Below are 144,179 nucleotides of genomic sequence, written 5' to 3' on the forward strand. Positions count from 1 at the left end.
CCTCCAATCCGATACTGAGTGGTGGTAATGCGACGTGCCATTGAATGTAATTTACTGTAAAATATGTCACAAGCTGGATGGGAAGAAATTTTCCAACTGTGAAAGCTGTGGCGAGTGGCAAATGCAATCGCTAAACAGCAAGGTTTAGCCGAACAAGATGGGGATATCGAGTGATAACAAAACAATAAACTCTTTAGATTGAAGATAATTTTGTGATCCTAAAAAGGACCCTTTTTAACCTGCATGTGAATCCAAAGAGCGAACAAATCGTAATGAATGTATTTTTCTGCCATCGCTCCCTTTTAACGCTCATTCGTTCGTCTCGTTGGACTCGCCCCTCTGGCTGAGTCTGCCGGACCCCAAAAAAATATCTAAAAGGTACAAAAGATTGCCTTGTAGCAATCGAAAAAATCCTAGACGACGCAACTGAAAAATTACACCACATTGATATTGTTTCCCTGGATTTATCCAAGGCCTTCGATTGGGCATGGAGGTACCCAGTGCTGAAAAGCCTTTTCGACTGGGAGATTCGTGGGAGGTTAGGTCTCTTCATTAAAAGTTTTCTAGAAAACCGGTCTTTCAAAACCGTTATTAACAACCACCAATCTTCTCTAAAAATCCCAGAAAACGGCTTCCCCCAAGGCTCAGCACTTTCACCAACCCTCTTCAACATTACCATGCAATCTCTATTCGAGGTTATCCCCGACCATATAAAAATCATAGTCCATGCAGATGACATCACTCTTATCTCTACGAGCTGTTTCGGCTTAATTCAGAGAAAGAGGCTTCAAAAAACCTTAGACTCCATCCAAAACTGGGCTCTAAAAACAGGTTTCAAAATTTCCCCGGAGAAATCCAAACACATACATATCGGAAAAGCTCTCAGAAGGAGAACCTATCTTCAGCTCAACAAAATCCCGATCCCTACAATGAGGACATTGAAAATACTAGGGGTTACTTTCGACAAGAAACTCAACTTCCTATCACATTCCCAAAAGACCAAAATAGCCACCAGAAAGAAACTGAACATCATCAAGGCTATCGCAGGCAACCTAGCCTCTGGTCATAGAAAGACGCTGCTAAATGTTGTAAATGTTGGGTTGGTCCCACAAATCCTTTACGGAATAGGCACCTTCAGCCGTGGAGGGGACAAGGTGTTAAACACCATTCAACCAATTTACAAGAAAGCAATTAGGCTCGCAATTGGCGCTTTTCCCTCCAGTCCTACTCTTGCTGTAATGGCAGAAAGTGGGCAACTTCCCTTCACCCACCTGGTAACAAAAACCATCACTAATAAAGCCATCCGTCACTTGTCACTCCCCGAAAGCGACCACAATGTCCCATTAATACATAGGGCTAAAACATGGTTCAAAAATCTCACGAACAAAGATCTTCCCGATATATGTGAACGTTCATCTGCGACGGGAAGAAATTGGAACGTCAAACCGCCGAACATTAACCTTGAACTTCTCAAGGCAGTTCGGGCGGGAGACCCTTCTCCAAAAGTCAAAGCCTGCTTCAATAACCTCGTTGCGTCCAATTTTCAAATCAAACACAGATGGTTCAGTCAGTGCCGATGGAGTTGGATGTGGAATTTTTGAGAGTAGATACATAGGTAGCTTTTCTCTTCCACCGCAATGCTCCATCTTCAGTGCGGAAGCTTTCGCCCTTTTAATAGCTACCCAAGAATGCACCCATGAGTTTCTTCCTACCACAATATTCTCAGACTCAGCTAGCTGTCTCCACGATCTTCTAAGTGGAAACAGCAAACACCCATGGATTAAGCAAACAGAAGAGGCTGCTTCAAATAAAGACATCTCCTTCTGCTGGGTTCCTGGTCACTCAGGAATCCGCGGAAACACAGCCGCCGACATACTGGCCGGCAAGGGCAGCAAAATAGAACCCCCAGACATGCCCTGTCCTCCATCTGACATTGTCCGCTGGGTAAAACAGCAAGTCCGTGAAAGTTGGGACATAGGTTGGATAAACAGCCGTCCCACTCATCTTCATAAAATCAAAAATTCCACTCTCCCTTGTGAGGACCGTCTCAATAGTAGGGAAAGGCAAGTCCTTACCCGTCTTCGAATTGGGCACACTAACTTCACCCACTCACACTTGTACTGCAGAGCCGAAAAACCCCAATGTGCTTGCAACGAAGCTCCGGTTTCCGTTAGCCATCTTTTACTTGAATGTCAACATACCAAAGATGCTCGAGTCCGACACAACATAGGTCAGAGTCTCCGAGATATCCTCAGTAGAGACGAGACCCAAGAAACCAATTTAATTGCGTTTCTGAAAGAAACCGACTTCTTTGGTAAAATCTAAATCGAAATACTAAATACCTTGGAAATTGCTTATTAAAGTTCGCCACTTCACAGTCATGTATGCGTGTTTATGTGTGTATACACATGTATGTACGGGTCGGAAGGAAGGAAATCATACAGGTGTATACACGCATTCAATAATAATAAATAACAAATAACACAATATATATTTACATACTCACATCTATCTTCTATCCATTACATTATACTTTAATCAACTTCCTATTCCTACAGCCACACTCACCAAGGAGGATAAATTCATTAAATAAACCTCTCCATTTTTCAGCTCTACTATATACCATTAAATTCAAAACCACTATATTTTATTATCTATTCAAACTGTATTTCATTTCATTTCACATGAAGCATAGGATCCCTTCCTACCTTCTTCTTTAACCGAGAGTCGAGCGGACAGATCTGATGAGTGATTTTTGACGTAGGACTACGTCTTTCATTTCTATACCGGGGTTTAAAATCAAAGTTTCGAAAACGAAAGCGTTACGCCGGAGACCGAGATTTTGAGCGTTAATAGCTCCTAAACAACTGAACGAAATGGTATGATAAACACTTCATTCGAAAGATAAAATGTCTACGCGTTCTATACTTGTTACTTTTTGGTCCAAAAACTTGTTTCAATAGTCTTAAAATTGCTTTCAAAACAGGCTATTGAAATCACCAATCGGTATATAAGCGAGCGCCGCTCGGAAATCCACTCAGTTCTTATTGAACAGCGATTGGAGCATGTTGTCGCTGTTGTGGTGAAGCTCTTCGTTTATCATGAAAGCGCGGATGAACGGTGTCACCAAGAGCCTGTTTGTGCACCCTAGGCCAGAAGGGAATCCATCAGGAGGAGAGTGATGCCACAAACGGTTCCCCGGGAAGACATTCGGAATTCTTTCCGTTTGGATGCCATTCAGCATTGAGAAAGTTCCGGAAAGATCTAATCTTTTCTGGAAAATAATCTGCCAGTTCCTCTGGGAATTTAAAAATACATTCATGTGAAAGAGTTTATTTGAATGTTTTCTATCCATGTAACACTGTGACCAAATATTTTTCAATCAAGTACTATTAACAGGTGGTTATCGAGTTAGTATTAACCACTGGTGGGCTTCCAGTATCGAGGAAAATGTGGAAATATCTAATCGTTACTGAAAATAATCTGCTAGTTCCTCTTGGAATTTAAAAATACATTCATGTGAAAAAGTTTATTTGAATGTTTTCTATCCATGTAACACTGTGACCAAATATGTTTCAATCAAGTGCTATTAACAGATGGTTATCGAATTAGCATTAACCACTGGTGGGCTTCCAGTATCGAGGAAAATGTAGAAATATCTAATCGTTACTGAAAATAATCTGCCAGTTCCTCTGAGAATTTAAAAATACATTCATGTGAAAGTGTTTATTTGAATGTTTTCTATCCATGTAACACTGTGACCAAATACATTTGGTTTTGTGATTTTTCTATCAATCGCAATTAACAGGATAGCTTCAGAAGATTATTCTTCCCCATCAGTAGGACATTTTCGTATCCAATATTGTATGCGCCCGCAATCGATTATTGCTCAGTCGCCGAAAGTTCCGAGCTCAGAGAGTTCATTCCCCTCTAGTTTGCCTTCCAAATTGCCATCGTAAACCACACCTTCTCTCGATTCAATCACACACAAAAAGCATACTTAAGCGATATTCTGGTGGTGAGACACATTCATATTTCGTGAGGACATCGACAAGACAACATCGTTGCCTAACGTGCTGGAGGAGGTGGACGGCGAAGGATCGACACATACACGCGCAGAACTCTTTCCGTTAGGATGCCATTCAGCATCGAGAAAGTTCCGGAAAGATCTAATCATTGCTGGAAAATAATCTGCCAGTTCCTCTGGGAATTCAAAAATACATTCATGTGAAAGAGTTTATTTGAATGTTTTCTATCCGTGTAACACTGTGACCAAATATTTTTCAATCAAGTACTATTAACAGGTGGTTATCGAGTTAGTATTAACCACTGGTGGGCTTCCAGTATCGAGGAAAATGTGGAAATATCTAATCGTTGCTGGAAAATAATCTGCCAGTTCCCTTTGGAATTGAAAATTACATTCAAGCGAAAGAGTTTATTTTAATGTTTTCTATCCATAAAATATCCATATAATACATTTGGGTTTGTGATTTGTCAATCAAGTACAGTTAGCAGGCTAGCTTCTGAAGATTATTCTCCAGAACAAGGTTTTTCGTATCCTATATTGGATGCATAAAACCTTGTGCCTCCAACGTAACGCTCTCGTTTTCGAAGTCCCCCAAATATTCATTTATTCATTTGTTCAGAATGGGTTTAGATTCAACTTCGAACAAATGATCTCTAAATCAACGATAGTCCTACGTCACCCTTGCGGTTATACCATAGATATAACCCACTTCCTATTTTTTTGGTTTCCCTTTCGCCAGTCCTCTCTGGACTGGTTTTATTGTGGCCCTTCACTGGGCTAGAGGCGAATGAACTGCAAAGTTTAAAGCCTCTTAAAAACAAAGAAAGAAAGAAAGAAAAATATCTTATTTTCTTTCAAACCGTAAACCCGTGTGGTTGTACGGCATCGGCATCGTGGACGTAACAAAAGAGGACAAGTTAAGGGAAAGGCAAAGTCTCACTCGAACGGTGCAGGTCTCCAGTTCCCTGTTGGTCGCATTCACTGATTGCTCCGCAAGGGTAACTAGGCCGAACGGATTGGTGCCGGAGCACCAGTATACCTAACAGCGATTATAGAGCTTCGGCCGTCGGAGTGCTCGAGTTGGCTTGCAAAGCTGCTCACGACAATCAGAAAACCCGCATCAAGAACAGAGCAGCTTCGGTTCGGCGCTCATCAAGGCAAAAATTAGTTTCAGTGAGTGGTAAAGTGTTTCTCCGGCACGTCGCATTAAATGTAATTTACTGAACAACATGTCACAAGCTGGATGGGAAGAAATTTTCCAACTGTGAAAGCTGTGGCGAGTGGCAAACGCAATAGCTAAACAGGAAGGTTTAACCGAACAAGATGGGAATCGAGTGATAACAAAAACACAACACCAAAGGTTCTTTTCAGAACCATCAACATATTCATAAAGAGTAAACAGTAAACTAATCCATTTTTCAGGTAGATAGGTAGGTATTCACGTAGGAGAAGAAAATAAAACAATATATTTAAAATATATATTTAACAAAAGCTGTCTCCTTTGTATAGTCCTACGTCACTCCGGTTATGTCCCCGACATTACCCACCCGTCTTTTTGAAAACCGGAATGTGTTTTCCCAATACAGAGTTGCATTTTTGCACTCCGGAATTCGTTTCGCTAACGCGGTCTACAAAAGCGGATACAAATGCAACACTTTGGCTTGATTAAGACTGCATTGGAAGATATCTCTTCATGTCGCCAGCTCATTGAACTTCTACGCATACCGTTTGATGATTAGGCAAAATATTGATAACTATTTGTTGTGATAACTACTACCATAATGCATAAATTGGCTTAAATTGGGGTTTGTTTGCAACTGAATTCGTAAATAGTTTCATTCATTCACTAGTTTAATCAATAATTTAATCAATACACATAAAAGATAGCTCTGCGCAGCGGCGATATCGTACCCAATGAGGAACATCCGAGGTGGGATTATTGCTAATTGAAGAAATACAATTGATTACTAAGTCAACGGCAGTCCTACGTCAACCTTGCGGTTATATCATAGGTATATTCCATCCATAGTTTTGCAAAATGTATTTTTGGAAGCATTTTTTGTCATAACATACCATGTCCCACTGTCAATCCACGTGAGTTTTTTTTACCAAAACTTGACGAATTGTCATCCGAGTAACATTTAAATTCAAATATTGCTTTATTTGCATAAGCGATTTTAAAATATTCGAAGCTGTTCTAGTTATTTCCCGCTTATCCCGGTCAGAGAGCTTCGATTTACGTGGAGCTTTCTCCTTCTTACCGTATCCTTGGGGATTCGCGAAATAATTGAATACTACTTGATGGGATCGTCGAATCCGACGCGCAAATTCTCTAATACCAACATTTTCTTGGTGAAATGCATCGATTTGTCTTTCTTTACTCTCCGTGAGCACTTTTCCCTTCGGCATTTTCCAGATTTATTGATCAAAACAATTAAAACAAAATCATGCAATGTATGGTAATCACCAATACTTACACACTAGAATATAAATTGAAACATTGTTTGTTCACAATGGCACAAAACAGCGAGATCATCACCTGGTCTTATATAAGTTGGACAGAGTGTATATGAATAATGAGATTTGATTTTGAATCTTCAAATTCATTTGTATTTGAAGTAGTTTTTTTTGTTTGTTTTTTTTTTTGAAAATTCATTTCATTTGTGGATCGACATGTATTGACATTCAAGTTAAGGTGACTAATGCGAATTGGGACAGCATTACATGAGCTGGTTGGGATTCCCGGTTTGCGAATTAAGTGGGAATAATTGTTTCGGTCAAACCACGGAAGCGTAGTGTTTTTTTTTTTTTTTTATTTAAATCGTTTATTTTTACAGGCTCAGTTACATAGGTTTAAAGGAGCCGAACTCCTTACTGTATTGTTACTAGTATATATACATTTTTCCTTAATTCTAATGTTAATAATATAGGAAACCGATTACTCGCGGTCAACTCGAGTTTAGAAGGGTGACATATTTTCTTCAGGAAAAGGAGGGGATATGAGGATATGTTGACAATGATCACACTCACACTCTCAATCACACTCATCATACTCAATTCTTAAACCTATCTTATATCTAATATGTATTTACATTTCATCTTATTCTTAAGAAGGGATCCGATCTCTCACAAAGGAAAAGGAAAAGGAAAAACTAAGGGTATAAGCACAATCACACACGAAGATCGATAGCTTTAAGGAATACATATATTTGGGACATGTAATCAAGGTCTAACCGACCCAACACGTCTCTCACCGGCATCATGGGCTGCCTTCCTCGGGCCCGAAGGGTGACTACTAAATTCGATCTGGCGACAAGATACAGCTCACACGACCAAACAACGTGCTCGATGTCGTGGTAACCTTGGCCACAAACACAAAGATTGTTGTCGGCAAGATTAATACGAAAGAGTAGCGCATCTAACGAACAGTGATTGGACATGAGTCGGGAGAAGGTGCGAATAAAGTCCCGACTCAAGTCCAGACTTTTGAACCATGGTTTGAGGCTAACCTTAGGGATAATCGAGTGGAGCCACCGGCCCAATTCATCTTCGTTCCATTTGCGTTGCCAGTTAACTATGGTATTTTTGCGGACTAAAGAATAAAATTCATTGAAGGCGATTTGACGCTGATAAATATCGCCTTCAATTGCACCTACCTTTGCTAATGAGTCAGCCCTCTCATTACCCGGAATTGAGCAATGTGAAGGGACCCAGATAAAGGTAATGACATAACAGCGTCTGGATAAAGCACTCAAAATTTCTCGTATTCTCTCACGTATTCGGCCTCACTGAACGGATAGCTTCGACAGAGCTAAGACTATCCGTTACAATGTAATAGTGTTCAACAGGTCGTGAGGCGACGCTGTCCAGCGCCCAGTGTATCGCTGCCAATTCAGCAATATACACTGAGCAAGGATTCTGAAGACTGTGTGAGGTGCTAAAAAATTCGTTGAACACTCCAAATCCTGTGGACTCATTCATAGAGGACCCATCAGTAAAGTACATATTATCACAATTGATATCCCCATACTTTGCATCGAAGATCGTTGGAACGATCCTCGATCGAAGATAGTCTGATGTTCCATGGATATCCTGCTTCATGGACAGATCAAAATGCACAGAGGAATTGATGTAGTCAGGAAAACAAACACGGTTGGGAATATACGAAGAAGGATTAACCTGCATGGAGACGAATTCATGATATGAGCTCATGAATCCAGAATGAAAATTTAGCTCGATCAGCTGCTCAAAATTTCCGATCACCAATGGGTTCATAACCTTACACCGGATGAGGAACCGAAGAGATAATAAATTGAAGCGATCTTTTAGTGGGAGTAGGCCTGCCAAAACCTCGAGACTCATGGTATGCGTTGAGGGCATACATCTCAACGCAATACGGAGACAAAGGTACTGAATTCGCTCGAGTTTAATGAGGTGTGTTTTGGCAGCTGATTGAAAACAGAAACTGCCATACTCCATCACTGAGAGAATAGTTGTTCGATACAACATTATAAGATCTTCGGGATGGGCTCCCCACCAGGTGCCGGTAATTGTACGGAGAAAGTTTATTCTTTGTTGACATTTTTTACTCAGATACCTAATATGGGCCCCCCAAGTACATTTAGAGTCGAACCAGACCCCAAGATACTTGAATGACATAGCATGAGTGATTGGTTTACCCAAAAGTTGAAGCTTTGGTTTTGCTGGTTTATGCTTCCTAGAAAAAACCACCCTCTCTGTTTTCTCCGTGGAGAATTCGATCCCTAGCCCAATGGCCCAGGTTGAAAAATTGTTCAAAGTATCTTGTAAGGATTCTTGCAGGTCGGATTCGTTTGATCCTACGACAGACACCACTCCATCATCTGCAAGTTGTCTTAGGCTGCAATTTTGTGTAAGGCAATTGTCGATGTCGCTTACATAGAAGTTATACAAAAGGGGGCTTAAACATGAGCCCTGGGGGAGTCCCATGTAAGAGACCCGACTTACTGCCGAATCTCCGTGAGAAAAGTTCAAATGTTTCTCACAAAGCAAGTTATATAACATATTATTCAATAGAGGCGGCAGACCCCGAGAGTGTAATTTGTCTGACAAAACCTCTATTGAAACAGTATCAAAGGCCCCCTTTATGTCCAAGAAAACTGAAGCCATTTGTTTTTTTTCGGCGTAAGCCATTTGAATTTCTGAAGAAAGCAACGCAAGACAATCATTCGTCCCCTTGCCCCTGCGGAACCCATATTGTGTATCTGAGAGTAGGCCATTCGTTTCAACCCATCGATCAAGGCGAAACAAGATCATTTTCTCCAACAATTTCCGTATACAAGATAGCATTGCTATTGGACGGTACGAATTGAAGTCGGACGCGGGTTTTCCGGGTTTTTGAATAGCTATAACTCGTACTTGTCTCCAATCATCTGGAACAATATTATGCTCCAGAAACCGATTGAATAAGTTCAACAAGCGATGTTTCGCCACATCAGGGAGATTTTTCAGCAAGTTGAACTTAATTCTATCCGATCCCGGAGCAGAATTGTTACATGAAAGGAGAGCAAGAGAAAATTCTACCATCGAAAACTCGGAATCAAGATCGCACCTATCTTGTGGTATATCTCGAATAATTCTTTGCACTGGAGCGGAATCGGGACAAACCTTTCGTGCAAAATTAAAAATCCATCGATATGAATATTCTTCGCTTTCATTGGATGAAGAGCGATTTCTCATGTTTCGAGCCACTTTCCATAATTTTTTCATTGACGTTTCTCGTGATAAACCGAAAAGCTTTAAATGCATTCGATTTATCTCCATAAAGCTTGGAACACTGGCCATCCCACCATGGATTGGGAGGCCTTCGACGAATAGTGGAACCTGGGATGGGTTTCGTTTGAGCGCGAACCGCGCTGTCATAGATCAAACGAGAAATGAAGTTATACTCCTCCAATGGAGGCAAACCATCTCTGGAATTGATGGCTAGAGCAATCGCGTCCGCATATTTTTTCCAGTCAATGTGTCTTGTGAGGTCGTATGCCATGTTTATTGATTCAGAAGAATTCAACCCATTGGTGATAGAAATTTTGATTGGCAAGTGGTCACTACCGTTGGGATCCTGGATTACATTCCACTTGCAATCTAACGATAGTGAATTCGAGCAAAGCGAGAGGTCAAGAGCACTTGGGTTAGCAGGAGGTTTAGGTACACGTGTTGTTTCCCCAGTGTTCAAAACGGTCATATTGAAGCTGTTACAAAGGTCACGGTACGTCGTACGGTTCCCCCCAGGCAGTTCCGTGAGAGTTGAAGTCTCCCAAGATTAATCGTGGCTCAGGAAGGAGTGAGCACATGTCAACAAGTTGCTTGCGGCTAACCGCAGCTCTCGGAGGCCAATACAAGCTGACTATACAGAGGTCTTTACCTCTGATGTTTGCATGACAAGCAACAGCTTCGATCCCTCCAATAGGTGGAAGGTCAATTCTAAAAAATGAGTGACACTTATTGATCCCCAATAGTACCCCTCCGTATCTGTCATCGCGGTCCAAGCGTATTATATTAAAATCGTGGAAAGAGAGATCATTTTGAGAAGAGAGCCAGGTTTCGGACAGAGCAAAAACATCACAATTGAGTTTATGAATTAGAAATTTGAATGTATCCAATTTAGGGATAAGACTACGACAATTCCACTGTAAAACAGTGATATCTCCGACCTCTCTATTTAAATTAGACATCAAGAGAGATAATCATTGCAAGGAGGGGCCATGTTTGCATCAATTGCTGCAAAATTGTCTTTAGTACTGGAAGCATTGCGGTGACAATGGTTCTGATGGAGTCGGAAACATTAAAACACGTGAAGATTTGATCCACAAGGTCAGACAACTTTATAAATCCCGATTGGGAAGCTGAACTTGACGGAAAAACAGGGACAGTTGGGGTTTTTGATGTCCCCTCGAGTGCTGGGTCGTTCGAAGGTGAACTATTACCACGGTGGCCAGGAGGGACCTGATTTTGCTTATCCGCTGCACTCGATTTTTTGGGCAAGCTAACAGGGGGTATCACCGGAGGGACTTGTCCTTGAACTTTGGGAGTGGTCACATTTTTGCGCCGGGGATTCCCTTGAGAAATAAACGGAGTGCCCCCGTTAGCTGTATCCGCTTCCATTTCGTCAACTGGCAACGTAGCGAAGACATTGTGTGTATTGATTGGTTGTTGTTCTTGAGCCAGTGGAGAAGCGCCCTTCAAAATTTCTGCGAAAGTGCGTTTAGAGCGTTCCCTCAAAGAGCGCTTCTGTTTCTCCCAGCGAGCCTTGTATGTTTCACAAGCTGAGAGCACGTGTGGGGATCCCCCGCAATATGGACACTTATGCTCAGTCGCACTGCAGGATTTCCCCTCATGTTGTTCTCCGCAAGTGGCACATCGTTCTTTATTGGCACAATAAGCAGCCGTGTGACCAACTGACTTGCACTTTAGACAAGTCATTGGCTTTGGAATAAAAAGTCGCACGGCTAACCTCAATTTATCTACCATCACGTAGTCAGGGAGAGCTGAACCAGCGAAGGTGACTCGAAACGAGTTGGACGGCGTAAATTTCTTTTCTTCTCCTTCATGGGAGACTGTTCCGAACTGGCGGCAACCCAAGATCTTAACAGTCGCCGAGGGCAGTTTTTTAAAACGGCCGGTACCTTCACTCGTAATGTATTCGCACGTCAAGCCCGTTTCGCTTATCACACCCTCAATTTCGACTATGTGAGAGGGAATGTAGACCCGATACTCAATTGTAAAATGCTGATCGACAACAATCTTGTTTGCGTCTTTTCGATCATTCACGACAACTCGCAATTTGTTTGGTCTAACCTTCGAAATTTCCGAAACGGAGGTATACCTTGCCAGATCTTTCGCGATCTGCATGACTCTCAACGCCTTTCCATTTGGCTTAGGCCTGAAGAAAACAACCCAGTTCCGGGCGCATCTTCTAAATAGACCTTTACACGGGGAGTGGGAATAACAGGGGGGGAAGGCGAGGACGGGGATTAAGAGTGGGAAGGCGAAGGTTGAGAAGGAGCGGGAAGAATAGAGGGAGAAGACGAGGTTGAAGGTAGAGTGGGATCGTTAAGGGCAGATGGGAGATTTGCTAGTTTTTTGGAGGGAGGCTTGGTAGGGTTAGCTGACTCGTCCCCAGAAGAAGTATCTTCCGTATTTGGAACACTTTGACTTTTTTTTATCCGTTAGGAGGAAACTAGAGTCAGAGACCTCCATATCCGAAGGTCCCCCACTCTCTGCCATTTTAAATTTTCACTTATATTCTAAGTATTTTTTTAAACAATATTTCACAATTAAATAATTCACAAAAACAAAAAACAAAAAAAAAACTTATAATTATTAAATATTTTCTCTCAGTATATTTAATGTTATTCACCTATGAACGCACTCCAGTGCAGATGAACGGGAGCGTGCTGAAAGCTCGTTGGTGGTGGGAATGTGCCTACGACACCACTACACACAGTCGTCGGTGAAAGCTTACCCGCACTGTCACTGTTGGCACGATGATTCGGCGAAATCTCCAGTGTCGGCGAAGCAGCGACAAAACAAAAACCAATGCTTGGCTTTCCGAGGATGAAAGCCTCTATCCACTTGCAGGCAGGGCACTTCACTCACTATCCAGATAGCGAAATGAACTCTTCAGCGGCAAAAAAAACAACAATCACGCGGTAACCGATAACGGAACTTGGACGCGACTTTCCTTCGTCTGGTTACTTCGGGCAATCGGCGAAGAATGAAGCGTAGTGTTTTTGATTCTGTGAACATTAGTTAGACGGGCGTTTCTCCTGGCTATTTCCCAGCTTAGGTGAACTTGATGTTTTACCTAACAGACGGGTGACAAAGCATATTTAAAGGTTCATCTTTTTCGCCAATTTGACGGTTGAGAATACCGGATTGATCAGGAAACATAAGAAGATGGCCTTGACGTAGGACTATGTCTTTCATTTCTGAACTGGGGTGTATGTTCAAAGTTTCGAAAACGAGAGCGTTACGTTTGAGGTGCAAGGTTTCGAACGGTAATATCTCTTTGCCGGCTGAACGAAGTGGTATGATAATCACTTTATCCGAAAGTTAAGATGTCCAAGAGTTATATGTTTGTTAATTATTGACCCGAAAACTTGGTTCAATAGCTTAGAAAATGCTTTAAAAATAGGCTATTGAAATCCCACAAATATGTAACTGGTGTCCGCTCAGAAATCCACTCTCAGGGACGAAAACGAAAAGAGTACTTTGAACTTTTCATATGCATTGTTTAAAATTTTCCGTAGAGCAGGATAAGTTGAAACGCGGGACTATCATGAGTTTAATGAGTGGTTTTGCTTCTCAAACTGTCTACAACTGATTGATAAAACACTAAATTGAAGGAGTTACATATAAACAGTCGGAATAAAGTGTTTTGGTACATGTGAGATGTGGGGGAGTAGTTTGATAAACACAAAATTGACACTTCATTCTAGGAATTAATATACGAAACAAAAACATCAATAATACTATTTTGAACGCTTCCATGTCAGAATAGAGCCCCCAGAAACGGCCACTAATGGGGTTTATGGGATCATTCAAATATTCAAATATTCAAAATCCACTTTGTTGACGTAGAACTACGCTGTTATTTTGTTCATGTCGCTTGTTAATAACATCGGATATTATTTTACACTCATGCACTTATCTCCGCTTTGCGCTTTTCTCAATAGAAGCTCTTTCTATTAATATTTACGGTTTCGATAAGCTTAGCTGTCATCCTTGGGAGAGATCGTTTTGCTACTGTCATGCGAAACATAATGATTTACAAAATTCCTGAACATTTTTTTTTTGGTGAGCCGATGATAGCCTAGTTTGATAATTACCCACACAATTGTGTTGTTCAGAAACTTAATGGAATGGCGTCAGTTTGATGTAATGATTGCAATGCCAGATACATCAGTGAGCGAGTAGTTTGGTCGCGTCCACAGCTCAATCAGAAAGCAAAAGTGATTTTCATTTACATAGAGTACTAATTTGGTTTGGTAAAAATAATTTTTATTTCAAAAGTACGTTCATTTCCTCTGCAATTCCATATTGTCATGCTTACTCCCCCATTTCGTAATACGAAGCTCAATGCCGTCAACGCGGATTCCCTTTCGTTGATCGCCGACAAGTTGCTCGTTATTGACGGCATGGGTAGGGAAGCTCACAAATGAGCAGAAAAAATGTATGGGAAATGCTTCTATTTCTCATCAATTTAAACCGTTTACACATCAGGGTATTATAATGTGTTACATAAAAAACAAATCTTAAGAAATTTCCGATTCGTTTGGTATGTAAATCGTCAAAATCCGTCCGCGCAAAAATAGTTATGTTTTCTGATTTGGCATCCTCAATGAAAGGCGTAGTTCTACGTCAAAAACTTCCTTCCTGTAAATAATTTTACAGCGTGAACTAGCGCCACCTCTGATAAATTTTGGAAGTGTGAAATTTTTATTATGAAGTCGATATAGTAGAGTGAATGCGCACGCAGCCATTTAATCTACAGAATTTCGTCCAGGGATGCCAGAGCTTCTTTCGTGCATGTTTTGCGGTTGCGTTTTGAGCAAGGATTGCTAAGATGGCCGCCTTTTAGTTGCCAGCATAGAAAATCATGAGCATAGAAATCATAACCTAAAATAAAAAATGAAGTGCTCCGCGCGATTCTTCAGCTGTGATTTCAATTGCAAATCGTCAAGAAAGCTTCCGGATGGATCCAAACATCGCTTGCCAAAGGAAACTATCCAACGTAATCAAATATAAACATATATGACTCCAAACATTAAACAATATGTGAGTCCCCTAAGCGCGAGCCCTGTTTTATGCTGCCTACGCTCAATTTGCATTGTATGGGAAACATGGTGTAAGAAGTGGGTATTTTTCGTTTCAATGTCAATAAATATGTCAATAATTGTGTAGAGTTTAGATTATAAACGCGATTGAAAAGACATTCGAATAACACGATAACACAATGATATGATAGTTTGAAGTAGCAGTGCCAAAAATAGTTGAAAAATCGAGAGATAAAGTCGGACAGTACATAACCTCAAAATGGTGAATATTCCCGTTCCAGCGCTACTCAAGTTAGGTGGAGAGCAGTGTTTGGATTTCGATCAAAATCGAATGATACACAATGTGTCATGCAAGTAAACTCTCACGAACATATAACCAAATATGAGAGGATCATTCAGATACTTGTAACTAAGAGAGGAAGGAAGACTGTTGATTGCATATCCGATCTGTATCAAACATCGCATACCATTTTCGAAGCCTGCATACAAGTTTGAACCACATATATCGTCCCATTTTACTATAGTGAAACCCAGTGCACAGAAAAGTGCAAAGCAATAAATGATACAAGAAAAATACGTCATCATTTAGTCACCATTTGCGGAGAACAGCGAATGGGAAAAGAGATAAAACGCGAGAGTTTTTGCTTCTCACTGGAGCGGTGTTGCTAGTAAAACTATGCGGTCTATATGAATATACATATTTCAAGGGATAGCGGCGTTAAAAATGGAAAATATAATCTGACTACCCTTCCCTTAGCCTCTTTCGAGCTAAATAATCATATAGTTTGCACTCTCTGAGACTTAAAAATCAGGATCTGCTACATTAGCTGAATATGAATTTTTCGCTTTGCGTGGCCCGTACGATCCTGCTGTTTCATGATGCATGGAGAAGTCGATATGCATATGTTAGAGGCAAAGAAGAAAATAAGCTTTCTGACCAAAAGCGTATATGATAGCTTTGCTTGCATGCTGGTGTGCAATAAAGTGCGAGCCGATGCAGAGTTGTCTCGTTCTCTTTTGTGTCGTGATTTGCAACACATAACAACAAAAGAATACCGCTGGGGGAAATGTTTCCTGAGAGATCATATTTGAAAGAACAAAAGCGATTTTTTCAATGAGTGGATCATTTGGCAAACACTGGTGGAGAGGATAGTGATACAATGAAAATATTTAAGCTGCAGTGCAATTATTACTCGCTTGCTACGGAGGTAGCGCTGAAACCCATAACAGATGCACCACTACGTCTGCAGAAAATGAGAATGACGTTACACCGATATGACATACGTTATCGCAAGAAATGCGAAATGTACATAGCGGATTTACTTTCGCGTACCCCCACAACAGGTAAACCGGGTAAAGGAAGGAAAGTTAGAAACAGCATTTACAGAGATTTCAGATATCAATGTAATGGAATTCATAAATATTTTGGATGAACTTTTTTGAAAAAATCGCTGCGGGAACCAAAAAGGATCAATCTTTGAGCGAACTGGTACAGCTTCTCATAGAAGGATGGCCCGAAAAGAAAGCTGATTTGGATGAAGAGATGTACACTTGCTGAACAATAAAAAATGATTTATCGAAATGTCTAGGAGTTATCTTCAAAAGTCGTCGAGTATTGGTACCCGAAAGTCTTCGAAGGAAGCTAATCAACAATCTTCACGTGGCACATTTGGAAATTGATTACACTTTGCGTGCTGCAAGGGAGTCTTTTTCTTTCCAGGGATGAGAGACCAAATAACAAATTACATTCAAAACTGTGAAATTTGTATGGCGTTTAGTGGAAACCAGTGTGAACGTCCAATGACAACACATAAAATGACAGAATATCCATTCCAATGAGTTAATATTGATCTTGGAGAAATAAAAACAGGCAGCAAGAAGCTAATACTAATGGTTACGGCAGATAGTTACTCGGACTTTGTTGCAGTAAATTTTTGAAGTCATACGAAGACGAAAACCATTGTGAATGCTTGCAAACGCAATTTCGCACGGCATGGAAATCTCAAAGTAGTGGTTACTGATAACGGACCACAATTCGATAACGAAAAAAGGATAAGAAAAAATTACGAAAAAATGCGAAAATGAGGAAGTGCGAAAACAGTGGAACGGATTTCTGGAGAGCTTTACAGCAGCACCTTAACACTCCGAATACTGTAGGATCGAGTCCGAATCAAAGATTATGTTCCGGAAATACTCGAAGTACAATACCAATCATCACAAAACGCTTGAAGCCACCGGAAGCATCGGACGTGGAAGAAGGTATTTGACATAAAAGAGCAGTAACGAAAATGAGTTATAACAAGAAAGCAAAAAAGTTACCAGATTTGAAGGCTGGAGCAAATGTGCCTAAACAACGTAGACCGGATCTTCAATCAGCTTGAGAGAAGGTAGTTCTGCCTGCGACGGCTTGAAGACCAATCATGTGAAGTGCAAACGAAGGATGGTGCAGTTCATCGTAGAAGTACTGTGCACGTGAAACAGTCAAGCAATCGAGTGAACCAAGATGGGCATGGCACAGCAGTAGAAAAGCAGTAGCAGCAAAATTGAGAAGAAGTTTCAGACCAACATTTTCAGCAGCAACGAAGTATAGAATTCCCAGTAGGACAACGTATCACGGCGGAAGATTCGAGTGGCAACGGCTCATCATCAAGACCGAATAATCAGCAGACGCCACATGCGTTGGACGTAGATCAGTCAGATCAGATCGTAGAGGAGAATGAGGTTCGTCACCATCCGCAACACGACCGAAGCGAGATGTTAACAAACCTGCAAGATTCTCAGACTATTTTATGTAATTGTTTTTTGCTTTGTATTGTACATAATATTAGAACTTCTCGGAAAGGGAAGATAAGTTCAGTTTATAATACATTCTTGACAACAACACAGCGTGTTTATTGAACGGTTTTGATCAATAAATCTGGAAAATGTCGAGAGGAAAAGTACTCACGGAGAACAAATCGATGCATTTCACCAAAAAATTATTGGTATGAGAGAAATTGTACGTCGGATTGGCCGATCGCATAAAGTAGTGCTCAATTATGTGGCGAATCCTAAAGGAAATCGAAGTTCTCTGACAGGGATAAGCGAGCAATAGTTAGAACAGCTAAGTTCACTCCCTTCATTCACGAAGTCGGCTTACACTTTGCCTTCTATTTTTCCTATTTTTCATCCGAGTTGACAACGTATGAGGACATCCCAGCAAATATTAAATCGCATAACATGCGTATATATAACATCATATGCCCTAAAATTTGGTTGGCATATAATACGCCTAACTGGCATATGCATGCAAAAGTGGAGGCCATATACATACATGGCAAATGCTTACCGAATTTGTTTGGATGAATATGCAACTTTGACCGGATATAATAGCGATTATGTTGAAATTGAATTGCGATCTAATATGAATATATTCATGAATTGTCAAAGCACCAAATATGACTTTTGCCATACTCATACACGATTTATTACAGACATAGAAAAAAAACAAATGGCGCAAAATATTTTCGTGAAATATTTATTATAGCCTCACGAATCGCCATTTTTATATATGAGTTTTTATGTTTGTAGAAATTATAATTGTTTGATTGAATTGTGTTGGGAGTGGAATATGAATGTTTAAAATGGTACAGATTGATGTTTGGTGAAAACTGCTCCGATGTGGGTTCGAACTCCGGTCGTCTGGATTATCATCCACCAGCTACCTCGCGCTGCTATCTGAAATTTAATTCAACAGCGGTTAAAACTTTCGAGGGCATCAGCATTTCATTGACATTTCAATATGATGTAATATGTTCTTTATTAGGATCTCATATGATTTACTGTTTCATGATTTTCTTCAGCATGCAACACGATTTACTACAGTACTGAATCGATTTAAATTATACGCTTATACGACACACAAACTGCATCAGCGTAATATACGCATATGATGCGGATTAAATATATTTTACGACAATGTACATCATAAAATTGATGTTTATTACACCGAATTGCGACTTGATTTGATAATGGTATATAAAATCGAGTTTTTACATTTTATGCGATTTCAAATATACACGATACATACTTTGATTGATATTATATGCGATTATGATTTATTCGGATTTCTTGTAAGACTTGGCACGTGCAAAATTATACGATTTAATATTTGCTGGGATGACTTCAAATTTCATCTAATGACAACTTATATTCAACTTATATTGGCTTTCAAGAATAAAGTGACTTGAGTCATCTCTCGTCATTCGCCACCCGGAGTAGACATTAATACCTTGAGATACCTCTAATTAGACATCTAGTTAATTGGACTGTACCACAGTCATCGTGAATTTTTAATTACAGGTCACAATCGCCTCTAATGCGACACTGAGTGGTGTCCCGGTATGTCAAATTAGAAGTAACTTACTGTGTCTTTTTTATTGAGAGAAGATCCACTCTCCTCAAAAAAATATGTTACAGACATTCTAATAGTTCACAGACATTTTGGTTGAAGTTAGGAATAATCTATCATAAAATCTGGCATCCCTGCCCGAATTTTCTGTCATCCGATTGAGAAACGCCAAAAACTGAGAATTAAAAACATTAGTAATTGGTGAGATCTGATTGAACTTATGAAACTTATCTCTTCAGTACAGTTATCTCTCAAAAACAATAAGATGTCTGAAGTGAATATTTCTGCACGCGCATACTGCAAAATAATGCTCCACGCAGCAAAATATCCCCATCTGGCAGTCAATGGTTTGCTGCTCGGGGCGAAAGGAAACTTCCAAAAAGTCGTGGATGCGGTTCCTCTGTTTCACCAGTGTCTGCATGTGACACCGATGGCCGAGATTGCCCTCATTCAGGTGGAAACCAAAGCTGCCCGGGAAGGGCTACAAATTTTGGGTTACTATGCGTGTTCTGATAATTTCTACGAGAACTCTTTACTGTCAGCCCCTGGATCGGGAATCGCGGGAAAGATAGCGGAGAACGTGAGCGGCGCCGCCTTGTTCGCTGTGGTGAGTGGAACCGTGTGGTCATTTCTGTGAGATATATGATTACATTCCATAATTGTGCTGGTTTTAGATTGATAATCGAGCTCTCTCAATAAATATGCGCTATTCGGCACTTAATGTGTGGCAGAACACGGATGATGGCTGGTCAAGGATAAAGTCCACCGTTGAGGATTCCAAGAATACGTTCGACGCCGTTTCCAGTCTCCTGCAGCGGGGGGCTATGAAGGAACTGAATGATTTTGATAACTATCTGGACAATACCAATAACGATTGGGACAATGCGCATCTCAACCGCGATCTTGGTCAAATTTTGTCGATGTATTAATTGCGGAGTCTTTTATCTTCGCTAGTGCAATTTGCATTGTAGATGCATTCACCCTTTATTTAATACCAAATCGATAATAACTTTCCTGTAAACACACATTCATACCTACGGTTGTTTATACCTATATTTAAAAGAATATATGCAATTTCGAATGAAATTCAACCTGAAACAAATTGTTCATTCTTAATTATATTCGCATTAACCCTCCTATACTCGCGCACTGATCTCACAGACAGAGAAATCTATATCTCATTGATTTTTCAGAAAACATCAACATTACAACTTTGCGATTCTTGCTAGCTTCCTAAGTTTTATTATGAATTGAAATAAAATCTCGCGTAACTTTTGAAAAAGTTCTAAAGTGTAAACAAATTGAGTACCGTTCTGAATCATATTTCAGACAGCTTCATATTTCGGACACTCTTTGAAAATAACTTGAAATGGTTAATGATCTAAAGGGTTACTCTAAACAATCAATCGTGATAAAAAATTTATAGTTAAATCATCATGACATTGAGCATTTCAAGTTATTCATAAAGAGTGTCCGAAATATTAATCTGTCCGAAATATGATTGAGAACGGAAAATGGATGCACACTTTTAATTCTCAATCATTGAATGCATTGAGAAAGCAATCGTTCAAGGATCTATCCCAGCAAACATTAAATCGCATAACAAGTGTATATATAGCATCATCTGCCCTAAAATTTGGTTGGCATATAATGCGCCTAACTGGCATATGCATGCAAAAGTGGAGGCCATATACATACATGGCAAATGCTTACCGAATTTGTTTGGATGAATATGCAACTTTGACCGGCTATAATAGCGATTATGTTGAAATTGAATTGCGATCGAATATGAATATATTCATGAATTGTCAAAGCACTAAATGCGTCTTTTGCCATACTCATATACGGTTTATTACAGACATAGAAAAAAAAACAAATGGCGCAAAATATTTTCGTGAAATGTTTATTATAGCCTCACGAATCGCCATTTTTATATGAGTTTTTATGTTTGTAGAAATTATAATTGTTTGATTGACTTGTGTTGGGAGTGGAATATGAATGTTTAAAATGGCACAGATTGATGTTTGGTGAAAACTGCGCCGATGTGGGTTCGAACTCCGGTCGTCTGGATTATCATCCACCAGCTACCTCGCGCTGCTATCTGAAATTTAATTCAACAGCGGTTAAAACTTTCGAGGGCATCAGCATTTCATTGACATTTCAATATGATGTAATATGTTCTTTATTAGGATCTCATATGATTTATAGTTTCATGATTTTCTTCAGCATGCAACACGATTTACTACAGTACTGAATCGATTTAAATTATACGCTTATACGACACACAAACTGCATCAGCGTAATATACGCATTTGATGCGGATTAAATATATTTTACGACAATGTACATCATAAAATTGATGTTTATTACACCGAATTGCGACTTGATTTGATAATGGTATATAAAATCGAGTTTTTACATTTTATGCAATTCAAATATACACGATACATACTTTGATTGATATTATATGCGATTATGATTTTTTCGGATCTCTTGTAAGACTTGGTACGTGCAAAATTATACGATTTAATGTTTGCAGGGATCCTTTCCACCTTTTTATCACCGATTCAAAAAATGTCCAATGTACAGATTCGAATTTTAAGCACTCGACTGTTACTTCGGACGCCACTTTCCTCTGACGCTTGATACGTCCGGAGTAACGAAGCAATCAAAACAACACGAAGTCGCACTTCGGTCATTTTGAGTTTTTGTTATTTTCGGGTGTTGATATCGTTTTTAGTTCAATGCAACGAGTGACAACAATAGTGATCGGATTTTAGCACGAAGTGCAAGTATTTGGATCGTTGTTCAGTAGTTATTTTCAAATTCTCATCGTGCAACGTTTTTTGTCCAATGTACAAAGCGGTCAGTCAAAACGTTCAATGTAACATTTTTCGCTCGGAGGCTTCAATTTCGAACTAAAATCACACAACAACAGTTACGATGGGGGTCTCCGTAGCCACATTAGTTGCGCGTTCGCTTAGTAAGCGATCGATCGTGAGTTCAAAACTCAGGGCCCTCATTGACCATCTTTGTGTTGTTACAGAATACTACGTCCACGCAACAATCATCAGCGATGGAGATCGATCCACGGTCGAAATAAGATCGATTCATCCATACAACTGCTCTGCTCTGCAAGACACATCGGGCTGCTGTTCTATAAATAACTCAACAATGATCAATCAACTGTCTCCGCTGTCCGGTGGTCCAACTGGATAATGGAAGAACAGAAAGAATACTCTTACGCCTAAATGGCTACTGTGTGAATGTACCATATGTAATGGTATAGAAGGAATACTGGCGAATGGCAACTGTGTAATGTGCTAATTTATAGATATATGATAACCATGTGACATGTACACGATTAAAATTCGGCTCTGTTACAGCTAAAATGCTAATGAGCCTTGAATAAATAAATGGGATAAAAAAAACAGTTACGATTGGGTTTTCAGAGTTATTATTGACTGCTAGTGGTAAAAGTAGTGATAAAGATCGATTCCTTTTGAAACAATTCGCGGAACAATATTCTGATCTTCAACTTCGTTTTTCTCGAGTTGATCTAAATGTCTCATAGGACCTTTTCAGTTTCGTCAGAGAAATTTCCTTCGAATTTCACTGTGGTCACGCGTATTCTAGAGCTTGCCCCAAGGAATACATTCAAGGCGTGTTATTTGGCTTAAGAAATCTTAACTAAGTATTAACAAATGACGCTAGTTAATGCATACGTTGAGACGGCAGAAGTTCCACAGGGAGCGTTAACACCTTTTTAAAAGTTACGCGAGAAATGTATAATTTAATACTAGTGGCGAAGAATATTTATTGAGCACAACATAACGTTATTACAGGACTATTCTCATTTGATTTTAGTATTTTTGACGTAGGATTACGTCTCTTGGGAACATATTGGGAGTATAAATTGAAAAACAATAATCGATCGCATCGTGAAAATTCAAATTGCTCAATCATTTCCTGATGAATTTATTAGATTTTTACGTCAATTGATTAGGGCACTTAATAACGATTCATTACAATAAATAAAATAGTATATTTTAAGAAACTATTAAACAATTGAAAAATCTCAAGTACGAGGGTCGTTCAAAAAATAAGTTTCAGTGCCTCAGAAATCGCGGAAAAATAAAATTAGGACAAAAAACAAGGTGATTTTCGTAATCTACGTTTTATTTTCTATTTTTCTACATAATCGCCGTAACGTTCGAGGCAGGTTTCGATTAAGCAGTCATCGATTACAGTCGCATTCGTCGTGGCTCCGCGCTCTTGTAACGGGTGTTAAATAAAAAATGAGAATTTTTTCAATCACATATAAAAAAAAATGTCAGTGAATGTTTGAGTAAGGGCCGTGGTCTGCTGTTCGACGCAACTTTGTCGCGATGCTCTCACAAGAACGTTGTACGGCACTTACGTCCATTTTCCGGATACAATTCCGGATTCTTGTAGTCAGTTGCTTCGTGTCCTTGGCCCTCCAATTGTTTTTATACACTGCGCACTGAGTGAGCCAAAGAAATCCTCTATTGGGCGGCACTGGGGCAAGTTTGTTGGGTTACGATCTTTCGGCACGAACGGTATCTTTTTCTCCACAAGATACGCCAGCGTCTTCTTGGCGTAATGGGAAGACGCCTTGTCCGGCCAGAAGACGAACTTCCCATCCGCGTGATGCTCGTTCAGGAACGGCAGCAGGATTTTATCGAGGCACTCTTCTCGATAGATTCGTTGGTTGATTGCCAGACCGCTCGGCTTAAACCAAGGCTTTGAAATGTCCCGGTCGGAAATGGCGATGTAAAAACATAACCTTTTTTCAAACTTGTGCTTGAACTTGTATTTCACTTAGGCGGTGTGGATAACTTGTCGCTGGATAAGTCATTATCATTTCCTGGAATATGCGTTTTGGACAGCGGAAATTAGCTTTCGTCGTCCAGAACGAAAGACGTCCACCGGTATTTTTTGGTTATCCACCGACACTGTGATTTAACCGTCTCAATCTGCTCCTCCGTGTACTCCGGCGACCTCGTCTTCTTCCTGCAGACGATTCCTTCCATCTTGAGGGTCCGATGGATCAATACGTGGGAGCAGCCATATTTCCGACCGGCGTCACGCAGACTGGTTGCGTCCTTGTTGTCAAACAGCTTCTTTAACGATGTCTTCCTCTGCTTCGTCATTATCGTCACCGGACGACCACTTCCTTCCGACCTTCCGCTCTACGTTCAGGGAACCCAGGATACGATATACCGTACTGACAGGTACATTAGTATTGAACTCCCGGCCCCGTGAGGCTAACGCCATATGAGCCTTGATAAAAATATATATTTTGGAAAAAAAAGGTACATTTTCTTCCTTAAAATGTGCCACCGTGACCTTTTTTCCTTGCTGGAAATGCGTTTCGTAGAACCGTACAATGCGTTCGCGGAGCACGTGCTGTTTCGACGCCATCTTTGCTTTGACTAAATTCAAACTATCAAAACCAAACACGCCTACTGTTTCTAGGGAGCCTAAAGAGCAATTTTCTTGTGTTGTGTTTTGTCGAGAAGAGTGAAGCATATATATATATATATATATATATATATATATATATATATATATATATATATATATATATATATATATATATATATATATATATATATATATATATATATATATATATATATATATTTACATATATTAGGCTGTAAAAAAAGTTATGCGGTATTTCCGCGAGGTGTCGTTGTAAGCGCGTAGTTCTAGTTCTAGAAAGGTATTTTTGCGCGCTATAATATAGTCCTTGACAGTGTTTTGTTTGATTAAGTCGTTCGTGAGTTATAGTGTCGCAAATATGGAGCAAAATAACGCGAAAAATCCGACATATTTTACAGTACTACTATGACAAAGGCAAAAATGCATCTAAAGCTGCCAATAAAATTTGTGCAGTTTATGGACCCGATACAGTTTCCATTTCCACCGCACAACGATGGTTTCAACGGCCAAGAGCTGGGGATAAGTCATCAAACCGTTATTAACCATTTGAAGAAGCTTGGATTCACAAAGAAGCTCGATGTATGGGTGCCACACACGTTGACGCAAAAAACATCTTTGACCGTATCGACGCATGTGAATCGCTGCTGAATCGCAACAAAATCGACCCGTTTCTGAAGCGGATGGTGACTGGCGATGAAAAGTGGGTCACTTACGACAACGTGAAGCGCTAACGGTCGTGGTCGAAGCCCGCTGAAGCGGCTCAGACGGTGGCCAAGCCCTCATTAACGGCCAGGAAGGTTCTGCTGTGTGTTTGGTGGGATTGTCAAGGAATAATCCATTATGAGCTGCTTCCCTATGGCCAAACGCTCAATTCGGACCTGTACTGCCAACAACTGGACCGCTTGAAGGTAGCACTCATCAAGAAGAGGCCATCTTTGATAAACAGAGGCCGCATTGTCTTCCATCAGGACAACGCCAGGCCACACATTTCTTTGGTGACGCGCTAGAAGCTCCGGGAGCTTGGATGGGAGGTTCTTTTGCATCCGCCGTATTGTCCGGACCTTGCACCAAGTGACTACCACCTGTTTTTGTCCATGGCGAACGAGCTAGGTAGTCAGAAGTTAGCCACAAAAGAGGCCTGTGGAAATTGGCTGTCCGAGCTTTTTGCCAATAAGGAAGCGAGTTTCTATAACAGGGGTATTATGAAGTTGGCATCTCGTTGGGAACAAGTCATCGAACAAAACGGCGCATATTTGACATAAAACAGATGATTGTAACTAATTTTATGAACAAATGAAAATTCAAAAAAAATACCGCAGGACTTTTTTGACAGCCTAATATTAAGCATTTGCAAAAAAGTAACAGTCGAAACCAATGATAAAATGTTTGCGTTAGCAAATTTTGTAAAAAAACAAGCATCTTTAATTTTTCAGTTTTTGTAGTTTTTTCATCTATTTTTTTTTGTTGTTTTCATGTTAAGTGCTAGAAATGGTAAAAATCCACAATAAATGGATAAAATGAAATTATATTTTATGCAGAAATCTTTATTAAAATTAGTGTTCGCAAGTTCGCAAATCAAGTTCCTACGCATGATTCAAATTGCGAACACTTCATTTTTTAATGTGAATTTACTGAACTTTAATGTTATAAATAATTTAATATTCAAAACCCTGACATTCTTTGGGTTATAGACTTCTTTTTAACATCATTTGCAGGTATCGATACCGATATAGCGCCCTTGGTCCCGAAAACATGTAAACTATTAGAACCAAATACAATCAATAATTGCAAAAGCAAAATTCAATTTTTCCAAAAAAGACTAGTTAATTGACTTTAATTTGATATATCGATCATATGAATCGGTTCAGTAGTTTAAAAGTTATTATTTTAAAAACAATGGATTTTTGCTGTTCGGAATTTGAGACAAAATAGATTAAACATATTTCTAGTTTTTCACCATGAATATGTATTTGTAAATCAATTTTATACGTTAGAGTACCATTCTAGTAATGGGACACTGTTTAATGGCCATCAAATCTTAAGGGTTCGGAATATGAGACAAAACGGTATTGCTTCATATGTATGTCTATGTGTATTATTCGCGAACGTAAGTTCCATAGTTATATAGGCCTTCCCAAAATTTGTCTGTGAGTGGTAGTCTCATGTTCTTTTGTTTTGTTATCAGACCACTGGTTTACTCGACTTTACTGATTGATATCTGATAAAAATTTGTGATAAAACATAGTTTTCACGCTGAAATATCTTTTTTTCTTGTTTGGGCGTCATTTTAAGTCCTTAATCGCGTTATCTGCGATTGTCGTCATTTGCGGTGACCTTGCCAGACTATTCCGCGGATAATCGGGGTTCAATTGTATAAGGATATATATTTCCGGTCTTATTGGTTGTAGAAAAGTTGTCTCTGTTACCTTCTCAGGTATTCCACAGTAGACTTTTTCATAAAAAGTACGTGTGGTAAATAATATAAAGTCTGCTTCATTTAATATTGGAACAAATTCTTTTGCTCATTGTGGCGCTCCTATTAGACGGATTTGGAAACTTTTTTCACCCACGTGTCGGGATTAGCTTTCGTCGTCCAGAACGAAAGACGTCCACCGGTATTTTTTGGTTATCCACCGACACTGTGATTTAACCGTCTCAATCTGCTCCTCCGTGTACTCCGGCGACCTCGTCTTCTTCCTGCAGACGATTCCTTCCATCTTGAGGGTCCGATGGATCAATACGTGGGAGCAGCCATATTTCCGACCGGCGTCACGCAGACTGGTTGCGTCCTTGTTGTCAAACAGCTTCTTTAACGATGTCTTCCTCTGCTTCGTCATTATCGTCACCGGACGACCACTTCCTTCCGACCTTCCGCTCTACGTTCAGGGAACCCAGGATACGATATACCGTACTGACAGGTACATTAGTATTGAACTCCCGGCCCCGTGAGGCTAACGCCATATGAGCCTTGATAAAAATATATATTTTGGAAAAAAAAGGTACATTTTCTTCCTTAAAATGTGCCACCGTGACCTTTTTTCCTTGCTGGAAATGCGTTTCGTAGAACCGTACAATGCGTTCGCGGAGCACGTGCTGTTTCGACGCCATCTTTGCTTTGACTAAATTCAAACTATCAAAACCAAACACGCCTACTGTTTCTAGGGAGCCTAAAGAGCAATTTTCTTGTGTTGTGTTTTGTCGAGAAGAGTGAAGCATATATATATATATATATATATATATATATATATATATATATATATATATATATATATATATATATATATATATATATATATATATATATATATATATATATATATATATATATATATATATATATATATATATATATATATATATATATATATATATATATATATATATATATATATATATATTTACATATATTAGGCTGTAAAAAAAGTTATGCGGTATTTCCGCGAGGTGTCGTTGTAAGCGCGTAGTTCTAGTTCTAGAAAGGTATTTTTGCGCGCTATAATATAGTCCTTGACAGTGTTTTGTTTGATTAAGTCGTTCGTGAGTTATAGTGTCGCAAATATGGAGCAAAATAACGCGAAAAATCCGACATATTTTACAGTACTACTATGACAAAGGCAAAAATGCATCTAAAGCTGCCAATAAAATTTGTGCAGTTTATGGACCCGATACAGTTTCCATTTCCACCGCACAACGATGGTTTCAACGGCCAAGAGCTGGGGATAAGTCATCAAACCGTTATTAACCATTTGAAGAAGCTTGGATTCACAAAGAAGCTCGATGTATGGGTGCCACACACGTTGACGCAAAAAACATCTTTGACCGTATCGACGCATGTGAATCGCTGCTGAATCGCAACAAAATCGACCCGTTTCTGAAGCGGATGGTGACTGGCGATGAAAAGTGGGTCACTTACGACAACGTGAAGCGCTAACGGTCGTGGTCGAAGCCCGCTGAAGCGGCTCAGACGGTGGCCAAGCCCTCATTAACTGCCAGGAAGGTTCTGCTGTGTGTTTGGTGGGATTGTCAAGGAATAATCCATTATGAGCTGCTTCCCTATGGCCAAACGCTCAATTCGGACCTGTACTGCCAACAACTGGACCGCTTGAAGGTAGCACTCATCAAGAAGAGGCCATCTTTGATAAACAGAGGCCGCATTGTCTTCCATCAGGACAACGCCAGGCCACACATTTCTTTGGTGACGCGCTAGAAGCTCCGGGAGCTTGGATGGGAGGTTCTTTTGCATCCGCCGTATTGTCCGGACCTTGCACCAAGTGACTACCACCTGTTTTTGTCCATGGCGAACGAGCTAGGTAGTCAGAAGTTAGCCACAAAAGAGGCCTGTGGAAATTGGCTGTCCGAGCTTTTTGCCAATAAGGAAGCGAGTTTCTATAACAGGGGTATTATGAAGTTGGCATCTCGTTGGGAACAAGTCATCGAACAAAACGGCGCATATTTGACATAAAACAGATGATTGTAACTAATTTTATGAACAAATGAAAATTCAAAAAAAATACCGCAGGACTTTTTTGACAGCCTAATATTAAGCATTTGCAAAAAAGTAACAGTCGAAACCAATGATAAAATGTTTGCGTTAGCAAATTTTGTAAAAAAACAAGCATCTTTAATTTTTCAGTTTTTGTAGTTTTTTCATCTATTTTTTTTTGTTGTTTTCATGTTAAGTGCTAGAAATGGTAAAAATCCACAATAAATGGATAAAATGAAATTATATTTTATGCAGAAATCTTTATTAAAATTAGTGTTCGCAAGTTCGCAAATCAAGTTCCTACGCATGATTCAAATTGCGAACACTTCATTTTTTAATGTGAATTTACTGAACTTTAATGTTATAAATAATTTAATATTCAAAACCCTGACATTCTTTGGGTTATAGACTTCTTTTTAACATCATTTGCAGGTATCGATACCGATATAGCGCCCTTGGTCCCGAAAACATGTAAACTATTAGAACCAAATACAATCAATAATTGCAAAAGCAAAATTCAATTTTTCCAAAAAAGACTAGTTAATTGACTTTAATTTGATATATCGATCATATGAATCGGTTCAGTAGTTTAAAAGTTATTATTTTAAAAACAATGGATTTTTGCTGTTCGGAATTTGAGACAAAATAGATTAAACATATTTCTAGTTTTTCACCATGAATATGTATTTGTAAATCAATTTTATACGTTAGAGTACCATTCTAGTAATGGGACACTGTTTAATGGCCATCAAATCTTAAGGGTTCGGAATATGAGACAAAACGGTATTGCTTCATATGTATGTCTATGTGTATTATTCGCGAACGTAAGTTCCATAGTTATATAGGCCTTCCCAAAATTTGTCTGTGAGTGGTAGTCTCATGTTCTTTTGTTTTGTTATCAGACCACTGGTTTACTCGACTTTACTGATTGATATCTGATAAAAATTTGTGATAAAACATAGTTTTCACGCTGAAATATCTTTTTTTCTTGTTTGGGCGTCATTTTAAGTCCTTAATCGCGTTATCTGCGATTGTCGTCATTTGCGGTGACCTTGCCAGACTATTCCGCGGATAATCGGGGTTCAATTGTATAAGGATATATATTTCCGGTCTTATTGGTTGTAGAAAAGTTGTCTCTGTTACCTTCTCAGGTATTCCACAGTAGACTTTTTCATAAAAAGTACGTGTGGTAAATAATATAAAGTCTGCTTCATTTAATATTGGAACAAATTCTTTTGCTCATTGTGGCGCTCCTATTAGACGGATTTGGAAACTTTTTTCACCCACGTGTCGGGAAATTCATTACCTTTCACCATGTATTTATGTCATAACACCAAACGATAGCATTTTGTAAACAACCGCCATGGAAGCCGAACGGAGAGATAAAATTGTGCACAGTTTTGTTGAAAATCCATTGTTGTCGGCATCTAAGCTAGCTAAACAGCTTAAAATGCCCAGAAATACCGTATGGCGTGTTATCAAGCAGTACAAGGAAACATTGACGACGGCTCGGAAGCCGCAGCGTCGGAGTGGAACTGTCGACCGGAAACTGCGTGGGAAAGTCATCAAGGCCGTCAAGAGGAATCCCAATCTTTCAGACCGCGATTTGGCCAATAAGTTCTAGGCCGCTCACAGTACGGTGCGACGAATTCGTCTCCGGGAAGGAATAAGGTCATTCCGAGCCAGCAAACAGCCAAATCGGACGCTGAAGCAGAACAATGTGGCCAGAATCCGTGCTCGAAAGCTGTACGACCAAGTGCTGACCAAGTTCGACGGATGTATTCTGATGGACGATGAGACCTACGTGAAGGCGGACTTTGGGCAAATCCCAGGTCAAAAATTTTATTTGGCGACGGCTCGGGGGGATGTACCTGCAAAATTTAAGTTCGTGTTTGCGGATAAATTCGCCCGCAAGTACATGATTTGGCAGGGGATATGCAGTTGTGGATAGAAAACCAAAGTCTTTCTCACTGACAAGACAATGACATCAGAAGTCTACAAAAAAGAGTGCCTACAGAAACGGATTCTGCCGTTTATTCGTGCCCACGACCGTCCAGTAATATTTTGGCCGGACCTCGCAAGCTGCCATTACAGCAAAACGGTTATGGAATGGTACGCAACGAACAGGGTCAGCGTATTACCGAAGGACCTCAACCCCCCAAACTGCCCCCAGTTCCGGCCGATAGAGAAATACTGGGCAATCACGAAGCGGAGGCTTAAGGCAAAGGGAAAACTTGTTAGGAACATGACTCAAATGAAGAACTGGAGGAATCAAATCGCCAAAACGGTGGACGAAAAGGGTGTGCGCCGCCTAATGTGCCGTATCACGGGAAAAGTACGAGAATTTCTTCGAAACAGCAATGAATAATTTTTTTAATTTTTTTTATGAAAGAGTAAAGAAAATGCTACATTTGTATGAAAAACTAATTATGAATTCGTTAATAAATGACTGAACTACACGCAATTGTTTGTGTTCCAATATTAAATGAAGCAGACTTTAGCCAGTCCAAATAACTCTACAGGTTTGCCTTCTCAGGATGCCTCATTATTATTAATATCTATCACGTGTTGACATCAGATTTTAGGATTTTCGTTTCGTCGAGAGGTTCATAGTTCGGGTTTGTATAATCACATCACTTACCTCAGTGAATTCTGATTCTTACCTTTCGCCACTAACAACTATTTGGCCCATGACAATCGCAAGGGAACCACGCTATAGAGGTGACCCTTCTGGCTGCGAATATCGCACTAACATTCCTTCCATTCCTTCACCTGCTGCTGACTGTGAGGACGTGACCGACGTTGTTATTGGCTATTCAAAGCACGAATCATTGAAGCTTGCACAATGAGAACGCTTTGCGTCATTCAGTGTGTCCCTTGTGCAATTTCGCTGGTTCACGTCGGAGAGTAACTACGAAGTGTACAGTCTACCCAAGGTCAAGCTATACACAAAAATATTTTTTTAAGAGGAAATAAGGTCAAGTGGGCTGAATTATGCTTAACGATATTTGCATTACATTGGCACTGAAAACTCACAAAGGATAGGATATTATCGATAGATTGAATGAGAGGAGATGGATGAAAAATAGAGGGATAAGATTTTGATAAATGAGGATGAAGCATGTGACTTCCTCAGAAGTCTGTTAGAGTGATTCAAACAACGGCCCAGTTTTACATAATTTTCGACCTTCTTTATTTCATACTATTACTTTACAATGTGTTCGAATAATAGGACGATACGGGAGAACAATGTTTGTGTATGTGTATTCTCTTGCACAATGCACTGCTAATTTTGCATTTCATGATATTCACTGTTCTCCTAGACACACGTAAAAAAAGTCTCTACCTAGCTCAGAATCTCTTAAAATACATTTCATAAAGAAAAAAAGAAACAATCAGAAAATGCACTTTATTGGTTCGGAAGAACTTGGAAGTAGAAAGGGAGGGATTTCCTAACTGCGTATTATGTGCTCTGTCCTGTATTGTTTGTTTGTTTGTGTGGGCGTGGGCACGTATGAGCGGTATTCAACGAGAAAAAAGTTTTTTTGACAGAGAGAACTTAGAGGAAACAAAAAAAATTAACATCCTACAAGCTAGCCATCCTATTGTTTCAGCGCGAACCGGGACCGTCCGAGGCGACTGGTGAGCGATTTGCCGCTACTGTTGTCATTTCCGTTGTTGGTCTGCTCGCTCTGCTCCGAAGGCGATGCGTTCTGCTCGGGTTCCTTCCGGGCTGAGCCGAAGCGGCGCCCTTTCGGAACTGGAATTAGACAATTTGTATTCGCAGAGAAGGACATAGAGAGAAAGAAAGAAAAGGGAAGAGAGTGAGAGACAAAGAACGGGAATGAAACAAAGTGTGCGTGTATGTTTGTGTGTTTGTTTGCGTGGGTGCGTGAGTTGTGCGATCAAATTGTAGGGAGTTGTTTGTGAAAACGGGTCGCGTAAAAAACAAGGCATTTCAGGTGATTTTAGTGGTTAAAAAGAACAAGTTTATTGAAAGAAAAAACCGAAGGTGAGATAAAATTGATGAAAGTTAAGTTTAGGAAGAAAATAAACCGTGGCGGTAAATTTTAAAACATAGGGGAAAATCAGAGCACGATCGAGAACAGAGAAGATTAATGGTTTCCGTAACGTTTCGTTAAAGCAAAAACAACATTATCTGCGATTTTACCGATTGAGGGGGACTTGGCTGCTTTGGCGGGAGCGGCGGCAGGGATGTCTTCGTCGTCGTACACCTTCTCTTTTGGTGGAGCTGTGATGGGTAGAGGAAAAAGAATAACATTAAGACGAGGGTTTCAATATATTTCAATTAAAATATACACTGGAGTCGCTTTTTACGCGGGGGATACGTGCGCGTAAACGAAAACCGCGTAAAAGAAAACCGCGTAAATTCCAAAATTCGCGTAAAGAAAACCGCGAAAAAAAAACTGGGTAATTTTTAAAATCCGTGTAAAAATCTAACAAACAGTGAATTAGTAGTTTAAAATGCAACCCATACTCCAACAACTGATTACCTCAATTTTTTTTTGCATGTAACAATCATGCTATCTGTATCTTCTTTTAATTCTCAGCTACTAATCAGTGATACAATACAAACTTATTTCGTGAAATGTCACATCAATATGCATATTCAATTTTTACGCGGTTAATGCGAGCCGCGTTGAAAAAATCCCGCAAATTTCGAAATCCGCGTAAAAAAAACGCGTAAATTCCGAAATCCGCTTAAAAAAAACCGCGTAAATTCCAAAAACCGCGTAAAAAAGCAGCGTAAAATAAAACCGCGTAAAAAGCGACTTTTGTGTACATTAAAACATTATTTTAACATATTTAAGAAAAGGGTCATCCATCAGCAAGATCTTAATATCAATGATATGTGGTTTCAACAAGACTGTGCCACTTGCCACACAGCGCACGTTATAATGTATTTATTGAGAAGTAAGCTTGGTGAAGGTGTTATTTCGAGGAAAGGACCTGTCGATTGGCCACCTTGTAGTGAAAAATTGGGTTCAACGGATCGATCGGGCTCGTGGTGGTCATATGACCGAAATCGAATTTCATTCTTGAAATGTGAGAGTTGAACTTTAACCAGAATAAATTTGAACTCAATATCTCAAATAACATGTGTTTTATTTAAAGAAAACTGTTGACAAGTCCCTAATGAAAGAATCGTTATTTTGACGAGGACAGTTGAACAGTTAAAACAATCTGTTGACTATTTCCGGTTTTATGTTTACACACCTGCTAGAGGCGACCGGTTTGGTATGAAATATTGTATTCATGCTGCTTATATTTCTCACATATTGGAAATCGTTATTGGAGTATAATTCAAAAATTTAGTCAAAGATGAGATCTATTTTCATTAAATACATTCGACTTGAGAAACATTGATTCACTTGATGTTCTTGAAGCGGCTGTACATTGTTTGTCTGGAGGTCAAATATTTGACACTTTTGACAGATAAAGTTGGGTTCGTTTAATGGTACAAACACTATTTTGTTTATAATACTTCACGTAACGTAACCAAATACTGATAGGTTTGACGAACATATCGAAAATCAATCTAAACATTTAAAACCTGAATATCTGCTCGTCGTATTTTGTGTCAAATATTTTTGATTAGTACGCGTTGGTAATTTTTTTTCCGTGGAAAAAATGTCGAATATTTGGCTTCGATTAAACAGTGTTCGAGCATCCCTACAGCCAAAAACAACGACTAAAGTGCGATTCACATACAACATACACGTCACGTTCACGTCCCGTCACGTCACGATACGTCAATGATTCTACAATGCAATTCTCATGAAAACATTCTCATACACCAGCAACGTAACGACCCGTCAGCATACGTTCAACGAAAACGACCGGCAGGGTTTGTAGAAAAGAATAATTGACGGAGACGGACGGCTCGTTTGGTTTTTGTCTGAGCTTTGTGTCTCGGCTTTTGTTTTGATTTGGTTGTACAGTAATTTACATCTTCATCGACATTAAGCTAATTGAACAGATCTGTGATGCAACACGTTTAATTAGACATTTTTACCTCTAGTTGGACATTTTTGTGAACATTGAGTTTGGGGCCCAAATTATGACCCTACATTGAAAGTCGCCACTAGTCGCAAATGTCCAATTACTGGTCAAAACCGACTCCAATGCGACACTGAGTGGTGCCTCAGCATATCGCTTTATAAGTAACTTACTGTACTTTTTATGCCAACATATCTCTTAGCTCCAAATTTCGGAGTGAAAATCATTCGCGACTAGTTGAAAGAATTATTCTATTTATTATTATTGTTGCATAAGGGTCGGACTACGGGGTTTAAGCATTTAAATAATTGAATTCAATGATTCTCATTGAATTTTTCAAAATTTAGAACTGATTCTAGGCATGCTGATTTGAAAGAGGGCATTGCAATTTAAAATTGTTGTACGTGGTGCTCCCGTGGCCGAGTGGTTAGCGTCATAACTAACATGCCGGGTGTTCGGGTTCGATTCCCGTTCTGGTCGGGGGAATTTTTCGTCAAAGAAATTTCCTCCGACTTGCACTGTGATCACGCGTATTCTCTAGAGCTTGCCACTCAGAATGCATTCAAGGCGTGTTATTTGGCATAGAAATCTCAACTAAGTACTAATAAAAATGACGCAAGTAATACTACGTTGAGACGGCGAAGTTCCTCTAGGAACGTTAGTGCCATTGAAGAAGAAGAAGAAGGTGGCGACACCATGAATAAAATTAAATAAATCATTCGTTTGGCATTTGACGTGACGGTGCTGGTGGAAGCATTGACTGCATGTGTGAATTGGTGGAGACGTTGACGGAACGTAGACGTTCTTCTCCGTAACGTGCTATGTGAATCGCACATAAGGCATCTAGCAACACTCCCATTTTTAGGGCTGCTGAAAGGGTGCGATATTTATTTTAGAGTCACCGCGATTTTAGAGTACGTTAAGAAAAATCTGTTCAAACTTTCTGCAAATTCAACAAGTTGGTAAGTTTTTCACTTCACCCAAAATTATTATTTGGCACATGTTCGCGACCGACAGCGCGGTAAAGGAGCAAGTATCCCTACTTCCAAATTCCATTGTCCATCCCTATCCTAATTCCCATCCAAATCACTCCCTCCCATCCTAAATACAGTGTGTGGTGCATAACACAACTACACAGCAGCAAAACCCGAAGTACAATATAAAACGCAACGAATACCAACGAAGTGCAAAGTGTAAAAATGTAACGAATAGAACATTAATAGCACTTTTTCAATGAAAAACATGAAAAAGTTGTTGTTCGAAAAACTTTTTCCATGTAAATGTGCCCATCGTCCGATGTGTGGAAAACTTATTGGAAATTTTAAGGGCTATCTATATCTTTTTTGTCAGAATTTTAAAAGCATATTTTTTCGAGAAAAATGAATTTTAATTTTCATTTTTCTACGATGATTTTTTTTCCAAAAAATTCTTTGATAATTTTTAATGAAAACCTAAGTAATTCCGTACATTTCATTCTCCGACCAACTTTCTGTAGATCTTATAGTTTTTAAATTAAGATTTGAAAAAAAAAAGTTGCAAAAACACAAAATTTAGAAAGAATCCTACAAAAAATTCTATCAGACCTACAAAATTTTAGTCAAAGAATGGTATGTAGGAAATTATTTTGGTTTTCATCAAAAAATACCAAAGAATTTTTTGGGAAAAAAATTTATTGAAAAAATAATATTTTGAAAATTAAAATTAATTTTTCTCGAAAACATAAGCCTGGGCACATTTACATGGAAAAAGTTTTTCGAACAACAACTTTTTCATGTTTTTCTTTGAAAAAATACTATTAATGTGCAATTCGTTACATTTTCATGTATAAATTATCGCAATTTGAATGATCTGCTGACTTTTCTCTATTTAGAAACATGTCAAGAACATGTCAAACGTGAGAATTTACACACAAAAATGTTACGAGCAAAACATTATTTTTTCAGGAGTCTTCATACAAAAATGACTTATATTCCAAAAACTATAAAAGATAGAAAGTTGATGTCTTCGACAAAAGTTTATATTTTAACAAGATCTAAAAAACATTGTCGAATACATTATATTGCTATCGTGACTTTATACAAAATTAAGATAAGTTGTATTTTTTTCAAAGAAAACATAAAAAAGTTGTTGTTCGAAAAACTTTTTCCCTGTGAAAGTTCCCATCTTCCGATGTATGGACGACTTGTTGGAAATTGTAAGGGCAATTCATATATATATTTTTGGGAATTTTGAAAAAAAAAAACGTTTTTGAGAAAAATGAATTTTAATTTTTTAAATAACTTTTTTGTCAGCGAATTTTTTTTCTAAAAAAAATTTTGGTATTGTTTTTTTAAACAGTTTCCTACATTTTATCCTTTGCCAAAAATTTTGTAGTTATCATAGTTTTTATGTTATAATTTTTTGAAAAAAAAGAAAATTTTTTTGGCTTTTTCCAAAAAGTAGTCGAATTATTTTTCGAATATTTCAAGTATGCAAAGTTGCATGAATGACACATGTCTGTGCACCCACAACGTTTCACTGCTATCTGAAATGGTGCTGCCAACTCCTAAGACGAGTTGGCATGAAATTCGTTTATTATTAGCGTGGAAAGATAAGAGGATTTCTTTCAAGAGAAAGTAATTACGATCGCAAAGGGTTAATACTTGCTTCCTACAAGCACGACTGTAGCTGACATAATATGATAACTTAGTTTCACCAGGAAAATATTTATGTTTACAAACTGTACCAGTTTGATTGGAGGTATAATGCTGGATCTTCATCAGCATCAGCGTTATTATCATCATCATAAATGATACAGCAAAAATTCAAGGAGTGATTCGGTTTACCTTCTGCGAGTTATAAAGTTGCACCCTATCTCATCAAATACAAATAGATACCAACTACAGTGATCTGCACGAAAAAAATGCACGCCTTCAAATAGAGATTCTCATCCAACCCATTCATCAGACAAGCTCACAAAAATACCAAAAGTATTTTGATTTCAGCATGATATGAATGGATACCTCCGAAGTTAGATTGTTGTGTTCGAGTAAAGAAGTGCAAAAATGACGGAGGAATGATTTCACCGGTCCAAAATTTCATCGTATGCTTAATTTCGTCGGTCTGTTTTATGTGAGGTGATGGAATGAACAACGAAAATTTTTAATCCTTATCGAGAATGCCCGGGGCTATCCTCGCAATGGGCAATGTAGATAAAACCGGCACAACAGATTTCAAAATATGAACTCTCATGGTACTGGGTGGGGTGATCCTTATGATGACGCCAGAGCGGCTATTTTTTACGATTTATGTGACGATTTCAACTTGACTATCTTGAACACTGGTGAAGCGACACGAATTCCAAAACCTCCGGCTCGAGAAAGTCGTCTCGACCTTTCTTTTTGCTCAAGCTCGTTATCATTAGATTGTCAGTGGAAGGTCATCAATGATCCCCATGGTAGCGATCACTTGCCAATCAGTATATCAATCAAGTGTAGCCCGCAATCCACTGAACCATCTCGAGTTCCATTTGATCTAACAAGGAACATCGACTGGCAAAAATTTGCAACGGCGGTAACAATCGGTGTCGAATCAATAGATATACTTCCACCATTGGAGGAATATCGATTCTTTGTCGATTTGATGTATAAAAGCTCACTGGAAGCACAAAAAAGAAAAGTTCCAAGTGCTCCGTTTAAAAGAAAACCAGCCACTCCTGGCTGGGACGATGAATGCACAAAATTGTATTTGAAAAAATCTGATGCTTTCAAAGCTTTTCGTAGACATGGAACATCCACACACTTCGAGGAATATTCAAAGCTTGAAATACAGCTGAAACAATTAATTAAAGCAAAAAAACGCGGTTACTGGCGCAATTTCATCGAAGGTCTTTCTCGTGAAACCTCAATACGCACCTTGTGGAGGGTAGCTCGCAACATGCGTAACCGCTCATCTACCAACGAGAGTGAAGAATACTCCAACCGATGGATATTCGATTTCGCGAAAAAGGTCTGTCCAGACTCAGTTCCAGCCCAACATACTCTTCGAGAAACGTCTCCGAGCGGTGGACCTCTGGACGGACCATTCTCAATGCTGGAATTTTCTATGGCTCTTCTTTCATCGAACAACTCTTCACCCGGAAGCGATATGATTAAATTCGTTCTTCTAAAAAATCTTCCCGATATCGCGAAAAGACGCTTGCTAGACTTATTCAATACTCTACTAGAAAACAATATTGTGCCACCCGAATGGAGACAGGTCAAAGTGATAGCAATTCAAAAGCCTGGCAAACCAGCGTCTGATCATAACTCATACCGTCCGATTGCTATGCTCTCGTGCATTAGAAAATTGCTGGAGAAAATGATCCTTCGAAGACTCGATCAATGGATCGAGACAAATAATTTGCTATCAAGTACACAATTTGGGTTTCGCAAGAGCAAAGGAACAAACGATTGTCTAGCGTTGCTTTCTACAGATATTCAACTGGCCTTTGCGCACAAGTAGCAATTGGCTTCAGTATTCTTGGATATTAAGGGAGCTTTTGATTCGGTTACCATAGAAATTCTGTCAGACAATCTGGACAGATGCGGACTTCCTGGAATTTTGAATAACTTTTTGTACAATTTGTTGTCAGAAAAGCGAATGAACTTCACCCTTGGACAACTGACAACTTCCAGAAATAGTTATATGGGTCTACCCCAAGGCTCATGTCTGAGCCCCCTTCTTTATAATTTTTATGTGAAAGATATTGACAGTTGTTTGGCAGAACAATGCACGCTTAGACAGCTTGCAGATGATGGTGTGGTTTCCGTCAGAGGTCTCCATGCCGAAAATTTGCAAAGACCATTGCAAAATTCCTTAGATAACTTGTCTTCTTGGGCAAGGAACTTAGGGATCGAATTCTCGCCGCAGAAAACCGAACTGGTAGTGTTTACTCGAAAGCGGTTCCCAGCCCAATTGCAACTTAAGCTTTTGGGCAGAAGCATTACCCAATCATTGACTTTCAAGTACCTTGGTGTCTGGTTTGATTCAAAATGCACTTGGAATACCCACATTACGTATTTGAAGCAAAAATGTCAAAAGAGGGTCAACTTCCTCCGCTCGATTTGCGGCACGTGGTGGGGAGCTAATCCGGGAGATCTCATAACACTTTATAAAACAACTATTCTATCCATTCTGGAGTATGGATCTTTCTGCTTTCTCTCAGCAGCTAAAAGTCATCTTCTAAAACTGGAACGAATTCAATATCATTGTCTGCGTATAGCTCTTGGCTGTATGCACTCAACGCATAACATGAGTCTCGAGGTTCTGGCAGGAGTAACTCCTCTACAGAACCGATTCTGGGAACTTTCTCTCAGAATACTGGTGAAATGCGGAGTCACGAACACACTTTTGATTAAAAACTTTGAAAAAATTCTTCATCTAAATATACAATCTCGGTTTATGAGAATTTACCACCACTATATTTCGTCAGATATTTGTCTTCCATCGTTTACTTCAGACCGTGCTCACTTCACCATCAGCAGTTCCTCAATTGAATACGATCTGTCGATGAAACAAGCAATACTTGGAATCTCAGATCAGCTCCGATCAACTTACGTTCCCCGTATTTTTAACCGAAAGTACTCAAAAGACAATTGCATGAAAAGATACTTCACTGATGGGTCTCGCCTCAATGGATCCACTGGCTTCGGTGTTTTCAATGAAAATTCGAGCGCCTTCCGTAAACTGCAGGAACCTTGTTCCGTTTATGTTGCTGAGCTGGCAGCAATCGACTTCGCATTGGAGATCAACAAGCCTGCAGACCATTACTTCATTTTCTCGGATAGTCTCAGTTCGCTTGAGGCTCTCCAGTCGATGAGAACTAGTAGGCACCCATCTTATTTCCTCACAAAAGTGAGGCTGCAGATGGTGGTTATATTCAATTATTCCAAATGTTTCTTCGAGAGCGTGGTTCAAAGGTTTGGACGTAAGTCGTGACTTCATTCGTGTAATGAGTAGACTTATGTCCAACCACTACTCGCTAGATGTGCATCTCCACAGAATAAATCTTGTTCAAAGCAATGTCTGTCGGTGTGGAAACTGTTACGATGACATCGATCACGCAGTTTGGCAATGTACGGATAATTACGCAGCCAGAGAGTACCTTTTGAATGCCCTTGAGGTCCAAGGAAGACAACCCTATGTTCCTGTTAGAGACGTGTTGGGAACTCGCGACATCTGCTATATGCAGTTGATCTATATGTTTGTGAAACGGTCTAGTATAAGAATTTAATGCTTTTGTGTTTTTTTTCTTTTTCGTTATTAGTTTGTTTGTCTTGTCCCCTCATCTCACCGTCGCCCACCCTCGACAGCTAGTCGAACACCAGATGCTATCCCTGGTCATTATGCACAATGCTACAGTGCGTGCGGCTGAGATACAGGAGACGCCGAAGACGCCACGAAATCCACGATCGGACAAAAGGAAGAGGGATACCCCAGGGGATGAAGAAGACCTGAAGAAGGTTAAAAATGATAACCTGGGAAACAAAAAGGAAGGTGAAGGCAGTGGATGGCGCACTGTCGAAAAACAGACGGAGAAACGAAAGAAGAAAGAAGAAAAGAAGAAAGGGGTGCAGGAGACAAAAAAACCTAGGCCCCGACGCGAGCGTAGTAAGGGAGAGGCCCTGATCGTCGAGGTGAAGGAAGGAGTGACTTATGCATCACTCCTACGGAAAGTGAGGGACGATCCGGAGTTGAAAGAACTGGGAGAGAAGGTGGTGAAAACCAGGCGTACCCAGAAAGGAGAGATGCTCTTCGAGCTCAAGAGGGATCCGGCGGTCAAAAGTTCAGCCTTCAAGGAACTGGTTGCGAAGTCGCTCGGTGAGGAAGTGAAGGTGAGGGCTCTTTCCCAGGAATCAGTGGTCGAATGCAGAAATCTGGACGAAATCACGACAGACGAGGAGCTAAGGCGCGAGTTGATAGAACAGTGTAAGCTGGACAATACACCAATGACGATCCGTATGAGGAAGGCGTATGGTGGTACGCAGACGGCGTCGATACGGCTCTCAACAGTTGCAGCCAATAAGATGGTAGAAACGACCAAAATAAAAGTTGGCTGGTCGGTTTGCTCGCTGAAGATGGTGCCCCGGGTGACCAAGCGGATGGAGCGATGCTTCCAGTGCATGGGCTTTGGACATCAGGCAAGAAGCTTCACAGGCCCCGACAGGTCTGAACTGTGCAGGAGATGCGGTGAGAAAGGGCACGTTGCGAGAGACTGCACGAAGCAACCGAAATGCCTGCTCTGCAAACCAGAGAACGGCAGCGACCATGCGACAGGAAGCTTCAAGTGTCCCTCGTATAAGAAGGCGTTAGCAGAATCGCAGTAACGGAGATAATTCAGATCAATCTGAACCATTGCAACACATCTCAGCAACTGTTGTGGCAGTCGACAACAGAGACAAAATGCGACGTTGCAATCATAGCGGAGCCGTACCGAGTACCCCGTGATAACGGCAGCTGGGCGACGGATAGTTTAGGGTTTGCTGCAATACAGGTGATGGGCAGATATCCTATCCAGGAAGTGGTTGGAGGTTCACATGAAGGTTTCGTAATCGCCAAAATTAATGGAATCTTCATGTGTAGTTGCTACGCACCCCCGAGATGGACAACTGATCAATTTCACCAGATGCTAGACGCAATGACCGAGGAACTAATTGGTAGAACACCGATCGTCATTGGAGGCGACTTCAACGCCTGGGCGGTGGAGTGGGGAAGTAGATGCACCAACATCAGAGGGTACAGTCTACTGGAAGCTCTAGCAAAGCTGGAAGTAACGTTACTGAACGAAGGTACCACCAGCACTTTCCGGAAAGATGGGCGCGAATCCATCATCGACGTTACTTTTTGCAGTCCGTCGCTGTTGGCGAGTACGGAGTGGAAAGTGTGCGAGTCGTATACGCACAGTGATCACCAGGCGATCCGGTACAGAATCGGTCAACGAAACCACGTGAGAGTTCGGAGGACAACAAGCTGTGAGCGGAAGTGGAAGACGAATGCTTTCGACAAGGACCTTTTCGTCGAAGCATTTCGTCTAGATAGCGGAGTTTCAGATTGGAACGCAGAAAAGTTGACAGATCTACTGGTGAGAGCATGCGACACTACCATGCCGAGGAAAGTTGCACCAAAAAATGGAAGACGCCCAGCTTACTGGTGGAACGACTCTCTCCGCAACCTTCGCGCTAGCTGTCTTCGAGCCAGAAGACGCGCTCAGAGAGCACGAAACAGTGCTGATAGAGAGGAACGTAATACGGTGTACCGAGCAGCTAGAGCCGCCTTGAAACGGGAAATTACAATGAGCAAAGCGAACTGTTTTAAGGAGCTGTGCCGAGAGGCAGATGCCAACCCATGGGGCAACGCGTATCGAGTCGTGATGGCGAAGATCAGAGGACCTGTGACGCCCGTCGAATCGTGTCCCGAGAAGCTGAAGGTCATTGTGGAGGGTTTATTTCCGATGCATGATCCTACGATATGGCCACCGACACCGTACGCCGAAATAGCTACCGAACGTTCTCAAGTTTCCAATGAAGAACTGGTAGCAGTGGCGAAGAGACTGCAGGTAAAGAAAGCGCCCGGCCCCGACGGAATCCCCAACGCGGCCTTGAAAACGGCGATTCAGGCGTTCCCGGACATCTTCAGGATAGTGCTACAGAAATGCCTGGATGATGGTCACTTTCCTAAGAAATGGAAGATCCAAAAGTTAGTGTTGCTGCCAAAACCAGGAAAGCCCCCGGGGGTACCAACATCCTATAGGCCTATATGCCTGCTGGATACGCTCGGGAAACTCTTGGAAAGGATTATCCTCAACAGACTGACGAAATGTACGGAGAGTGACCATGGTCTGTCAAAGATGCAGTTTGGATTCCGGAAAGGCAGGTCCACCGTTGATGCTATCCGGACAGTGGTTGAAAAAGCAGAGAAGGCATCACAGCAAAAGCGGAGGGGCGACCGACATTGTGCTATAGTAACGATCGACGTGAGGAATGCTTTCAACAGCGCTAGCTGGGAAGCCATTGCCGAGTCCCTACACCGTATGAAGGTTCCTGGGTACCTGTGCAGAATTCTAGGAAGCTACTTTCAGAACCGCGTCCTAGTCTACGAGACGAGCATGGGGCGGACAACGTTGAATATAACGGCCGGCGTACCACAAGGCTCTATCCTGGGCCCAACGCTCTGGAACGTAATGTATAACGGTGTACTGAATCTGAAGCTTCCCAAAGGCGTGGAGATCGTGGGCTTCGCGGATGATATCGCTCTCACAGTGGCAGGCGAGACACTCGAAGAGGTGAAGATGCTTGCAATCGAGTCCATCGTCTCAGTAGAGAACTGGATGCAAGCAGCGAAACTGCAGATTGCTCATAATAAAACGGAAGTATTGTTGGTGAGTAACTGCAAAGCCGTGCAGCGAGCGGAAATTACAGTCGGGGAACACGTGATACCTTCTAAGCGTAGGTTGAAATATTTGGGAGTTATGATCGACGACCGGCTGAATTTCAACAACCACGTCGACTACGTCTGCGAGAAAGCAGAGAAGTCCATTAGCGCGATAGCGAGAATAATGCCGAATAACGCAGGACCTTGCAGTAGCAAAAGGCGTCTCCTGGCTGCTGTATCCTCGTCCATACTGCGGTACGGAGCACCAGCCTGGTCTGCGGCTCTCGAAACCCACCGGAATCGTAGAAAACTGGACCGTACGTTTCGGCTCATGGCGATGCGAGTTGCGAGCGCGTATAGGACGATCTCGTTGGAGGCAGTCTGCGTTATCGCCGGCATGATCCCTATTGGCATCACTCTGGCGGAAGACAGAGAGTGCTACAGACGAAAGGAAATCAGGGGTATCCGGAAAACAGCGAGAGTAGAATCACTCTTGAAGTGGCAGCAGGAATGGGACACGGCGGAGAAAGGCAGGTGGACGTATGGGCTCATACCGGTACTATCGACCTGGCTGAACAGGAAGCACGGGGAGGTGAATTTTCATCTGACACAGTTCCTGTCTGGACATGGCTGCTTCAGGCAATATTTGCACCGGTTCGGGCACGCAACGTCGCCACTCTGTCCGGAGTGTGAAGATGTGGAGGAAACACCAGAACACGTGGTATTTGTGTGTCCCAGGTTCACCGCAAGACGCGAGGGGCTGCCTGCCCTTCATGCCGGGAACATAGTAGAGAAAATGTGTCGCGATGAGGGCACCTGGAACGCTGTGAACAGTGTAATCATACACATCATGTCCGAGCTACAGCGGAAGTGGAGGGCCGACCAGCGTAGTAATAACCCCTGACCATAGAAGAGGAACAAATGCGAGGGCTGTTGCAAAGTGTAGTACCCCACGAGAGTTGCTGTGACGGAGTGCGCGTTATGTTGGAGGGCACTGCCTAATCGGCGCTCCGTTGGGAAGAGAAATCCTGCGAGGGCGGCTGTGACGGGGCGCGCGTCAAGATGGAGGGCGCTTCCTAATCGGTTCACGTCTCGACAGGTGAGAAACCCCGCGAGGGTGACTGTGACGGGTTGCGCGTCAAGTTGGAGGGCAATTCCTAATCGGTACACGTCTCGACGGGTAAAAGGAAGCCTGTGCAGCAGATGTGCGTGGCGGAGTACAACGGAAACGTAAATGAGATGTATAGAGAAAAAGGGAAGGATCAACGCTAGTTAGCGTTGAAAACTCGTGAAGTGCATGAGCACAGCCGCCCCCTGAAGTAGTCGCCTAGATGTGGTCCCGGGGGGAATGAGGCTACGAGTAGAGGGCTTGGTTTTTGTGGGTGCGATCCCCACTCGACGTTTGGGTTATCCCTTCCCAGATAAGGCTGGAAGAGCGTTCCTCACCTCTATAAAAAAAAAAAAAAAAAAAAAAAAAAAAAACAGTGCGTGCGGCAACCCTCGGTTGAGACAATGATACCTCATATCCATATCCCTAACCTGACCCGTCGCACAAAAATTGTTGCCCCTCTAACCTCGAGTAAACCGCGAGTAATCGGTCGAAACCTACTAAACATAGATTTAAGATGAAATTTTTGTATAAACTAAACTTGAGTTAGCGGCTCCGCAAAGCTTATGCGATTGAGCCTTACAAATAAACGAATTGAAAAAAAACAGATTTCAAAATTGCTTAACACATGGGACACTCTGGAACCTCAGTATCTGCATAACTTGGTGGAAACCATGCCAAAGCGAGTGCTCCTCGATGTTGAAGTAGTCATGCATCGGGCTATTTCACGTCCCTCTCGTATGTAAATGCACTACGAGTCAGGCCCGATGTTATTGATTTTGACCTAATCGGTTCAGCGATGTTATCGATTCGATCCATGAGCGAGACTCGATATGGTAGATTAAAGAAATTAATAATTTCATTTTAATCTCTATAGTAAAAATAATTAGTTTGCTAATAACATTGATGTAATAATATCCTCTGCAGAGTGATTTTTTTTCTGCCAGTCACTGCAACCATTCCGTAGCTACAATAAGCTACAACGACCTTCTGTCTCATCCGGGAAAACAGCTTTCTGAATCAACCGTATGACGGTTGACGAAGGAGAACGGGAATCGATGTCTTTGTTGGGTCAGCATTCATTCACCCAGATTGGGAAATGAGATTAGCACCCAAGCATCTTCTCCGCCAACCCTCGCGAATCACTAGCGATTGACTTTTGTGGCCATATGAGACCGGCTTAAAGAAAACTGGTTTTTCTCACAGTGTGTCAAAAATGTATGTCTAATATCAACGCGGCGAGATCGCGTGCAATATACAACTAATGTAATAATTTGGTTTGTTTTCTTGATTCGAGATATTGTTGCTCCCTCCCACTTCACATCAATCAATGAATGAATTTGAATGTAGCCAAAACAAACATTCGTTTTGTTGTCTGATGGGCTCGGCTGGAGACCGTAAAGGTGAAAGGTTTCCCCCAATATGGGCTTACGATTGATCTCAACATCTCATGTATCTCAACATCGAGCGTTCGCTGCATCATGCAGATGATTGTTTGATGAAAAGTGAAGGCCTGAGTCGTTCTTGTTGTCCAACATTATCGTCGAGATCGCATGATGAAATCCGATATCCGGGAGTGGAAACTGTTTTGGACATTATCTAGGTTAACCGAAGAAACTTGCCTCTCATAATTGGCAGTCGATTTTGTCGACTGAACAGAAAATGTCAATATCAAGTCCTTTTGCATTGCGGCTATATCGGCGGCGGTTACGCCCGTCGAAACCGGTTCTAGCGGCCCAAATTCTCTATCGCACTCCACCAGAGCTGTGTATTTCGCACAGCAAAAGCATACACAAGCGCACCTGCAGATTTCATCACCCCAAGCAGGTAAAGGGTGTGTCACATCAAATTGCATCACGGAAAAAACGCTGTAGAAATTTAATTTTTAGGAATTATATCTTCAGCTTTCGCTTATAATCAGATAAGAGTGTATAGATCACGTTGGCCATGCTTCACTGTCAATTTTTCGTAAATTTGGAAAAATGTCGTCGAACGAAAAAGAGCGTCGTGAATTAATCCTGTGCACTCATTTCGAGAACCCGGAGTTGTCACATCGGGACATCGGTAAGATGCTGGGAATCGTCCAATCCACGGTCAGCAGAGTACTAAAACGATACTACGAGAACCTAACCATCGACCGGAAGGTGAAGAACGGCAAATATGGATGCTCCGTCAGTGAAAAAGATCACAAGCGCGTAGTTAAGCAGTTTAGACGTGATCCGAGAAGTTCGGTCCGGGATGTCGCCAATAAGCTGAATTTGTCAAGTTCATTCGTCCAGCGAACCCAGCAGCGGGAGGATCTGCGTACATACAAGGTTCAGAAAGCTCCTAACCGCGACGAAAGGCAAAACATGGTGGGGAAGACGCGAGCCCGGAAACTGTACACCGAAATGCTGACGAAGCCGCATTGCCTGGGAATGGACGACGAAACCTACGTCAAAGCGGTCTTTCGTCAGCTGCCGGGCCTGTTGTTCTTCTCCGCAGAGGACAAATTCAGCGTTCCGGAGGTGATTCGCAAGCAGAAACTATCCAAGTTTGCCAAAAAGTACATGGTGTGGCAAGCGATCTGCTCTTGCGGAAAGCGGAGCGCCCCCTTCGTGATGACCGGCACGGTAAACGGGCAGGTTTACCTTAAGGAGTGCCTACAGAAGCGCTTACTACCACTATTGAAGCAGCACGAGGGCCCGACCATCTTCTGGCCGGATCTCGCTTCGTACCACTATTCAGAGGACGTGTTGGAGTGGTACGAAGCCAACGGGGTCACCTTCGTGCCAAAGGAAATGAACCCGCCCAACGCGCCGGAGCTTCGCCCAATAGAGAAATATTAGACGATTATGAAGCAGGCCCTCCGGAAGAACCCAAAAGTTGTCAAATCGGAGGTGGATTTCAAGTGAAAATGGATTTCTGTTAAAAAAAAACTACAACCTGACGTTGTACAGAACCTTATGGACGAGGTAAAGAGGAAGGTGCGAGCATACGGGCTTGGGCTCGAAGTATGAATAAAAAGAAAATGCCAAAAGTTGTTTAATAGTTTTTATTTTACTGTCTGAAATTTTCAAAAGGATCGGTCTACTGGGCGAATTTCTACAGCGTTTTTTCCGTGATGCAATTTGATGTGACACACCCTTTAGACTCCTGCAGCTACCCACTGTCTGTGTAGCATTTTCTTCATAAATGTTCCTTCTTTCAGTATCATACCGGCCAAAGTTGGCTGGTAACAAGGTTCCTTTTTTTCAAAAATGGCATCCAAGGCCTCCGAGTGTTCCGTCTGCTTTCTAACTGGTCCGTTTTGGCGTCGAAAAACATGTTTCACAATCGAATTGGCCGGGGCAACACAATTTATATTAACACCGCGCGAGGGCTACCATCGTCAGTGACACTCGAACATCCCTGGATCTCATCCAGCCTTCCGTCGCAAGCCATTTAAAAGAGGAAATAAAAAGCGAAAGTGAATGGACGCGTTCTGCAGACGGCAGGAGCAGAAATGAACGAGTCATTGTCGGGCTGCAGTCGATTATGCAAAGCACCTGTTTTTTTTAGTTAATTTTCACAGTGGGTTGCCTTAGAAATACAGAAAAAAAACTGGAATATGCGAGCAAGTTTTGCGCTCTGCTCATGGAATGTGGTTCGATCGCGATAAGCAGTTGGCGCTGTGAAGGTGGACAACAACTCAGCACTTTCTCTGTGCGGTAGATTTTGCCCTGACCGGTAAGGCTACCGTCCTTGCCCAAGGAGGATCGAGTTTTTTTTTGTGTATTTTGTTCGTTCACTGTTATGGTCTGTTCCTAGTTGGCTGGTAATGATCGAGGTGCTCATACCTGGTTTTTGATTTTTGGATTCCATGCGGCGTTTCTTCAGTGCCGACAGAAGGTCATCGTTGCTGCGGAACGGACGAATGCTGGGCCGGATGTTCTTCGGCTTCTCAGTGGTGGTGGTGGTTGTGGTCACTGGTTGATGCCCGGCAGGCTCGTCACCTTCCTCGCCCTCGACGTGTTCACCTTCTTCGTCCACATACTCGTCCTAAAAGAGTAAACAAAATGTTAGAGGAGATCGGAAGGGCGAATTTGATGAGCTTGGTGCGCACTTCTTCGTAAACAAGTCGCGCTCATAAAGAATAATTTGTTTTCAAATGTGTTTCACGTGTTGAGCATATTAAGAATCTTGGTTCTGTTGAAGTTATTTCGATGGCATATACAGTGTGTTAAGTTAACGAGCGCAAATATTTTGACACTTTGCCGTCCACAAATCTCGTAAAAAATTATTTGTTTGACGTCAACAGCGCTAATTCGGGTTACAGTAGAGCCCCGATTATTTGCTGAATAGTAGGGCAAGCTCACCGCGAATGACGAAAATCGCGGATTACACAATAATTGACTAAAAATAAAAAAAAAGAAGTTTCAGCAAGATAAATATGTTTTATTAATACAGAAAAACTTTAAAAAAATACGGCTGTTCTTGACATTATCGGGAAATTATAAATGGTTAAGTTTTACAAATCTCATCGTTAGTTCTCATAAGTTCTCAACCTTGTTCCCCTACTTTCATGAAAATTCGAAGATATGGTCAAACTTGTCATAGTTAAGCCCAAACTGTTTGCCTTAACTAAAACTAAAACTGAATAATTTAAAATGTACGATACTGTATGAGATACTTAGAACGATTTTGACGTAGGACTACGTCTTTAACTTTTTATTCAAGGGGTAAGCCATACAGCAATGTTTTTGGTTTATAACACAACAATAAAGACAGTGAAGGAAGTAAAAAATTTAGCGTATAAAGTAGGTATGCTTTTTTTATATTTTACTCACTGCTTGCGCTGTGGGGGAAGAGCAACAAACATTTTTGCATACAATTCGGGCCTTAGCCTTCATGGTAGTGATGGGCAAACCGTTCGCGGACGTCACGTCACGCGATCAAAGATTGAACGAACGGTCGTTTTTTTAAACGTCATACGAAATAATTCCGAACGAACTGATTTTCAGCAAAGGTGTAAATGATCAATTTAATGCATATTTTACAATTCATGTGTAATATTTATATACTTTCTGTTTATAAAAAAACTTGAAGATCCTGTGACGATTTATTAATTGGGTAAACAAAAAAATCTCTAGTGGGGAAGCAAATTGAAAAATGTCTTTTCGTTACTTTTAATCCTTGGTATAGCCTATTGCGTGTACTTGTAACCGTGATAACCAATGGTTATTAACCATTACTTTTATTAAACACTAGCTGACCCGGCAAACTTCGTACCGCCCAAATTTTGTTTTTTGTTATCAATACCTTCAAACATTCACGTTTTCTTACTATGAGCAAGTTCATGGGTCCAATCGCAGAGCTGTTCATTGATTGATTTTCTATTCGACCCCGTTGAATTTACCTTTTACTATAAAATTCCTAATATTTCTAACAAAACTCATCATTATAATATTTTGCAACACAATTCTCGTTCAAGATTTTTCAACCAGTTGCAAATAACATGTTTCTTCGTTACATGGAATAAATGTTTTATACAGAAAATATAAAAGAATAAAGACAGTCCTAAATCGGACAATTCCTTCCTCGAGTTCTGCTCTTATCAACACATCCGGCGATCTTTTTTTTTGGTATAGATAGAAGAAGATATAGGAGTGCGTTTCATCACATTAAAATCCTTTTCCAGTTTCGAGCAAAGATCAATTTCGCTAGCGCAAACATCAAATGGACTAACTGAACTTGTCACTATATAATTGTAGAACATATGGGAATTTAATTTTCCGAATTTTCCCTTTTTCCTTCAGAGTTTTCCGAAAATTTTCAATTGTCATGTTTGGTTGGAATATTTTTGGTTGAAATATGGGTAATATTTTTATGGGATTCCCTCTCCATTCCAGAGGAGGGAGGGGTGTCATACCATTATAGAAACATTTCTCATACCCAAAAACCCTCACATCCCAAATTGTGCTTGATTAGTTCTCGAGTTATGCAGAAGTTTGTATTTCGTTTGTACTGCAACCCCCCCTTAGAGAGGGGGAGGAGTGTATTCACCATAGAAACGTTCCGTGTCCCATAAAATCTTCACATGCCAAATGTGGCTCCATTTGCTTGATTAGTTTTCGAGTTATGCAGAAATTTGTGTTTCATTTGTATGACAGCACAGCCCACCCAGAGAGCGGGAGCCACCATAGAAATATTTATTGCATCCTAAAACCTCAATTTGCCAAATTTGGTTTCATTTGCTTGATTAATTCTCGAGTAATGCAGAAATTTGTGCTTCATTCGAATGGCAGCCCTCTCCCTTCGAGAGGGGGGAGGGGTATCTAACCACCATAGAATCATTTATTGCACCCTAATACCTCCACACGGCAAATTTCGTTTCATTTGCTTGATTAATTCTCGAGAAATTTAGAAATTTGTGTTTCATTTGTATGGCAGCCTCCCTCTCTAAGGTGGGGCTGCCATTTTTATATGTATAGATTTTGGCTATACGTCTTTACAACATGGCCTGATTCACAATTCTTCTCCAATTAACTCGGTTCGTGGCTATCTCCCTCCAATTTCCGCGGGCACCCCACGCTCACCATGTCCTGTTCCACTTGGTCTAACCATCTTGCTCGCTGTGCTCCTCGGCGTCTCGTATTAGCTGGATTCCAGATGAACACCATTTTTGCCCAGAGTATCCTTCCAACTTTGAACACTTTCTGGATACTGGTGGGTTCGCCGGTGAGTTGCATGAGTTCGTGGTTCATCCTTCGCCTCCATACGCTGTCCTCCTGTGCACCGCCGAAGATGGTTCTTAACACTCGTCGCTCAAATAATCCGAGTGCTCGCATGTCCTCTTTGAGTCTTGTCCACGTTTCGTGCCCGTAGAGGATAACCGGTCTTATGAGTGTTTTGTACAGGGGACATTTCGCACAATTACTAAGTCTGTTTGATCTAAGTGTTGGTGGTGACCATAGTATGTACAACTCCCATTGAGAATGCGTCTCCGGATCTCGAGGCTGATATCATTGTCAGACGATACCATTGATCCAAGGTAGACAGATTGGTCCACTGCCTCTAAATCATCGCCGTCGCGCGTGTATTTGGTTTTAGACGCATTGATTCTCAGTCAAACTCTCTCTGCTTCGTACTTAAGTCTGATGTAATGTTCAGCTACCGTCACAGATGATCTGCCGACATTGTGTACGTCATCAGCGAAGCAGATGAATTGACTGGATCCATTGAGAATCGTACCACGCAGGTTAAACGCCGCTCGTCCTATAACACCCTCTACCGCAATGTTGAACAGCAGGCAAGAGAGACCATCACCTTGTCGAAGATAATTGCGGTGCTCGAATGAATCAAATAATACACCCGATAGTCGCATATAGTACTGTATTCTATCCATCGTAGCCTTAATCAGTCTTGCCAGGCTCCCGGGGAAGTAGTTTTCGTTCACGATTCTCCAAAGCTCTTTTTGTGTTATTGATTCATATGCGGCTTTGAAGTCGATTGGATGATGCGCTGGGACTCTGTTAAGATCTGGCCAGTAGTAGACTAACCTTCGATGAAGTCGGCCTGATAACCTCCCACGAATCTGTTTGTAAGTGGCGATAGACGGCGGAAGATGATTTGGGAAAGCACTTTGTAGGCGGCATTCGGGACGGCGATTGCACGAAAGTTTTCGCAGTCTACCACAACTCTCCACTCCTCCGGTAGCTGTTCGGTTTCCAAAATTCTGGCAATCAGACGATGCATACTTTTTCAAGCCCATCTTGATAAGTTCTGCTCCGATGCAATCTTTTCCAGTTGATTTGTTGTTCTTAAGCTGTTTGATAGCATTCCTAATTTCACCTATCGTTGGGGTGGTACATCTGCATTATTTACTGCATCAAACGCTTCCATCATTATCGTGGTCTTTTACCTGTACACAATTCAGGTGTTCATCGAAGTGCTGCCTCCATCTTTCGGTCACTTCACGTTCATTCGCCAGGATACTCCCATTCTGAAACATTTCTGCTCGTGGCACGAAGCCTTTTCGGGATGCATTGAGCTCCGGTAGAACTTACGCGTATCATGAGAACGGTTCTTCACACTCCTCCTCTTTCTGGCGGCGCTTCTTTTTCCTGAAGAGTTTGGTTTGCTGTCTCCGCTTCTGTCTATATCGTTCCACGTACTGACGGGTAGATTGACGCAGCATTAGCTCCCGCGCAGCGTTCTTCTCGTGTAACACTTGCTGACACCCAACATCGAACCACTCGTACCGTCGTATTCGTTTCGCGTGTCCTAGGATGTTCTCCGATACACTGTTTATGGCTGTTTTAATCATGCTCCAGCAGTTCTCAAGAGGAGCTTCGTTAGTTTGGGACTCTTCCGGCTGTGCAGCTTCAAGCTAATGTGTGTAGTTTTCGGCGACATCTGCTTGTTTCAGTCGGGTAAGTTTGTACCGTCACGGGTATTGGTATCGAATATTGTTCACAATGGAGAGTTTTGGGTGCACCTTAACCATCACTAGGTAATGGCCCGAATCGTGTGGGCTGTGCACATTGATGATGCTGATGTTGAAGAATCAGCCCATATTCCCTAATCTGCACATTCTTGGGTTGATTGGTCACCAATCAATCACAAGCTTCGGCATATTGCACATCACAATGAAAACTTTACTTAGCTCGTTTGTATTGCCGCAGCCATGGCAGATGGTATGATCATCGCGAAACGTACGTACTGTAGATCCTTTTGAACATACTTCCTGCAGTGCTACGATATAAAACTTGCGGTTCTTCAATACTTCTTATGGGTGAAGTCAAGGAAGCCATGGCCAAGGATAGCCTCGCAGCGGAGCTATTCAAGGGAGGTCCAGGAAAACTTGTAGAGTGTATGCATCGGTTCATAGTCAGAATCTGGAACATCTGGAGTGGAAGCACAGGGTAATCTGGCCTATCTACAAAAAAGGTGACAAGCTGGATTGTGGGAACTACCGTGCAGTCCTTTAAAAGTACCGTGAGTATCGAGTCCCTACGCATCATATCTTCGTCGATTTAAAGGCCGCATATGACACAATCGACCGACGACAGCTATGGAGAATCATGGACGAACACGGCTTTCCCCGAAAGCTGACAAGACTAATTCAGACAACGATGAACGGTGTGCGAATCTCAGGCGATCTGTCGGAATCGCTTGATACTCACAGAGGACTTCGACAAGGCGATGGACTCTTCTGTCTGCTCTTCCACGTGGCGCTGGAAGGTGTTATGCGAAAAACGGTCTTCAACTTGCGGGGCACAATTTTCAACAAGTCTAGTCAGTTTATCTGCTTCGCCGGCGACGTGGACGTAATCGGAAGAACACATAGCGAGAGCGAACATGTATACCCGACTGAAACACTAAGTAGGGCTGTTTGGGCTTGAGATCAATGCGTCTAAAGTTAACTACATGCTAGCAGTAGGTGCTGATCGTAATAGAATTCTTCATGGAACATGGAAGTGATGTTATCAACGGCGACGGTCTTAAGGTGGTAGAGTAATTTGTTTACCTTGGCTCGCCGTGAAATTCGAAGACACATAGTCAATGGAAGTCGCGCCTAATATGGGCTACGCCAATCATTACGGTCCAACAAACTCCGACCCCGTACGAAGTGTACCATGTACAAATTCCTAATTCGACCGGTTGTTCTCTATGGGCACGAAGTATGGACAAGAAAGTCGTCAAGGCTGAACGCGTGCGATGGACAGGACATTTTGCAAGATTGCCAGGCAGCAGCTTTGCAAAGATGGTGTCCGCATTGAATCCGGTAAGAACAAGAAGTTGGTTGGATAAGAATTGACAAGAATCGGTGGAAACTGCAGATATGAACCAAGTTGTTGGAGGAGCAATGTTGTGAATCAGATCCAATCTCTTCAAGGGATGTAACATCATTTTAAATAAAAATAACAAATCATTCGATTTGGTGTTAAGTTACTGAGATGACTTTTCTCTTGTCTTAAAATTAAAAGCAACATTAAATGAACATTTTGACGATATTATGCCAATTAAAACAGTTTCAACCGAAACATTGTACGAAATTAACCAACATGTACTAGAGCACGCATTCGGATCGCTATTAAATCGATGTAATAGTTTATTAGAGCTGTAGAAAACTGCTTACAAGCAACTAATAAAAAATAACTCTTCGGAAAAGTTCATGTTCACTACTAGTGCCAAAACTTAATTGACAAACAGTGTATTTTCATTTGGGCTATTCTACGAGTTATTTGGTATTGAAATCTCAACCAAGAACTAATAAAAATGACACACACTGTAACTTTGGAAAAGTACAGAGGAATTGTGTATTGCACCGTTTTGGAGGAATGGGCTTGTATTTCTCAAAGAATGTTTTTCTGCTGATATTCGTTTTATGATTATATTCGACAACTCATTGATATGGATGACCAGATGTCGTTTGCATGCATTTCAGGATCCTTGAAAACCCATTTAATTCGACATATACGATTCATGAAATGCAAATAGTTTATGGAAATCATGGCAGTGAATAATATGCTCATTATGTAGAATGTTTCAAAATGAAATCAAAACTCGAGGTTCTCTTCCATCGATAGAGTTCATCCTTGTTAGCATGACCTCACATCCTGACAGTGCATTGGCGAAATTACGATGAACGTTCAGCCTTTGAAATATCGGATTTTTCAATAAGAGCGCTATAAAAGTTTTTTTTTTTAATAAATCAGAAACGGTTTTGGACATCAATGAAATTCTGGATTCATGTGAAAGTACATTTGATGCCTTTCTTTTGCATGAACACCACGGGCACGCTTGCAGAAATCCAAACGCTGAACCCCATTTTCGACGGTTTTCAAGCAAAAATCGGCCGATACTGCTGCAATTTCACGTTAGATATTCGTACGAAGTTCATCAATCGTCGCTGACTTGCTTGTATAGACCATAGACTTGACGTAGCCCCGCAGGAGCTAGTCTAACGGCGTCAAATCGCACGACCGAGGCGGCCAATTGACTGGGCCATGTCGAGAGATAACACGCTCACCAAACATGGTTTTCAATAAATCGATTGTTAAATTGGCTGTGTGGCTTGTGGCGCCGTCCTGTTGAAACCACATTTTGTCCAAGTCCATGTCATACAATTCGGGCCAAAAATATTCGGTTATCATTGAGTGGAAGAAGTACGGCCCAATGACGCCACCGGACCATAAACCGCACCAAAGCGTAATTTTTTCAGGATGCAATGGTGACTCATGGAGTACGTGTGGATTTCTGCCTTTCCAATAACGCATATTTTGCTTATTGATTAAGCCATTCACTCAGAAATGAGCCTCATCGCTGAAAATGTTTTTTTCGATGAAGATCCGGATCATTTTCAAGTTGTTGCTCAGCACAATTCACGAATACGACGCTTCTGGTGGTCAAGCGGTTTCAGTTCTTGCATCAATTTGATCTTGTAAGGATGTATGCCAAGATCTTTTCGCAAAATTCGCCACAACGACGTCACAGAGGTGCCCAACGCTTGAGAACGACGTGCTAGAGACTGATTTGGGTCTTCCTCAATTGATGCGCTAGCGGCAGCAATGTTTTCGACACTACGGGCACTTCTTTGTCTCACTGGCACGGGAACATTTTGTACTGTGCCTGTGGATTCAAATTTTTCCACTAGACGCTCAATTGTTGATCTGGCAGGACGATTATGACGACCATAAATTGGACGTAGCGCTCTTAAACTTGAGGCCATTGAATTTCGGTAGTAAATTTTAATAATCTCGACTCGTTGTTGGATTGTATATCATTCCATTATGAAATGGCAAACCTTACTGAAGAGCAATGTCAAGAGAGTGGGAAAAAATATGGCGCCGTTTGCTGTCCCTTTCGGTCTACTTTCATAGCGTCCATATTGAAATAACCTTTATCTCACTGTTTGATTGACCAACGTTAGTATCAGGTTTCAAATGCAAGGTTTTAGGGTATTTTATATGTTTTTATTTATTTTATATGTTTTTATTCTTCTGAGCTGTTCCTATTCCTAAAGGAATTTGGCGACTCAATGTAGTATAACTAGCGTCATTTTTATTAGTTTTTGATTGAAACTACTATGCACAATAACACACTTTATCCGTATTCAGAGTGAAAGAATTTCTTTGACGAAAAATCCACTACCCGCTCGGTCACGGAATATATGTTATGCAGTGTTGCCACATTTAAATCTGTACCAGAAGGGTCACAAATCTTACTCATCTGTACTCATCTTAGGAGCTGTCCACATACCACGTGGACAGAAAAAGAAAGATTTTACACTCCCCCCTCCCCCTCCGTGGACAAGTGTGGACATTTTCATACCCCTCTCCCTGTTGACCCCGTGGACATTTTTGCTTATTTAACTGGAATAATTGAGAAAATAACTGGATTGCACCTCAATTAAATTTTAATTCTATTTAAGTTTTTTTTTCAAATTTGACTAGCTGTACCCTGCCACGCCTTGGATATCTAGTATGCCAACACGGAAACGCGCAATATACAGTTGAACAATCCGAATCCGAATCTACATCACACAATTCCAAAGATTGATCTTGAGCAACGCCAATCGAATAAAATTAAATGGATTTAAAATCATTATCGGATACAATGCAAGTGTTCAAAAAATCGTGAACTAATTTTTTGAACACTTGCGAAAAAAATGTGTTGCTACCACATAGAATACGTATTCAACACTAGAAATTTGATTTATGCTCACAGCTTTACTTTAGAAGTGTGCTTATTCCATCTGAAAATCTTAAAGCTTCCTGAGGGGTTGGCAGTAGCAACAACAATCCTTGAAGTGGATTTTATATTGTGTCATAATATGAGCTCCATCAGTGGCGAACTTTTCGAGTTTATGAAGCGCACAAAAACAAACAGAACAATGTTATATGCATAGATTTTTTTTTTATCAATTAAAAAGAATTTCAAGAAAAGAAAAGATGGAATAGAGACCATGCACTGATATCTAAAGATCTTCATTTGATAAAGGATTGAGGAGTAAAGGGTCGAAACTTCTAAGCGATTTCGAAACGCCTGTACTTTCGATATAAATCATGACATGAAAACAAAAAATTCAGCATTTTCAAACTACAAATATCTGGTTTATGGATATCGAGCGGATTTGTCAAGTGTAGTTTTTTGCCCACTCCGGAGTATGATTGGTCACAGGAAATATCGCATATACGTTTCACTTTAAGTCATCAGCGCAATGCGAAACCTTTTCCGCAATAGTTCCGTGAATTTTCAAAGGATACTAATAGCGTATTAGCTATATTTTTAATGTATTTTTCAACTGCTTATTGACCATTCTTCATTGAGTGTCTAGATGGCTTTCAAATTGCTCGTGGGGAAAACTTCCTCCCCTATTCTGTATTTCGATCGATTCGAAATATTTGGATCAACTTGATAAAATTCCATTCTGTATTCCGTTCAAGTTGTTTTTGCAATTCGTTCAATCTGCTTCTCTTCGAACATTAAATGGGTAAAAAAATAGGTAATGCAAAATTATATCTAGAACGAAGTAATGATTTCGAACGGAATGCAAATCGGCGGAATGCAGAATCGGGGTATCATCAGAAAACTCACGACTCATTGATTTTTTACTAACTTTTCCCGAAAAGTTATTTGTATTGCTCTTTGGTTTTCCTCCGCTAAAATCCTTATCAAAACATCGCTTATCAAATTCGAAGAGTTTACTAAAGAACAATCCAACACCAAGTTAATCAATCGCTGCCCCGATTCTCCCCATTTTTTATTTAAATTTGTGCATTTTTGGTTTGAAATCTGCTGCCCGATTGAAACAAGTTTTTGAGAAATCAATTAATTTAATAGAAAGTTAATTGATTCCTCAAAAAGATGAAGAAATATTTAACCCATTTCAGGCCAAGCGTTCGAAAAATCGAACAACAACTTTGATAATTTTTCATGGCTTTGGAAAGCTACCATATGGTAAGCTTTTAGCATAAAATGATAGCTTAATTTATTAGCTATTACTGATCATCAATTTCATTCAATTTTACATAACTCTATTGGACAATAAATTCGGATTAAAGCAACTATGTGCGAAAAGTACATAACCTCACATAACCTAATAAAAAACAAAACTACTAAAATGCAAAAATGTGTGAAATTTCTTACAGTATTACTTAAAAAAGAACACACATTGTGATGTAAAAAAAAAAAACGTTGAATTGAACCTCCTACAAGATCATGAATGTAGGTTTTAGCCAATGTTTTCGTTTGACGATTTTTCGGTTTTTTATCATTTTCCAGAAAACGGAAGGACGGAAAAAGATAATTCTTGAAGATTTGGGTTTCTGTAACGTCAATAATCTAACCAATGGTGTTCATAGAAAAATAATTTTTACAGCTTATTGGGTGAAGCTGCTGAGAAAACTATTAGGGGTAGTGGGGGCAAATTGGTCATGGGGGGCAAAGTGGTCGCCTGCTTGTTTGGTAGTATAATTATTGACTATAGATGCCGTATTCATAGTCACCTTATGTTTGAAGAATTTAATGACTTTTGAGTCACCCTGTATTTCAGTAGAGCTTCTTCTTCTTCAATGGCACTAACGTTCCTAGAGGAAATTCGCCGTCTCAACGTAGTATTACTTGCGTCATTTTTATTAGTACTTAGTTGAGATTTCTATGCCAAATAACACGCTTTGAATGCATTCTGAGTGGCAAGCTCTAGAATACGCGTGATCACAGTGCAAGTCGGAGGAAATTTCTTTGACGAAAAATTCCCCCGACCAGAACGGGAATCGAACCCGAACACCCGGCATGTTAGTTATGACGCTAACCACTCGGCCACGGGAGCACCAGTAGAGCTGTCGCATGTTAAAATACAAATAAAAACAAGAAAAAAAGTTCGATTTTTCACCTTTTTTTCTAATGATGATGTAATGAAAAGTGTACTATTTTGAAATTTTATAATAAAAGCGGTTTGCTATCTTGAAGAACAATGCGTTGACCTATAATATACTTCGAGAAACGGGAATTGAATCGGTATGTGGGCGCTGGAAATGGGCATATTCCTTAGGGAGACCACTATGCCCCCACTTCCCCTATATCCGTTTGAGATATTGTTATATACAAGTGGTTAGGTAGCGGATTCGAAATATTATGTTTTGAATCATTTCAATTTTTGCAAGGTAAGGTAACAGTGTAGTGTCAAGGAAAGAATTGTAGAATGGTTGGACAGCTTCAATTTGGTTGAAAAAAACAATTCAGTTTATCATGCATTCTTGGAAAATTTATAAAAACCTAGAAAAGCACAACAATTTAAGTTTTATCTTTACCTTGGTTCCATTAATTTAAATGTTTTACAACTGCATTCTACGCAAATTTTTTTTATTTTTCAAATGAGTATTATAATTATTCTAAGTAGCGTACTTTCTAAATTAGAGTCAGTCCAAGACATAAAATTCGACATAAGATTATTTTTCTATACCCGTGACCAGTGTTGCCACATTTTAATCTGTACCGGAGGGGTTAAAAATCTTTCTCATCTGTTCTTTTTCTCCCAAAAATCCGTACCAAAAATCTGTACCATCGAAAATATTCGTTATAGAGGAAAATCGATTTTATTAGCATGAAAAAATACTCATTTATTTACTATAAACACTACATTTACATTTGTGAGTCATTCGTGCGTTTGATGGTGCTTATACGAGTACATCTTCTTCTTCTTCTTCGTCTTCTTCAATGGCACTAACGTTCCTAGAGGAACTTCGCCGTCTCAGCGTAGTATTACTTGCGTCATTTTTTATTAGTACTTAGTTGAGATTTCTATGCCAAATAACACGCCTTGAATGCATTCTGAATGGCAAGCTCTAGAATACGCGTGATCACAGTGCAAGTCGGAGGAAATTTCTTTGACGAAAAATTCCCCCGACCAGAACGGGAATCGAACCCGAACACCCGGCATGTTAGGTATGACGCTAACCACTCGGCCACGGGAGCACACTAGTACATAGTTTTTCGGAATCTAAAGTCTGCTTCATTTAATATTGGAACAAATTCTTTTGCTCATTGTGGCGCTCCTAGTGGACGGATTTGGAAACTTTTTTCACCCACGTGTCGGGAAATTCATTACCTTTCACCATGTATTTATGTCATAACACCAAACGATAGCATTTTGTAAACAACCGCCATGGAAGCCGAACGGAGAGATAAAATTGTGCACAGTTTTCTTGAAAATCCATTGTTGTCGGCATCTAAGCTAGCTAAACAGCTTAAAATGCCCAGAAATACCGTATGGCGTGTTATCAAGCAGTACAAGGGAACATTGACGACGGCTCGGAAGCCGCATTCGAAGCGTCGGAGTGGAACTGTCGACCGGAAACTGCGTGGGAAAGTCATCAAGGCCGTCAAGAGGAATCCCAATCTTTCAGACCGCGATTTGGCCAATAAGTTCTAGGCCGCTCACAGTACGGTGCGACGAATTCGTCTCCGGGAAGGAATAAGGTCATTCCGAGCCAGCAAACAGCCAAATCGGACGCTGAAGCAGAACAATGTGGCCAGCATCCGTGCTCGAAAGCTGTACGACCAAGTGCTGACCAAGTTCGACGGATGTATTCTGATGGACGATGAGACCTACGTGAAGGCGGACTTTGGGCAAATCCCAGGTCAAAAATTTTATTTGGCGACGGCTCGGGGGGATGTACCTGCAAAATTTAAGTTCGTGTTTGCGGATAAATTCGCCCGCAAGTACATGATTTGGCAGGGGATATGCAGTTGTGGACAGAAAACCAAAGTCTTCCTCACTGACAAGACAATGACATCAGAAGTCTACAAAAAAGAGTGCCTACAGAAACGGATTCTGCCGTTTATTCGTGCCCACGACCGTCCAGTAATGTTTTGGCCGGACCATTACAGCTGCCATTACAGCAAAACGGTTATGGAATGGTACATAACGAACGGGGTCAGCGTAATACCGAAGGACCTCAACCCCCCAAACTGCCCCCAGTTCCGGCCGATAGAGAAATACTGGGCAATCACGAAGCGGAGGCTTAAGGCAAAGGGAAAACTTGTTAGGAACATGACTCAAATGAAGAACTGGTTGAATCAAATCGCCAAAACGGTGGACGAAAAGGGTGTGCGCCGCCTAATGTGCCGTATTAAGGGAAAAGTACGAGAATTTCTTCGAAACAGCAATGAATAATTTTTTTTATTTTTTTTTTATGAAAAAGTAAAGAAAATGCTACATTTGTATGAAAAACAAATTATGAATTCGTTAATAAATGACTGAACTACACGCAATTGTTGTGTTCCAATATTAAATGAAGCAGACTTTAGATTGCTTGATTGCGCGATACTGCGGCGCAAAACTCGTCTTGTACCCTAATGTTGCATTGTTCAAATGTAAGAAATTTCACACGCGGAAAAAATCTGTACCAATCTGTACTTTTTGACGAAAATGTGTACTCTGTACCGTACAGAATCTGTACCAAAAATGACGAAAAAATATGTACCTTTCCAGATAAATCTGTACGTGTGGCAACACTGCCCGTGATATATGTTTTTCGTATCATTTATTCTATGCATGCATTCTATGCAGTTACATTTGCTTGATGCAGTACAAAATTGTTGTATATTTTGCAACAATTTAAATTTTTCTGTTATTTTTTGTCGTGAACATCAACTCGAGAGTATGTACCGTGAGTGTATTATTAGAAGTGTAATTAAAAATAGCATTGGTAAACTTTTAGAATTCACCAATCAACAGCTGGGCCGAGTTTGACAGGTAGTCTTTAGTATGTAACTCGGTGCTGATGCTCAACAAGATTTTTGTACCCAGTTGAGCTCCCGCTACTTGTGCACACATGCGCTCTGGCGAATGAGCACGCTCCGAAACACAGATGAAATGTTTGGTTGTCAGCGCCGTTCTTACGTAGAGATTTTCGCCCAGTGTTAAGCTGAGTTTTGCGCTGAAATTTGCACCGTGCTTGCGCCGTATTTCTATACTGCGCGCTTGAAACTGGATTGCTCTCTCTGTTGAGATATTTTTCTTCACACAAGCGCATACGGTTCAAATGGGGGCGCGCTGTTGTTTTTATGCTTTGCTTAGAACGAACGAAGACAAAGCGGGCGCTAGAACTTGATGTGTATGTGTGTGTACAGAACGAGACGCGTATCACACAAGTGAGAAGAAATGTTTAGTATCTGAGTTCTGCGCCGGTACATTTTGCGAAGTCGTGCTTATGAATTTTGTGCTCTTCGCACCAAGAGAGAATACGAGTTTTCTTTGAGCGCGCGTTGATGAAAATTAACTCAAGCGCAGCGCTGTGTTTGTTTTCTGAAGACTGTTGACAGGTATATGGTCCAGAATTGACCCCTCTGACTGGTATCGTCTCAAGTTTATATGTTCTGTAATATCATTTTTTCTTGAAAGGTTATTATGACATTGTGTTGGAAGTATAAAGTCTTGTCAACACATTATCACCAGCATATTTTGCACATTATTTGCAAAGCGTTCGTAGTAAATTAATCAAAATGTAATTCACATCATTCCTCGCGGTAGCGAATATTGAATATCCGAGTTTCGCTTCTTGTATAACAAGGATAGTCTTATGGACATATATACATTTAAGTGATTATTGTAAGTGATTTTGAGTAGCTTTCAATGAATATTAGAGTACCTATATTTAGACTAGTTAATGACAATAATAATAGAAGATGAATTAAATTGTAGCCATCGTTCGTTCAAGAAGAATTCAACAATGTCGTACAAATACGATGATATGTCGAAACATGAAAAATAAAATAATTTTAGCAGAGAATGTTTGATTCATGTAAGAAGTTGAACTTCCTGCTTCCAGTGAATGTTCACAAGTCACAAGTCACAAGTTCACAAGTGTTCATAAGTAAGTTCAGTGGAGCGATGAATTATTGTCCACATTCGAAAGAACACATTGAACCCGCAGTCGATAGTTCAACAAACGAGTGCAAGGTTTTCTGGGTTCACATTTTTTTTTCCTAATTTTGCTTCGCAGTTCAATCTAAACTAAAACATGAAACATAACACCCGGTACGAGGTCAGCTAGGTTCACTCACATCAGCGTATTCGGGCGGAGGCGTCGTGGTGGTTGTCTTGGCCAGCGGGTTCTGTCGGCCGATGTTGCCCCGTCGCAGCAGCAGATTGTTCCGACTGTTGTCCTGCGAGAGGACGGATGTGACCGTCGCCGCCAGGCATAGGAGTACTGTTAGATAGGCGCTGCGGAAAGGGAAGAAGGTGAGAAAAAACGCGTTAAATCAGGAAGATATGTGTCTAGTTGAAAACCGAGAGATTTTAGTTGAATACAATCCCAACCCAATAATTGGCGTCGACCTTCGTACATTTTTTTTCCTGGTGTATGATTGACACAGGTTCACAGTTCCGCGTTGGAACATTTCATATATTTTCAGACTCGAAGACACCGTCATTGTTCGTTCCGTCAGGCGCTTTATAAGGAAGTTTGGCATAAACTCGAAAGTTGATGCTGTTAAAAAAGTGCACGATACAATCATACTTCGGAGCTTGGGTGCATTTATGAGCCTCGTCACTGCCTTGGTCAAGGTTTGCGTTTTGTACATTTTCTTTCCGGCATGATATAATTTATACGGCTTGTCTGTGAACAAGTGATGATATGTGATTATGATGATAGGAGGGAATGATACAATGTATGCTATCTCGGCATAAATTGAGTATATATAATAATTATGTGAATGATAAATTTTGGAGGTGAACACGATTCGATACTGATACAAAAAAATGAATTTAGGTATGAAAACTGGATTTTTGTCATTCACTTTGCCATGAGAATCTGTTTCTTGTAGTCCTTCTTAGTGTAGGGGAAGACGGGGTAAGACCGTCCCCCTAAGAAAACCAATTTTCATTTGAACGTCCTTCAGGATTTCCCCTATTTGTTGTACTACATATCATTGAATATCTAATAATCTACTACTAAAAATGTGTAACTGTTCATTGTATAACTTTTTTTTTGCGTTTCATTCATTAATTTTTGAAATGATAATAAATTGCTTTTTATTTCGCTGACGGGGTAAGAATGACCACCCGCGGGGTAAGACGGAGCGATGCTATTTTCAAACAGTTTAGTCTAGTAAAAATCACAGGAACAGTGTTGTCTAAGGTACTAAATGTTTAGGGTTGTTCATAAACTACACACAAACTTCTGAAAAGGCCATAAACATTCCACGTGTAGAGTTTTGCAAATATTCGTGAATTTACCAAATTATCGGAATCTATAAGGACGATAATTCGACGGCTTCCTTATGTACTTTCGGGGCATTTGTTTGTAAATAGACGAGCAAAAAGATGGTATTTTATTTGATATGAAAATCATTCAATATCACGACGTATGGTGCTTTTACCCCGTCGAAAGTAGACCGACTTCCCCTCAGAGAACCTTTTGCATTATTTTGAACCGGAACAATCTACTGAAAAAATGAAAAAAATGAAAAAAATACTTATTTTGGTTGCCTTGAGATCGCATGCAACCGCAATGGACGAAAACTTTGTTTTGTTTACAATTTTGATATTTCGTGCGCTCAAGTGTTGCCAAGTATTTCGAAACGACACAAATAGGCTTATCATGCTTTTTGCGTAACATATTTGCCATTTTGGCGTAGGACTACGTCTAACTTTTCAATATAGGGGCCCATTTCAATATCTCGGCGTGAAAAAGTGTTCAGTTTTTGAACGCTAATACCTCCTCAATTAATGAATGGATTTTGGTTCCAAATACACACATTGATAGGAAATATCCTCAGCAATTGTTTATATGCTACACATTACGGGTTTTCAGCTCATATAAAGTTCAAATTGATGAAAAATTGGAAGAAAGAATTTCCTACTGTCCCATACATTTTGTCTACGCTTCCTTTATCTCTGTAGTCATTGTAAAACTGCGTATTTTATGATCTTAAAAATCCAAGATGGCGACCGCTACAAAATGGCGGATTACATATTTTCTCAAAGCCCCATCAATATGGGTATCAAATGAAAGGGATTGACTAGTAGAACACAGCTATTCATGAGGAGTACAAAGCCCATTTATATCACGATACGAGACGGTAAATTCCTATTACGATATGCTTGCTATCAACTGTGTGTTCGTTGCCGGCTGAACAATAACTCCTACAACATTTGAACCGCACGACATTTGCACGACAAATTTAGATTTTTTCGTATTTGAATCTATCCGTTTGAGTGTTTACTGAGTGCTACGGTTTTATTTTATCTTTTGATTTTTTTCTGTGATTTTGTACATAAAAAACTGCTCATTCTGGGATCTATGCTCCATGATATTCGAATAATGTACACCCCTTGGTGTAGTCCTACGTCTCTCCGGTTATGTCCCCGACATTACCCACCCGTCTTTTTTGTGCCTAAGCAAAACAAGATTTTCCAGATGTTCGTAATGTCATCGATAGAGCGCGATCGTTGAAATGAAAATTTTGTTCGGTCAATCTCGTTGCAACCTTTATCTTAGTGCGCTCGTGTTCATCTTGTGTTTTTTTTTTTATCTCCGACGAGTACATTAAATGTAGTGGTGAATCGTTTGCCAGACTGCGTTAAGCCCCGAGTATTGTCTGTGATTCTCGAGATTCAGCGGTGTCATAAAAGGATGGATCGCTAGCATGACTGGGCTGAGCCGAAATCAACGAGAGATATGTGTATTTTATTTCTCTGCTCCTCTAACATATAGTTTCTCGAGAATTTGCGGTGGGGATGGGTATATTTGTATACATATTTATTTATCTTTCCTTTAGCTGTCCTGTTAGGGAAAAATCGGGAAAGACGGACACCCCTGTATAATTGATAAATTACATTTTTATTTTGAATTTTATTGATGTACAAACCTGCGATACAGTGTATCAATACCTTTGACACTTACTGTGTACACCTAGTTGGCTTTCTGTTAAAATTGTAAATAAAAACAAAAAAGTAATCTACAAAGAGCAGCTCGATGTAAGTTTTCGTCTGCAGAAAACAAGGTTCTCATTGTTATCGAGTAATTTTTTGGGGTGTTTTTCGTTACGTGAATGTTTTACCATCACTTCTCTTCCAGATTATCGAATCAACGGTGAAGTTTTAACATTTTTACTCCAGAAATATTGACGAAAATAAAATACTAATCAAGTCGGGTAAGACGGACACTCCACCGATAAAAAACAAACATTTTGTTTTTGAAACAATTTGGTTATCTCATCCTTCTTTTATTATCAGATGCTCACTAGTTACGTTTGCAAGTGCAACCACATACCTTGGACAAATCAGCATAGCGGTTTTTAAAACGTAACCCGAATTTATCATTCCGAATGTCGGAAATAAAACAGCTTCATGAAAAAATGAAAAAAATGAGAAAAATTACAAGCTTACAATTATTCTAGGTGATTTTAGTCTAGCTTTTTTGTTAGATTATCTTTATGACATATTTTCAGAACATTTATCGAGTACATTAACTTGAATTTTCAGTTAGTGTCCATCTTTCCCACCCTAAGTGTCCATCTTCCCCGCCAAGTGTTCGTCTTTCCCGACTTAATCTTATTTTTTCAAAGATGCCGGACACATTCATTTTCAAAATTTCTGCCTCAGAGACCAATTTTGTTATAAAAAGAGACCTAGACTATCAATTTGTGGTGAGATAACTATATATTTTTTTCTGTGAAATTCAGGAAAAAAAATCAACTTTTACTTAGGGTGTCCGTCTTTACCACCCTTCTCCTACTGTTAGCATTAATTTTATATGATAACCCAGTTTCCTATATTTTCGAGCTGTTATAGGTACAAAGTGGACCGAGCGGCGGAAAGTGCTACAAAAGTGCTGGAACCGTACCCCGCCATGCCTCCCCACAGGCAGCACTGTCTACACTTAATAATTGTATGCGATTATTTATACTGAGCGAGAAGGCATCACTGCAGCGATAGCTTTTCTCTTTCTTGTTGAACTGCCAAAACACGAAACATGAAAGTGTTAAAGAAGCAGTCGCCAATATCAGCTGGTTTTAGAGATTCTATTCTCAATTGGAATACTTCTCGGTGCAGTAAAACAACATAAAGAAAACTTCCAATCGAAGTATGGACAGGTAACAGAAGTACTTTCATTGCTTTCGATCTACAGAACATTTTACCTCTATCTCATATTTTTCAGAAACACTTAAACGCTAAATGGTACAGCAATATTCCGTTGCAATCGATACGGACGATCGAAGGAAACTTTATGTGTAGTTTTCATCAAATTCTTCAAACGGCAGACATCATCTCGTAGAAGTGATGTGAGGACGGAGAAGGTGATTTCGATGGAGACAAAAACTCGATCTGTGTCAATGAGGAAACATTATGCAGTAGCTGCAACCATCTATCCACTGAAATACCACTGGTCGATGATGAATTCTCATGTAGAGCACCAGATGCGACGAAAACAATTAAGCTGAGAGTGGATAATGATCCGAAGAAAATTCGCACCTGTCGGGGATTTGCTGGTGACAACATGAACGCTGCAAATGTTTGCTTTGAATTTTAGTGGCATTGTATTAAGTTTGAAAGCATTGTATAAAAAATAAATGTTTGTAAACAACGCAATTTTTTTTATTCCTAGAAAACTTTAAACTTTCTTCAAAACAAATACCACCATAATAAGGTTCGAGCAGTTTTTCAATCGGTCGACACGGTGACAGATTGGCACAGGTTTGGCTCGTAATTGGTTGTCGAATATGAAGGGTAGGTCGACATAATTATTGCAAAAAGGCACGATATCGGCACCGTTGTCGACACCACTTGTTGGGACCAATTTGGCACAACAATGTAGAGTGGGAACTAGCTATCATTCGCTTCAGAGATGGATTCTGCGCACGGGGCAGGATTCTAGGAGATCTCTGCGACTTTTGGACTCCGATTCTGGTGATGGATAACTGTTCAGGATTTTAAAATGATTAATTCTGAATTCCAGATATAACTGTTACATTTCACATTTTTGCTTTCAGATATGAAATCGACCGTCGCGTGACAAAATATATGATCAGTTAGGGAAAATTGTGTGCGCGATAAGCCGTAATTTATTTTCTATACATGCTCTTGGGTTTTGGTAACTAAATCGGTTCATTGGCTCGAGATATTCAATAATGTTTTCTTGGTGACCTTCTAAGGTTTCTCAAAGAACCTCTGTTGTCGCGATTGAAAAATATCGTAAAATGCATCGTCGGCTCGAGCGATATTTTTTTAAGAAGTTTTCTCGGTGACCTTCTCAGGTTTTCCAAAGTGACCTCAGCCATCGCGATTGAAAGTGTATTGAAATATAATAGGAGTAATTAAAATATCAAGACATATCGTCGGTTCAATTGATTTTAAAGGAATTTCTTAGGTGACCAGGTAGAAAATCGTTGATTTGAGCAATGTTGAAGCAGTGTCTCAGAGACCTTCTTAGGTTTAGAAAATAATCTCGGTCATCGCGATTGAATAATATTTTGAAAGATAATACAAGTGACGAACTCAGGTTGTGCCAAAAATAATCTGGGTCTCCGCGATTGAAAAACAATGAAATATATATATATATATATATATATATATATATATATATATCTATGATACTACGTACTACGCACGCAGAAAAACGGAATGCATTACCGATCCGATCAGAATGTATATTTTCTTCAAATCTCATATCGCCGAATAGTTGAGAGTTCACGTTTTTAGAATCACATCACTTACCGCAGTGAATCCTGATTTTTCTTAACCATTCCCACTAACAACTATACCTTACATGATAAACGCTAGGGAACCACGCTATAGAGGCGACCTTTGTGGCTTTCGGGCGGCGCATATCATACTAACATTCCTTCCCTTCCCCTGGTGACTGTGAGGACGTGGCCGGCGTCGTTATTGACCATTTAAAGTTCGAATCACCGAAAATTACACAACGAGAATGATTTGCTAGTCCCAAGCGTCTTTGTGTGTTTTTTGTGCAATTTGGTTGGTTCAGGTCAATCACGGAGAGCAACTACGAATTGAACAGTTTACCCAAGCTCAAGCTCAAGCTAAGCAGAACAAGTTTTTCCATTTGGCTGTAATGAGCTGACTGAACCTGGCTTCACACAAGTCTTTTTGCGCCGTTGGTTCTTATAACATCTATTATCAACTATCCATTATATTCATTTTTCAACTGCAGTAATTATTTGACGCAAAAAAACATTTCCTTTCTTATCTTTGAGCTGCGCTCGTGTTTTTGACGTTCGATTTTTCGGGTTTTTTAACCACTCTTATTGCTTGCAAATGTTTAGCACTGGTTAAGAGATTTCCAATTCGTCTTTTAAAATTTGCAGTGTTTATTTCCTATGTTTCCTGTCATTGGTGTCAAAATCACAGTTTTAAATAGTCCAAAGAATTCATTGCAAGATTTACGTTATGGAATATGTAGGAAAAGCTTAGACGTCTCTAGATGTCTTAGACAGTTTGTTCCATTTTTTTATGCATTCACCTTAACACCTGGATATGAGATCACTTGTCCATCGTCAGTTACAATAACCCATGAAGGTTCAGACAACATTCGACAACGCTAACAATTGAACTACGAAAGTTATGGAAATTTATGCAACAGTAAAACAACTGTGCTCTGTGATTTGTGCGTACTGGAAGCTTCATCCTGTTGCGAAGAAAGTGAACATCGTCAAGTATTTTGAGTCCGCCGGATACCCCCGTTCTGGTATCTATAATACCGTTACACTTCTGGAGAATAATGAGTGCTACGCAATCTTGAACTGCAGCTGAAGCTAAAGCAGAAGATCGAGGAAAAGGTTTCTAAATCGTTCCGGTTTTTGGGCAGGGAGGTTGGAGTAACAGGCCAGACAGTGAAAAAATAGCTAGCGGAGATGGACATCTTTATAAACGTAAGTCAAAGCCGACCGTATCGGAACAGCAAACTGTGGCCAAGAAACAAAGGTTGAAAGTGACCCAAAGAAGGTGCCTCTGAGGCTCACCATCAGCGAAAAGAGGATGTCAAAGCCGTTCTTCTTCCGTTCAGGACGTTCGGTGAACGGAAAGATTTACAACACAAAGTGCTTGCCAGATATTACCTCCTTCATCCAAAAATAACATCCGGACGAGAATGTGGTGTTTTGGCCGGACCAGGTCTCCGCCTATTACGTGAAGAAGTCGCTTGAGGAGATGAACCGTTTGAAGAGGGATGTTGTTCCGAAGTCTGCCAACCCTCCGAACGTTCCCCAGCTGCGTCTCATCGAGAATATTTGGGCCAACTGGGGCGGAAGGTCTACTTCAACAATTTCGTGGCGAAAACGGAGGAGGGACTAATAAATAAATCGAAGAAAGAACTGACACGTTATGTTTATGTTAAAAAAAACCTCATGGAAATTTTCCGAAATTTCCACCTCATGGAAAGAATTATACGAGCTATTCCAACGTAAATCGATTGACGATAACAATCTCGCTTGCGTTCTTCCGATCAGCCACGATAACTGGCAGTCTGTTCGGCCTAAAGGCGGCTTTATTCCGACACGACATGATACGACACGACAGGTTATGTTTTGTTCGAGACAAATGTTATTGGAAGTTTTTTTTTTATGTGTATGTGTATATATAACGAATCCAATCAGATAATGCCATTACGGGTCTCTCGGAGAAAATAATTTGTCGGATAATATAAAACCGCCAGAGCTTTCGAATTTTCAGTCACGGAGGTGTGTCTAGCCAGTATTTTTTCGTTTTCTGAATGAGATAAGGATTTTCCGTTTTGTTTCGGTCGGAAGGAAGCAGCTCACGGAAATTTAGTACATTTAGTACACACTCTCTTGAAAAATCCATCAGCGTCCGTACGTAAACTAGCGAGAGTACTGATTTTTCCCGAAAGCGACGAATCCATCATCGAGTAGGTTACAAGTGATACAGAGCAAGTAAACAAACCAATTGAAACCTAAAACAGAAAAAAAAGTGGTTGAATTCCGGAGCCGGGCATGGGGTGTGGAGATGCGGCAAGAAAAGTGGAGCTTGTTCGTTTCGGGCATCTCAAAAAACGAAATTTACCCTTCATCAAGTTCCATGACGTTTTGGCGAGTTTTACCTAGCTGAGCCTGAGTAAATCGGCATTGCAAAGATATGCAAGTCGGAAGTATTTTTGTATTGCAAGTAAGGTGAGTGATACGAATAATTCTAGCAAATCTCTATAAATAAAAATATAAGGCCAAATGTGTTGGTAAGCGAAAAACCCGAGGAAGAAATGGTCCGATTCGAGCAGTCTTTATTTTTTTTTGTATTCGTCTCTTTTCGTAGATCAATAAAGTGGAGAAAAAAGTCGGAACAAATTTCTGTATAACTCGAAAACTAATCCAGTAAATAGAGCCAAATTTGGCATGTGAAGGTTTTAGAGAGCACGAAATGTTTCTATGGTAAATAGACACTCCACCCCTCTCTCTAAGGGGTGGCTGCCATACAAATAAAACACAAACTTCTGTATAACTCGAGAAATAATCAAGCAAATTGAGCCAAATTTGGGATGTGAGGGGTTTTGGGTACGAGAAATGTTTCTATGATGGTATGAACCCCTTCCTCCTCTGGAATGGAGAGCCATAAAACTATTACACATAATTTAACCAAACATGATAATTGAAAATTTTCGGAAAAATCTGAATTCGGAAAATTCAATTCTTATATGTTCTATAATTACAAAGTGACAAGCATCATAGTCCATTTGATGGTTGCTCCAACGAAATTGATTTGGAAATGGATTTTAAATGGCTACTGTGCAATGGATAAAAATGTGTATCGATACGATAGGAATACTCTTGCGCCAAAAATGGCTACTGTGTAATATATAACAAAAACTATCGTTAGATAAAAATGTACACGAATAAATTCGGCTCTGTTACAGCTGAATTGCTAAATGAGCAGATGGGATAAAAAAAATAAAATGGTATGATTCCAAAAAAAAATTGACAACATCCTGCACTTCTGTAGTCATTCATAATTACAACTGCACTCGACAAAAAATTAGAAGAACAGAGTGCGAAGGCGATATATTAAATTGATCTTGAAAGCCTGTAAAACGGGAAGTAGGGTACATCGCTAACTGTTGAACACTTTCCAAATGTTGAACAGTCTGAGGAATTCTAACTAGAAATCAATTTCAATTGTTGTTTTTCAAACACTATATTCAAAAACATCTGCGTTTGAAAGTTATACATGTTATGTTGTCCTACTGATAACATTTACATAACTCTTGCCCTTGAAAATGCGATTAAAATATCATGTAATCAATGATCATTTGGCATAGTGATTTCCAAAAAAATATAAATAAGAAAGTGCATCTTCAAAATAAGAATTTTTAACTGCCACTATTTTTTCACAACGCCTGATAGAACGTTTTAACAGTTCTTCAATCATCTGGGGTTCTTTTACACTAAAATATTTTATGAATAATACATTTTTAGATGCTGTTATTTTCTCATATTCCATTTGTCGAACACTCCCATAACCTCAAATTGTCTTTTCCATTAGAAGGGGAGCAAGTAAAACTGCAGTTGAAATTCAATTATGTTGGTGTATTCTAGTGTGCAAATCAACAAAAGAAAAAAATATACCGAAGACAACAATCCTATGTAACTGAAACGTCCACTTTTGTAAACAAATTAATATATGTGACCATACTCAATTTTGCCCTTCTATAATTTTGAGTGTGCGACTATACTCATTATTTCTCTTCTTACATATTACTTGGAAATTCTTTCAAATTGAAAAACTTCGAAGAAAAAAATAAAACAAAATGATATTCAATTCACCCATATCTGGCAACCCTGCTTTCGTCATTGGGTTTATTTACATTACCGGTTTGTCTCACGCAAAACGGATATATGATACTCTAAGACAAGACCAGACAATAGGGGGTCGATTTCGGACCAGTTTTCGGACCAGCTGCTGATTGGTCAATTTTAAAAGGTTGCCAATAATATTTGAAAATACACTTCTACATAATGTACTCATGATATGTAGTCTCACTAGTTTTCAAAATAAAGCATAACATAAAAATATAAAGCATAACAGAAAATTTGTTGTGAAATACGCAACAAATTTGCTTTACATCATCCAAATGTAGTTATTCATAGAATATCTGATACGAAAACATACGTTAGGGACGTGAAAAATAGCCTTCAGAAACTTTATCTCATTTGGAAACTTGACATCTGGAGTGGTTCGGCATCCCTGTTGCCCGCACATGGTCGAAGAGTAAGAGTAAGAAGCCAGTTGTCACGTCTTGTTTTAGATGATACTAGGTGAGGCCGTTTTGTCACTAAGTTGTTTAGGGAAGCGGTTTATGAAAACAGTACGGAAGAAGCGCAGAAGCGAAATTATTTACCTGAAGTTTGAAAGAGACAGGCTGATCACAAGCCAGGTTTCGAACAAGCGTATTGTGTTTTGTTTACAAACAAAACGCAGTATACTTACAAAAAAGCTACAGAGTGGTTTTCACATATTGTTCCATCTTATGATATACCCTAAGCGCCTTGGTCTCTCGAAAAAATGTTGTTGAGGTTAGAAACTAACTGTTCAACATCCTGCGAGGATCGTTCAACATTTGGTTGAATGGATGGATATGTGTTCAACATTTGGGTTCCAGAATACCATTGAAAAAATATGCATTGTTGAACAATGCAAGTGGTCTAATACAGGGTTTTTCATTTCGGGCTTCCGAAAGTATACAGCTCTGCGCTGACAACCGTTTGACATAGCTGTCAACCAAAGCGTCATATCGTTAGCTGAATGTCTGCCATTTTACAATATGGATCATTTTAGCATCGCACAACGTGTTAATTTTGTTAAATTATACTATAAAAATGATGAAAAACCGGCAAATGTTTTTCGAGCATTACGGACGGATTTTGGTCGTCATTGATGACCTACAGAGCACACAATCGCTAATGTAGTGCGTAAATTCGAACAATCTGGATCCGTAGCGGATATTGTGAAACCTGTGCATCATCGTAATGTGCGTTCGGCCGAAAATATTGCTGCTGTTGCTGCCAGTGTGGAGGATGACCCGAATGTTTCGATTCCACGGCGTGCTCAGCAATTGGGCTTGTCAAACACATCATTGTTGCGAATTTTGCATTTGTACTTGCACCTACATCCATATAAAGTCCAACTTGTACAAAAATTAGAGCGTGGTGACCATGGAATGCGTCGGGCATACGTCGGTTGGGTGAACGAACAACAGCAGCAAAGTGCTGAATTTTCGCATCGAATTTTCTTCAGCGATGAGGCACATTTCGAGCTCGGTGGCTATGTGAACACCCAAAATTTCCGTAAATGGGGCTCAGAAAATCCACACGTGATTGTTGAAAGGCCATTGCCTCCGCCAAAAGTCACTATTTGGTGCGCATTATGGTCTGGTGGAGTCATCGGGCCGTATTTTTTTGAAAATGAGGACGGCGAGACGGTAACTGTGAATGGTGAGCGCTATGGCCGCATGTTAACCGATTTTTTTTGCCACAAATTGAAGATATGGATACGGATGACATGTGGTTTCAGCAGGACGGCGCCACGTGCCACACAACACGACCAAACATGGCCATATTGCGAACGAAATTTGAGGGATGCATAATTTCGCCTTTTGGTGATGCCAATTGGCCGTCCAGATCATGCGATTTGAACCCGCTAGACTTTTTTTTGTGTGGTTATGCGAAAGACCGTGTCTATGCAAACTCTCCGCAAACTCTTGAACATTTGAAAGACAACATTCGTGAAGTTATGACCGAGATACCACCCCATATGTGCCGAAAAGTCATCGAAAATTACCTGTTCCGGATCAAGGTGTGCGAGGAAGCCCTAGGTGGACATTTGAATGATGTTGTATTTCACACATAATGGCATAAACCAAACTTTAATTTGAAATAACAGTTTCATCGAAATTCGAATTCTAAGTGTGTTTTATTTCAATTTACTTTCGGAATTTAAAGTTGGAAAACCCTGTATAATAAATACAACAAGAAATGACTCTTAATGGTTGCTATAGAGTGATGCAGGGGAGTTTTCAGTAATTCCATGTGTAATCACGAAGAAACTAAGAAAGTTTGAACATATCTGGCTTAAGCGTTCAACATTTGGCGAGTTATCCTACAGCATTTTGAAGTTTAATTTCCAGTTTCAGAATTTTGTACGTTCACCTACGTTATCTAGTTGTGTGTAGATGTAGTGGACAAAAATATCGAGAAGGAAAAAAAGCGATTTATTTCTGTTCTGTTAACTTGAACCTTTAAAATGATGCTCATCCTATCTTCTTGCCTTGATATTTGGCGAAGTTCCTTTCAAAAATCCTTTCAAAAATCAATCAAAAACCTCGATGTTGCAAAGAGTTCCTCTATTTTTTTGTCGAGTGTATTTCATTCGCGAAATTTCAGCAAAAGCTGAGTGCTTTGATGTGAATGTAGAGTTTTCGTTTATATTCCACAATAATACCATGCAGACGATCGATAACAAATAAACAGATCTTAAACATAACGAAATATCCGGAGTAAGTGAAGAGTAATGACTTCTATTGGCAGAATCAAGATGTTGAGTGGTGTATAATCTCCTTGTTGAAGGTCACTCAAGCATTCCGCCAACTCTTCACGTGACGGACAACTGCAGGATGCGTCATTATGAATATATCGTCGACTGTCAGATGCATAAAATACATTGTTGCTGTACGTTATGGTAAAAATAAATCAGATTGCAAGGCGGACAGGCAGAAGGGCAAGGCAGAATAAGCGAAATTGGTCGGAATGGAAGAAGGCAAAACACCGAAGCGTGGGATTACCCGCCGGGCTGATTTATTGCGACTTTTGAACTGATGCCCAAAGACGCAGAAAGAACCTTCACAGCCACAATAATGGCAGTGATCGATTTGGCGGTGAACGGTAATATGCAGACGATTAACGAGTGCATTCGGGAGATTACTTAGAACCGATCGTGTGCAAAGAGCTTTCATCTCGAAAAGGTTGATTGAGACCGCTCCGAGCCTTAATTGCGCATCCTTGTACTTTTCGAAAGAGGCTTATTGTGCTTATTGTGCGATTATTTCATCTCTCGAGGCGACGTTTGATCGGAGATGACTGAGCGTTAATTTTATATGTTGCAAAAACGCAAGGCCTCGGCGTTCCACGCGGCGTTCTCTAATTGTCAATCCGTGAACTTTGGTTTGGGCATGAATGATTCTGTCTCGTTTCGCCGTTGCACCGAATTTTGAAAACTTGTCCCGATCTGACACACTGGTGGCCCACATTTCCATGCTCAACTCCAAGGCTCCCGCGGTCTCGCAAACAAGTCGGGGCGTTGCTAGAGCGCTTTTCGCCAGCAGCCAGCCAACGCGCAAAACGTGCAGCAAAAGTTGTATCATGTTGTATCCACTCTTTTTTTATGTAAATTAACCCAGGTCGAACTCCTCGCCTGAGCACGGTTTATTTAGACAGAAAATGACGCTCGTGATTCGGTACCTGAAAAAAAACCTCGAGCGTAAAATATTGCAGCTGGCGTCGTCGTCGTCGTCGGGTTGGTATTTGGATTGCCCGCGTTATACCACGGGCAAGTAAATGCTACCCTAGCATTCTTGAAGGTGATTCTGGACCTCTCACCGCATTAGAACTACCGTTAACTAATTACGATTCCGAACGACCTACCGCCGCTGTACCGCCCCATTATTTCCCCACAAGGAAGGAGAAACTGGACAGTTCGGAATGCCCATTCAAGTTTCTCAGACAAAGGAACAACTTTTGTGTCCTGACATACAGCGAAAGTCAGTATGACAAACCTCAGTGCAAACAACACAAGATGCGAGCCTCTGGCTTACATTTTAACGTAGTGTTACTGAACGACTAGATAATAAGCCTTTAGGATATAGCAACAGTTTAGCTTCATTAAGCTTTTAGCGGGCATTTGTTCCAGTTAAAAATAAATTATACGCCTCGTGGTTAAGCGCCACTCATCATATATTTTCTGGTTTCAAAATCTCCGTTTTTTTGTGGATTTCAGACAAGCACCTACATTCATACATCGATTGAACCGATTGCATTGATAAATTGCCGTTAAAAGCGAGTCGGAGAGGCAAAAAAAAATGAAAGTTCGTTAAATTGTTCCGGAGCAGGGTCTTACCTCATCCTCGCTGGAAAAGAAAGTTGTGCCCTTCAGTTCGCCCACTGCATGACTTCATCTTTTTGACATAACATTGATTATCTCTGTTGTTGTTGTTGTTATTGTTATTGCATTAAAAGTTTTGGTGCTCAAGCCCAAGTGATGTTGTATCCGTATCCCGGCATCACGATTATGGTTGTTATTTAAGATTAGGAGAGGTGGGGGTAAACCGAACATGTTAAGAAGAACTTCAATTATATCTTTGGAAACTCATGTTTCCCAAAACTTTGATGCAGTTTCTTGCAATTCACTATACTGATTTTCTACCTAATTGGCCAAATATTTTACAACAAAGTGTTTTCAATGTTTTTTACTGAAATTAAAACAGACCGAAAAGTACAACATTTTTTTCGATGCAGGTAATATGGACAGGTTTGTAATATACGAAGCGTAGAGGTTTATCGATCGCGAGAGGAACAATTTTATTCAACCAAGGTCTGAACTCTATGTCCGTTAAATGATGAAAAAATCAAATTAATCCACTTAGAAGTGATACCGTGCTTTTCAGCAGTATTTAACGGACAGACCCTCAACTATTTTGCTTTTGGTTCCAGTCAGCTTCTAAACAGTCCACATTTGGCGATTTGATTTCCATTTATAGACGCAGGGCATTCCTTAGGAATAGATTGAACAGACTTTTCACAGTCCATCTCTTCTAAAATTGCCTTCCTCTCGTCAGCCGTATCATCATAATCCATTTCCGTGAGATTGAACAGCTCACTTGAGATCACCTTCAACTCTATTAATTCCGCATGCCACTTTGGCATATTCCCCGTTGGGAAGCGTTTGAGTGACAATTCTCCTCCCAACACATAATCAAGGCGCGTAGAAGTATAGCCTAAGGTGGGCCAACTTGCTAAAACCACTCTTCAGCCATCTTGGAAGTCTACTGTGTTTTGTTTGTAAACAAAACACAATACGCTAGTGCCGAAGCTCGTTCCTGATCAGTCTGTCTCTTTCACGCTTCAAGCAAATAATTCCCCTTCGGCTTTCTTCCGTACTGTTTTCATATACCGCTCCCCTAACCAACTTAGTGACGAAACGGCCTCACCTAGTACCATAGACCCGTCTTGCACACAATCACTGCTCACTTTCCGCCGCTGCCAACACAACTGAAGCTGTCATGGTTTTTAATCACTCGCGAGAACTGCCAAACTCACAAGCTGGTGTAAATCAAGGCGCTTAACATACTGCCAGGTTGGCCAAAATGTGAAAACCACTCTATAGCCATGAATTTACAGGAGGAAATTAACACACTTCTAAAATAAAAAATAATGAATGAAAATTTATTTTTCTGTATCGAATATGTATTCTATGCAGTCTTGCTAATGGTTACCATCGTATGACTATTCATGGAGACGTATGTGCTGTGCCATTAATGAACTTTTTTTTTCTCTCTATTATAGTGACTTTCAAACACATTTCGGCTGGTTCGTCACTTTTACTTCCATTTTTGGAAGAATGTCGGGAGTGAGAATTGAACTCGTGATCTCTGCGTGAGAGGTATGGATGTTACCACAACACCAGATCGCCTCCATTAATGAACATCATAACATGAACCGTCAAAGTACCATCGACTCAAAAATGTCATGACATTTCGTTTTGTTTCCCGTCTCATTCATTAGCTATTCCTCGTCCAGTAATTAAACAACAGTGTTCACGGGGAACGCTCACCGCTGAAAACGTTCATTCAACACATTCGCACTTGATAGGGGAGAGTTTTTCGGTTGTTTTGATCCAAGTAATCCGTCATCCATCGTGTATGGATGTGAGAGTGGGAAGGTGGATGTATGCGTGCAGCTACGCTCGAATGCAGAGTAAAGAGCGAAAAAGAATGCATACCACTGCAGTTTTAATGTCAAATGACATTAAAACTACAGTCATATTAGCCGGAATTAAAGGATGGTTATGAGCACGAATGGTAGAATGGAAATAGCATATTTTCACCGCTCTTCTGGGTACGTTCGTCAGAAAGAGAGAATATATAAACGTTCAATTGATGGTCGTGTTTGCAGCTGTGCATTTTGTCTGGGGTGACTGTTGGAACCGAGCAATGCATTCTTGGTCACATTCGCAACACATATTGAGCCGTGACTCTCGCGCAAGAGCAGTATGTGATGGTTGAGAGAAATGTCGACCGTTTACAACACTGCGAGACTGGATAACGCAACACTGTCTCTTTTGCGTGCTATGCGAGATCTCGGAAAGTCTACATAGAATTTCTATTACGTTTTCTCGCAAATTGTGAAATAAAATTGAACTGAAATCGTGTCTGATGATGATTTTATATTATAATGGTGAGTTTTTGTAAATGTTGTGTGTTGTGCAATATATAGCCAAATGATTAAGTAAACGTCGTGTTTTAAGTAATCGAATAACTTAAGAATCTCCATTAAAATTTAAAGATTGCAAAATTGTATTCTTAAATTTTTGCGAATTCGACTATTATTTCGAGTTAAATATGATTAGCGAATGGGCGCACCTTGTTCCATAGATCTGCCTTGAGCTCACCGAGCAGTTTGATATGTTTGGCAATGACAGTTAAATTTGCAACACATCTTGACTCGCGGATCATATCCTCTTGGCCGGGGCCTGATAATGAGAGATTGACGGGATGAAATGTATCCGAGAAGCAGTGTTGAAGAAATCATCTTCGCTAAGCTCTAATGCATAAATTTCCGGGCTAGGTTGCATCGAAAACCTATATATTCCAAACGAAAATCAAAATGACAGATGCAGACAACCAATGAATATGAGCAAATGGACTTTTGTTCTTCAACAAGGCGCCTAGAAGTATATCCTAAGATGGGCCAACTTTCTAAAACCACTAACCAGCCATCTTGGAAGTTTACTGTGTTTTGTTTGTAAACAAAACACAATACGCTAGTACCAGTCTTCAAGTAAATCTACACTTATGATCTGTTCAAACAGTAATACATTACAGGCTACAATACGACATTAGAAAGTTTGAGTTTTTATGTATAATAAAATTGTGTTCTTTGAGTTATTTTTGATGTCAATTTCACTTTCAAGACTAACATTAATTTTTGGCCCTCCATTGCAATTCCTATCAAGAGTTCGGCTCAATACCAATCACCATCCCATCGAGCGAAATTTCGCATTACGAAATTCGATTGATTCTGATCAAATCAATGTTTTGGTCGTATATAAAAATTTATATTCTATTTTTCATTAGATCGCTGTTGGTATTTTCAGTAATTCTACGATTAGAAGGATGGGAAACCGATGTTTTCAGTATCTTGAAACAATTTTTAAGTGATTCACTGAGTAATATTTAGGAATTGCATTCAAACAAAAAAAAAAAACTGCTCGAAACTGATAGATGCAGCTTTCACACAATCGATCCGGCCGATTTGCTAAACTAAACCAAACCAATTATTTTGTTGCTGGAAAAAAAATTAAAACAATTTACAGTTCCACAGGACAACACAAGATATTTAGGTACAAGGTGAGCGGACAATAACATGTAGAGCAAAGATGTATGGATCCCAGTGAAAAAAAGTATTTCTTTTTAGGAATCCAATGTAATATAAGAACATAAGATAGTAAAAAAGATAAATAGAAACAACAAAAATTTGAATATCAAACATTTAAATGTGTCTCCTGTTTCGCTCGCTCATATTGGCTCTAGCATATACAGGGTGGGCCATTTAAAGTGGAAGCATCTGGCAACCCTTATAACTTTTGACAGAGATGTCAGATTAACAAATGTCATACCGCGTTGGAAGCGTCATTTCAGTACAATTTTAACCATGGAACAATACACACCTAAACAACGCGCTGAAATTGTTCAGCTGTACATTCAAAATAACTTCTCAATTGTGTTAACTAAACGTGCGTGGAAAAATAAAAATAAAGTTAAAACATCGCCTGGAGACAACACTATACGTCGATTATATGCCAAATTTATATCGTCTGGTAGTGTTGGTAATGCCAGTCATCTGTCCAGACAACGACGAGAGTTTCGACGAGAATATTGATGCCGTTCGAGCCAGTGTTGCAGAGACTGCATCGACATCAGGTCGCCATCGTTCGCAAGAGTTAGGCATCGCTCGAACCACTCTCCGACGCATAATTCGTGTTGATTTGAAAATGTTTCCGTATAAAATTCAAATGGCTCAACAACTTAACCCATACAGCGGCTGCCACGACCAAATTATTGCGCGAAATGTTCCCCGGAAGATTAATATCGAAAAACGGCGATCATGACTGGCCACCGAGATCACCTGATTTGACGCCTCCTGACTTTTTTTTATGGGGATATTTAAAATCCAAGGTATACACTGGTAAACGAAGGACCCTGGCTGCGCTGAAAGACAATATCCGACAAGAAATTGCTGCCATATCGGCCGAAATATTGGGCAAAGTGATGGAAAATGCCGAAAAAAGGGCACATTTTGCGGTCAAGGCCAGAGGCGGTCATTTACGAGATATCATAATCAAAAAGTAGTTAGAACAAATCTCCTTGGACCAAAATAAATTAAATTAAAAAAAAAATTTTTTTAATTCCACTTCTTTACTTTGCTATTGCAAAAACAAATCCTTCCACTTTAAATGGCCCACCCTGTATATCATACAAATGATATACATGTATTGGGGAGTAGAACATTTTCTGTTACTTTTCAGTTCATTTAATGTAATAAATTGGGATGCCATAACATGTGCTAAAAATGAACTTTGGGTGTATAAATCATTGGTCGAACTACTTGTTTGCTATCCGATCCTAATCATCGCTAACAACACACAAATATTGAAATTGCTGCATTCATAAAACGCAGTATTGGGCCTATTTCTCATTTATTAACATATTAACCCAATCATTCCATTCATTCCTTTCATTCCTTTCATTCCTTTCATTCCTTTCATTTCTTTCATTCCTTTCATTCCATTCATTCCATTCATTCCATTCATTCATTTCATTCTTTTCATACCATTCATTCCATTTATTCCATTCATTTCATTCATTCCATCCATTCTGTTTATTTCATTCATTTCATATTTCATATTCCATTTCGTATTTCAAAATTAAGAAGCTTTTTTAGCGATTTTTTTTATTTTTTACAATACCCTCAGTTTACTAAACTTCCACGTAAAACATTTGATGACGAGACATAATGTTGATAACCATTATTTCGGTACAGGATACAGCGGGCTTTGTTGGACTTCAACTGTGCAACACTTTTTGATACGTGTGTATTCATGCCGTCTGGTGGGGAGTTTCGCTGTATTTTTACATCCCACACACGCATTGTTGTTGTTTTACGCTCCGTCAAAGGTAAATTGAAGTGGTTAAGAAATGCGGAATAATAATCCTGGACTGTGATTTCTCTTGCAGTTTTGCTCTAGACAGCGACATTGGAAAGCATATGCTGAGTTTTCGTTTCAATATAAAATTTATCAAATATGCTTTTCAGGGGCTACGGGAATAAGGTAAATTAAATGCAATGATTTAACCGTGCAGTCGCATCTTGGAGACCAGCCTTATATTTCATTTAATCAGCACGAACTTTTCCGCGCCGGGGATTTCCTCTCAAGCAGAGATGCCAGATTTTGCGTGCTTTTGGTAAATTCAAGTTGAAGATTCACCAGGAATTGTCCAAAATGATATGAAAAAAAAAAGTGAAAATGTCAAAAAAATGGATGTTAGGTGTCAATGAACCCCACCAGAACAATTATTTCAATTATTTAAATTTTCCACTCAAAAATGAATTTACCTTTCCGTACATATCTAATATCGCTTCTCTGTTAACTCACAAACCGAAATATAACCATCAGTGAATTGAATTTTGATATCAAACCACTCAAAATGATTAGTTTCGAAGCAGCTAAATGCCACTATATTCACACGCGTTTTTGTTTCCCTCTTACATTTTTAATCAGTATTCATTACCATAGGCTGGCTTAAATATTATAGAATAACATGTAGAATGTGTTCTCATTAACAGAAATCTGAATCCCAAAATGTAACTATACAAAACAACCACCTGTTCATATTACCCCCACTGTCCGTATTACCCGCAGTTCCCCTACACGTTCAGTCTTTGTGGGCGGACTGAACGGAACGTGCTCCGTGGCTCAATAATCGTAGCAATTCAACACGGTAGGTTCTCAAACAATTACCAGCCAAGAATGTCTACTGCTGGCCGTTGCGCCGAGAACGCAAGAACCACTAATAATAAGTGGTTCTCAGCGAAGCCCAATGATCACCTACTGTTATTATACACCCAATCAAGCACTCAGCTCGGTTGGCATGTTTAGGCTTGATTGCATGCAACGCCTTTCTAAAGTCAATTGTGGCAACACACAGTGGCGAGTACCAATTGGTCACAAGTCACACGTTTTCGCCATTCGCGGAAAGAAGGGAGGCTTCTACTGATTGTCTGAGAACGGTGTGCTGATGATGATGGGACAAAGTTCATGAATAACGCAAAGCAGCCATCAAGTGACGAACGCGCTCGACATCGTAAAGAACAACGCTGGATGCACTTTCCGTGAACTGACAGATCGACCGTGGCGGCAGCACTACATAAAACTTAACGATCCACTTACTTCCAGTCGTAATGGATCGTGACTATATAAATGCATCCTCCGCTTTTGTGCTTGATTTTGATCGACGTCAACAAAATTGGAAACGAATTGGTAGTTTAATTGCAAGTGATATTTATCCTCTTCTGAATTGAGCAAATCACTCATAAGCCCTTGGCTGGCCCGGAGCTATTTTCCATAAATCATGCGTACAACTTTTTCTACATATCTGGAGTCGTGGTGTGGTTCACAATCAAAATTGTCACCAGATCATGACGTAACAATTTTCAGAATGTCTTGAGGCATTCGAAAGTAAAAATACGCTGGGAACTATAGTGGCCAGGGCTTGGAAATATTGAGCTTGTTAAGTAATATTGAAAATATATTTTTATCAGTGTAACGCGTTTATTTTGCTTGTCGATGCTGCTGTCATTCATTCGACAGCAACAAATTTACAACTGTGTTCATTCATATTCATTCTGTGCTATTTGAGCTTTCTCTAAAGCTCGAGTCATGAGAATTCATTCACATTTATTCCATTGAATTGTCAGGAATGTTGTGACTGTTCATTTTCAATATCTCGATATGTGTGTGATTTTCTCATCGAGTCAGTGCCCTGCTTATTCAGTTATTTTTGAAGTTACTCCGAAAGGGCACAGCAAATCGGTGGCGCAAGCGGAAAAGCAAAAAGCAAAAGAGCAAGATCTGCATGCACACTTACAGCTAAGGATTACATAGGCTTGGACGGCGAGGAGGCATTCTGCAGAACAGATCCGAGTAGCGAATGCAAACTTCGTCAGCCAAAGCTGGATGGCGATTTCATCGGCTAATCCTATAGCACAGTTTGATCCGTTTGCAAAAGGAAGCTCGAAATATTCCCATTGCAGTCGTGTCTTGGACACCACCATTTTATGTTCGTGTGTTCAGAATATGAGTCAAAGGGCCTGATTCTCGAATACACTACGAATACACTTCACGGTGGAAACGGAATGAAACGTATTCGCGATGACAACGGTACGGTGTCGACATCTGGATGCGAGATTAGTTTCCCACTAAATTTATCATTATAATATCAAATTATCTTCAGATGAAATTTTTGTATGAGATTATTATACCACATGAAGAAAACATGAAGTTTTCCACTCACATTAAACACCAGTTTGATACGAAGAAGGTAATTTTCATCAATGATTTTTTATTTGAAAAGTGCTCATTCTGCCTGAAAACTCATCATTGTCTTCGACACTCCACTAACTCGTAAAACGTAGTTCAATGGTGTGCCGTTTATTTCGTTTCCACCGTGAAGTGTATTCGAGAATCAGGCCCAAAAATTAAATGTCAAGACGGTATTTTTTTACGTCGGAATTGGAGTCTTTTGAAGCATTTCTGACAAGCGGGATTGGAATTGCATATTCACTAAGTAAAATTAAAGCATTTTAACTGAGACGGAAACCTTGCATGCTTGAACAATTTAATTTCCTGTCACTATTATGAGCATTCCGTACTTCGTTATCTTCCTCAACGAATTTCTCCGTTCCGTCAGTGTCCGAGGACGATGCTGATAGTGAATGAATTGGTATACTAATATCAATGAATGACCAAACTCACATTCCGTGAACGCAGAACAGAACGAAAATGAGAATGACCAAGACTGGATGAATCAACTGTGAGTAGCTTGCTGTGATTGTGAGGTTTGGCGTTGGTTCATTTTCGGTATCCCGAATGCAATGGTATAATGATCGAATGTGGACGGAAATTCAGCTGAAAAGATTGATGTGATACAGATATTTCCAAGCACTGGTCTCATTACTCAAAAGGGTACTCTTTCGCAAAATTAATTTGATTTTTAGATACAATAGAGCCTTCTTTTTCATTTGACGACAATAAAATTGATTTACAAATACATATTCATGGTGAAAAACTAAAAATATGTTTAATCACTTTTGTCTCAAATTCCGAGTACCATTTTTGTCACTGAATCATATTCCGAACACCAAAAATGCATTTTTCTTTAAAATCATGACTTTTAAACTAATGGACCGATTCATATGATCGATATATCGAATTAAAGTCAATTAGCTAGGCTTGTTTGGAAAAATGTTATGCACGCAATAAATAGGATTTTGCTTTTGTAATTATTGATTGTATTTGTTTCCTATAGTTTACATGGTTTCGGCAACAAGGACGCTTTATCGGTATCGATACCTGTGAATGATGTTAAAAAGAAATCTATAACCCGAAGAATGGCAGGGTTTTGAATATTAAATTATTCATACCATTAAAGTTTACTGAATTAACATTTAAAAATAAAGTGTTCGCTATTTGAATCATGCGCAGAGATTTGATTCATACTCCGAACACTAATTTTAATGAAGATTTCTGCATAAAATATCATTTTATTTAATCCATTTATTGTAGATTCTTATCATTTCAGGCACAAAAATAGTTGAGAAAACTTTTTTATAGAATTTGCTAACGCAAACATTTAATCATTGATTTTGATGATGATGGTGGTCTCCTTCCCCTACAGCGGTTTGAGAAAGATATCGAGTTATCTAAAAGATAATTTATTTTTCTCAGCATTGAAACCAGTTAAAGAAAACGAACTGATTTTATTTACAGATATAAATTCGTATATAGTATTGCAATGTCAAAAACAACCCACAGAGCCGATACAGTCCCGACTAGACTCTTGCAGCCAATTCATCCACCAAAGCACAAGTCCAATCGCCAGCCTTGTTTTGGATTGACAATGGATATCTTCATCCCGAGAAGTCGAGAAATTTTCATTCACGAAAAATTCCTAGACCGGCTCTTAAAAAAACTTTTACTTTATATCCTTTATATCTGTTAAAAGCGCGCGGCGCTCAAACTTTTGTAGACTTCTTTTATTTTTTTTAACTAATACAAAACAAAAACAACAGAAAATAAAAATAGTCCATCATCACCAAGATCAGACATGATAGAGACACAAATTGAAAACAAAAAATATAACATAAATCAAAAATTGTTCAAAATTGTATAAACAATATAATCCGTGTCAAAAAAACTTCGTCAGGTTGAAAATATTGAAAACAATAAAAAATATCAAGAAAACTGTTCACATTAAGATATCCGTTCGTATAAAACGTTGTCAGTCAAAAATATTTGGCAATAAAAAAATTGAAAAGAAAGCTTTCGGTTGTTAGGAAAACACAACCTTAACGTGCGTCGATACAGTTTCTCTTAAATTCCGCTAGTGTTGTTGCATGTTTAATATGTGTTGGCGTCGAGTTGAAAACATTTACTCCTTTAAAATATAGAAAATTTTGCGAAGCACATGCTAAGAAAGGTGGTGTTCTTATTTCAATCGCGTTTCTAGTATTATATCTATGAAAGTCACTTCCTCTTTCAACTCGATCACACAAATATCGAGGCAGCAAACCGTTAGCTACTTTAAAAATGAACACCATAGTTAAATAAACAATTCTTTGCTTCACAGACAATCATTGCAAAGTGTCCAGCATCAAATATGAGGAAGTGAACCTGTTGCATTGTAAAATCAAAAGCATTATTTTATTCTGCAAGCGCTGTAATCTCGATATTTGTGTTTCATTGGCCAAGAACAAAATGGAACAGCAAAAATCCGGATGAGGAGAGATGATTGATTTGTATAGCTGTATTTTACTGCAAATAGTTAAATCGTTTCTTAGTCGACACAAAATTCCATACTTTTTGGCAATTTTCTTGATGATATTGTCAATGTGAGTATTGAACTTAAGTTTATCATCAATAATCACGCCAAGATATTTAATCTCCCGAACGCGATCAACGGTCTCATCATCAATTACAATAGAGACGTTTTCATTTATTCGATTTCGCGTGTTTATCATATATTTAGTTTTACTTATGTTCAATTTTAATTGCTTATACTTCAACCATCTACTTAAAGAATGCAAATCTCCATTCAAGTGTAAAACGGCCTCATATACATTCTTAGCTGCAATGAATAACACAGTATCATCAGCAAAAAGATAAATATCGCAACTTTTGTGAAAATTCTTAATATTTTAAATTATAGGCTGTATACCTGTAAATGATGTTAAAATGAAGGCCGTAACCCGAAGAATTTCAGGGTTCGGATTATTCAATTATTTATAACATTAAAGTTCAGTAAATTTTCATTTGAAAATGGAGTGTTAGGAATTTGAATCATGAGTAGAAATTTGATTCATATTCCGAACACTACTTCAATATTAATTTTAATTCGCGATAGTTTGAGACCCCTCTCGCCTCTCTAAGGGGGGGCTGCCATGCAAATGAAACACAAATTTCTACATTACTCGAGAATTAATCAAGCAAATGAAACCAAATTTGGCATGTAGAGGTTTTAGGGTGCAATAAATGTTTCTACGGTGGTTAGATACTCCTCCCCTTTCTGTTAGGAGGGGCTGCCATACAAATGAAACACAAATTTCTGCTTTACGCGAGAATTAATCAGAAGGAAACGTGAATGTTTGAAGGTGTTCATAACAAAAAACAAATTTTGGGCGGGACGAAGTTTGCCGGGTCAGCTAGTGTCTAATGTTATAAATTATAGGCTGTATCGATACCTGTAAATGATGTCAAAATGAAGCCTATACCTCATAGAATGTCTGTGTTTTCTTTATTTAATTATTTATAACATACAAGTTTAGTAAATTTACATTTACACATGAAGTGTTCGGAATTTGAGACGGTTCGGTACTCTTTATATGCTCACAAAACTTTGGTCCTAAATAAAAAAATACCCGAAAACGTAAAACAATGAAAGTAATTCTGATTCTGCAACAAAATTGGTTTTTTTATGAAAATCCGGGCAAAGGCTAGATTGTGAAAAATAAATCAGTACGCCCCCAATAGATCTCAAAATCAGGACATGTCCTGCAAAAATCAGGACAGATGGTAACCCTAGCTTGCTCTGAATGCAATTCCTGCAGCTATGAAAAGTGTTTTAATGATTGCATGCTAGTTTTGCTCAACTAGTTTTAAAATTTCATCGATCTTTTTTTTTATTGGGTTTGCTCTGATCCGTATTCTAATTTGGGCGATAAATATCCTCGTACTCATAGGATTCTATTTGATGCTTATGCGCAAATCGGGGAGCTGATTAATATTTAGGTGCAAAACATCACGAACGGTTTTAGGTTTGATTTGGTGCCATATGGAGCTGCTACACGATTCCTGTTTTTGTTTTGTTTTTTTTATTGTCATCAATCAAAATTGTAGACCAATGCATTCTTAATACTACTTAAAACTAAAAAAAAAACTAAAGAGAGCTGACTGGATAATTTATCCGTTCAATTCAAAAGACAATTTTAACAAGTTACATAATAAAAAAAAATATTTATTTATTTATTTATTTATTTCGTCAAACCAGCGTAGACTAAATATGCTGCCCAAATATTACAGTGAAATTTAACTATATCTTATTCTATTCAAATAGTCTTTGAGCATTGACCTTGACATGGTTACATTAATTATTTCACTGTGTTCGTTACAGAGGCTCATCATACGATTAATAGAACTATATTAGGCATAATTCGTTCTTCGTAATCAATGTAGAAAATGTTAGGGTTTCTCATCGGTGCCTAATCGGTGCGTAAAAATTTAGGTTTCCTAATATTTCTTCTGAGTCCACTTGTTGTGATATGATGTCAATAATAAATAGAATCATGGCATAGTTCCGACGTTCTTTTAAGCTTTTCATAATGATTAGCATGCAACGTGTCTCATATGGAGGGAGATGGTATGAAGACCAGCCTAGTTTACGAAGTGCAAATAATAGAAATTGTTTTTGTACAGATTCAATTCTGTCATCGTGTGAAGTTATGTAGGGGGACCATACAATACTACAGTATTCGAGAATTGATCTGAGAATTGAGAATTGACATCTATTGATGGGTTGATTTCCCAGCTTAACACCATCGTTCAATGGTGTTCTTCTTCTTGTATAAGTCATCAAAGTGCATTTCCTAACATTGAGCTGTAATAAACTCTTAGTGCACCAATTATAAACTATGTTAACTTCATTTTGGAATGTTTGGGAGTCTTTTTCATTCTTTTTTTCCATATACAGCTTCATATCATTGCGTAGATAAGTGCCTTAACACTGTTAAGAGAAACGCAAACGTCATTAACAAATAGAATGAACAAAAGTGGCCCAAAATGAGAGCCTTGAGGAACTCCGGATGTAACAAGTATTGGTTTTAAAATGTTCCTATTAAACCTTACTCTTTGCGTGCGGTCAGTCAAATATGATTCTAGCCATTTCAATAGCTTGACTTCTATCCCTATTTTTTGAAGTTTAAGAAGCAGTAATGGTATATCAACACGATCGAAAGCCTTACTAAAGTCAGTGTATAGAGCTTCAACTTGATTACCATTATCCATTGCATTCAAAGTGAATGTGACAAATTCCAGCAAATTTTTTGGCGTTGATCGTCCTTTGAAAAACCCGTGTTGCTTATTCGTAATTTGTGTCTTTAGTTGTTGGAAAAGTTTTTGGTTTATTATGGCTTCAAAGAGTTTTGGAATGCAAGAAATAATTGCTACACCATGATAATTTCTTACATCGGATCTATTAGCGGATTTGAATATTGGTACACGAAAAGAGTTTTTCCATATTTTTGGGAACCTTTCTGACTACAATGACTTATTGAAAAGCAATAATAGTGGATGAGTTAATTCAGATGTCAATTTTTTTTTATAAAAACCGGTGGAATTCCGTCAGGACCTGGCCCTTTTGAGACTTCAAGCTTATTAAATGCGTCAAAAATTTCAATGTAAGTGAGTTTTCTGACTCCAACATCACATGGAAATTCTGGAAGAAATGCAAAGAAGTCACGTTCTCGGTCCTCCTCAGCTGTTTCAATATAAACTTCTTGAAAAAATGTTGCAAAGAGGTTGCAAATTTTTTCTGAGTCATTCCCCACGGTATTGTCAAGGTGCATGCGTGATGGAAAACAATTGCTTTTTAATTTTGGTTTTATGTAATGAAAGAAACTTTTCGGGTTAGACTTTATGTCCGACTCTGTTTTTAAGTTGTAATCTTCAAAAGCGATTTTAACAGTTGAGTTGGGCTGTTCGCAGATGTTCAGATATTTTTCGAGATTGTCAGCGTCAGATTTGTATTTCTTATGAATTTTATATGCCTTCTGTATTTTAGTTTTTATATTCTCTATGTTTTGATTAAACCAATTCGGATACTTTGTGTTTATATTTCTCCTTTTTCGTCTAGTTGGTATCTCCTCCTCTATAATTTTATTGATCATCGAGTAAAAAGTCGTCACTGCTACTTCAATGTTTTCCACACTTCTGAATAAATCCTGCCACTTGATATAGTTAAGCTTACACCTAATTGATTGGAAATTTGCTTTAGTTTAATCAGAGGCTTCCTCGAATTCATAATCAAATGGTTTTTGGGTGTTATCTATAAATATAGAATATTCGATAGCTGTGTGGAAGGCTTCATTTTTCCAAAGTGAAGTTAATGATTCAGTCACACAAAAATCTTCGGTCATATTTGTCAAAAAAAAATCCAAGAAGCATTTCTGTCGATTATGAACATTGTTTATTTGATTTAAACCCAAGACCGGCTTATGCTGAATGTATTATCATTGCAATGATAATATGTACATTCCCAAAACATGAATAACGGGTGTTAAATAAAAAATGAGAATTTTTTCAATACCTTTCAGTAACTCAAATAAAGAGCGTAAAATTTTCTTTCTACAAGAAAATTGCTCTTTGGGCTCCCTAGAAACAGTAGGCGTGTTTGGGTAGGCTAATTTGAATCAAGGCGCCTCTAAATATACCAGGTGAAACAATCATATGAAATGCACTTTCAGCCATATTGGAAGTGCTGTCGATATTGTTTACAAACAGCATCAGAACGCTGCCGGCGGTTCTCTACAAACTGCTACGACGCTTATTCGAACAATGCCTACTATGTTCGGCTTTCGCGAATTGATGTGAAAAAGAAGGGATGATTTTGTAGAATTTCATTCTCATTTCCACTACTCTTGCATGTGGAAATGAAAAAATGGCGTATCCTAGCAATAACAAAACAAACAACCCCCGCTCCACAAACCGTAATCCTCTTCTTATCGAAGTGATGATGTTGCTTCACCTGTTATACATTGATATAAGCGCCTTGGTTTGAATTTAGTCAAAGCAAAGATGGCGTCGAAACAGCACGTGCTCCGCGAACGCATTGTACGGTTCTACGAAACGCATTTCCAGCAAGGAAAAAAGTTCACGGTGGCACATTTTAAGGAAGAAAATGTACCTGTCAGTACGGTATATCGTATCCTGGGTTCCCTGAAAGTAGAGCGAAAGGTCGGAAGATGTCGTCCGGTGACGATAATGACGAAGCAGAGGAAGACATCGTTAAAGAAGCTGTTTGACAACAAGGACGCAACCAGCCTGCGTGACGACGGTCGGAAATATGGCTGCTCCCACGTATTGATCCATCGGACCCTCAAGATGGAAGGAATCGTCTGCAGGAAGAAGACGACGTCGCCGGAGTACACGGAGGAGCAGATTGAGACGGTTAAATCACAGTGTCGGTGGATGACCAAAAAATACCGCGGGACGTCTTTCGTTCTGGACGACGAAAGCTATTTTCCGCTGTCCAAAACGCATATTCCAGGAAATGATAATTACTACTCCAGCGACAAGTCATCCACACCGCCTGAAGTGAAATACAAGTTCAAGCACAAGTTTGAAAAAAAGGTCTGGCAATCAACCAACAAATCTATCGAGAAGAGTGCCTCGGTAAAATCCTGCTGCCATTCCTGAACCAGCATCACGCGGATGGGAAGTACGTCTTCTGGCCGGACAAGGCGTCTTCCCATTACGCCAAGAAGACGCTGGCGTATCTTGAGGAGAAAAAGATACCGTTCGTGCCGAAAGATCGTAACCCAAAAACTTGCCCCAGTGCCGCCCAATAGAGGATTTCTTTGGCTCACTCAGTGTCCTAGTGTATAAAAACAATTGGAGAGCCAAGGACACGAAGCAACTGACTACAAGAATCCGGAATTGTATCCGGAAAATGGACGTAAGTGCCGTACAACGTTCTTGTGGGAGCATCGCGACAAAGTTGCGTCGAACAGCAGACCACGGCCCTTACTCAAACATTCACTGACATTTTTTTTAAGGAAATACATTATGTTATTAATAAAAAATACTGAAATCGATGAAAAAAAAATTTTTTTTATATGTGATTGAAAAAATTCTCATTTTTTATTCAACACCCGTTACGCTCAAATGACTCGATGCTATCTTACTATCAACTATTGCAAGTTGATCAATGATCGTGTAGTGCTAACAGTCTGTCGGAATATAACTAAGAATCGCTTGAATATACGGCTCACACAAAATGATTAATTCTTGGCACTTATTATCCGGCTAGTTCCGTTCAAATGATTCATTTTTGAGGTCAATCTCATCAATTTTTATATCGGTCAAATGAAATCAAATAATACTATCGGTCTCACAAATCCACAATCCATATTTGCCAATCAACGTAACACGCCCAGATTGATAGCCTTCCGGTAGGTCATCCGACGGACATCTACATGGTTAGATGATCAAGGCTAGAGGTGAGGCGCTTGACGATCTCGCATACTGCAAGTATGTGAAAGGATGGTGGGGTATGTCATAATCGACCCACGAGAGAACGGTACTTATTGAAAAAAAAAACACCGATGCAGCAAAGATGACAAAACAGGAATGTTTCATCAGAGCTATAAACGCTGGTGGGTGGGGTGGCATGCAAGTGAGTCTGCAACACGAATGAATGTCCGTATTCGCGATCCGACGCTTTGGCGACAGGCGGATTGAATGACTTGGGTAAAAATAAAGCTATTGCGAAGCCGGTATTTTTGAAACATTCAGGTTAAATGTGACAAACAGTCATGAATATTCAACGCATTTGGTGTGCAATTTTGGTGTGTTTTTCTGATGATTTTTTTTTTCGTACAATCAATCAAACTTGAGTTTAAGGTCATGTGAACAATGGGCGTGATCTTCACGGACCGAAACTGGGGAATATTTTTTTTTGCTCACTAATGAATAAGGTTGCATTCAGTTTCTCTCGGTGCAATCCTGTAAGTACTTCTGATGTCAGAGATTATCGCACTGGAAATGAAATAAGCATAACACGTTGTTTCTATCGTTTCGCAACAATTATTGTCGACTTAAATATCGCATACCGACTCCAATTTACGGTGCAAAAAAGAAAAACAGTTGAAAACTCCTTTCAGCAAACACTTTTTGCGAACCCCAAAATCAAGACTAATAGATATTCAGCACCAATGCTGGCCACCGATTTGCCCATTATAGCGTTCGAGTTGAACACCGCTACACTTTTGCACCAATTTCGTCGAAATCTTGTATAACACCATGACCGCTGATGCATAATCGATTATTGAAATCGAACGGGGCGTGATTGGACGCTGATAAAAATATCTCCTCGCTGCTGCCGTATTCGTCGAAGTCGTCGTCAGTTGGTGATAGTTTTCCAATGTATCGCCAATCCACGCGCTCCAGTTAATAAATTAGGATTAGAAATGTGCGCGAAATATGGTGCCGCAATTGGGGCCAGTGGCTGCAAATGCATTTGTGCGAGTGCCTTATTTCCTGATTTTGTATCAGTTAGTTAGCGAAGTCATTGCTATCGCCCAGGAAATGGTTAAATAAAATGTAAAAAAAAGGATTAATATGCCACTCACGTTTTTGATAAATGCATCTTGAATGTAAATCTCCGGAGCTCTCGACCCGTTCCTCACTGATTCAACGCTGTTACGTGCGTGTTGATTTATTTAGCACTTATCCAAGTGTCAGCTTTTCCTCCTTTCTTCCTGTAGAGAATCTTCGAAATCGCAAACTGCCGTTTGTAACTCAGCCCACACCGCACCGTACACTCTACTGAACAACTATAAAAAATTATCTGTTGATCTCTAGCTTCGCTGGGAATTTCTGAAAACCTCCCACACTGTTACCGTTGCACCGTGACTAGATCACTATCACTATCTGCAGAGTCGAGAAGAGAATAATGTGAGCATCCAACATATCGAGACCTTTAGGGGGCCTCAGCGCACAGAAAATGATGACCTTTTCAGCGTTCCACCCCAGAGTCAGCACTGAAAATGGTTCATTATTTTCCACACCCAAATCCAAAATGCAGACGGTTCGAAAGCGCAAAACCCAAGTTTCCCAAGCACACTACTGCAAATTCAGGTTCCGAAACTTAGTCACTGCAGGATCCTTCTTCCAGAGCACTTCACCTCGTCGGTTCTTCCAAACAGTAGGAGGTCCTGTTGAAACAACGACTACACAGTTTTATTTTAATTTTTACCACAGAGCAGACAGAGCAGACACACCGCACACCGAACGAGAGACGCGTTCACACCAGTCAACAGTTCAATTACGAATGATTGCTTCTCACTGCTGCTGCGGAGTGCTATGGAGTCTCGGAGTCACGACTGGCGGCGACTGCATGCAATGCTTGGGGCCTTGCTGGCAACAAGCGACGAACCTCGAAACGCCACAAAACGTGCGTTGGCTTCGAATTAGGCTGTTCTAAGAGTGTTTTTTTGTGTGTTCAGCCATCGTTTGTAATTTTTTTTGTCTTATTTATTTCTTTCTCTGCTGGAATGATAAAATTTTAGCAGGCGTTTCAATGCATTTTTATGTATGCTGAGAGGCGCTTGCCTCATTTTTTTTTATCCCTTTTGTTTTATTTTTTTATTTTAGGCTCATTAGCATTTTAGCTGTAACAGAGCCGAATTTTAATCGTGTACATGTCACATATTTATCGTATCTATAATTAGCACATTACACAGTTGCCATTTTTCGGCGTTAGAGTATTCCCTTCTATACCGTTGCAAATGGTACATATTTACACAGTAGCCATTTAGGCGAAAGAGTTTTCTATCTGTTCTTCCATTATCCACAGTTAAGACTGGACAGCGGAGACAGTCGTTGATCCATTGTTGAGTTATTTATAGAACAGCAGCCCGATATTTCTGCAGAGCAGAGCAGTTGTATGGATGAATCGATCTTATTTCGACCGTGGATCGATCTCCATCGCTGATGATTGTTGCGTGGACGTAGTTGTTCTGTAACAACACAAATATGGTCAATGGGGGCCCTGAGTTTTGAACTCACGATCGATCGCTTACTAAGCGAACGCGTAACCAATGTGGCTACGGAGACCCCCACGCTTGCCTCATGATACAGCGTGCGTTACAAGTTGAACAGGATCTTTTCGGAATCGTACATTCTAGTGGCGTCTGAATTGGAAAGATATATTTCTTACTGATGTTCTGTGATCATACGACTAGCTGTAAATGGTTACAAATCAAATTATAGTTTCGACAATAAGTACGACATATACTAGTTCTGTTTTGACAGGCATATCGAGATTCATAAAACAACTTTACGCTAAAGATCATTCATCCCAACCCTGTTCGAAACTAGAAGTACATGACGCGCTTGTAGTTGATTATTAAAACGTAAATGACCACTTAAATGTTGGTGATTTGAAATTTGAAGTAATCGAAGATGCCATCAAAACATTCGAAAAGTCTATAGAAACATTGTTTTCGCAAAGAGATCAACCACCCAAGTCTCAACAGCCAAGAAACAATTTTTTCAATTAAAAATTACTTGTTTTTTTTATCATCTATATCACTTGCGTCATCCATCTGATTTAGAACCTACCCAACACTATAGCATTAAGATTTCCGTGGTTCAGAAAATTTTATAAGAATCGTTTGACACTTGAACAACGCAAAATAGAGGCGAATGAACTGCAAAGTTTAAAGCCTCCTAAAACAAAGAATCAATCAATCTACGCATAAAACATACTGGTATTTTATTGTTGGACTAAATGGTCTAGATACTAGCCGAAATATTGAGAGAAGCAATCGAATATTATATACAAAAGAACGATAGGTCACGTGGCGCACATTCTACCTTAAAAGAAACAGTCCATCTTTATATATAAAACAAGATTTTTCCCACGTACGTTTCATTTCATTTCATCACTGTCACCGGTCTGTTTTTTTTTCTAAATTTCCTACACTTTAACTAAAAAAAGTTCAAAATTTCAAGACTGCAGCAAGTACTATACCTAAAATATCGAGAAATGAAGATGAAAAATTTCAAAAATGCATTTTTTGAAGCGAATTTTTTTTATCTATATACAGGGTTTTCCATTTCGGGCTTCCGAAAGTATACAGCCCTGCGCTGACAACCGTTTGACATAGCTGTCAACCAAAGCGTCATATCGTTAGTTGAATGTCTGCCATTTTACAATATGGATCGTTTTAGCATCGCACAACGTGTTAATTTTGTTAAATTATACTATAAAAATGATGAAAAACCAGCAAATGTTTTTCGAGCATTACGGACGGATTTTGGTCGTCATGGACGGCCTACAGAGCACACAATCGCTAATGTAGTGCGTAAATTCGAACAAACTGGATCCGTAGCGGATATTGTGAAACCTGTGCATCATCGTAATGTGCGTTCGGCCGAAAATATTGCTGCTGTTGCTGCCAGTGTGGAGGATGACCCGAATGTTTCAATTCCACGGCGTGCTCAGCAATTGGGCTTGTCAAACACATCATTGTGGCGAATTTTGCATTTGGACTTGACTATAAAGTCCAACTAGTACAAAAATTAGAGCGTGGTGACCATGGAATGCGTCGGGCATACGTCGATTGGGAGAAACGAACAACAGTTACTGTTTGGTGCGCATTATGGTCTGGTGGAGTCATCGGGCCGTATTTGTGAACTGTATTGAACTGTGAATGGTGAGCGCTATGGCCGCATGTTAACCGATTTTTTTTCTGCCACAAATTGAAGATAAGGATACGGATGACATGTGGTTTCAGCAGGACGGCGCCACGTGCCACACAACACGACCGAACATGGCCATATTGCGAACGAAATTTGAGGGACGCATAATTTCGCGTTTTGGTGATGCCAATTGGCCGCCCAGATCATGCGATTTGAACCCGCTAGACTTTTTTTGTGGGGTTATGCGAAAGACCGTGTCTATGCCAACTCTCCGCAAACTCTTGAACATTTGAAAGACAACATTCGTGAAGTTATGACCGAGATACCGCCCCATATGTGCCGAAAAGTCATCGAAAATTGCCTGTTCCGGATCAAGGTGTGCGAGGAAGCCCTAGGTGGACATTTGAATGATGTTGTATTTCACATATAATGGCATAAACCAAACTTTAATTTGAAATGAAAGTTTCATCGAAATTCGAATTCTAGGTGTGTTTTATTTCAATTTACTTTCGGAATTTAAAGTTGGAAAACCCTGTATATAAAAATGGATTTCTGTCTGTCTGTCTGATTTTTATGGACTCGGAAACTACTGAACCGATCAACATGAAAATTGGTATGTAGAGGTTTTGGGGCCGGCGAAGGTTTTCGTGATAGTTTGAGACCCCTCCCCCCTCTCTAAGGGGGGGCTGCCATACGAATGAAACACAAATTTCTGCATTACTCGAGAATCAATCAAGCAAATGAAACCAAATTAGGCATATTGAGGTTTCAGGGTGCAATAAATGTTTCTATGGTGGTTAGACTCTCCACCCCCCTCTCTAAGGGGGGGGGGGCTGCCATACAAATGAAAAACAAATTTCTGCATTACTCGAGAATCAATCAAGCAAATGAAACCAAATTAGGCATGTGAAGGTTTTAGGGTGCAATAAATGTTTCTATGATGATTAGACACTCCACCCCCCTCTCTAAGGGGTTTTTTGCCATACAAATGAAACAAAACTTGACATATTGAGGTTTTAGGGTGCATGTTTCTATGATGGTCAGACTCTCCACCCCTCCCCCCCTCTTTGAGGGGGGGTGTGGTTGGCTGCCATACAAAGAAACACAAATTTATGCATTACTCGAGAATTAATCAAGCAAATGAAACCAAATTGGGAATATTGAGGTTTTAGGGTACAATCAATATTATAGTAAAAGTAAATTCAACGAATTCGAATAGAAGATCAATCAATGAATAGTTCTGCGATTGGACCCATAGTTGCTCATAGTAAGAAAATGTGAATGTAAGGTATTAATAACGAAAAACCAATTTTGGGCGGGACGAAGTTTGCCGGGTCAGCTAGTATCGCAATAAAAGAACAAACTTATAACTTATAAACAAACATTATATTCTTATAAACATTATTGATTAGGCTTCGTGAAAAACTTGTGGTTAAGTAGCTTTACATGTAAAAATAGCAGATAAAGCATAAGAAAAAAGAAGACAATAAGAATAAAAATCATAATTTAAGCTTTGCTGGTCGGCATCTTGTTACTCCCAGGAGCTCCTGAGACGGGTTCTGTTTTTTTTTTATGTTTTAGGTATTCACAGTCAACCCTCCTATAACGCGGTACTCTCAGAACGCGGTTTCCATATAACGCGGAGATGAAATTGCGACAGCCCTCCTATAACGCGCTTTTTTCGTGCACCTAATGCATGATTTTAACTGGATATGTTTATATTAGGTTGGGGAAAAAGTTATCCATTATTTTCTCGTTGGCTGGCTTTAGTGATCAATATCTCGCGTAATATCGATCATACAATTTCATGTTCAGGCTCGTTGTAAAGGTGGCACTTCACACTAAAAACAATTTGTTGTTTTTTGTTCGTTCCATTCAGTTGTGAGTTACACGGTATTAACAATGGAGGTCAACAAAGAGAAAATTCGGTTTATTTTACATTTTTTATTCCATAAATGCGAAAATGCAAGCCAGGCCGATGAAATTGTGTTTGATGTTTATGGTGTCAATATTGCAACAGTAAAATACATGTAATTTAATTTATTTAAAAAAAATTTTTTTTTTAAATTTTTGTTTAAATTTTTTAATTTTTTTTTTCTGTGCAATACACTAAATTATGATCTCTACTGTCAACAAATGGACCGTTGGAAACTAGCGATTGACCAGAAACGTTCAGAATTGGCCAACAGAAGATGTGTTGTGTTCCATCAGGACAACGCAAGGCCACACAATGTGGAGGCGATCTGACGTAAGTGGTAACATCCATACCTCTCACGCAGAAATCACGAGCTCAATTCTCACTCCCGATATTCTTCCAAAAATGGAAATAAAAGTGACGAATTAGCCGAAATGTGTTGAAAGCTACTATAATTGAGAAATGAAATGTGTTCCGTCATGACGGAATAGTTGAAAGGTAGCAGCTATGACATGAAGAATAGTACTAGAGTGTACACACGATAAAATTATTTTCTCTATGTTATGGCTAAAAACTATTACTGGCAAGTCATAACTATTGACTATCACCTCATAGTTTTGGTGTTTCTACGATACTATAACTTTGTTTTCTATCACATAGCTCACCATATAGCGTCAAATATGCGTCGTTTTGTTCGCAAACTTGTTGCCATTTAGAAGGCAACTTCATTATCCCTCCATTATAAAACCTCCCCTCCTTATTTGCAAAAAACTCAGACAGCCAGTTTTCGCAAGCCCCTTTTGAGGCCAACTTAGTATCACCAAGAGCATTTTGCATGAACCGGAAGAGATGATAATTACTTGGAGCCAGGTCCGGACTATACGGTGGGTGCAATAGGACATCCCATCCGAGCTCCCGTAGCTTCTGGCGGGTCATCAAAGATGTGTGAGACCGAGCGTTGTCCTGGTGGAAAACAACATCATTCATATTGATCATTTCTGGCCGCTGCTGGTCAATCGCCTGCTTCAAACGGCGAAGCTGCTCACAGTAGAGAACCGAGTTGAGGGTCTGGCCATAGTTGAGCAGCTCATAGTGGATGATTCCCTTCCAATCCCACCAAACACACAGCAAAACCTTCCTGGCCGTCAATCCGGGCTTGGCGATGGTTTGGGCCGGTTCACCGCGCTTCGACCACGACTTTTTTCGCTTTAGGTTGTCGTACGTGATCCACTTTTCATCATCAGTCACCATCTTCTTCAAAAATGGGTCGAGTTCGTTCCGTTTCAGCGTTTCAGGCGTTGATTCGGTCTAAAAGATTTTTTTGCGTCAACTCGCGTGGTACCCATGCATCCAGTTTTTTTTTGGAATCCAATCTTCTGCAAATGGTTCCAAACGGTTTTATGGTCTATACCCAGTTCCTGGCCAATCGAGCGAGTGCTTACATGCCGGTCTACTTGGATGATTTCGACGATTTTATCGGTTTCCACGACGATTGACCTACCAGTACGGGGTGTATCTTCGACAGCCAGAACGAAATCGATCAAACCAACGCTGTGCTGTGCGAATCGTTACAGTATTGGGTCCATAAACTACAAGAATTTTTTCGGCCGCCTTCGTTAGAGTTTTACTTCGCAGGTAGTAAAAACGTAAAATATGGCGAATTTCTTGCTTGGTGGACTCCATCTTTGACGCGCTATAACTTGAGACTGAAAAGGACAATCACAACACTGTCAAAACAACACTTGAAGCACAGATTGTCGTCTTTAAACAGCCGTATAGTATGACCCGGCGCGATAAGTACAACACAAGATATGTTTAAGTGTTGCCATATATTGACAATATACGACTTTTCTTTTTCCCCAACCCAATATACTAGAAATAGCGTCCGTGGGGCAGCACCTTTACTTAACTGTTTTTCTATGAGTTTCCTAATTTTTTCGCTAAAATGTCATCTTCATAATACAAAATCGCTATCCGACAAAATCATCTTGCTTTTATTTGTAATTTATATAATGCAATAATTTTACAATACTTTTATGAAATACAAGTGAAACATCTCTCTCAACAATAATAAGCATGAATAATTATAACATAACTGATGCCGTCCAATCTCCAGCGCACCTCCCGCTTGCATTGACCATTGACATTTGCCAAAGTCGTGTCGAGGATGAGCTCCAGCGCAGACGGGTATAGCACAACAGCTGCTTGATTAGCAGGCTTGCTTCAATCGATTCCTGATCTCACTCGTCGTGACCGGCGGCGCCTCAAGCCTCGAGATACCTTTTCAGTGTGCCGCGACCTATTGAGAGATGACGCAAAAAAATTCTACAACCGTCTGTGACAATCCTCTTCATTCAACCCGAGAGGGGGAGGAACTCTCCCCTTTGTGCGGCCGTAGGGTGCTTTGGGAATCGTAAATCATTCTCCGTAACCTCGGGCGCGCTAAAGATCTACGAATGCAGCGATCCCCTACTGCATTGAATACATTTTTGTTCTCATTATTATTTACACACTTGTGCTGTGGATGCCTTTCACCAGTAATTTTGTTTCAATATTTATAGATACTTCTCGTTCGCACGCCACCGAGTAGCGTAAACGCGAAACCCCGGGGATACTTGATCTCAGCAAGGTACGAGCGGGCACAAATATGTTATCGATTAAGTTGTTTGAAGTAACTCTATTTGGTTTTGAAACATGCAAACAAGCATTTTGCGTCTCAGGGTAGCTTTTGAACATGCATGAATGCAAAAAGACACCGAAAAAGATAACTTAAAAATATATCAGCCCTGATACAACGATTTCGAAACACTCACGAAACCTGTGCCTGCTAACCGATTCCGATGCAAACCGGTTGACCTTCGAGTCAACTGTTTCTGCAGTCTTTGCTGACAAAGAGAAGATGCAAGCAGCTCTTTGGCAATCTTAATGCAAAATCGCGCCGCGGCCTGGAGCATAAATTAGCAATTTTGAAAATTCATGCTGAAAACTTGGGTTGGAACATTCTGCGCCGGGCTCAATTTTTCTTGTATCGTCTAATCGTTGACCCCTCTTCAGAATTTATTAAAAAAACTCGGACGATTAGTGAGATATAACCTTATCCCAAACTAGTTTAAAAAAATCCAGATCACGGAAGCGTTGACTTCCGTGACAATTAAGAACCCATGTGGACGGTCATGGATGAAATGAGTGGTAGACAAGGCCAACGAGGTCACAAACTACTGCTACTAATACCTACTAGTGGTGGACCAGTTCTTTCCCCTCACGGAATTCCTTTCCCTGCGGTTTGAAACAGTTAGGTTAGAAACCTGCCTGCTCCTGAGTAGATTTGAGAGCATATGTGTGTGAAAGGGTGAACTGTGGTTAACTGTGTGGATACTAATGTCCACTGAATCCTCTCACCTGCTTTGCGGTTGAACAGCAGCGCGCCGTTTGCAACAAAACGATTGAAAGCATTGCTAGTTGATTGTGCGCTATGGATCAATTTCAAAATTGATCGATAAAAATGACTGATGCTTTAGTAGAAAGTACCATTGTTGTAATTTGTATTAATACGAGGGTCGTTTAAAAAATAAGTTTCAGTGCCTCAAAATTCGCGGAAAAATAAAGTTGGAACAAATAAAAAAATGTAAAAAAAATAGGAGGTTGTGTTCATGACACGACCGCATTGTTGACGTAGAACTACACTGTGGTTTAAGCTTGTACATAACTGCGGATATTATTTTATCCTCGAAAAGAGTAGCACTGCTTCATTATTTTCAAGATTAGCGCAAATGCAATATATACACACTTATCTCCGTTTTGCGCTCTTCTCAATAGAAGCCCTTTCTGTTAATATTACCAGTCTAGATGAGGTTAGCTGTCACCCTTTGTGGAAAAAGATTTCCTGCCGTCATGCGAAACCAGAATTCAAGAACATTTATTTTCTTGGTGAGCCTACGATAGCCTAGCTTGTGGGGAATCACACAATTGTGTAGTTCAGAACCTTAATGAAAAGGCGTCAGTTTTATAATGATTGCAATGCCCGAGACATCAGCGATTGAGTAATTTGGTCGCGTCCACAGCTCAATCCGAAACGAAGACATGTGAAGACGCAAAACAAGGAAGAACAAGCGATATTCATTGCTTTGAATACAGAACGATACTGAAAGTTTGCCTTTCTTCCTTGCTTGCGACTTTGAACTTCTTCAGTTCATTCGTCTCTAACCTTCGAAAAGGCCTTTGAAAAACTTTACTTATCCATAATATTACTCCTCTACCCCAATTGCCTTGCGAAAGGCATTCGATCCCTCGTCGTCCGGCTCGCCCAACAAACATGTTGTTCAGTCGATTTCCTCACGAAGAATGAAAGTTTGACTCAGATCCACTGTTTATACTCTAGGTAAATATTCCCCTTCGTTCCCCTTTTTCTTTTTCTTTGTGCACGGAGACTTTACATCTCACGGCTTCCTCTTCGTTGCTCGTCGATAAGTTGCTCGTTATAGACAGCTCTGTTCGGGAAAGCACACAAATGGACAGAACAAATGTATGAGGAAATGGGAATGCTCCCAATTTTCATCAATTTAAACCATATACAGAGTATGGGATTGTAATGTATAGCATATCAAACAAATCTTAGGGAATTTCCGATTCGTTTGGTATGTAAATCGCCAAAATCCGTTCACGGCAAAAAAAGTTATTAACGTTAACTTTGTTTCATAAAAACGTGACCTGTTTTCTGATTTGGCACCCTTAATGAAAGACGTAGTTCTACGTCAAAAAACTTTTTAAGTTAAACGGTTTAATGTACTAAAAGCTAGAAAATAATTAGGCAAGTTGCAGTTAGTAGTTATCACATCCCTTCCTTCATTAATCTAGGGCAATTATGAGAGTGAAATAACATCGTGGGGCATATGATGAAACAGCTAACTGTGGATAATGCAAATCCGACGTGCGACGGGAATCGCGGTTCTTAATCGCAATAGTACGGCGATGAAACAGGCGTTCGGCGGTCAACGATTCGATAACACTGAAGAAATTCGTAACGCAGTTACATCGTACTTCAAAAAGTTGGACGCTACGCACTTCGCGCTCGGAATAGAAAAACTCGTGTCGCGCTATGAAAAATGCCTCGAACGTTACGGCGATTATGTAGAAAAATAGAAAATAAAACGTAGATTACGAAAATCACCTTGTTTTTTGTTCTAATTTTATTCTTCCGCGATTTCTGAGGCACTGAAACTTATTTTTTGAACGACTCTCGTATGTAAACAGTACGGATGGAAGCAGAAGGGGAATTATTGACCTGAAGCGCGATAGAGACAGGCTGATTTTGAGGTAGGACTACGTCTTTCATTTCTATACTGGGGTGTAAGTTCAAAGTTTCGAAAACGAAAGCGTTACGCCGGAGAACGAGATTTTGAGAGTTAATAGCTCCTAAACAACTGAACGAAATGGTATGATAAACACTTCATTCGAAAGATCAAATGTCTACGCGTTATATGATTGTTACTTTTTGATCCAAAAACTTGTTTCAATAGCCCTAATAACAATAGCTTTCAATACAGGCTATTGAAATCAAACCAATCGGTATATAAGCGAGTGTCGTTCGGAAATCCACTCAGTTATGATTGCGCAACGATTGAGGTACGATCGCTGGAATGGATGGATGTTTCCCTAACACAGACTTCAAAACCATGGAGCTAGGGAAATCAGCATAGAAAATTAGATGCAACAGCGAGTACCTTTGTACTCGTTTGCGTTTTTGCAAATTGGAATGTTTCCCTAACAGAGACTTCTAAATTATGAAGCCTGGGGAAATTGGCATTGCAAAATAGATGCGAGCTGCGGTACTTTTGTACTCGCTTGCATTTTTGCAAACCGGAATGTGTTTTCGCAATACAGATTCCGTAACCAAGAAGTTGGGAATTCTTCAAGTCGGCAATACTTTTATACCTCCAAGCATTTTTACACTCCGGTTTTGCTATCACGGTCTACCAAATCGGGTGCAAATACAACGCTTTGGCTCGATTATTCAAAACTGCATTGGAAGATATCTCTTCAAGGCGCCAGCTCACTGAACTTCTACAATAATCACTACTATAATGCATGAATTGACTCAAATTGGGATTTGTTTGCAATTGAATTCGTCAATAGTTTCATTCATTCACTAGTATAATCAATAATTTAATCAATACACACAAAAGATAGCTCTGCGCAGTGGCGATATCGTACCCAATGAGGAACATCCGAGGTGGAATTATTGCTAATTGAAGAAATATAATTGATTACTAAGCCAATGGCAATCCTACGTGAACCTTGCGGTTATATCATAGCTATAACCCATCCATAGTTTTTTTTGTCAATGAAGAACCCTTCATCCGCTTAGTAAGCGGACGCGCAACCGATTTGCAATAAATTCTCTTCTACCGACCTCAAGAAATGTTTTTGAGCGCTCGTTTCACCATTTTCGACCATTGCAATAAGCTGTCAGCGGGTGGTGCTTATGTTGCAATATTTTCCTTCTCGCTTCGCCTTCAGCTTCGCAATGGTAGTGGTGTATGAATACTGCGCCTCGTTGTTGCACTACTTGCCAGTTATTGAGGGCGTTGATAGGAGAGCAAAACAATGCGGAGAATAAATGTACCTTTTTGTCTTAAATTCCGAGCACTTAAGATTTGTTGGCCATTGAACAGTGTCCCATTACTCAAAATGGTACTGTTTGGTCAATTTGATTTTTGGATACAATAGAACCGTTTTTTTCCACTTGACTACAATAAAATTGATTTACAAATGGATGTTCATGGTACACAACTTTAAAAATATGTTAAATTAAAATTGAGGGGCTTAGAATGAAAGGGGTGTAAGTGACTTCATCGATTTCCTCTTCATCAACTTTTTTTTTTAACTCAGCTGCAAAAACGTTCCACTTTGATTTTGTTATAGAAAATGATAATTGAGGTTCCGACCTATCATCCGCACTGTCAAATAAGCTGGGAATGTGTTTGCAGTTAAGCTATGATCAAAAGAGGAAGTCGTTGAAGAGAAAATCGAACATGTCAATTCATTTTGAGCCCCTCATTTGTTTCAAATTCCGAACAATATTACTTTTGATGAAGATTCCTGCATAAAAGATGATGTGTTCATTCATTTATAGTAGATGCTTACCTTCTCTAGCACTTAACATGAAAACTGCCAATAAAGTAGTTAAAACAACTATAAAAATTATAATATTTACGATGCTTAATTTTTACGGAATTTGCTAATGCAAAAATTTTTTCACTGGTTTTGACAGTCACATTTCAGCAAACGCCTAATAAAGGGTGTGTCACATCAAATTGCATCACGGTAAAAACACTGTAGAAATTCGCCCAGTAGACCGATCCTTTTGATAATTTTAGACATTAAAATAAAAACTATTAAACAACTTTTGGCATTTTCTTTTTATTCATACTTCGAGCCCAAGCCCTTATGCTCGCACCTTCCTCTTTACCCCGTCCATAAGGTTCTGTAAAACGTCAGGTTGTAGTTTTTTTTGAACAGAAATCCATTTTCTCTTGAAGTCCGCCTCCGATTTGACAACTTTTGGGTTCTTCCGGAGGGCCTGCTTCATAATCGCCCAATATTTCTCTATAGGACGAAGCTCCGGCGCGTTGGGCGGGTTCATTTCCTTTGGCACGAAGGTGACTCCGTTGGCTTCGTACCACTCCAACACGTCCTTTGAATAGTGGCACGAAGCGAGATCCGGCCAGAAGATGGTCGGGCCCTCGTGCTGCTTCAATAGTGGTAGTAAGCGCTTATGTAGGCACTCCTTAAGGTAAACCTGCCCGTTTACCGTGCCGGTCATCACGAAGGGGGCGCTCCGCTTTTCGCAAGAGCAGATCGCTTGCCACACCATGTACTTTTTGGCAAACTTGGATAGTTTCTGCTTGTGAATCTCCTCCGGAACTCTAAATTTGTCCTCTGCGGAGAAGAACAACAGGTCCGGCAGCTGACGAAAGTCCGCTTTGACGTAGGTTTCGTCGTCCATTACCAGGCAATGCGGCTTCGTCAGCATTTCGGTGTACAGCTTCCGGGCTCGCGTCTTCCCCACCATGTTTTGCCTTTCGTCGCGGTTAGGAGCCTTCTGAACCTTGTATGTACGCAGGCCCTCCCGCTGCTTGGTCCGCTGGACGAATGAACTTAACAAATTCAGCTTATTGGCGACATCCCGGACCGAACTTCTCGGATCACGTCGAAACTGCTTAAATACACGCTTGTGATCTTTTTCACTGACGGAGCATCCATTTTTGTCGTTCTTCACCTTCCGGTCGATGGTTAGGTTCTCGAAGTATCGTTTTAATACTCTGCTGACCGTGGATTGGACGATTCCCAGCGTCTTACCGATGTCCCGATGTGACAACTCCGGATTCTCGAAATGAGTGCACAGGATTAATTCACGACGCTCTTTTTCGTTCGACGACATTTTTCCAAATTTACGAAAAATTGACAGTGAAGCATGGTCAACGTGATCTATACACTCTTATCTGATTATAAGCGAAAGCTGAAGATATAATTCCTAAAAATTAAATTTCTACAGCGTTTTTTCCGTGATGCAATTTTAGGTGACACACCCTTTATTATAAATTATAGGCTGTACCGCCACCTGTAAATGATGTTAAAATGGAGTCTGTACCCCAGAGAATGTCAAGGTTTTCATTATTCAATTTATTACAACATTAAAGTTTAGTAAATTTACATTTAAAAATGTATGGAATGTTTGGAATTTGAGACAAAATAGTATGGGAGTCCAGAGGCAAATGAACTGAAAAGTTTACAGCCCATTAAAACAAAGATTGGATTGTAGGGGAAAATAGGATTACTTCCAATTTTTGTTAATTTAAACCATTTACGGATTAGGGAATTAAAATGCTTAACATAGAAAACAAATCCTGAATTCGATACGATTGGTATGCAAATCATGCAAATTAGTTCAATGCGAGAATAGTTATTAACGTTAACTATATTTCATAAAAACGCGACCTGTATAAGAGTATCAAATCAGAAAAGTACCCTGACTGTTCGCGACCGACATCGCGAAGGAGGAACAGTAATCAAAAGAAACAACTTTCCTTTCCCATCCCTATCCTTATGCCCATCCAAATCCATTCCTCCCATTCTAAAAATGCAGTGTCTGGTGTATGACACATCCACAAACAGCACAATAACCTGATGCGAACGCATACAATCAAATACGTGCATGAAGAAGTTCCCTGACAATATATATACCATTCCAATTCCAACCTTTCACCAAGCAACATCGCGTTAATAAACTATCCGAGTGTATTTAGTAGTTATCCAAAGTGTGTTTCCATTCTCCAATAGCCACATCCAAACGGTTTGGTCTTCCACGAGACCAAAGTGCCAAATTTTTCAATCACATATAAGCGACGCAACTTTGTCGCGATGCTCTCACAAGAACGATGTACGGCACTTACGTCCATTTTCCGGATATAATTCCAGATTCTTGTAGTCAGTTGCTTCGTGTCCTTGACCCTCCAATTGTTTTTATACACTAGGGCACTGAGTGAGCCAAAGAAATCCTCTATTGGGCGGCACTGGGGCAAGTTTTTGGGTTACGATCTTTCGGCACGAACGGTATCTTTTTCTCCTCAAGATACGCCAGCGTCTTCTTGGCGTAATGGGAAGACGCCTTGTCCGGCCAGAAGACGTACTTCCCATCCGCGTGATGCTCGTTCAGGAACGGCAGCAGGATTTTATCGAGACACTCTTCTCGATAGATTTGTTGGTTGATTGCCAGACCGCTCGGCTTAAACCAAGGCTTTGAAATGCCCGGGTCGGAAATGGCGATGAACAACATAACCTTTTTTTCAAACTTGTGCTTGAACTTGTATTTCACTTCAGGCGGTGTGGATGACTTGTCGCTGGAGTAGTAATTATCATTTCCTGGAATATGCGTTTTGGACAGCGGAAAATAGCTTTCGTCGTCCAGAACGAAAGACGTCCCGCGGTATTTTTTGGTCATCCACCGAAAGTGTGACTTAACCATCTCAATCTGCTTCTCCTTGTACTCCGGCGACCTCGTCTTCTTCCTGCAGACGATTCCTTCCATCTTGAGGGTCCGATGGATCAATACGTGAGAGCAGCCATATTTCCGACCGGCGTCACGCAGGCTGGTTGCGTCCTTGTTGTCAAACAGCTTCTTTAACCCTCCTGTACTCGCGTGCAAAATCATAACACGTATACTCGCTCACGGTGTCACAGACCGAAAATTGAACTTCTCTGTATTGTTGCCATTGTGTATTTTTCAGGCTTTATAGGCATTTAATTGAAGAAGAGGGTATGATTGGATGAAAAAACTCCAAAAATATGTAATCTTCGTCTTTATTATGTTTTAATAGTCATTTAATTCAGCCTCCTCAAAACAGAGTAATTTTTGATACTCCAACACAAATAACGAAATTCGAATTTTTCACTGTTACTAATTAAAAGTGAGCAACTGAATATGATTCATGAAAGTTTTAAGAGCTATAAAATAACATAAAAACGTATTCATCGATTGTGGTTTCATTGGAGTAAGAATCAGAACATAGCATAACTGCATGCTCGAAACAAACAAATTTTTTACATTTCATGCAGTTGTTGTGTGTTTTTCGGGCCTTTATCGAATAGAAGAATGTATAACGACCTCTAGATAATCACCAGATGATAAAGGTTCTGGAATATAACTTTTGCATATTTCTAATATTCTCTGTATTCTTGGTAAAATAAGAATTAATGCCTTTTTTATATGGGCCATAAAAAGATTATATAAACGGATTTCTAGGAGCTTCCTTTTCTTTCTCTTGTTTTCTTCTCGATATTGTTCATTAGAAAAAAATTTCCCCGAAACTGTAACTGTTAAAAACTACCATAAGCCACCGATTAGTTTATAGTTTACTGTTTACAATTCTTCCACAAGTGAAATTCTTTCACAAGTGTGTATATGTATGACCATTATATTTAGTGAATAACTACACGAAAGTCAAACAATCATAATTTGCTTTTGAACGTATGAATCTAATGACGAAAATATCGATATCGATTGTTCATATATAAATCCGTTCAATGCAGTTACAAAAGGGATTTAAGCCAAATAAGAATAGTCCGGTAATGATCTTATGCATTATATTCAATAATTATTCCACGCCACTAACATTAATTTATACATTTCATTCAACAATATTCTAAAATATGAAAAAAGGCACTTGTCCAAAAACGTTACTCCTATATTCGCGTCGGTGTGTCAGACCGGAAGTTTTAAAAAAGTGGCACACGTCCCCTTTGTACCAACTCATGCGATACACTAAACGATGATGAATGACGAATAACGAAGTTAGAGAGAATCGCAAAGTCGTAGTGTTGATATTTTCTGAGAAATGAACGAATTATTGATTTCTCGGTCTGACAGACCAATGCGCGAGTATAGGAGTGCTAACGATGTCTTCCTCTGCTTCGTCATTATCGTCACCGGACGACCACTTTCGACCTTCCGCTCTACGTTCAGGGAACCCAAGATACGATATACCGTACTGACAGGTACATTTTATCCTTAAAATGTGCCACCGTGAACTTTTTTCCTTGCTGGAAATGCGTTTCGTAGAACCGTACAATGCGTTCGCGGAGCACGTGCTGTTTCGACGCCATCTTTGCTTTGACTAAATTCAAACTAGCAAAACCAAACACGTCTACTGTTTCTAGGGAGCCCAAAGAGCAATTTTTTTCGGAGAAAGAAAATTTTACGCTCTTTATTTGAGTTACTGAAAGGTATTGAAAAAATTCTCATTTTTTATTTAACACCCGTTACTTTCCTATAGAACTTTTTCCTATTGTCGGAAACTGGGACAGACTATTCTCACGAGTTTTTTTTTTCAGACTAATTTTCTCACTAAAAACATAACAAAACCGCTAATCCTGGCTTGGCCATCGTTTTCGCCGGCTCATCACTTTTCGACCACGACAGTTTCCGTGTAATTGGCTTTTACTATCTTTGACGTGCGTTCATACAAAACTGAGTCAAGCGATCTCAAAACTATCTGAGAGCTGTTTTTAGTACGAAATCTTAGTCATCTGCCGGGAAAGTATGGATTTCCTTCACCCCAACTTAATATTTCATCAACGCGTGATATTTTCCTAAACTGGAACCCTTCCGAAAAATCGTAGTCCCTCGTCCAAATGTATGAATTGAAATTTGTCATATGAAAATGAAGAAGGGAAAAGTTGGGTGGCCGTTTTTATTTATTTTTTTTTCAATGATTTTACATCCCATAAAGAGGCTGGATCTTATTCACAACTTTGTTTCGCCAATGAACCCGGCCTAAAGCTGATATTCTCCAACTCCAGGCCGCATATTGTTCTGAACACTCGGCGTTCAAAGACACTAATAGCGAATTCGTTTTTGTTTAGTTTCAACCCCACTGCCAAACTAATTGCTGTCAAAACGTTTTTTTATTCACTCATTTTCAACCTAGTGTCGCACCAGGTTCAACCCGAAAGCTGTTAGTTTCGCACTAAGATGTTTCTACCTGGATGATGTCTTTAGAGAACCCTTATTGAACTGACAGGAGTCAACATATCGAGTATTCCCACTGACATTTTCGCTTTGTTCTCACATGAATTGGGTATCCCACTGACAGTTCTGCTTGAGATTTTGCTAACGATCCTAGCGCCAATCATAGCACCCGGCTGGATGTTCCACGGGTTCGCCCTCGGGTTCACCAATACAACTATACTATTGTTTTGGAAAATCTAATAATAAAAAAACTATGAAAATGGAAAACCTGCTGCTTTTACTTTTGTATTATTGGAATCGTAATCCAATTCGGATTCTGATTTTGAAGTGTATATTCGCATAGACGGCATTAAGCTTCGTGTGCTTTCATTGGGAGGCGAAAATAATGATGGATATTCAGGTGGAAATCAAAAGTTATGAATGAAAATTTACTTTAACTTATCGTGTTTTATTTTATGTGATGAAATGAGAGGTTTTTTTTCCGAAACTGTGTCTGATGATGATTTTATATTATGATATTATTTATTTTTGGAACAAACAGAAAATGCATCGACAAAGGGTTATTTGAGTGTCAGGACTACATGTGTTAGGTAATCAAACAATATGAAGTGGAAATTTTCATTCAAACTTTTATATTTTTACACCTCACTTGGCCCTTCTGATCTGATAGAGAATAATTTACCTCCCAAGCACTAATATCGCCACCAGACGTCGACACTGTACATTTGTCATCGCAAATATAAACAAATCAGACTATATAACGCACACCAACAAACCGCCGCGTTCGTGAAACTGAAAAGGTTTTTTTATTACAGAATCAGTTTGGAATTGACTCAGTTTTAAAAACGAATTCGCCATATGAGTTTGTGAGTCCTCTTAGAGAATCGCCCATGCTTCTTGCCCATAGTCTATGGTCCGTTGTTGGCTGTGTAATATGGTATATGTTCAAAATAAAATTCGAGACAATTCGACCAGTTTTAATTGATTCTTGGTGGAATTGTTCTAATCCTCCAGAACATTTTGTGTGTAAATGCTAAATAAATGTTTCCGAGACGATTTGAGAATAGTTAAGCAATTTGAATGAATCTTTCATACTTGTTTCTGTTCTCCGATGATAAAATATAGATATATCTATCAAACTGACTGACTGGGTCTAATCGTGATCGAAAGTCTTATGAAAGTTATTTTTCATTTTGATTCATATGATAAACCCCGGTGAAACGAAGACATATTGTTCAACACATTGAGTCAACTAAAAGAATCCAGTTTTTTCATACACTTCACGTAGACAGTGAAATGCAATCATGACAGTTGAATCACCGCATCGTGGCGGCGCGAAGGATGTCACCATCGCGAATCGATTCGATCGAACGCCGTTTGCTAACGCTGTTACCAGGAATGATGAAGAATTTCAAGGCGAAGCATCGAAAGCACTCGGGTTGTAGCGATGCAGACGCTTAATAGACGGCAGCATTGCACCACTCCGGAACACCTATCGGTTGCCATTTTGCATCGCCATGGGCCATTGGAATTATGCGCCAAAAATCACGCCAGCAAATGGCGTGAGCGGCCTGGCGAACCCACGGTATACAATTTATTTAGCATTCGCTGCGCCAGCGCTAACCGGTTTAGAGCCTAGGTTGGGTCGGGCCGAAAATAACAACATTATTCCGATTGTTTCAGCTGACAGGTTACGGATGCTGTCATGTTCCCGATAAAGTTCACAACCACTGCTGTATCAGTTTGTTGTAGATTGAATACTTGCTGGGCAATCCGGAAACCTGTAATTTCAATTGCATCACCGAGTAGTGGTAGTGCCCTGGGCGAAGCGGGTTCAAAGTTGGCCTTTCGGCCTTTTCACACCGCACACCGACATGCGGTGTCGCGACCTCTGCTGAGACGAGTCTCATTTTCGGTTGGGTACTTGTAAGTGGGCAATCATTGATGGTTTTCCTTGCATTGCGCGATTCAAAAACCTTAAAAGCGGCACCATTTTTGAAAGTATCAGTAATTTTCACCGCTCACAGTCGGCTCGGAATCATTAGCAGGCAAATGTTTGGTAATCTCTTGTTGCGTACAGTTTGAAATCACTAAACGCCTTAGGGGAAAAGGGGGGAATTTGGACCACCTAAGCAAATCGCCTAATATTTCCAAACCAATACGGTCTAAATAAAAAATGTCACATTGTATACTGAGCTACACTTGTTTTCTCTCAATCAATAATGTTTAATCATTATATCAAGCTTCAAACTACCAAATATATCATAAAATGAAAGAGACGATTTTTGGACATTAAAATTTGATGTAGGGTGATTTGGACCATCTGTGGGGTGATTTGGTCCAGTGTGTGTATCATCAAAAAAAACATTCTTATGTTTATTTAAAGTATTTAGAAATAATGTTACAATCAGTAACAGTGTTCTGGGATCGATACCAGGTGTCTTGGCCAGATTTCAGACCAGAAAAATAGGATTGGGACCATCTCGAATTATGCATGGATCTTTTCACTGTTGTTCGAGCATTTTCAAACACTGTCGATGATTGGTCAAAGAAAATCCGTTCTTGATGACCTGCGTTGGTCTTTCAAGCTCCTCCTTCTTCCAACGTTGTCTGCCCATCCTCTTTTTGTAATTTAGTGGCATCTGGAATCAATTAGACCAAAGAAAAGCCTCAAATCTGTAGGACCAATTCACCCCACAAAAACATGTCCATGTCACCCCACACAACATCCAAAAATTAAAATGCAATTAATTTCATTTATTGTTATCAAACTTACTGTTTCGCTGCATCAAATTGCTCCTCTTCTGTAGGAGAACAGAACTTTACTGCACAATACACGAAAAGTTTGTTTAATCAGCGGGAAAAACCTTAAAACCACGATCGGAAAACTCACATTTTTTGACAATAAAAGTGCTTGCTGTGTTAATGCTACCGTTTCCTTCAACCTGTCGAATTTTACCAAAGTTTTTTTACGTTAGTTATATACGGTTCAACAATAAAAGAAGATGACATTATAAAAAATCCAAGTTGAGCCATACTTTTTGAGATAATGGGGTGGTCCAAATCACCCCATATGTCCAACTCACCCCGTGTTACCCTACTGGTGGAACTAAAACGGTACCCGTGTAAGTAACTCAATGCGTAGTATGTCCCCAAACCCCGCTAGACGTACGCATTTCCGTCCACCAAATGATAACCACCTAAATTGGTACGAAATTTGCATTTCTGTTGATTGATTGATTGATTGATTGAATAATCGTCGTTAACGCAGCGGGGCAATGCTCAATGTTTAACGATTAAATTCGAAACAATTACCACCAATGCTCGCATCTAATACCCATAATGAATAAAATATTCTTTTTTTTTTTCACCTTGAGTCGTCCAATTGCCACTTACACTACTGGCATGGCTACTGTTTGCCGCACTGTTTTCTTTTTTCACGCCTTCCAGTCACGCCGCTACTCGGTCCAAAAATATATAAACACAATTGCGGTTAATTCCCACCCGTTTGTGATTAGACTCCCAGATGATGAGCTTGACACTGCGGGAAAAAATGGAGGATGTGTTCGGTATTGAAGTAGAGTTATTTTGGTGAATAATATAATAGTTTTACAGGGATGTTTAGAAACATTTCTTTCATACATACAATGATCGACATTAATAATAATCCATTATGTATGGTTTATAATTTCGTTTCATTAATGTATATCGTTGAACCTTTCCGAAAAGACTGACATTGTTTTGATTTCTTTGCGTTGAGTGCGGTAATTCCTGTTCTAGATATCATGAGGTTTGTTTTCTAGTCCGATTACAAAGCATTTAAAACAAGTAAGACAGAAAAAAAAATTAGTGGGTTATATCTATGATATAACCGCAAGGTTCACGTGGAACTACCTTAGCTTAGCAATCATTCGTTTGTATTGATTAAATTCTTAATTGAATGAAACAGTTTCCAAATTCAATTGAGTTCAATATATTTGCTCTGTGAGTGAAAAAAATGAACAAATGCCGTGTAAAGTCAATTCATTTATTGTGATTGATTGTTCTTCGTTACAAGTAAATTTAATGACGGACCTTTTACGTTTGGTATGATGACTAGAACAAAATATATGTACGGAAGAATTATCAAACGTTTGATGAACCAGCCTAAGGCTGAAAATCTTTCCAATAAAAAAAAAATATCAAACGATTATTTTATTTTACATTTCCCTCTGAAGTTTACATCCCAAAAGTGTACATACTTCTCGAATCTCGAATTTGCTTGAAACTGGGAAGTTCATTCGCTTCTAGTGGCTGCACGATTTTCCCAGGTTCCTAAGTTTAGAAGATCATGTTAGGACAGACATATTCCACTCTGCACAAAGGCAAGCGAGGACAAAAGTACTCGCAGTTTGCATTTATTTGCAGAGCCGATTTCCCCAGAAACCTCGGTTTGGAAGTCTGTGTTAGGGAAACACATTTCAATCGGAACAAAAATACTCCCGATTTGTATGAATTCGCAATGCCGATTTCCCCACGCTCCATGGATTTGAAGTTTGTGTTAGGGAACCACATTCCAGTCGGAACAAAAATACCCCCGACTTGCATGAATTTGAAATACCGATTTCTCCAGGCACCTTGGTTTAGAAATCTCTATTAGGGAACACATTTCTGTGGGAACAAAAGCTCCCCCTACTTTCGTGTGTTCTTTTTCTTGTTTTTGGCTTTAAGAGGGTTTAAACTTTTCAGTTCACTCGCCTCTAGGCTCTTTCGTGTGCTTGCAATGCCGATTTCGCTGCTTGGTTTTAAAGTCTGTGTTAGGGAACATTTTTCGATGAGAACAAAAGTCCCCCTACTTTCATGTATTTGCAATGCCGATTTCCCCAAGGCTGCTTGGTTTTGATGGCTGTGTTAGGGAAACCGTAAATCGGGCCAATTAAAACGATGCAGTTAGGGCGTTTAGATAAAGCCTAATATTTTACAGTTATTCAATTGTTTATCTAATGAAAAACAACAAAAAATGCAAGATTTGGAACGTTTATAACTCGAGCATTTCTCAATAGATCGCAAAGGTTTTTGCATCAATTGATAGGAAATATATCTACGCATCTATCATAACGAATAACATTTCATTTTTCTTGAGATAAATAATTGAATAATTGTGAAATATCAAGCATTGTCCAAATGCACTATGTGCCCATTTTTGATTGGTCCATTTTGTGCTCCTCAAATCGTACCGACCAAAACGGGCAACCAGAGCAGCAGCGAAATAGAATGAAGCACGATTGGAAAGGAAAAAGAAAAAAAAAGAACGAAACATTGGTCGCAGTCTCACACATGCGTAATTCTCGAGCCAGCCAGTCAGCTTAAAAATCCCCGCTCCGCTGCCGTAACGATCATTCTCATTCAAACCGTACACCACATCAGTTCGCATCACAACACATCAACAAACCAACCCAAGCAGCCATGTCTGGACATGGCAAAGGAGGAAAAATTAAGGGAAAGGCAAAACCCGCTCGAATCGTGTCGGTCTGGAGTTCCCCGCAAGGGTAGCTAGGCCGAGCGCATTAGTACCAGTGCACCAGTCCACCAATCCGGCGTTATATAGTTTCGGCCGCCGAAGTGATCGAGTTAGCTGCCAAAGCTGCTCGCGCCGAAAACAAAACCCGCATTCGGAACAGAACACATTCGGTTCAGTGGACATCAAGACAACAGGCAGCTGCAGCGAGTGGCGAATGGCAAACGCAATCGCAAAACGGCAGCAGGTAGCAGAAGAAAATAGTTTGTTCTTTATACAATCTGCTTTGGTGGCAAATCCAGAACAAGGCGGCATCGAGGGCGTTCGAAATGGCTTTTTTCAAAACCACGAGTACAAAGTTTTCTAAATTGGAACCATTCCATAAAACAAGGCGCTTATCAGGGCCATTAAACCTTTCAAAAAAGAGTTTACGAAATATAGTTCAATGCTTTCTAAAATAATATCCAAAATAATAATAAAAAACAATTTGATTTTTTCATAATTTGTTTGCCAGGATCTGCTGAGTATGTGAATTTGGCAGTTGTTCTGAGCTTATTGATAGTTGGGGACTTTCCTGATTATTCAATTTACACCAATTCTTAAATTGTTTCCAGATTGAAAGTACAGTAATTTACAATTAGTTCGACATTTAGCTAATTGGACGGACATGTAATGCGACATAATTAGTTGGACATTTTTGTAAACATAGAGATCCAAATTATGACCCCACATTGAAAGTCGACACTGTACCACTGTCATCGCAAATGTTCAATTACAGGTTAAAATCGCCTCCAATGCGACACTGAGTGGTGCTTCGGCACGTCGCATTGAATGTAATTTACTGTACAACATGTCACAAAGCTGGATGGGAAGAAATTTTCCAACTGTGAAAGCTGTGGCGAGTGGCAACAAATCGCTAAACAGGAAGGTTTAGCCGAACAAGATGGGGATATCGAGTGATAACAAAACAATAAACTCTTTAGAATGAAGATAATTTTGTGATCCTGAAAAGGACCCTTTTTAGCCTGCATGTGAATCCAACGAGCGAACAAATCGTAATGAATGTATTTTTTTGCCATCGCTGCCTTTTAACGCTCATTCGTTCGTCTCGTTGGACTCGTCCCTTTGGCTGAGTCTGCCGATTTGTCTCTATCCTGTGAGCGTGTACCGCTAGAGTATAAAGCGCGCGGATCCAAAAAAAATATCTCATTTTCTTTCAAACCGTAAACCAGTGTGGTTGTACGGCATCGTTTAGCATCGCATCGCATCACATCATAAAAAGAAAAGACGGGTGGGTAATGTCGGGGACATAACCGGAGTGACGTAGGACTATGCAAAGGGGACAGCTTTTGTTAAATATATATTTTAAATATATTGTTTTATTTTCTTCACCTACGTGAATACCTACCTTTCTACCTGAAAAATGGATTAGTTTACTGTTTACTCTTTATGAATATGTTAATGGTTCTGAAAAGAACCTTTGGTGTTGTGTTTTTGTTATCACTCGATATTCCCATCTTGTTCGGCTAAACCTTCCTATTTAGCGATTTGTTGTCACTCGCCACAGCTTTCACAGTTGGAAAATTTCTTCCCATCCAGCTTGTGACATATTTTACAGTAAATTACATTCAATGGCACGTCGCATTACCACCACTCAGTGCCGGATTGGAGGTAATTTTAACCTGTAATTGAACATTTGCGATGACAGTGGTACAGTGTCGACTTTCAATGTGGGATCATAATTTGGATCTCTATGTTTACAAAAATGTCCAACTAAATAAGTCACATTACATGTCCGTCCAATTAGCTAAATGTCGAACTAATTGTAGATTACTGTACTTTCAATCTGGAAACAATTTAAGAATTGGTGGAAATTGAATAATCAGGAAAGTCCCCAACTATCAATAAGCTCAGAACAACTGCCAAATTCACATACTCATCAAATCCTGGCAAACAAATTATGAAAACATCAATTTGTGTTTTATTATTATTTTGGATAATGTTTTAGAAAGCATTGAACTTTATTTCCTAAACTCTTTTTTGGAAGGTTTAATGGCCCTGAAAAGCGCCTTGTTTTATGGAATGGTTCCAATTTAGAAAACTTAGTACTCGTGGTTTTGAAAACAACCATTTCGAACGCCCTCGATGTCGCCTTGTTCTGGATTTGCCACCAAAGCAGTTTGTATAAAGAACAAACTTTTTTCTTCTGCTACCTGATGCCGTTTTGCGATTGCGTTTGCCACTCGCCATTCGCTGCAATTGCCTGTTGTCTTGATGGCCGCCGAACCGAATGTGTTATGTTCCGAATGCAGGTTTTCTTATCGTCGCGAGCAGCTTTGCCAGCCAACTCGATCACTCCGGCGGCCGAAACTATATAACGCCGGCTAGGTGGACTGGTACACAGGTACTAACGCGCTCGACCTAGCTACCTTTTCCGGTGCAACTGGCGGATACACCTACGGGAAATTGCAGACCACCACGGTTCGAGCGGGATTTTGCCTTTCCCTTCACTTTTCCTCCTTTGCCATATCCAACCATGGCTGCTTGTGTTGGTTTGTTGATGTGAGGTGATGCGAAACGATGTGGTGTACGGTTCGGATGAGAATGATCGTTACGGCAGCGGAGAGGGGATTTTTAAGCTGACTGGCTGGCTCGAGAATTACGCATGTGTGAGACTGCGACCAATGTTTCCCTCATTTTTTTCTTTTTCCTTTCCAAGGATATCATTCTATTTCGCTGCTGCTCTGGTTGCCCGTTTTGGTCGGTACGATTTGAGGAGCACAAAATGGACCAATCAAAAATGGGCACATAGTGTATTTGGACAATGCTTGATATTTCACAATTATTCAATTATTTATCTCAAGAAAAATGAAATGTTATTCGTTATGATAGATGCGTAGATATATTTCCTATCAATTGATGCAAAAACCTTTGCGATCTATTGAGAAATGCTCGAGTTATAAGCGTTCCAAATCTTGCATTTTTTCCTACTTGTTCAGTGCCTAGATTTCCATTTCACCCCCTATATCTTCCGGTTAGACGTAGTCCTACGTCAAAAACAAGCAGCAACGTGGACGTGTTGACGTAACAAAGGAGGACAAGTTAAGGGAAAGGCAAAGTCTCACTCGAACCGTGCATGTTTCCAGTTCCCTGTTGGTCGCATTCATTGATTGCTCCGCGAGGGTAACTAGGCCGAACGGATTGGTGCCGGAGCACCAGTATACCTAACAGCGGTTATAGAGTTTCGACCGTCGGAGTGCTCGAGTTGGCTTGCAAAGCTGCTCACGACAATCAGAAAACACGCATCAAGAACAGAGCAGCTTCGGTTCGGCGCTCGTCAAGGCAACAACTAGTTTCAGCGAGTGGCAAACGCAATCGCAAAACGGCAGCAGGTAGAAGAAAGAAAAAGTTTGTTTATACAGACCGCTTTGGTGGCAAAACCAGCCACCGTAAAACACGGCGCTTTACAGGGCCATTAAATCATTCAAAAAAGAGTTATTAAAAGTTTTTCACAATACCAATGCATTCTAAAGTGACATAATATGACATATAATATAAACTGTTTTGTTTTGTTTATGCTTGTTCTTGAACTGGTTGGGGTTTTTTAAATTGATCATTCAGTTTTCACAAACCCATGTATAGTTTCCGAATTAAAAGTGGCTTCAAATAACAACACATTGTATGCAGGATGGCATTAACGAATTTTCTCGGTAGCAAGAACTGCTTTCTTTGGTTGACTGACTGACGTTACATCTGCATTGTATAGGAAAATAACTAAGGAGCAACATGATGAGCTATGTATTTCCTGCTGCTCTGTTCTTATTTTGAGTTCTTATAGTTCGTTTATTTTTCAACAGATCGTCTCCAAAACCTCAGTTCTTTTTTATTTTTATTTACTTTGTTTACGGATACTACAAATCTTACAATTCATTCGTCTCCGAAACCACAGTTTAAGGTACGGTAATGTGCTCAATAATGAAATATATGATAGTGAATGAGTTGATGACTACCTATGCATTCCCTATCACAGCCATCATTTTGATTGTACGATATATGCATACGCCGAAAGATGCCCGGCGTTGAGCATTTAATAAGTACAAAGCCTTTAGAAAAAAATCAAGAATCAAGTTTGTAAAAAAAAACTTAAAAACACAACACCAAAGGTTCTTTTCAAAACCCCCAACATGTTCATAAAAAGTAAACAGTAAAGTAATTCATTTTTCAGGTAGATAGGTAGGTAGAAGAAAATAAAACAATATAATTAAAATATATATTTAGCAAAAGCTTTGTATAGTCCTACGTCACTCCGGTTATGTCCCCGACATTACCCACCCGTCTTTTTATTTTTACGTTTAATGGGTCTATGATGTAAGTTTTAGCAACTTTAACATTGGGTGAGAAAATTGTATTGCAGAGCTCGGAACACTGCCACGGCTGCCTATGCTTTCAAAAACAGTAAACGGAAAAGTATTACATTCAATCAAAATTCCTCGGCCAACGAAGAGAAAGGTTAAGGCTCTCCAACGTGAATATGTGAAAACAATACGATCAACGAAGGAAAATATTAGGGAATTATCAACATCGAGTTACAATGCGGAAGAACTTGTTAATTCCAAAAGAGCCCCAGTTCGCATGTGCTAAAAATTTGCTCTCGCGTGTAATCAGAATTTTACTTCATATACAAATGTACCTTCTATATTCTATATTCTTCTTCTGCAATTGGAACATATCGTTCATACTTTAGTATTGAATTGTATTTTTTTTTATGTATTCAATGCCTCGTGTCAATGAAGCGCCATACAGTCTGATAATTGAATTGATCTATTTACGTGTGCTTGGCTCTTCTCTCACAAACACTATTTGCACCATTTTTACACGTGGGTTTACCCATACTACCACAATGGCTGACTTCCACCTTCACCTTAAACTTCAAAAATATGTTAGTGTCATTCTGCAAAAAAAAGGAATTTATCGAGTTTCGTTCCGAATAAAGAGCATTCGCGACATTCGCAATTTTTTGTATTTGTTTTTTTTGACGTAGCACTATGTCTTTCATTTCTACACCGGGGTGTAAAATCAAAGTTTCGAAAACGAAAGCGTTACGCCGGAGACCGAGATTTTGAGTGTTAATAGCTCCTAAACAACTGAACGAAATGGTATGATAAACACTTCATTCGAAAGATAAAATGTCTACGCGTTCTATACTTGTTACTTTCTGATCCAAAAACTTGTTTCAATAGTCTTAAATTTGCTTTCAAAATAGGCTTTTGAAATCACCAATCGGTATATAAGCGAGCGCCGCTCGGAAATCCACTCAGTTCTAATTGAACAGCGATTGGAGCATGTTGTCGCTGTTGTGGTGAAGCTCTTCATTTATCATAAGCGCGGATGAACGGTGTCACCAAGAGCCTGTTTGTGCACCTTAGGCCAGAAGGGAATCCATCAGGAGGAGAGTGATGCTACAAACGGTTCCCCGGGAAGATCTCGAAGCAGCCGCTACACACACACACACACATACACGCACGGTATTCTTTCCGTTTGGATCGAGAAAGATCCGGAAAATAATCTGCCAGTTCCTCTAGGAATTTAAAAATACATTCATGTGAAAGAGTTTATTTGAATGTTTTCTATCCATGTAACACTGTGACCAAATATGTTTCAATCAAGTGCTATTAACAGATGGTTATCGAGTTAGCATTAACCACTGGTGGGCTTCAGTATCGAGGAAAATGTGGAAATATCTAATCGTTACTGAAAATAATCTGCCAGTTCCTCTGGGAATTTAAAATTACATTCATATGAAAGAGTTTATTTTAATGTTTTCTATCCATGTAACACTGTGACCAAATACATTGGGTTTTGTGATTTTTCAATTAATCGCAATCAACAGGATAGCTTCTGAAGATTATTCTTCCCCATCAGTAGGATATTTCCGTATCCAATATTGGATGCATAAAACCTTGTGCCTCCAACGTAACGCTCTCGTTTTCGAAGTTCTCCAAATATTCATTCATTCAGAATGAATTCAGATTCAACTTCATACAAATGATCTCTAAATCAACGATAGTCCTACGTCACCCTTGCGGTTATACCATAGATATAACCCACTTCCTGTTTTTTTTTCATTTGATGCAAAAGCGGTCGAAGCCCATCGGTAACTTGTTATAACTAAAAATCAATTCTTTCACCTGGTGAAGCTGGGTCATCCCCGGTAAATTCAAATCGTTTCGGCCGATAGACGATGCTCTGTGTGTGGTGGAACCGAAAGGGTATGGCTATTGTGGTATTGAGCTACGGAAACTGGGTGTAATAATGAATACTGTTCGCCTCCGACTAAAAATATTGTTTTTTTTCACTCATGGAAAAAGAGATCGGAATACACGGAATTCACCGAATACACGGTGAAATGATTTCACACCATAACAACACACCAACGCACTTCGCTAAAGCCGTGAAGAACGGTAAAAAAACACTTGACTGGAAAATAATATCGTATCCTCCGTATTCTCCAGATCTGGCCCGTTAGATTATCTCCTTGCTTCAATGACACATGCACTTACAGGGCAGCACTTCGTCGAATATAAAGATGGCGAATGGTTTTCGTCGAAACAGAAAAAAAGGATTATCGGAAAAGTATCCAAAATTTGCCTGAGAGTTAGCCGAAATGTGTAGTATCAAACGAAGATTACTTCGAAAAACAAATATCGAAAAAAAAAACAAAATAATAAAGAAAGATCTCTTCAATCGAGGCATTAATAAAATGCCTGTAACATTGGAAAATGCTTGAGCGAGTATAATGTCGGATAAAAGGTCTCAAGCATCAAGCTTTTTTCAAAAGCCTAGGCAATGCTGGAGCTCGACAACCACGCAGTTTCATGTCAATACCTTACGGAAATTCAAGTCATGTGTCAAACGACTCAGAAGTCCGTAAACGAGCGGTTTATGACGTACCACAAGCTTTCGGATGTAGGTTTCACAGTGGATGATAGGTGACTGGCAAATCTGCTGAGAAAGGGATAACTTAAATAGTAAGAATCTGTGTTTCTGGAACCCAAAAAAATGCAACAAACAAAAATGATCACCAAAACTAGAAATGATATAACTGCAAAGTAGACGTAGGACTACCACTGGCTCGGTGAAAAAGTGTTTGTAGTTGCAAATGAATCAATTCTCAATGAATGAATGAATGATTGAAAGAACGTTAAAGGTTTCTCTTGTTAGGGTATAAGTGGATTTTTTATACAGGACTACATATTAAATTAAACTCATTTGAACTTGTTGGTGGTCCTCGAAACAACTGAGGTGCCTCGATTTTGTGTTAATATTCTGGAACACATTTCGATCAGAACAAAAGCAAGCATCGCCAATGAGTTAGATTGTTATGATCAATTCAATAGCGTGATTTCAAGCTATTACATGACAAGGTAAACGAGATCTTGGATCAATAAATAATCTTATCCTTCGAATCAGTTATCTTTCGAACAAATTTTTCGAATAAATATTATCATCGACCCCTTGGGGAAAAATACCATATATTTCAATACTCAAATATGCCAAAACAACTTGTGCAATTCAATGCCAAAACAACAGTGCACATGTATTACTTTGGTATTGAAATTATCAAGTTTTAATATTAAGAAGCTTTTTCTCTCAATTTTATGGTATTATTCATCGGTAATTTACTTCTTATATCAGTCTTGTCCGAAAAAAATGTTGGTAGCAAGATCAAAATGAGGTATTCTTAAATAGTTCCTCTTGCTCGAGAAAGTTTTTTTGAAAATATATGTATTTTATGCAAAGCATGCGTTAGTTCTTTAGGGGAATATAATATCCAATTGATGTAAACGAAAGCAAGGTTACTTGGGTTTTATATTTATATCAATTAAAGGCAATGGATGTCATTTACTCTAACCTTCTAAATTTTGGAATGATTTGGAGGATCTGTAATGTCTGATGGTTACGTATACTTAAAACCAGCATAGCACGCGGACTCTATGAACTGTTTTGGATAAGTTTTCTTGCCATGAACAGTGTACCAGTCATGGGTGAAATGGTAAATCAATTAGTCTAAACTTCAGAATGGTTTGTAGGACATAGAACATATGATATTTATATAAATTGAAAGACAGTGTAGCTCGTTGCTTCATGAAGTATTTAAGACAAAAGTTGAGTTAGTGGTGATATAATATTTATCATTGTAAATTTATTTTACATCAAATGGGTGAAACTAGAGCACACATCTAAAAACTGGATAAAACTGGACGACATTCAAAAAAACTGGAAAATTTTAGGGTTCAACTGGATGACTGGATCGAGAAAAAAAAACTGGAAGACCCCAGTTTAAACAAGAACAAAGTGTTATTTGGTCCGTAGTGTTCGTTCACATACGGTAGTGTTTGTTCTCTGTGTACAACACACGTCATCTCATGGCAACTCTACACGAGTTGATGATTCTGCCGGCTAGTGACCATTCTATCTTGGATTCCTCGAGTCGAGAAAGACGCACCATTCTAGATATGGGGTACAGACTAGGGGGGGGGGGGGCGTTGCTGATTAATGGTCAGCTACATCCCAACAGGAAATATCCCGAGTCGGGCACACGTACAGAGCATTGAAGACTGTGACATCCCAATTATGAGAACATTTGTAATACTAACTTCCTGCCAACCGCGAGTAATCGGTTACATATTACTAACATAGTTGTAAAGCAAACCTTGTCGAAATATTGAACTCCCGGCCCCGTCAGACTGACGCCATATGAGCCATAATAAAAATATATATTTTGGATAAAAAAAAAGACGGGTGGGTAATGTCGGGGACATAACCGGAGTGACGTAGGACTATACAAAGGGGACAGCTTTTGTTAAATATATATTTTAAGTATATTGTTTTATTTTCGTCTCCTACATGAATACCTACCTATCTACCTGAAAAATGGATTAGTTTACTGTTTACTCTTTATGAACATGTTGGTGGTTCTGAAAAGAACCTTTGGCGTTGTGTTTTTGTTATCACTCGATATTCCCATCTTGTTCGGTTAAACCTTCCTGTTTAGCTATTGCGTTTGCCACTCGCCACAGCTTTCACAGTTGGAAAATTTCTTCCCATCCAGCTTGAACATGTTGTTCAGTAAATTACGTTTAATGCGACGTGCCGGAGAAACACTTAGCCACTCGCTGAAACTAATTGTTGCCTTGATGAGCGCCGAACCGAAGCTGCTCGGTTCTTGATGCGGGTTTTCTGATTGTCGTGAGCAGCTTTGCAAGCCAACTCGAGCACTCCGACGGCCGAAACTCTATAATCGCTGTTAGGTATACTGGTGCTTCGGCACCAATCCGTTCGGCCTAGTTACCCTTGCGGAGCAATCAGTGAATGCGACCAACAGGGAACTGGAGACCTGCACGGTTCGAGTGGGACTTTGCCTTTCCCTTAACTTGTCCTCCTTTGTTACGTCCACGATGCCGATGCCGTACCACCACACGGGTTTACGGTTTGAAAGAAAATAAGATATTTTTTTGGGGTCCGCGTGTTTTATACTCTAGCGGTACACACTCACAGGATAGAGACAAATCGGCAGACTCAGCCAGAGGGGCGAGTCCAACGAGACTAATGAATGAGCGTTAAAAGGCAGCGATGGCAAAAAAATACATTCATTACGATTTGTTTGCTCGTTGGATTCACATGCAGGCTAAAAAGGGTCCTTTTCAGGATCACAAAATTATCTTCAATCTAAAGAGTTTATTGTTTTGTTATCACTCGATATCCCCATCTTGTTCGGCTAAACCTTTCTGTTTAGCGATTGCATTTGCCACTCGCCACAGCTTTCACAGTTGGAAAATTTCTTCCCATCCAGCTTGTGACATATTTTACAGTAAATTACATTCAATGGCACGTCGCATTACCACCACTCAGTGTCGGATTGGAGGTAATTTTAACCTGTAATTGAACATTTGCGATGACAGTGGTACAGTGTCGACTTTCAATGTGGGGTCATAATTTGGACCCCGAACTCTATGTTTACAAAAATGTCCAACTAAATATGTCGCATTACAGGTCCGTCCAATTAGCTAAATGTCGAGATAAGTGTAAATTACTGTACTTTCAATCTAGAAGCAATTTAAGAATTGGTGAAAATCAATAAGCTCAGAACAACTGCCAAATTCACATACTCATCATATCCTGGCAAACATGAAAAAATCAATTTGTGTTTTATTGTTATTTTGGATATTGTTCTAGAAAGCATTAAACTGTATTTCCTAAACTCTTTTTTGGAAGGTTTAATGGCCCTAAAAAGCGCCTTGTTTTATGGAATGGTTCCAATTTAGAAAACTTAGTACTCGTGGTTTTGAAAAAAACCATTTCGAACGCACTCGATGCCGCCTTGTTCTGGATTTGCCACCAAAGCAGATTGTATAAAGAACAATTTTTTTCTTCTGCTACCTGCTGCCGTTTTGCGATTGCGTTTGCCATTCGCCACTCGCTGCAGCTGCCTGTTGTCTTGATGTCCACTGAACCGAATGTGTTCTGTTCCGAATGCGGGTTTTCTTATCGTCGCGAGCAGCTTTGCCAGCTAAAGGCCGTTTTATATTATCAGGCACGTAGCGTAAACGGCACATACCGACACCGGCAGACAAATACATGATGTATTCATATCATCAGGCATTGCAACTTCTCTGTACGGACCGGCAGCGCAGACGGAGCGGAGAAATGCTACTGGTGATTGAACCGATGTCGTACCGAAGAGCGACGAACGTACCCACACCACGAACTTCGACGTTGGGTTTGTATGTATGGTGCTACTCGCCCATGTAGTTCGTGCCCGGCACCGGCAAAATATTCTTTTCGAGAATTCCTTCATGCATTTGTCTGAAGCGTGCTGTGTATGCCAGGAGCCGTTCCGCTATATATACGCATACACATTTGAAACACACGCAATAATATTTGTCTTGCATGAAACGTGCCGTGCCGGTTACGCTACGTGCCTGATAATATAATATTACCTTAACTCGATCACTTCGGCGGCCGAAACTATATAACGCCGGCTAGGTGGACTGGTGCACTGATACTAACGCGCTCGGCCTAGCTACCCTTGCGGGGAACTCCAGATCAACACGGTTCGAGCGGGATTTTGCCTTTCCCTTCACTTTTCCTCCTTTACCATGTCCAGACATGGCTGCTTGGGTTGGTTTGTTGATGTGTTGTGATGCGAACCGATGTGGTGTACGGTTTGAATGAGAATGATCGTTACGGAAGGAAGGAAGGTATTGTATTATAGAGACTTTAAACTTTTGCAGTTCATTCGTCTCTAGCCTTGAGAAAGGCCCTTTGAAAACTCTACTCTACTCTACTCCAGCGCTACCACCTCCGCCCTCTTGCCTTGAGAAAGGCACTCGATCCCTCGCCGTCCAGCCCGTCCAGCAACGATGTTGTCCAGTCGGTGTCCACACAAAGAATGATCGTTACGGCAGCGGAGCGGGGATTTTTAAGCTGACTGGCTGGCTCGAGAATTACGCATGTGTGAGACTGCGACCAATGTTTCGTTAATTTTTTTCTTTTTCCTTTCCAATCGTGCTTCATTATATTTCGCTGCTGCTCTGGTTGCCCGTTTTGGTCGGTACGATTTGAGGAGCACAAAATGGACCAATCAAAAATGGGCATATAGTGCATTTTGACAATGCTTGATATTTCACAATTATTCAATTATTTATCTCAAGAAAAATGAAATCTTATTCGTTATGATAGATGCGTAGATATATTTCCTATCAATTGATGCAAAAACCTTTGCGATCTATTGAGAAATGCTCGAGTTATAAGCGTTCCAAATCTTGCATTTTTTCCTACTTGTTCAGTGCCTAGATTTCCATTTCACCCCCTATATCTTCCGGTTAGACGTAGTCCTACGTCAAAAAATCAACTATTGAATGTTTGCCATGAGCTGCGCGATTAGAAATATTTCGTTTTATTCAAATATATCCACGAACTATCGATAAACGGCGGAGCTTAATCCGCAGTATTTCCTCTCTCCTCTCTTATTGCCCCTACAACGAAATATTCCATTTGATTCGTGTATCACGTATATGTCAGCGTCTTTCGCGTCTCTTAAAACAAATTACTAATGAAAATAATCGTCGAAAGCTATCAGCGCACGAGACTTTCTCGTTTCTCCTCAGATATAGTCCACGAACTATAAACACTTGCTCCTATATTCCACTTTAGGTGGAAATGAACCCCAGCACATGCCACGGTAAGGTTTCCCTGCTGGGATTCATGAAACATACATTGTGTCGAAATTAATGTAGTATAGGACCATATTCCACAATTTTGAAAACTCTCCCGTATCCGCACTGGCACGAACATTACCCGTATGCAGGTACCTTCTTTGTCGTTGCACACTTTGATACAGAGGGCCCTTTAACCCTTCAACGGGCCGTGGAAACTAGGCAACGAATCGTCTCCAACTTCAGAGAACATAATGTTTACATGAGAAATAACACATATTTACCTTTGAAAAATTTTTAACAATTGAAACAGTTGAAACAATTGGTGGCAATATTGCCATTGCAAAAATCAAAACAATATTTCTAGTGCAGCGAAAAAACCTGTTTCTTAGAGAAAAAATAAAATTTTTATTTTTTTATCAAATACAGCATTTAATTTATTGAATGGGTGGGTAAAGTCGGGGACATAACCGGAGTGACGTAGGACTATACAAAGGGGACAGTTTTTGCTAAATATATATTTTAAATATATTGTTTTATTTTCTTCTGCTACGTGAATACCTACCTATCTACCTGAAAAATGGATTAGTTTACTGTTTACTCTTCATGAACTTGTTGGGGGTTCTGAAAAGAACCTTTGGTGTTGTGTTTTTGCGTTTTTTTGACGTAGGATTACGTCTTTCGGGAACATGATGGGGTACAAATTGAAAAATGAAAATCGATCGCATCGTGAAAAATGTCCAATTTCAAACGCTTGTTACTCATTCATTTCATGATGGATTGATGAGATTTTTGCATCAAACGATTACGGCACTCCATAACAATTTTTCACATTGAATAAAATAGTATATATCATATAACTAACTATCGAACAATTGAAAAAATTCAACCCCTATCCAAACAGAGATACCCAGTCCTGATTGGTCGAAACTGACGTCATTTCTTTTTCGCGCCCGATTCGTTCTCTCACCGGCAAGCTGCATGGCAATCGAGAAGGAGGCGCCTACTTCACACATACCGAATGATATAAAAGGAAGGAGCATTCGTGGATCTCATTCATTCTTACAACAGACGTGGAACGGACAACAATAAGTGGAGAGCAGCAGCAGTGAAAGCGGCTAATATATAGGCAAGCATAGAAGTTGAGCGGTCAAAATGCGAGCTGTGTCTCACACCGAGCTTCTATGGCAGTATAAGCAGCGGCAAACAGTAGCAACGGTTGTTGAAACCGGTCTACTACTAATGCCGGAGCAAGCATCACGAGCGGATCGTTTCAGGCACGCTCTCTCCGTCAGAAGTGCGAGAACGTTTCTTGGCATCGTGAAAGTGCAGTATCGAATCTGAGCGGCCAACAATTGAGCTGTGTCTCATATCGAACTTAAGTGGCAGTAGCAGCAGCAGCGGCGGTAAACATCGAGGCCTAACATCAACAATCGAGCTGTGTCCCGCATCGGTCCAGTACTGATGGCAACAGCAAATATCATGAGCAGAAAGTTTCAGGCATGTTCTCTCTTTCTGCTGATGCTGCTACTCAGTCAGATTTCTCATTTTGTTCGACGCTCAGATCGGTAAACATATATGTTTTTAGTGTTTTAAGTGTGGTCACATCAGATCAACATCAACCAACATGACTTCATGCGGCAAGGAAGGCAAAGGAGGATCGAAGCGTATCGCAAGGTTCTACATGACAATATCCAGTGTATCAAACTCGCTATTCGCCGTTTAGCTCGACGTGATGGTGTCAACGAAAACCACTAAAATAAAAACAGAAATAAGCAGCAGCGGCTCCGAAAAAGCTACCGCTGCCAAAAAAACAACAGAAGTGAATTGTTGGTTTGGTTGCGCCATAAAGTTTTACGCGAGTAAATATGTCGGAATATATGTTCACGCAATATGAGCGCCAATCTTGTAAACGTGCCTCGGAGCTGAAACAACTTTCTATCACTGATACCGAAAGCTCGATTGTAACACTGGTGAAATGAACAAAAAATACCCAACAACCAAACCAAACGGCCTTTTCAGGGCCATCAGATCATTATCAAAGAGTTTAACAATATATTTTTTCAAACATCCAAAATCAGCATGCGACAAATAGCCTAACGTTATCCTACGTCAACTATGCGGTCGTGTCTCGGACACAACCTTCTGTGACTTTTTTTTATTGTTGTGAGCAGCTTTGCAAGCCAACTCGAGCACTCCGGCGGCCGAAATTCTATAACCGCTATTAGGTATACTGGTGCTCCGGCACCAATCCGTTAATGCGATGTGATGTGAAACGATGCCACACAACCAAACTGATTTACGGTTTGAAAGAGAATGATATATTTTTCAGCGGATCCGCTCCTTTTGTACTCTAGCGGTACACACTCACAGGATAGAGACAAATCAGCAGACTAAGCCAAAGGGGCTAGTCCAACGAGACGAACGAAAGAGCGTTAAAAGGCAGCGATGGCAAAAAAATACATTCATTACGATTTGTTCGCTCGTTGGATTCACATGCAGGCTAAAAAGGGTCCTTTTCAGGATCACAAAATTATCTTTAATCTAAAGAGTTTATTGTTTTGTTATCACTCGATATCCCCATCTTGTTCGGCTAAACCTTCCTGTTTAACGATTGCGTTTGCCACTCGCCACAGCTTTCACAGTTGGAAAATTTCTTCCTATCCAGCTTGTGACATGTTGTACAGTAAATTACATTTAATGCGACGTGCCAAAACACCACTCAGTGTCGCATTGGAGGCGATTTTAACCTGTAATTGAACATTTGCGATGACAGTGGTACAGTGTCGACTTTCGATGCGGGGTCATAATTTGGACCTCGAACTTTATGTTTACAAAAATGTCCAACAAAATATGTCGCATTACAGGTCTGTCCAATTAGCTGAATGTCGAGCTAATTGTAAATTACTGTACGTACAATCTGGAAACAATTTAAGAATTGGTGAAAATTGAATAATTCGGAAAGTCCCCAACTATCAATAAGCTCAGAACAACTGCCAAATTCACATACTCATCAGATCCTGGCAAACAAATTATGAAAAAATCAATTTGTGTTTTATTATTATTTTGGATATTGTTTTAGAAAGCATTGAACTGTATTTCGTAAACTCTTTTTTGAAAGGTTTAATGGCGTTTTATGGAATTTTAGAAAACTAAGTACTCGTGGTTTTGAAAAAAACCATTTCGAACGCCCTCGATGCCGCCTTATTCTGGATTTGCCACCAAAGCAGATTGTATAAAGAACAAACTTTTTTCTTCTGCTACCTGCTGCCGTTTTGCGATTGCGTTTGCCACTCGCCACTCGCTGCAACTGCCTGTTGTCTTGATGTCCACCGAACCGAATGTGTTCTGTTCCGAATGCGGGTTTTCTTATCGTCGCGAGCAGCTTTACCAGCCAACTCGATCACTTCGACGGCCGAAACTATATAACGCCGGCTAGGTGGACTGGTGCACTGGTACTAACGCGCTCGGCCTAGCTACCCTTGCGGGAAACTCCAGATCAACACGGTTCGAGCGGAATTTTGCCTTTCCCTTCACTTTTCCTCCTTTACCATGTCCAGACATGGCTGCTTGGGTTGGTTTGTTGATGTGTTGTGATGCGAACTGATGTGGTGTACGGTTTGGATGAGAATGATCCTTACGGCAGCGGAGCGGGGATTTTTAAGCTGACTGGCTGGCTCGAGAATTACGCATGTGTGAGACAGCGACCAATGTTTCGTTCATTTTTTTCTTTTTCCTTTCCAATGGTGCTTCATTCTATTTCGCTGCTGCTCTGGTTGCCTGTTTAGGTCGGTACGATTTGAGGAGCACAAAATGGACCAAATCAAATCAAAAATGGGCACATAGTGCATTTGGACAATGCTTGATATTTCACAATTATTCAATTATTTATCTCAAGAAAAATGAAATGTTATTCATTATGATAGATGCGTAAATATATTTTCTATCAATTGATGACAAAACCATTGCGATCTACTGAGAAATGCTCGAGTTATAAGCGTTCCAAATATTGCATTTTTTCCTACTTGTTCAGTGCCTAGATTTCCATTTCACCCCTTATATCTTCCGGTTAGACGTCAAAAACTGCATGATCTTACACAGTAGTATCATCATCATAAATAATACGTTTATAGTGAAACCACCGCTCTAAAATCGTGGTTTTGTTACATAAAAATGACTCCCAAATTAATATCGTACATTTTCAGCAGCCCAAAAAAATTGGAGTATTGCCAGATACCTTTAGAAGGTTATGGCTAAATAAAATATTGAAATAATAGTCAATATAGTTGCCAGTACTCAGTAATGGTTTAACGACCGTGAGAGCTAGGCAAGGGATCGACTTCAATTTCAGAGAACATAATCCTTACATGAAGAAGAACACATATTTACCTTTGAAAAACTTTTAACTATTGAAACAGTCGAAAAATTGGTGGCAATATAGTGGCCCGTTAACCCCAAAAACACTTCACCTTATTGCGCCTTTGGTTATGGTTAAAAATCAAAGCAATATTTCTAGCGCTGCGATACCGATTATTTCAGCGATTTACAATATTTCTAGTGCAGCGTAATTTTTGAGGTAGGACTACGTCTAACCTTTCAATATAGGGGCCCATTTCAATATTTCGGTGTGAAAAAGTGTTCAGTTTTTGAACGCTAATACCTCCTCAATTAATGAATGGATTTTGGTTCCAAATACACATATTGATAGAAAATATCCTCAGCAATTGTTTAAATGCTACACATTACGGTTTTTCAGCTCATATAACGTTCAAATTGATGAAAAATTGGAAGAAACAATTCCCTACTTTTCCATACATTTTGTCTGCGCTCCCGCTATTCATTACAAGCAACCACGGGTAAGGGCGAAACGTATGGACAAGGTGAAGGAGGGAGATAAAAAAGAGATTATAAATAAATATAGGCGGTCACTACAACCTTAACTATATGGCTATATAAAGTGAGCGATGGTGGGGCTTGGCCACATTCTATCATCGGGCTCCAAGCAGTATGGACGATATCTTGAAATTGATTGTCAACAAAAGAGATATCGCTGCATTTGCCGGGGATGTATGCGGTGCGATACCGCCAGAGTGAGAGACAGGAGTTTCAATGGGATGTGGAGCAGGAGAGTCTATCGAAGTGTGCGGTGGAAGCGTCGCGCCGGGTGAATGAGTGGCTAATAGCGCTCGATTTGATAGAATGCTGGAGTTTTTAATCGGTTTTATTTAGCTGTGACATATTTGTATGTGTATATGTAACATCTTTGTCTATGGCGCGGTACCACATTAATTGAAATTTGACCCTTTCCTGTTGACCGGTTGATCTGAAATTTGGAACACACCTTTATCTCTGCAGTCATTATAAAACTGCGTATTTCATGATCTTGAAAATCCAAGATGGCGACCGCTACAAAATGGCGGATTACATATTTTCTCAAAGTCCCATTAATATGGGTATCAAATTAAAGGAATTGACTAGTAGAACACAGTTATTCATGAGGAGTGCAAAGTCCAATTATATCACGATACCAGACGGTAAATTCCTATTACGATATGCTTGCCATCAACTGTGTGTTCGTTGCCGGCTGAACAATAAGTCCTACAACATTTGCACCGCACGACATTTGCACGACAAATTTTGATTTTTTCGTATTTGAATCTAAACGTTTGAGTGTTTGCTGAGTGCTGAGGTTTTATTTTATCCTTTGATTTTTTTTCTGTAATTTTGTACATGAAAAGCTGCTCATTCTGGGATCTTTGCTCCATGATTTTCGAATAATGGACACCCCTTGGTGTAGTCCTACGTCTCTCCGGTTATGTCCCCTACATTACTCACCCGTCTTTTTTTATATATAGTTTCAAAGAAAAAAAAATAAAATTTCAACTTTTAAACAAATACACCATTTATTTAATTGAAGAAAGTAGATCCTAATTAGTTCGTTTACAGTTAAAAACTTTTCAACTTGTTGCATTTTTAACGACTTTAAACAGAATTTTCTGCTTGCGCTCTAAAATCGTGGTTTTGTTACATAAAAATTACTTCTAAATTAATATCGTACATTTTAAGCAGCCCAAGAAAAAAGGGCTATTACCAGATACCTTTGGAAGGTTTTGGCTATGTAAACTATTGAAAGAATATTCCAAGTGCAGCAAAAGAATATTTTTTGTTGGTGGGCATATAGTTGCCAGTAAAAGGGTTAAACCGTTTAGGTCATATTTCTCATTGATTATGTGGGTTATCTGATTGTATTTTGTTCCTTTTGCAATTGAATGTGTTTTTTGACGTAGAACTGCGTCTTTCAGGAAGGGTGCCAAATCAGAATACAGGTCACGTTTTTATGAAATAAAGTTAACGTTAATAACTACTTTCACTGTGAACGAATTCTCATGATTTGCATACCAATCGAATCGGAAATTCTCTAAGATTTGTTTGATATGCTATACATTACAATTCGCTAATCTCTAAACGGTTTCAATTCAGAAAAACTGGAAGAACCTTTTTCCCATATATTTATTCTGCGGATTGGTGTGCTAATCCTAATCCTACTACTACCTACTAATACTTATAACTCTAACATTTCTTAACCGATCGTAAAGATGTTTGCATCAATTGATAGGAAATACGCGTCTATCGCAATTGATAAAATATTATTTTCCATGAGATGAACAATTGAATAACTGTAAAATGTCAAGCGTTATTTAAACGCCTTAACTGTCAAGTTTTGATTGGCCCGATTTACGGTTTCCCCAACACAGACTTCAAAATCGATGTACCTGAGGAAAAACGCTCTGCGAATATACATGCAAGTCGGGGGTATTTTTGTTTCCACCAAGCTGTGTTTCCCTAACACAGACTTCTAAATCAATGTGCCTGGGGGAATCCGCTTTGTAAAAAGATGTAAGTCGGGGGTATTTTTTGCCCACTGAGTTGTGTTTCCCTAACACGAACTTAAAAATTAATGTACCTGCAAATATACATGCAAGTCGGGGGTATTTTTTGGTGTTCAGTAGAGATGTCTAAATTTTTCGTTTATTCGATTATCGATTAATCGTGAGGCCAAATAATCGATTCATTCGAATAATTGTCTTTCAGAATTCGATTAATCGAGCTAATATTTATTTCTTGTAATCGAGATGAACAGACATTTATAATAAAATATTCGATTATTTTAATTAATCGAACGATTAACCGACGTCTCTAGTGTTGAGTACTTTTGCATTCGCTTGTCGTTGTGCAGACCGGAGTATATTTCCCTAAAACGTACTTTTAAACTGTGAAGCTAGGGAAAATCGTCATTTCAGATACTAGAGGTGAATGAACTTTCGCGGTTTGAGAACCGTTTGATCGTTTGACAATTCTTCCGTTCACATTTTTTGGTGTCCCGGGCATCATGTCAAACGTAAAAGGAGTTCATCAAATTTATTTGTAACGAAGAACATAATCTATTACGAAAATTTCCATGCATTCTAAAATAATATTCGAAGTGGTAAACAAGTGGATTGCATAATATAATTGCGTAGTTCTACGTCGAAAATATGCGGTCGTGTCCTAGATACAACTCCTTACAATTTTTGGTTATGGGCTGAATTGAACAGAGTATAAAAGAAATAAGATTACACTTACATGATTTTATATTGTTTAGTAGAAAATATGATCTTGGTTTGTCCACTTTTTTTAATGCTCTAGTTCAGCGCACCTGTATCAAATTATGAATACCTAATTGATTCCAAGCATATAAATAAAATTGTCTTTTTATGCTTTACAGTAGTTTTAAAGGATATTTTTACGGATTCACATGTTTTAAGTCCACCTTCTATTGGTGTCAACGCGGCCCTCATTTGAGCTAATTTTTATTTATTCACCAAATAACTATTTGGTACGTATTCAAATCTTTTCTCGATTTTAACACCTACAAATATTGTAAACATCATGGTTGCACTCCATTTGTATCAGATTTATATATCTAAATCATGTAATTAATGCATCTCGATTACCTCAATTCCGATCATGGATTGTCCGATGCGCTGATGTTGGTTTGTCCACATGATTACTTTGGCAACCGCTTGGCGCGCTGCAGTTTGTTTATGTTGTCCTTCGTGTGTAGCAGAAATAAAATTTCTTTATGTTGACTAGAGATGGGCAAAACAGTTCATTTTGATGAACGGTTCACTCATTAACCGTTCATCTAAGTGAATCAGTTCTTTTGAACCGTTCTTTCGCTCTTTCGTTCAGCGGTATTAAGAACAACATAGAATGTTAGCCGGAACCCAACATCAATAGATAGCTATCAATTGATATCGTTGGATTGGATTATATTTTTGAAATTTAGTGGGGGAAGATAAGCTGCTTCTTCTTTAAAAGTCGCAAACTGTATGTGAAATATTTTTATCGGTCGACAAAATTTTATGTAATAATCTGATGCGCACAAAATATGTGCAATTTTTCATATTCTCTTTTTGTACAACACACAGGTTCCATGTAAGATCATATTTCATAATGTTCATTCAGGGGAACAATCAGCAGCGATTTTCACTAAGAATCAATCATACAAACAATCACGATAACACGTACAGGCAATAGGCCAAACAATTAATTGAAAGCAACGAAAAAACTTTGCCCTCACTATAAGATTTTATGTTTACCTAATCCATCAATCGCCCCAGCTTCTCCCAGATTTTTTTCTGATAATCAGGAAATATATGAATGTTACGCGGAATTGAAAGAATACATGAAATTGAAAATATGTAGTTTTGCTTTTAAAACTACGAAAATCTAATTTAATTTTTACCCCAAAATTGAGTATACATTAACAAAATAAACCCTGCATTAGATGCGTTTTGCTCATAAATGACAATATCGTTTCATTTTCCTTACAAGCGTTCTCGTTATATTAGGCTGTCAAAAAAGTTCTGCGGTATTGCCGCGAGGTGTCGTCATACTATAGCTTGTTGGAAAGGTATTTTTGCGTGCTATAATATAGTCCTTGACAGTGTTTTGTTTGGTTTAGTCGTTCGTGAGTTATAGTGTCGCAAATATGGTGCAAAATGAAGAGAAAATCCGACATATTTTACAGTACTACTATGACAAAGGCAAAAATGCATCTCAAGTTGCCAATAAAATTTGTGCAGTTTATGGACCCGACACAGTTTCCAATTCGGACCTGTACTGCCAACAACTGGACCGCTTGAAGGTAGCACTCATGAAGAAGAGGCCATCTTTGATAAACAGAGGCCGCATTGTCTTCCATCAGGACAACGCCAGGTCACACACTTCTTTGGTGACGCGCCAGAAGCTCCGGGAGCTCGGATGGGAGGTTCTTTTGCATCCGCCGTATAGTCCGGACCTTGCACCAAGTGACTACCACCTGTTTTTGTCCATGGCGAACGAGCTAGGTAGTCAGAAATTAGCCACAAAAGAGGCCTGTGAAAATTGGCTATCCGAGTTTTTTGCCTATAAGGAAGCGAGCTTCTATAACAGGGGTATTATGAAGTTGGGATCTCGTTGGGAACAAGTCATCGAACAAAACGGCGCATATTTGACTTAAAACAGATGATTGTAACTAATTTGATGAACAAATGAAATTCAAAAAAAAAATACCGCAGGATTTTTTTGTCAGCCTAATATTTATCCATACCGTCCAGCGCAAATCAGTTCAGCTGCACTAGTTCGTTCGCAAACAGTCCGCCCGCCAACACTTCGTTCTCAAACAGTTCGTTCCCAAACAGTTCACTCTCAATCAGTTCTTTCTCGTACTGTGCGTTCTGAACCAGTTCATTCACAAACAGTTCACTCTCAAACAGTTCACTCTCAAACTGTTCACTCGCAAACCGTTCTTTCGGATTTAGTTCGTTCACAAACCGTTCGCTCGCAATCAGTTCGTGGGGAGAACTACCGTTCTTTGAAAAAGAACGACCATTCGTTCACTCTTTTCGGCGAACTAGTTCTTTCGTACCGTTCGTGAACGGTTTGCCCATCTCTAATGTTGACTGCTCACCTTTAAAATGCACAAGAAAAGACAATATTCTGAATCAATATGATAACGGTGATTTACATGTGATTTTCATGAAGAGAAATCGATTTGCATTTAAACCGGACAAACCAACATCATTTACCTTATACACGTAAATTATAAAAATAAAATTAAATTTAAATAATTTTATTAAGGAAAAATCCGAAAAAAGGGAGGGGGTTTTGTTTCTGTTGTACTGTAAAAATGTTTATTCGCATAAACAAATTGACGTTGAGCTGATAAGAAAAAAAAAACTGGAAGCCTGGAATCGACTTAAATTTTCATCCCAACTGAGAAAGAGTGTTGTAGTAGACACTTCCACGCATTTTTCAAAATTGAAGGAAAACATTCTCACTCCAGCCAGCAAACAATTTTCCGACGAATATTTTCCCGCCGTGTCCATACTCATCAATGATTGAAGCTTTATGTTTTTCTTGTGGTTAATTCAAACCCTAGTAACTACATGTCGTAAGAAAATAGAAGAAATGTGATCTTCCCTGTGTCCTCCCCTGCATCGCATCGTAAACACCTCGAAAGCTCCACCGATAAGTGTACGCTTGTGGCCGCATCAGGTATGCTCGGCGACACACCGTGACAAAATTAATTAAAATTTTAATCTCCATCAACGGCGACCAAGCGAGAATGACTATTATGGGATACTTCCTCTGTTTACCCGTCGTAAAGTGCGGTTATGCTGCACAGCCTGGCGGCGGGCGATGGTGGGTTCGGCTGGGCGTACTAAGCGTGAACTCGATTGGGTTGTGGCTGCCGTGCGTATGGATGTGCGTTTGTTGGATTCAATGAGTCATTGGAGTTTCTTGGCGCGTGCAAGCGCTCAACGAATTTGGGTCGCCCATCGGGGCAAGACACGAGGTACGTGATTAATAATCGATTAATCAAGGCAGAACTGATGTGGTTTCGGAGGAGGCGTTCGGTTGTAGACAGAAACAACCGTACTTAGATATTTCAAGAATTTCCGTTCAGATGGTGTCAATATTATTCCGGTTTTCCCGGGCTCGTGCTGGTGTTGCGGTGTTGGTTCTTGTGAAAAGTTATACAACTTGTTTGAAGGACGTTGTCAACATCGATAAACGATGCAATGTACTTGTAACATTACTCTTCTCAGAATCAAAATTATATCGATTTCAGTCGAGAAAAGCGATGTCCTTGCAAAGTTGGTGCGCTACATCGATGCAATTGGCAGGGCCTAAAGTAGCTTTTCGAAACGGTTTCATGTCTGCAATCGTACCCATGGGGTAATGATGATGGGTCCAACGATCAATCATCGTTCCATTTCGATTGAACTTGAGTGGTGTTAAAATAGGTTTCGACCGACCCACGGTTACTCTTTACCGCCATTTCATAAATTCTCTTTGCTCTCACCTGAGGGTCACTGATGAGTCCGGCTGGTTACCAAAGTCAGCACGTAATAGACTGTGCATACGTAACCTTTGACTGATTTTGCCGTTAACTTTTGCTGTGAATATGATTGATTCTGGTTGAATATGACTGTTTGTCGGGACATACATGATGATGGAGACATCGTGTTACCACCGCTTAGGTTCAAAGTGGTAGATTATCTAATTGATGATGATTTACTACATAACCGTAGGGTCACAGAAATATGATTCGGAATGCAGATGTGAAATCGCTTCCCTAGTAATGTTGGTATTCAGCCTAGTTTTAGACTAGGCTAACTTAAAGTGTATCCCATCCAGAACTTGGTCGCCCAGAAATTCTAACTTTTCTTCAAACGTTATTGTAGGTTTTTGATAAGCTTTAAGGAAAAAATTAATAAAAAAAACTTGAAGTGGGTTATATCTTTGATATAACCGCAAGGTGGACGTAGGACTAACGTTCACTTAGCAATAAATAAGTAACAAGCATATGAATCATAGACATTTCATCCTTCGAATAAAGTGATTATCATACCACTTCGTTTTGCCAGAAGGAGATTATTAATGCTCAAAGGAGGAATCGAGTCCTCCGAGGAAATATCCAGCGCAAATTGGTTCAACTATGAATAATTAATAAATAATATAAAAATGGATGGGTTATATCTATGATATATCCGCAAGGTTGATGTGGGACCTTAGCTTAGCAATTATTTGTTTGTATTGTTTGTATTGTAAATTCTTGTTTGAATGAAACAAGTTCCGAATTCAATTGAATTCAACATATTTGATTTGTGAGTAAAAAGAATAAACAAATGTCATGGAAGGGCAATTAATGCATTGTGATAGATTATGTTCTTCGTTACAAGTAAATTAAATGACAGTCCTTTTACGTTTGGTATGATGCCTAGGACATAATTTGTGAACGGAAGAATTCGAACGATTATTTTATTTTGCGTTTTCCCTCTGAAGTTTGCATCTCTCAAGTGTACGTACTTCTCAAAGCGAATTTGCTTGAAACTTGAAAGTTCATCTAGCGTCCGGCGTCTGCACGATTTTTCCAGGTTCCTAAGTTTAGAAGATCGTATTAGGGAAAAATATTCTAGTCTACACAATGGCAAGCGAGTACAAAAGTACTCGCAGTTTGAATTTTTTTGCAAAGCCCATTTCCCCAGAAACCTTGATTTTGAAGTCTGTGTTGGGGAAACACATTTCAGTGGGAACAAAAATGCCCCGACTTGCATGAATTTGCAATGCCGATTTCTCCAACGCTGCATGGTTTTTGAGTATGTGTTAGGGAACATTTTTCGGTGAGAACAAAAGTCCCCCTACTTCCATGTATTTGCAATGCCGATTTCCCCAAGGCTGCTTGGTTTTGATGGCTGTGA

General features: G+C 39.7%; 2 protein-coding genes and 1 pseudogene across 5 annotated transcripts; 2 read left to right on the forward strand and 1 right to left on the reverse strand.

The window, feature by feature from the left end:
• Nucleotides 1-5,912: 5,912 nt before the first annotated feature.
• On the forward strand, nucleotides 5,913-6,088 carry LOC129763790 (U4 spliceosomal RNA; annotated as a pseudogene).
• Nucleotides 6,089-19,347: 13,259 nt separating this feature from the next.
• LOC129761956 (ER membrane protein complex subunit 8/9 homolog) lies at nucleotides 19,348-20,336 on the forward strand. 3 transcript variants are annotated; one of them, XM_055759820.1, is made up of 3 exons: nucleotides 19,348-19,435; nucleotides 19,479-19,841; nucleotides 19,909-20,336. In XM_055759820.1, exons 2-3 carry the CDS (start codon nucleotides 19,500-19,502, stop codon nucleotides 20,161-20,163), a joined length of 597 nt encoding a protein of 198 aa, XP_055615795.1. In that variant the 5' UTR covers nucleotides 19,348-19,435; nucleotides 19,479-19,499; the 3' UTR covers nucleotides 20,164-20,336. The 3 variants fall into 3 exon arrangements, with proteins under 3 accessions (XP_055615795.1, XP_055615794.1, XP_055615793.1); XM_055759819.1 differs by having other exon boundaries at nucleotides 19,369-19,435; nucleotides 19,474-19,841; XM_055759818.1 differs by having other exon boundaries at nucleotides 19,407-19,841.
• A 12,027-nt stretch (nucleotides 20,337-32,363) lies between these two features.
• Nucleotides 32,364-96,916, reverse strand: LOC129762148 (uncharacterized). 2 transcript variants are annotated; one of them, XM_055760142.1, is made up of 6 exons: nucleotides 96,783-96,916; nucleotides 96,157-96,457; nucleotides 64,741-64,900; nucleotides 49,524-49,725; nucleotides 33,358-33,438; nucleotides 32,364-32,946 (listed from the first exon to the last, which is right to left on the reverse strand). In XM_055760142.1, the coding sequence occupies exons 2-6, from the start codon at nucleotides 96,171-96,173 to the stop codon at nucleotides 32,789-32,791; spliced, it is 618 nt and encodes a 205-aa protein (XP_055616117.1). In that variant the 5' UTR covers nucleotides 96,174-96,457; nucleotides 96,783-96,916; the 3' UTR covers nucleotides 32,364-32,788. The 2 variants fall into 2 exon arrangements, with proteins under 2 accessions (XP_055616117.1, XP_055616118.1); XM_055760143.1 differs by having other exon boundaries at nucleotides 96,712-96,823.
• Nucleotides 96,917-144,179: the final 47,263 nt, after the last annotated feature.

This window comes from Toxorhynchites rutilus, chromosome 1, assembly GCF_029784135.1.
Source record: "Toxorhynchites rutilus septentrionalis strain SRP chromosome 1, ASM2978413v1, whole genome shotgun sequence".
Taxonomy (NCBI): domain Eukaryota; kingdom Metazoa; phylum Arthropoda; class Insecta; order Diptera; family Culicidae; genus Toxorhynchites; species Toxorhynchites rutilus.

What these genes read in the sequence shown, in the direction of transcription:
- LOC129761956 (XM_055759818.1), top strand. Translation starts at nt 19,455, where the DNA reads ATGAAACTTATCTCTTCAGTACAGTTATCTCTCAAAAACAATAAGATG. An exon ending in GCGCCGCCTTGTTCGCTGTG is followed by an intron (nt 19,842 to 19,908) that starts GTGAGTGGAACC and finishes TGCTGGTTTTAG; the next exon opens with ATTGATAATCGAGCTCTCTC.
- LOC129762148 (XM_055760142.1), bottom strand. An exon ending in CTCCGCCCGAATACGCTGAT is followed by an intron (nt 49,726 to 64,740) that starts GTGAGTGAACCT and finishes TTACTCTTTTAG; the next exon opens with GACGAGTATGTGGACGAAGA. An exon ending in ATCCAAAAATCAAAAACCAG is followed by an intron (nt 33,439 to 49,523) that starts GTATGAGCACCT and finishes TACCCATCACAG; the next exon opens with CTCCACCAAAAGAGAAGGTG.